This window comes from Myxocyprinus asiaticus, chromosome 34 (genome assembly GCF_019703515.2).
Source record: "Myxocyprinus asiaticus isolate MX2 ecotype Aquarium Trade chromosome 34, UBuf_Myxa_2, whole genome shotgun sequence".
NCBI lineage: Eukaryota > Metazoa > Chordata > Actinopteri > Cypriniformes > Catostomidae > Myxocyprinus > Myxocyprinus asiaticus.
Genome location: NC_059377.1, coordinates 32,735,573 through 32,879,751, shown reverse-complemented (window position 1 = coordinate 32,879,751; position 144,179 = coordinate 32,735,573). Strand labels below are relative to the sequence as shown.

Genomic DNA, 144,179 nt, shown 5'->3' with positions numbered 1-144,179 from the left:
ATACACCCAGTTACACATTTGGTCTTTGAGGCAAAACAAGGCAAAGAAGTAAAAATCCTCGGGCTCTGGAGACATTAAAAGACACTTACGTGTTCAAGATGAAAGCCCCGATAGGCCTACCGGGGACTCGATTTGGATGCCGTGGCGGGAGAGGTGATCCAGCGTCAGTTGTCCAACATGTCGGTGATGTTGATGAAGGTTCTTGCTGACTTGGAGGATCTCGCTGTAATATGTCGATCGATTACGGCGATGGAAATAAAATTCTCTGAGTTAGTTACAAGAGTGACTGATGTTGAGAGATGAATCGATTGTCTGGAATCTTCAGAGAGGGAATTAACTGCTAATCTGCCCACGACCAAAGTTGATTTGGAACATCTCCTTGAAAAGCTTGAAGATCTTGAGAATAGAAGCTGCAGGAATAACGTTCGAATTGTTGGAATTCCTGAGCATGAGGAGGGCAGAGATATGGTGAAATTCCTAGACGAGCTTTTCCCGAGTCTGCTCGACATAACAGGCCATAGGCTGGAAATCGAGCGAGCTCACAGAGTCCCAGCTCACAGATTTGCTGAGGGAGATAGGCCCCGATCGATTCTGGCCAGATTTATGAGATCATCTGATAAAGATCTTGTGTTGCACCATGTGAGGAGCAAAGGGAAGCTTTCTCGGAAGAACCATAATATTTTCTTGTTCCCGGAATTTGCGAGCTCGACAAGAGAGAAACGCGATCATTTCAAGGAATGTAAGAAACTCTTACATCAGCGAAAGGTCACTTTTGCTCTGATGTTTCCGGCCAAACTGAAAATAGAAACGAAGGACGGTTGCAAAAATGTTCATGTCCCAATGAGGCAATGTCTTTTATTGAATCAATGGGTGAGTAAACCACTGGGTGTTTCTCATGTGAGTGGGTCGACTCGCTGTACTTACTCTGGCTTTTGAGGAAGCTGGGCGTCATTTTGGTTTCTTTTTGCTTTTTGCGTTGGCTCCGCCAAGTGGCTGAAGTTTGTTTTGTGAATAACACTTTTCCTTAAAGAAACTTCTGCATTGATGAAAGATTACTTTTGCATTGAAGTTCCCGGCCAGTTTGAGAGTGGACACTACGGATGACCACAAAATATCTACATGGTCACACAAAGGATGTCTTTTATAAAGTTGACGGGTTGTGTAAGTCATGGTATATACTTTTATGCGGCCTCTGAGTGAATTGACTCGACCATCCGGGGAACCGGGATGCCGGTTTTGTTTCTTTTTGTATTGGTTCTGCCTAGCGGCTGGAGCTTGTTCTATTGAATAACACTCCTTTGGAACAGCTGTGGATTAATCTGTTTGTTCTTCGTGCCTATTCCTTCTGCTGGCTGGAGTTTGTTTTGTTGAGTATTTTTACGGGACATTGGAATGATTACGTCATTCGCTGAACTCATAACAGCCGGCTCACTGAACATTCGTTTGTCTGTCTGAGGAATCTGAATGGTTTTATATCAGCTGGAATTTGTTTTGTGGAAGATCACACCTTTGAGATAGTTCTGAGAATGAATCTACACGTTCTTTGTGTTCATTCTTCCTATTGGCTGGGGTTTATTTTACGAAGTATTTTCTGTTATGTAATTTTGCCTCACAAATTTGTGAGGCGAAATTGAGCAATCCGATGGCAAAGTTGTCGTGGGGGTTTATGGGCGTTCATGGACCTTTTGAGTTTAGAGGGATTGTCGCCTGTTGGCGCTTTCGTGCGCAGGTTAATGCTCATGATTTTCTTTTTTCTGTTTGTTTTGTTTGGGGGGAAGTTCAGGGTTTGATTGTTTCAACAATGGGGAATGTGGTCTGTATAATATTTTTTTTTACACACAATTTATTTTTTCTACTATATCAAAATGTCAAATGTTAATATGAGTGTACTATCTCTCTCCACATGGAATGTAAATGGGTTGGGGCACCCCATAAAAAGACGTAAGAAATATGATATAGCGTTTCTTCAAGAAACACATCTCTCCTCGCAGGAAGCTGAAAAATTTGGGAAGATATGGGGTGGACATGTTTTTTTTTAGTGCTGGCTCAAGTAAGAGCAAGGGAGTCATTATTTTGATTAATAAACATCTACAATTCAAATATCTCAAACAGACTAAAGATAAATTAAGGAGAGTCATTATTGTTTTAGCTGAAATTCATGGGCAAAGTTTGATTTTGGCTAATATTTACACAACCTAACACTGATGATCAGGGCTTTTTTATAGATTTTGAAGTGATGCTGCAAACCGCTGGCACCCCTCATGATATAATATTGGGAGGAGTCTTTAATCTTCTGATGGACTCAGTCCTTGATCACAGTGAAGCAAAAGTGTGTAAACCCCCTAGAGCAACATTGACGCTTCACAGGATGTGTAAAAATCTTGGTCTTATGGATATTTGGAGACTTTTGAACCCATCTGGTAGAGACTATACATTTTTTTCATCAGTCCATAAGATTTATTCTAGAATAGATTATTGTTTTTATATCTAAATCCCTCATTTCATCTGTTGTTGATTGCTCAATTGGAAATATCTTAGTCTCGGATCATGCCCTGGTGAGTTTAGAGGTGTTGCCACATATAGAGAAAAATAAATCATATAGTTGGCGCCTTAATGTGTCCCATTTGCAAAATCCTGATTTCCAACAAATGTTAAAGACTGAAATCAGTGTTTATATGGAGACCACCTGGTCCTTGGTATCCTCTGTGGGCATGGCTTGGGAGGCACTTAAGGTGGTTCTTAGAGGTCGGATCATACAGTATGCCTCATTCATCAAAAAATCCAAAGCACAAGAACTCGTGGAGTTGGAAGGAAATATTAAAAGTGCAGAGGCAGAGCTGAAGCGCCGTATGTCATCTGATGGCCTCAGAGAATTGACCCGATTGAAATACAGATATAATACTATTTTGTCGCAAAAAGTGGAGTTTTGGTTATTCAGGGCAAGACAGTCATACTTTGAGTCGGGGGACAAAGCAGGGAAGCTTTTGGCTAGATATATAAAGCAGAGAGAGTCTCTTTCTATCATTCCCTCAGTGAAATCTAGTGGTGGTGAAATTTTTAACTCAGCCACTGATATTAATAATGCCTTTAAAGAATTCTATCTTGATCTTTATAGTTCCACGTCTTCGTCTACTGATGAAGATATTAGAAACTTTGTGGAACCATTAGATCTTCCTAAACTGAAGACTGAGCAAAAAAACGCTCTTGATTCTGAGATAACCTTGGAGGAGCTTGACGAGGTAATTAAGTCCCTACCTACTGGCAAGGCTCCGGGGCCAGATGGTTTTGCCACAGAATTTTTTAGATCCTATGCTACAGAACTGGCTCCAATTTTCTTAGAAGTTTATACTGAATCATTAAGAATGGAAAGCTTCCTCCAACCATGACACAAGCCCGGATCAGTCTGATTCTTAAAAAGGACAAAGATCCAAGCGAGTGTAAAAGTTACCATCCAAACTCCCTGATGTCCAACTAGATGTAAAAATTTTGTCAAAAATTTTGGCTAACTGATTAAGTAAGGTTATGACATCTCTTATACATATAGATCAGGTGGGGTTTATTCAGGACCGCAGCTCTTCTGATAACATCAGGCGTCTCATCAATATCATGTGGTCAGTAGCGAATGATCAGTCTCCGGTCGCTGCCATTTCACTTGACGCTGAAAAGGCGTTTGATATGGTAGAATGGGATTATCTTTTTAAGATTTTGGAAATATATAGGCTTGGGAGTACATTTATTGGTTGGATTAAGTTACTTTATAAACACCCCATAGCAGCGGTACAAACAAATGGATTCATTTCAGATTATTTTACTCTGAATAGGGGCACTCGGCAGGGTTGCCCTCTTTCCCCATTATTGTTCTGTCTTGCCCTGGAACCATTAGCAGCCGCGATAAGTAAGGAAGATGATTTTCCATGGGTGACAGCAGGAGGTGTGGCGCATAAGCTTCTGCTTTACGCATATGATATTTTATTATTCGTCTCCGATCCCACTAGATCTATGCCTTGCCTCCACAGAATTATTAATTCCTTTTCAAAGTTCTCAGGATACAAAGTCAATTGGTCTAAATCTGAAGCTTTGGCTTTGACAGCGTTCTGTCCAGTAATGGCCTTCCAGCCGGGCACCTTCCAGTGGCCCAAACAGGGCATTAAGTTTTTGGGAATTTTATTCCCAGCAAATTTGTCTGATTTAGTCAGAGTTAATTCTGATCCCTTAATAAAAAGGTTTTTGAATGATGTGGACAGGTGGGCTTCATTACACTTATCAATGATTGGGAAGGTTAATGTAATTAAAATGAATTGTATCCCAAAATTCAACTACCTGTTACAATCTCTCCCTATAGATGTCCCCCTCTCTTATTTCAAGCAATTTGGTAGCATAGCGAAGTCCTTCATTTGGAATGATAAGCGTCCCAGGTTAAATTTCATTAAGTTACATAGGCCGATTGACAAAGGTTTATAAGGCCTACCCAAGATTTTGTTTTATTATTATGCATTCGGTCTCAGACATTTGGCTCACTGGTCACTTCCACCTGAGAGAGCCAAATTAATCAAATTAATTGGAGAAGTTAAGTCACACCCCGTTATTTTGCATTTACACGCGATATGGACAAAAGTGGCCAGAGTGTTTAATTTGGATATTTATTTAAACGTAGCCTCGAGCATATGGCAGAACCCTAAACTATGCATTAATAAGTACCCTTTCTGTTGGTCAGATTGGATTGTGAGGGGGGTTAATACACTCGGTGACCTATATGAGAGTGGAGTGTTGAGACCTTTTGAAAATTTGGTTCAAAATTTTGGAATTCCCAGATCTCAATTTTATAAGTATTTACAGCTAAGCCACCTACTCTGCACTGTTTTTGGGAGTGGCACGCACCCCCCTAGTGCGGCAGATACTCTGGAAGTGGTGATTACTGCTTTTGGAAAAGGTCATGAGGCATCAGTGTATGACTCCCTGTTAGTTCAGAGTCTGGGGGACGGAGCTTTAACCTCTATCAAGAGATTATGGGAGAAAGATTTTAATTTGGTATTGGAGGATGGAGTGTGGGCTGGGATTCTAAAAAACATCAAGACTGCATCTAGAGACACAAGGGAGCAACTTATACAATTTGAGATTCTACATAGATTCTATTGGACCCCCTCTAGACTGTATAGGCTTGGTCTTAAAGACACACCCACCTGTTGGCGTTGCCAATCGGAGGATGGAGACATGGCCCATGTTTTTTGGTGGTGCGCTGAGATTCAGGAATTTTGGTTGAAGGTACAGAGTTTTGTATGTGACGTGTTGGGCATTCAGATTTCGTTTTGCCCCATACTCTGTGTCTTGGGTGATGGGGCGGTCATTAAAGTAGGCAATAAATACATAAAAGATTGGGTCCTCACCAGTGTGATGATAGGCAGGCAGATTGTTTTAAGGGGCTGGAAGTCAGTGGGAGCGAGGAGATGGGAAGGGTGGCAGCCTTCGAGGAGGTAATATGTAGAAGGCTGGGGATATGGGATTTTTTTAATGGGAAATGGGGTAAATATATGATGTTTTTGGGGGGGCTCTCGGAATAGGTCTGTGGAGAGAGGAATATAGTTTAGAGTTGTATGTTTATTATATGTGTATGTATATATGTGTATGAGAATGTGTATGTGTATATGCGTATATACATATATATGTGTATGGGTGTTATAAAATAATGAATGTAGTGATGAGTGAATGAAGGGGAATGTGTGGTGGAATATATGTATATATATGTGTATGTGTATGTATATATATATATATATATTTGTTTATTCATTATTGTTATTATTATTTTATTCTCTGTATAAGTGTGTACTTAGGTAAGACCACTGGGATGTTCGTTTGGGGTCAGGTGGGGTTCTTGATTAGGGAGGGGTAGTAGTGGGAGTTAATGTTGATTTATTGTATATATGATTTGTTTGTTTTGTTTGCTTTGAAAAAAATCTATAAAAATGTTAATCACAAAAAAGAAAAAAAAAAGAAAAAGGAGGACACTCAGTATACTGCAGCCTCCGACCTAGCATGCAGCCTTCAAAACGAGACAGCCAATGTCAAATAGAAATTGCTTTAATGTGCTGTAGTGTGGCCTTGTGTATACAGATGTTGTACATTAGAACATTTATGCAGACACATTTTCCACACAGTTCATCAATCTGAAAAAAGTATTTTCCTGCCATTCAGAAACTGAGACATTCAGAGAATTTTCTGACTGAAATGAGTAGGCCAAGGAAACGCAGCGCAGATTCTTAGCAACATTCTTTTGATGTAGAGTATCCCTTTTTATCTCACATGGCTCAGGTATTACAGGTTTGTCTGCTCTTTGTGAGAAATGGGTTTCTCTGTTTTAAGTTAAGTCCTTGTAGCTCAATTGTTAGAGTATGGCACTAGCAGCGCAAAAGTTATGTGTTTGATTCCCAGGGTAAACACATACTTATAAATTCACTTTGGTTTAGAAGTGTCTGCCAAATGCACAAATAAATATTCTTCAGAAGAACATCAATCTGTCTGTCTGTCTACCTACATACCTATCTACCACTGTATGAGGCATGGCAAATCAGGTGTGCCCTAATTGTGTATTAAACATCTACAACCGTTTGAACACATATCGGCTCTGTTTGTTGGTATTATATTTATGTTGTATCTGCATGATTGTCTTTAAAGTAAATCAGTCTCCTGAAACAATGCACTTTAAAGGAACGAATATTTTCTTCAGCTTACAAATGATGGAGGACTAGCACATTTCTAATTACAAAACATTTACCTTTCATTTTCCAAAATGTAGGAGTTTACCTTCTGAGATGTGACAAAATAGTGTAGTGTTGTACTGTACATACTGGTGGATGAAATAAAAAAAATCAAGGTTTCTGAGGCAGAAAATAACAAATGTGAAGAACAAACCAGCTTGAATTATTCTACAAATCCTCCATTATGCATTCAGTCTATGGCAGCACTCAGAGACAGGGGTTTCTTCCTCCAATAAAGCTGTGCTTCTGTAACTCAACCATTTATGTTCTGTACACATCCTATAGACAAACTCTCACTTATCCAATACACATCCTACTGAATAGACAAACCTTTGTTGTGCCATATGTCACACTGCCTGACAGGCTGCCAGTCATGTGTCATTAATTTATACAGAAGGATCAATGTGGCCACCGGAAGGTGTAGATGATGTCACATATGTCCGATGGTAACTGCGGCCGCCTCCCTTCTGCATCTCTGTGTGGGGGTCACTGGAATTATGAAGAGTAACTATTGTGACTGACCAGTGAATGGAAATGATTGTGATTGTGAACTGATAACTTCTATGGAACCTTGGGCCAGTTCTCTTAGGCCACGTCTACACTAAAATGTTTTTGTTTGAAAACACACTAAAGGGATAGTTCACCCAAAAATGAAAATTCTCTCATAATTTACTCAAGGGGCTTGAACACCGGACGCATCTGGCATGGCGCTTGTAAAGTCTGTCGGTGGCACCCAGCTACGACTGCGGATGTTGCTCAAATTTCTACCATGCCACAGAGCACAACTCATAGTTTTCCATTAAATTAGACCCAAATCATTATCGAAGTACATAGATTATTTACTCTAGCCATCACTGGATGATATATTGAGTATATGTACAGTGCATATGGAAAGTATTCACAGTGCTTCACTTTTTCCACATTTTATGTTACAGCCTTATTCCAAAATGGATAAAATTCATTATTTTCCTCAAAATTCTACAAACAATACCCCATAATGACAATGTGAAAGAAGTTTGTTTGAAATCTTTGCAAATTTATTAAAAATAAAAAACGAAAAAAAAATCACACGTACATAAGTATTCACAGCCTTTGCCATGACACTCAAAATTGAGCTCAGGTGCATCCTGTTTCCACTGATCATCCTTGAGATGTTTCTTCAACTTGATTGGAGTCCACCTGTGGTAAATTCAGTTGATTGGACATGATTTGGAAAGGCACGCACCTGTCTATATAAGGTCCCACAGTTAACAGTGCATGTCAGAGCACAAACCAAGCCATGAAGTCCAAGGAATTGTCTGTAGACCTCCGAGACAGGATTGTATCGAGGCACAGATCTGGGGAAGTGTACAGAAAAATTTCTGCAGCATTGAAGGTCCCAATGAGCACAGTGGCCTCCATCATCCGTAAATAGAAGAAGTTTGGAAACACCAGGACTCTTCCTAGAGCTGGCCGCCCGGCCAAACTGAGTGATCGGGGGAGAAAGGCCTTAGTCAAGGAGGTGACCAAGAACCTGATGGTCACTCTGACAGAGCTCCAGCGTTTCTCTGTGGAGAGAGGAGAAACTTCCAGAAGAACAACCATCTCTGCAGCACTCCACCAATCAGGCCTGTATGGTAGAGTGGCCAGATGGAAGCCACTCCTCAGTAAAAGGCACATGACAGCCCACCTGGAGTTTGCCAAAAGGCACCTGAAGGACTCTCAGACCATGAGAAACAAAATTCTCTGGTCTGATAAAACAAAGATTGAACTCTTTGGCCTGAATGGCAAGCGTCATGTCTGGAGGAAACCAGGCACCGCTCATTACCTGGCCAATACCATCCCTACAGTGAAGCATGGTGGTGGCAGCATCATGCTGTGGGGATGTTTTTCAGCGGCAGTACTGGGAGACTAGTCAGGATCGAGGGAAAGATGAATGCAGCAATGTACAGAGACATCCTTGATGAAAACCTGCTCCAGAGCGCTCTGGACCTCAGACTGAGGCGAAGGTTCATCTTCCAACAGGACAATGACCCTAAGCACACAGCCAAGATAACAAAGGAGTGGCTACGGGACAACTCTGTGAATGTCCTTGAGTGGCCCAGCCAGAGCCCAGACTTGAACCCGATTGAACATCTCTGGAGAGATCTGAAAATGGCTGTGCACCGACGCTCCCCATCCAACCTGATGGAGCTTGAGAGGTCCTGCAAAGAAGAATGGGAGAAACTGCCCAAAAATAGGTGTGCCAAGCTTGTAGCATCATACTCAAAAAGACTTGAGGCTGTAATTGGTGCCAAAGGTGCTTCAACAAAGTATTGAGCAAAGGCTGTGAATACTTATGTACATGTGTTTTTTTTAATTTTTTTTACATTTTTTATAAATTTGCAAAGATTTCAAACAAACTTCTTTCACATTGTCATTATGGGGTATTGTTTGTAGAATTTAGGAAAATAATGAATTTAATAAATTTTGGAATAAGGCTGTAACATAACAAAATGTGGAAAAAGTGAAGCGCTGTGAATACTTTCCGGATGCACTGTATCTTTCATATAGCCTACACAATGTGTTTTCAGTTACAAGTATGTATTTTGTGGTTTGACAGCTTTAATGAAGCCCATTAACCTTTTCATGAGTAGGATCTAAATTCCTCTGCAGTGCCTCCTGGAGTGAGTTATTTTTGCACGTGACACTGCACAGCTGGTAGAGGTGGGCAGAGTGTAGAGGAGTATTTTTTTTTTTTATTTTATTTTAATTTTTGATTTCTTGTCATAAAAAAGTAAAATAAAATACTGTATATAATATAGTAAATATGTGAACAAATGGGTTATGTCTGCTATACTGTATTTGTTTTATTTATTTAGCTTTTACAGCTATAAAAAGCAAATTAACAAATAATATCAGCAGTCCGGTTTGCCTAAATGCACTGCTTGACTTCACAGACATTGTGTGTGTGTGTGTGTGAGACAAGCGCTAATGTAAAAAGACTTGGCTGCATGCATCGGATAATCACGCTCGATCAGTATATTTTCACTGTGAGTATACAAGTTTTAAACTGTTATCGTGGTGCTTTTGTGATAGTTTAGCTGTCTGCTTCAGAAAACAAACATATTATATGCCTGAAAAGACTGTTTGAGTTGCTTTTGTGTGAATGAAAACTGCATCTGCACCTAATAAGTGCATGGGAAGATCACGTTTAGATATGATGGCTGTGCATATACAAGCTGTGAACTGTTATTGTGGTACTTTGGTGACAATTAGGCTGTTTGTTACATAAAATAAACATATGTGCTTGAAAAGACTCTTTGAGTAGCTGTTTGTTTGATGAATGACAACCGCTACTAATGTAAACAAATGGCAGCACACACTGGGGGAAGATCGCGTTTGATGTATGACTGCTGTTTGATGTTAAGAGCTGTAAACTTTTTATTGTGGTACTTTGGTGATGAGTTGGATGTATGTATATAAAATAAACTTATTCTGTGGTTTAAAAGACTGTATGAGTAACTGTTTGGGCGAATATAAATTACAGACGCTTGACCAGCGCAGCCTGTGTTGGCGCAAAAGACGATTTGAATCTGGCAGCTTGTAATGTAACTGGCTGTTGGAAAAAACGCTACTCTGCGGGGCCCAGTTATTAACTGTCGCACATATGTGACAGAACATATGAAAGGATTAAATGCCACAGATAGAGAAATTGCATAATTAACGTTACCATTTCTAATCGTTCAGTTTACACAGTTAAACCAGTTTCATACATTAACCAGCAAACTCATCAATGTCACTAAAAACTTGGTAACTTTTGTGTGTACTGTCTGCCACCTGAACCGCATTGACTTGCCCTGTGTTTGATACCTGTGCCGTGTCCTACCCGCGATGCGTTGTGGTGCTTCTCATCTGGTGTGTGTCTGCCTTTACCCTCATGCCATCCCAGATGTGTATGACTTTCTTTCTTCTGCAGAACATAAACAAAGATTTTTAGAAGAATATTTCAGCTCTTTATGTCCTTTCAATGCAAGTGAATGGTGACCAGAAATCTAAAGGTCCAAAAAGCATATAAAAGCAGAGTAAAAGTAATCCATATGACTCCAGTGGTTAATCCATATCTTTAAATGTGATGTGATAAGTGTGGGTGAGAAAAAGATCAATATTAAAGTAAATTGTTTACTATAAATCACTTTCACATCTGAAAGTTACATGTGGCATCTGTTTAGTTTCACTCTCACATCTGAAAGTGAAACTAGAGATTTATAGTAAAATGTTTACACCTCTTAGAATGGCATTTTTCTCCATCGAAAACACTCTCCATTACCACATACTTTGGAAAACAATGACATTAGTAAACTGAGCCTAAAGGCTAATTCACACTGCTACAACTAACATGGTTGTTGGCTTTTGTTTGATTAGTATGTCAGATTTACCTTATTCCAAATCGAAAGGGTGTGTCAGAGTAAGAAGGGACGTGCATGAAGCGATGCACCCGTCATGCATAATGCCCCCTGTACAAGCCTCTGGAGGCAGTGTTATGATCTTGGGTTGCTTCAATTTGCCAGGTCTAGATTCAGCAACGTTATGCGGCAATACAATGAAGTCAGCTGACTAACTGAATGTACTGAATGACCAGGTTATCCCATCAATGGATTTTTTTCTTCCCTGACGGCATGGGCATATCCCATGATGACAATGCCAAGATTCATTGGGCTCAAATTGTGAAAGAGTGGTTCAGGGAGTATAAGGAATCATTTTCACACATGAATTGGCCACCACAGAATCCTGACCTTAACCCCACTGAAACTCTTTTGGATGTGCTGGAGAAGACTTTACGGAGTGGTTTGACTCTCCCGTCATCAATACAAGATCTCGGCCAAAAATGAATGCAACTCTGGACAGAAATAAATGTTGTGACGTTGCATAATGTTGTCGAAACAATGCCACGACGAATGTTCACCGTAATCAAAGCTAAAGTCTGCAACTTTTCTTTTGGCCAGGCAGTGTATTTGGACCAGTAAGCAACCACCTATAGCAACCATTCAACCACTTCACACAGAATACCCTATCAACCACTTAGCCAAGCCCTAGCAGCCCCCCAAAATACCTTAGGAAAATAATATCAAACTGCTAAAAATACTCTTAACCACTCTAAATGAACACCTTTCCAAATGCATAGCAACACCTTGACAACCAACCACAACACCCATAACAGCAGTGAGTTCTTCAAAAATGTAATCATCCAGTTTTTCAATATTGTTGTACACCACTGTGTACAATTCCAATGCAGTAAAAGTTTAACAGTTTTAAACATGTGGTCAAAAGTACAGCAGCAACAACCAACCAGAACTTCTCTATACACTTTGTCCTTGGGATATCTGATCTCAGTGTGCCAGAGGCATGTCTTTATTGTTGCTTCTGGCAGGGAAACAAGGCAATGCTAATCCCCCAGTGGTGAGCCGCCAATGATTCCATCAACTCTTGGCATCCTCTTTCAATGCTGGACATAAGCATAATGCAGCCATTTGTTTTATGGTACAACAATATCATGCCCTCACACTTGGCACTGCCATGGGCAAAAACTCACATACATTTTCACTCTAAGACTTAGCTAAGTTTGATATAGATTTGTTTTTCAAGGTTTATTGTACATTTTGGGTTCACATTTCCAGGTTTGGAATACGGAAGTTAACTATAGCGGGGCAGAGTTCAATAGAGGTAAATGGGAGTCGACAACAAATATGTTTTGTGTGTGTTCCCATTTGCTCCAACAGCAAAAAAAAAAAAAAAAAAAATCCACTATTCCGTTTCCACGACTTTCCAAAAGCGAAAAATAAATAAATAAATAAATATATATATATATATATATATATATATATATATATATATATATATATATAGGAATTAATTAAGGGTAATATAACACAAAGAATAATGTTAAACATTTATACTAATATATATATATATATATATATATATATATATATATATATATATATATATATATATATATATAAAGTTTGCAAGATATATGCTGCTAAATAAGGTGTCATTACAGTCTGTGAAAAGGGTCCATTGATAATATTTTAATATGTTAGCAACAAATACATAAGGAAGGTGTCTACAAGCATTTGATTGAAAGAACATATTGGTATATACTCTAAATACGAGGAGGATATTAAGCAAATAAAAATCTATATAGCCTATACCATGGAGGAGATACATGATCTGAAAGATGCCCTCAAGGGAACCAATATCTCCAGCTCTATCATCCAGGTTGTTGTTGTTGCCTACCACTTGTGTGCCACCTCATGGACTTGTAGACATGTACCTTCATCTGCGAAGATGAACCACATCATCTCGGATTTCCACTTGGGGATAATTAAGTGACTTGTACACTATCAGAAAAGCAACCATTAAAGCTACACACAGTGTAATTTACCATGGTTTAAATCAGAAACAGAAGGTACTACTCTTAAGGGAGTGAAATAATTGGTAGTGGAACCAGAGCTTTCAAGGGCCCAATGCGGGTTGTAAAATTATTCTCATCTGCTCTGTGGGAGTCTTAATTGTGATCCGCATACTTTTCGTTGTTTTGGGCTATCTCCCATGTTTGTGTCCCACAAGCTCACACCAAAGATTGTATTGTTTGCCCATGTGTAATTTTCACCCCCTTCTGGTCAACAAAGCCTCTCGTTTTCAAGACAAGTGTACTTGCAGTGCAAACTGCCCACTCGCTGGATTCCTGCACTGATCTCTTACAAACTAGTGGGCGGTTCATAGATAACCAGCACAAAAGCCAACAGATGAGCTTCTGTGGACTAGACAAAGTGAACAAACACAACCTTCTAGCTCCATTTATAGAGACTCAGATTTTGCTATAAATTGAGACAGAGAGCCCAGGCTAACTTAGTTGAATATGTGCATAGGCAAGCATCGTGGACAGCATATTTTAATGTGATGTAACTAGCTGTCACTGGTTGAGCAATGATACTTGGTGCAATACTATTACTAGGATACATTATTTTTGTAATGCTATAACTTTTGATTGATTTGTCATATCAACACAAAATTGCTACTCATGTACAGGTGACATAATTGGAGGGAAAAAACAGTTTGTCAGAGCTACTTTATTTACATCCTGAAATATAATGTCAAATCAGAAAAATAAGAAAAAAAGTTCATTTTTGGCTCTTTTTTTTGTTTGTTTTTTTGTTTTGTTTTTTTGTTTCTTAGGCAGAGAGTCTCAGAATTTATCAAAATCTATATCAATAAAAAAAATAAAAATAAAAAAAAATTTCTTTAAAATGATACCAAACACTTGACCCTCCTTTTTTCCCCCCGAGTTATAAGACTTTAATTTTGGGTATGCCACTGAAACAGGAAGTCTTTAAAAACACCATCAGAGCTTAAAGGGTTAAGCCAGAGGGACCCCTCCAATGTAGAAAAAAGGTAGATTTTGTTCGTAATTCTTTATAATAACATTTTACCATTAACTAAGATACAGTATAACGTTGCATTAGTTAAAAAATTTGTTGTGTCATAAAGAAAATTGTATACATTTCTATATTACTCTAGCTACTATTGGAACTAGGCAGTGAGATACTGCAGATATTGTTGACTTTTGTGTGACACATTGCTTGTTATATTCCTCATATATTCATCATCTACTAAATGACTAAATGTAAATGTAAATCTAAAATGTATATGATCTGTACATTCTATGTGATGATTCCTGATTCCCGGTTAATAAGGACACTTTATGATAAGGAAGAATGGTGGAAACATTTAAAAGTATTTCTTTAAAATTCACTGGATACATTTGCATCCATTCAGTTTCTCCATTTGAAATCAATGGAATCATTTTAACATTAGCGTAGGTCTAGATTGTGTGAAAGGCTGATCGGATGTGTGTTGAGATATCTTTACAATCTCTGTGCTATCATTTCTGACTGTTCTTTTGAATTTGGCTATTCAGTATATGCCTCATTAGTTTTATATTTTACATGTCTGTTCAGTACTATTCAGTTTTGAATGAATTTTATCTTCTAATTATCTTGAGGAAAACATACTGAGGACAAAGGAAATTGCAGCCTTTGTTTAAATAATGAGAAATTCCCATTTTGGTCACAGATGGTTCAACCTTGATAAAAATAGCATTTTTTTTTTTTTTTAACTAGTAAATAAATAATAAACACAATATATTTTTATCCAAAACATATGAAATGCTGTGGTCTTTGTTCTTTGGCAAAACTCACAGAACAAGCAATTGTCAGCTGTTTTAAAAAAAAGTCCCAGCATGCAAAATCCAACAACATTTTTAGCAGCACTTTATCCTCAACAGAGACAGATTTGTCTGTGTGTTTATAACGTTTCTCTGAAAAGCATGGTGGGCACCATACTGGGAATCACGCACAGTGGTTGGATAATGAATTACGAAGTCATTGAAAATGAATTCATTGACTTGTGGATAATTCAAGACATGAAGAAAGCAGAGCAAGTGAGCAATTGCAAAATGGGGTGTTTATCTGGGAATACAAAGTAAGGACGCTTACTTCAATACATTAAGCCAAGAATTAGTTCACTGCTATAGTGCATTAGCAAATTTATCAATGAAAAAAGGAAGGCGTGTTCCTTCAACTGTATCATGCCATCATCAGGGTGTGGCTCTGCATTTTCTTTAAACTTCAGGAGACTGAAGCGCTCTACCATACAGAATGAATGAAATTTTATAATGTTCATCTCCACCTCAACAGTTACAAATCTTGCATGCTATGACATGCCAAATATCATATCTCAATGTAAACTATTTGCTTAATCAACATGAGACATTATAACAATGGTTTGATTGTGATGAAAGCCGTTCTGCATTGCGCTCTGGTTCTCAATCATAGACAGGCCTTGTTGTGCTTACACCAAGTTGTGGCAGATGTGGACTAGAACAATAGCTTTTCCTTTTATCAGAGAGCAGGGTAGTGACACCCTCCGCGGGCACACAGGGCCCTAAAGAATGCCTGGCACCAGCCCAGAATCACTGACGCTATTGCAGACCCACCTCATCTCCCCTGATGCCATACAACGGGGTGGACGACACCTCCGAAGGCCAGCCCTTCTTTCTTAGAAGTACCGAAGACTATCGAGAATCTTTGAAGAGTGTCCACAGAGCAGACTTTGGATTGAGTGGAGAAGGACATTCGTGGGCCGTCCAGACTGTAGTCCAAAAACAGATCAACATCTAGAATGGCAACTGCAAGCACCTCTGGACAAAGCCCCTTTGGGCTGGGAAGGAAGAAGAGGGATCCTGGTCTCCTGGATCAAATTGGCAGGTTCTTTGGTGGAGACAAAAAGAGAAAGGGAAAGGTAAGTAATCAAGAATCAGATTTAATTGATTTAGCAGCATTTATTTTTATGGGTATTCCAAACATCTTTGGTCAATTTTTGGTGATTTGTTTTGTTTTTTGTTGGGTATTTAGTCAATGTTGGTCAGTGAACAATCAACAAGTGTAAAGAAAATGCTCTTGATCTTGGTTAACAGGGGTCTAGAAAGGATCTTGATTGAATTGTTGCTCTGCAGATTCTGAATGTAGAGTTGTGAAAATTAATCTGGGCTGCAGATAATCTTTCAAATTTGAAAACCATTAAGATGCATATTAGACTGCAACTGTGTTTTGCAATTGTCTTATTTGACTCAATTCCTTTAATAATCTCAATATAGTTGTATTGCTTACTGACAGCAGGACATCATTAAATGGCTTGCATTGGAAAAATATTATATGATATTCACTGTTAATACACACTGGTTTTCTCTATAATTTTCATGCTCGTTGCAGTTGTGTTTTGGTATTTAATATTTTTTGAGGGGCAACAAGCTATATATATATATATATATATATATATATATATATATATATATATATATATATATATATATATATATTCTTTATTGCACTCAGCCAGATGGCCGTTTTTATTCTCAGAACATTTCATATTGAAACAAAGTGCAGTATACGATTTCAAGTCATTTTACCAGATAGTGAGAGGATGCTTAATTTTTAGACTTCGAACAGAAGAATTTCGACAGAGGAAAATCCTGCTGAATCTGAAAACAGCTGAATCTGGTTCAAAGTAATGGCCCTTCAAAGATGACTGTTCAGACCCCATTTTTTTTTTTTTTTTAACTACTGAAAAAGTTCAAGAGAACATATTAATTTGTCTACTCTTTAAGCATCAATTTTGCAATTAAAATATCATGCCAAAACTGTAAAAAATGTGAAAACAAATGAATTCTCACAGTATTAAGAAGCTTCAGCCAATGGTGTTATTTATAGTGGCTTCCAGTGGCGGTAAAGTGCAATTTAATTACTGCCTTTAGGTGGCGTTTTATTTGACACTCGTGGCTTGTTGCGTGTTTTGTTTTGTTTTGTTTTTAACGAATATTATACGTGCGGGTTAATATACACTTTAACATGTCACATAAAGTTCAATTAAAATACACCATATAATTGTATTTGTAATATTTAATAGTTGAATTAAACAGTGTTAGTTTTTACTGGATTATACATCCAAGATAAATCAAGAATCCAAGATTTTTTTAGCTTAACATTTAGTTCATACTGTGCCACAACTTGAGTCTGGACATATATTTTTCGTTTTTTTAAAGGGTTCATTTCGTGGTCATCTGTCCTCCTCTCCACAGAGACCCCAGCAATCTTCCACCCGTCGTCGTGGAGATGTCAACCCTGTGGTGCATTTCTTCAGGAGCTTCGTAAGTATCCACGTGTGCTGGACTGGATTTGTACAAACCCATAACTTCAAAGAGTGATGTGAAACCAACAATAGAAACGAAAAGGAAAAACAAAACAAAATCAATCTATCACAAAACATGAGAATGGTGTTTTTCACACCTCTCTGTGTCCTCGTCTAGCTTTTACTTATCCAATAGGTTTTTTTTTTTTTTTTTTTACCTCTGAGCGGTAGGAAAACACTGCCTCATCCAACATATCGGATCAAAGAGTACTAAAAGAAAAAGAGAAAACAACAAAGATTTTTTTTATTTGATAAAGCTCACTTTATCTAAAAAAATAAAACAAAAAAAACCCTCTAAATTATTATTATTATTATTATTATTATTATTATTATTATTATTATATATTTATTTTATTTTAATTTTTTACCGAATATACCTAAGGCAACCAAAACATAACCTTTTTACAGCTTTTGCTTGTGACCAGTCACGAGGGCGTTTACACGTGAGGAACGATCTTACAACGATTATGCCTAATAATCTGACAACATGTGAGGTCCTGTAAACCCATTAAACGTTTTATTTATCAGGGAAAGGTTACAAATTGTTTAAGCATAATGTCATTTTGCTAAAAAAATAAAATAATAATAATTAAAAAAAAAAAAAACTATGAATGTTTTGGCTGCTGAATACTGTTTAAGTCAAATCTCATGTAAACACGAGGGTTTTTGTTGGGTGTGAATGAGCTTATTTTATTTTATTTATTTATTTTTGTGGATGTAAATGCATTCATTTATTTCCTCAACATGTTGTGTCTGGCCATTTGGAGTCCCAAGTTCGCAGGCCAAGGTTGTCGTCATGTTCAACATGCAGGCCATGTTTTCACTTCTACAATAGTCCAGACTTGTTTTTCTGTCAGACAGACAACATTACACATGCTTACATCACTAGTATTATATTTTCTGCTCTGTGTGGATGAGACACTCTTTGAAAGTCACTGTTTGAGATTAAAGACACAAAATCCAGTGAGAATGTGAGTGCAAATTTTATATTTTTTATTTAAAGGTGCTGTGAGACATTTTTTCATGGAAAGGTATGCAAAAAAATGTCCTACTCCCTAAAAGATATTAATGAAATAAGTGTCCTGAGCAGAGGTGGGTAGTAACGTGTTACATTTACTCTGTTACATTTACTTGAGTAACTTTTTGGAAAAATATTTACTTTTAGAGTAGATTTAAAAATGAAAAAAATTTACTTTTACTTCTTTGCAATGGGCAGTGTTCCTGTAGTTACATTACTGGGTTTAATTTTAATTAATGCATCATTTATTGAGAGATTATTGAATGGAACTTTTACGACAGCGGAAGTTCACACAGCTGCGTGTGCTGTCACAAACTGTCACTCAAGCCAAGCCCATTACTGCTGCAGCATCATGCTCTTCTTTGTGTTCCACAGAATACAGAAGGTCACATGAGATTGGAACAACATGAGGGTAGGGAAATGATGACAGAATTTTAAATTATGGCTTAGCTATCACTTTAAAGGGATAATTCACCCAAAAATGAAAATTCTCTCATCATTTGATATGGTAGTATAACTTCCTTTCTTCTGCAGAACACAAATTAAGATTTTTAGTAGAATATTTCAGCTCTGTATGTCAGTACAATGCAAGTGAAAGGGTGCCAAAAGGTTGATGCTCCAAAAAGCACATAAAGGCTGCATTAAAGTAATCCATAAGACTCCAGTAGTTAAATCCATATCTTCAGAAGTGATATGATAGGTGTGGGTGAGAAACAGATCAATATTTAAATGATTTTTGCTAGACATTTTTCTCCCTGCCCAACAGGAGGTGATATGCAGAGAAGAATGTGAATCACCAAAAACACAAGAAGAAGAATGTGAAGGTGATCTGTTTCTCATCCACACATTCTCATATCATATCGCTTCTTAAGATATGGATTTAACCACTGGAGTCTTATGGATTACTTTTATGCTGACTTATTTGATTTTGTTTTAGCTTTAAAATGTTGGCACCCATTCACTTGCATTGTATGGATCAAAAGAGCTGAGAAATTCTTATAAAAATCTTAATTTGTGTTCAGCAGATGAAAGGAAGTCATACACATCTGTGATGGCATGAGGGTGAGTAAATGATAAGATAATTTTCATTTTTGGGTGAACTATCCCTTTAAGGGCTCTTGTCAGATCTGGATGAATTTATCAATAAGAAGAGAGATTTGGAAACCTTTCTAGTAATTATTACAGTGAAAATGTGAAAATGTCCCACAGGGGCATTATATATAATGCTGAAATATAAACCAAAGCAAGACCATGCTTTATTAATGCCTACTTTCGCTATTTCATAGCTTTTAAAGTCCTGCATGGATTCTTAGTTCAGTGTAGTTACATTTTTCAGTGTCGAAATAATTTAGATAATTAGTTCTGTACAGCAGTACCACCGCTCTCTAAATGCAGTGTATGCAGACTGCGTAGGGCACCAACCCTGGTTGCGGAACACTCGCTGTGTCTGAAGCCGCCCCCATCCACTAAATAGTGCACTATTTCGGGTGTCCGCCATTTTGTGCCTGAGTGTCTGAATTCTGTTCACCCATTCTTACCCACAGTGTACTCTAATTTCGAGTGTTCATTTGATGTACACTCAACGACGGTTAATTGCCCATAATCCACCGTGGGGAAGATGTACGAGCTGGGAGTTTACTGCTTCCTTCACTCCTACAATGTTTTATTTCATGCTGAATATATTAAAATACTTTTTGAAAAATCATTACTTGATTAATAACATAACATATAGAGAGACAAAACATACAGATACTTTTTAAAATGTACTCTTTATTTATATTTATACAGAATTTTGCCATTAAGCTGAAGAATTCTTTATTTACTAAATAATTCACCGAGGTGATATTATTTTAAATCAGGAGACTGTACACAGTGGAAATGATAATTCTGTGGATGATTTAAATATTCGGTTATCACATGTAGGTTATGATAACTTTGGTGCTGTTTATGGTCGGATGAGAAATGCTACCCAGCTTGTATTGGAGTTAAAAAGATACTAAAGTATAACAAATATATACAATAATTTACATTTGATAAAATGTGTTTACTCTTTATTTGAACATATATATTAAAAATGACAAACAGAATGAAGATTTATTGTATTAATATATTATTTAATAAGAATAAAAAGAAAGGCCCAAATATTTGAAAAGTTCAAATGTGACATTGTTTCTGCAACAGCCCTAGAGCTTAGACGCACGGTGTATACGTCAGCGTCCGAATTCACTCACTCATTTTGTTCACTCAGTGCTGAGATATAGTGCACTCACTGCCATTCAATATATAGGAAATAGTGAATGAGTGAACGATTTCGGACATAGCCACTCTCTTCCCATACAATCGCCTCACGCCCGCACTTCTCTCACGCGCATGCCCCATGCACCTCGCTGTGCACGTGCAAAAAGGCTGTCTGTTCGCGCTCCAGTTGTCAATCACGCAAACGGCAGAACAAAAGGCATTTCAGAATCAGAATCAGAATGAGCTTTATTGCCAAGTATGCTTACACATACAAGGAATTTGTCTTGGTGACAGAATCTTCCAGTGCACAAACAATACAGCAACAAGACAGAGATAATAATACAAATATAGAATAAAAATAAAAGTGAATAGAAAATAAAATATAAATGGAAATTTATATATATAAATGGAAATACACAATAGGACAATATATATATATATATATATATATATATATATGTACAATATACAAATACAAATCTGTTATATACAGAAGCAAGGGAATGTAATGGCAGAAGAGGTGTGGAATGTTGGATAAATATAAATAGACTAAGCTGTGTATTGCACATTAATTATTGCTCAATGGGGCAGTTTTAACTGTTCATGAGATGGCCTGAGGGAAGAAACTGATCCTGTGCCTGACGGTTCTGGTGCTCAGTGCTCTGTAGCGCCTGCCAGGGGGCAACAGTTCAAAAAGGTATTGGGCTGGGTGAGTGGGGTAAAGAGTTAATTTTCCAGCCTTTTTCCTCACTCTGGAAGTGTACAGTTCTTGAAGGGAGGGCAGGGGGCAACCAATAATCCTCTCAGGAGTTCGAACTGTCCTTTGTATTCTTCTGATATCTGATTTCATAGCTGCACCAAATCAGACAGTTACTGAAGTGCAGAGGACAGACTCAATGACTGCTGAGTAGAACTGTATCAGAAGTGCCTGTGGCAGGTTGAACTTCCTCAACTGGCGAAGGAAGTACAACCTCTGCTGGGCCTTTTTCACAATGGAGTCAATGTGGGCCTCCCACTTCAGGTCCTGTGAGATGGTAGTGCCCAGGAACCTGAATGACTCCACTGCTGCCACAGTGCTGTTTAGAGTGGTGAGGGGGGTCAATGTTGGTGTGTTCCTCCTAAAGTCCACAATCATCTCCACCGTTTTGAGTGTGTTCTGCTCCAGGTTGTTTTGACTACACCAGTGAGCCAGCCATTCAACCTCCCTTCTGTATACAGACTCATCATCATCTTGGATGAGGCCGATGACAGAAGTATCATCTGCAAACCTCAGGAGTGTGACAGAGGGGTCCTTGGCAGTGCAGTCATTTGTATACAGGGAGAAGGGGGGCACCAGTGCTGATTGTACATGTGCTGGAAGTGAATTTCCCCTGTCTCACTAGCTGCTGCCTGTCCGTCATAAAGCTGGTGATCCACTGACAGATAGACATGGGAACAGAGAGTTGATGTAATTTAGTCTGGAGAATAGCTGGGATGATGGTGTTGAAAGCCAAACTGATGTCCACAAAAAGAATCCTTGCATATGTCCCTGGTCTGTCCAGATGTTGCAGGATATGATGCAATCCCATGTTGACTGCATCATCCACAGACCTGTTTGCTCGATAAGCAAATTGAAGGGGATTTAGGATGGGTCCATTGATGTCCTTCAGGCAGGCCAACACACAGTCTCTCAAATGATTTCATGACCACAGACGTCAGAGCGACGGGTCTGTAGTCATTAAGTCCTGTGATTTTGGATTTCTTTGGGACAGGAATGATGATTGAGCTTTTCTAGAGGCATGGGACTTCACACTGCTCCAGTGATCTATTGAAGATCAGTGTCAAGATGGGGGCCAGCTGGTTAGCACAGGATTTTAGACAAGTGGGTGAAACATCATCTGGGCCCTGTGCTTTCCTTGTCTTTTTTTTTCGGAAGACACGGCACACCTCTTCTTCACTTTGTGAAGTGAAGGTCAGAGCAGGTGTGGGTGTGAGACTGGGCCTTTCAAATCTACAGTAGAGCACATTCAGGTCATCAGCCAGTTGTTGCTCCACTACAGTGTTGGGGTAGGAGTCCTGTAGTTAGTAAGTTGTTTCAGGCCATTCCACACTGATGCAGGGTTGTTAGCTGAAAACTTGTTTTTCAGCTTATCAGAATAGCTTCTTTTAGCCACTCTAATTTCCTTATTTAGTGTGTTCCTGTAATGATTGTACAAGACTTTATCCCCACCTCTGTAAGCATCCTCTTTTGCCTGACGAAGCTGCCTGAGCTCTGCTGTAAAGCATGGTTTGTCGTTGTTGTATGTTAAATAAGTCCTAGTAGGAATGCACATATCCTCACAGAAACTGATATATGATGTCACAGTATCTGTGAGCTCATCCAGATTGGTGTTTGCAGCCTCAAATACACTCCAATCAGTGCAGTCAATGCAGGCTTGTGGTTCCAGCTCAGCTTCATTGGTCCAATTCTTTACAGTCTTTACTACAGGCTTAGCTGATTTTAGTTTCTGCCTGTAGGTTGGAAGAAGATGAACCAGACAGTGAACAGAGAGTCCCAGTGCTGCTCGAGGGACAGAGCGATATGCATCCTTTATTGTTGTGTAACAATGATCCAGTATATTTCTATCTCTGGTTGGGCATGTAATGTGCTGTTTGTATTTGGGCAGTTCACGTGTCAGGTTTCTTTGATAAAATCCCCAAGAATAATAATAACTGAGTCCAGGTATTGTTGTTCTGTGTCTGTGATTTGATCAGCCAGCTGTTGCAGCACTGCGTTCACGCATGCGTGTGGCAGGATATAAACACTCACCAGAATAAACGAGGATAACTCCCGCGGCGAGTAGGAAGGCTTACAGTTAATAAAGAGCTCTTCCAAATTAGGACAGCACATCTTCTTTAATGTTGTTACATCTGTACACCAACTTTCACTGATGTAAAAGCATGTTCCACCGTGATCCGCTCTGAACAGCTGAAAGCCCGGAAAATGTAATGCGAAGCTTGACCCTCGCTCGTTTCCCTCGCCTGTGTCTCATAAACAACACAGCTGCGCCTCCGACTAAAATGTCCAGCAAAGCATCCGAATAGTCAAAAACTGGGAAAAGATTATCTGGTATGTGCTGCCGAATGTTCAGCAGTTTGTCCCTGGTAAAACTGATTGGAAAAAGATTACTAAACACAGGACAAACAAACAAAAACAACAAAAGAATTGGAGAGCTCCACACCGTGGCTGCCATCTGCGGCACCATCTTGAATAGCAGGCACTTTACACTTAACTTGGATGTTTACATGGATTTATACAGTTAATCAGCCTGAAGTAACTGCAGTAGTTTCTTGTATTGCTGCGAGGGTGTGGGGTAAAGTGTAAATACTACTCATGACATGTAGGACGCAGGACAAAGCGCACTGGTATATTGCTGCAGATTTAAAAATGTACACTCAAAAACTGATGTCATAAGAGCCCATATTTACAGAATCACCCTGAAAATGACCAGCACTGTGTCACAGAAAAGCCCGTGTTATCATTACAGCCAAAACTTACCTCGATGTGCTGCCTAAAATTGAAGCTGAGATTTTAATTTTGAAATATCCGCTTGTTTTGGTGTTAAATGATGGCATTGGATGACAAAACTATTCTTTTTTCACTGTGCGGAGCGAAGAAAGTGTTTCACTTTGAAGAGCATGATGCTGCAGCAGTAATGGACTCGGCTTGAGTGACAGTCTGTGACAGTACATGCAGCTGTGAACTTCCGCTGTCATAAAAGACCCATTCAATAATCTGTCAATAAATTACGCATTAATTAAAATTAAACCAAGTAATGTAACGACAGGAATGCCGCCCATTGTAAAGAAGTAAATTTAAAAAAATTTTCATTAGAAATTTACTTGAGTGAGAGTAAAAGTACCCACTTATAAACCTACTCTGAAAGTAATTTTTTTCCAAAAAGTTACTCAAGTAAATGTAGCATGTTACTACCCACCTCTGTTCATTCACTATTTCCTATATAATGAATGGCAGTGAGTGCACTATATCTCAGCATTGAGTGAACAAAAAGAGTGGGTGAGATCGGACGCTGACGTATACACCAAGCGTCAGAGCTCTGGGGCTGTTGCAGAAAAAAATGTGACATATGAACTTTTAAAATACTTGGGCCTTACTTGTTATTCTTATTAAATAATATATTAATACAATAAATCTTCATTCTGTTTGTCAATTTTAATATATGTTAATATAAAGAGTAAACACATTTTGTCCAGTGTACATATAGGATTTATTTGTTATACTTTAGTATCTTTAAACTCCAATACAAGCTGTGTAGCATTTTTCATTTGACCATAAACAGCACCAAAGGTATCATAACCTACATGTTATAACCAAATATTTAAATCATCCACAGAATTATCATTTCCACTGTGTACAGTCTCCTGATTTAAAATAATATCACCTCAGTGAATTATTTAGTAAATAAAAAATTCTTCAGCTTAATGGCAAAATTCTGTGTAAATATAAATAAAGAGTACATTTTAAAATGTATCTGTATGTTTTGCCTCTCTGTATGTTATTATGTTATTAATCAAGTAATGATTTTTCAAAAAGTATTTTAATATATTCAGCATGAAATAAAACATTGTAGGAGTGAAGGAAGCAGTAAACTCCCAGCTCGTACATCTTCCCCACGGTGGATTATGGCAATTAACCGTCGTCGAGTGTACATCAAATGTACACTTGAAATTAGAGTGCATTGTGGGTAAGAATGGGTGAACAAAAGTAGGGAACGAGTGGCTCTCTCAGAATTCAGACACTCAGGCACAAAATGGCAGACACACGAAATAGTGCACTATATAGTGGATAGGGGGCGGTTTCAGACACAGCGAGTGTTCCGCGACCGGGGTTGGTGCCCTACGCAGGCTGCGTACACTGCGTTTATAGAGTAGCGGTACTGCTGTACAGAACTAATGATCTAAATTCTTTTGACACTGAAAACTGTAACTACACTGAACTAAGAATCCATGCAGGACTTTAAAAGCTATGAAATAGCGAAAGTAGGCATTAATAAAGCATGGTCTTGCTTTGGTTTATATTTCAGCATTATATATGTTCCTGTGGGACATTTTCACTGTAATAATTACTAGAAAGGTTTCCAAATCTCTCTTCTTATTGACAAATTCATCCAGATCTGACAAGAGCCCTTAAAGGGATAGTTCACCCAAAAATGAAAATTATCTTATCATTTACTCACCCTCATTCCATCACAGATGTGTATGACTTCCTTTCATCTGCTGAACACAAATTAAGATTTTTATAAGAATTTCTCAGCTCTTTTGATCCATACAATGCAAGTGAATGGGTGCCAACATTTTAAAGCTAAATAAATCAAATAAGTCAGCATAAAAGTAATCCATAAGACTCCAGTGGTTAAATCAATATCTTCAGAAGCAATATTATATGAGAATGTGTGGATGAGAAACAGAGAAACAGATCATTTTCACATTCTTCTTCTTGTGTTTTTGGTGATTCTCTGCATATCGCCCCCTGCTGGGCAGGGAGAAGAATGTCTAGCAAAAAATGACTTAAATATTGATCTGTTTCTCAACCACACCTATCATATCACTTCTGAAGATATGGATTTAACTGCTGGAGTTTTATGGATTACTTTAATGCTGCCTTTATGTGCTTTTTGGAGCATCAAAATGTTGGCACCCATTCATTTGCATTGTACTGACCTACAGAGCTGAAATATTCTTTTAAAAATCTTAATTTGTGTTCTGCAGAAGAAAGAAAGTCATACATATCTGGGAAGGCATGAGTGTGAGTAAATTATGAGAGAATTTTCATTTTTGGGTGAACTATCCCTTTAAAGTGATAGCTAAGCCATAATTTAAAATTCTGTCATCATTTCCCTACCCTGATGTTGTTCCAAACCCATGTGACCTTTTGTATTCTGTGGAACACAAAAGATGTTAGACAGAATGTTAGAGACTGACAGTCTCGGTCACCATTCACTTTCAAAATATGGAGAAAAAAAACACATTCACTGAAAGTAAATAGTGACTCAGGCAAAAATTCTGTCTAATATCTCCTTATTGTGTTGCATGGAAGAAAGAAATTCATACGGGTTTAGAACAACATCATGGTGAATAATGACAGAATTTCCATTAATAATAATAATAATAATAATTATAATATTTCTGTAATACATGTTAAATGTGTATTATGTAATGGAATATAAGGGAGTTAATGTCCATTATGTTATTTGTGAAAGTACAAGTTACTCACTACTTGAGGACTCTTTTAATTGGATACTTTCTTACTCAAGTAATTATTTATGTTAGTACTTTTACTTCTACTTGAGTATTTTGCTTTTTTAAGTAATTGTACTTTTACTTGTACTTGAGTACAGTTTTTGGCTACTCTACCCACCTCTGGTCCTGAGATATCTCAATGGTTTCTGTGGCAGCTTTAGACTCTGTAAACAGCAAACAAAAATGTTGGCCGCCTTCTCTGACGCCTGTCAGTCATTTTGCGCATTCTCATAGTATTGTATCTGCATCAAATTATTTAGGCTTAAAGCCATTTTTATGCCATGTGTTTCATAACAGTTGTCAGCTGAGGGTGCTATTTTGCTAATGTTGTGTTTGACAAGCGTGGGATGACGATCTTCTGCTCTGTGTCGGTCTATACAGGATCTTTGATGTGCAGGGTTTTGGAAAGGGTTTTAGAGCACCTTTAAAGCTGAATTATGTACTGTAACTTTTTCTGGGTTATAATACTTTATCCTGTCCCAGCATAATATGCAGAGACAACTATAATTAAGTCATCCATAGTAAAATTTTCTTGAAAACCATGAAAATTGCTCTGTTTATTTTGAGCAACCCGCTTAGACCCGCCCCAACAAAGTTGTGAGTTGAAAGCTGGACTATCTCTTTGTTTGACCAATGGCAGACGGGGGGCGTATTCAGAAAGCTGTTTTGAAAACGAAGTTTATTTTTGCAATTCCGTTTGGTGGTGCAAAAATTACATCAGCATTATTTAAATCACCTTCCTCTGTTATCATCTTCATCTTCTTCAACTTTTTTGTGAAGATGGGATGTGTGAAATGCCATGTGCTCATTACATAACATGACCTCACCTCTTGTCGAGTTTTTAAATTGGCATATAGACTATATTGGCATATATTAATTTTCTAGAATTTTAATAGAAAAACAAAATCAGTTCTGTAGAAAATGGAGGAGATTGTTAATGGTTCCTCATTACTCATGTCCTGAATTAAAAATGGTTTTCTATGAAACAGTAATTGCACAGTCCTTCCTCAGTTCTGCTGGCTTGATCATTAAAAAGATGCAGTCTCTGCCTTCATTATTTGTCTGAAGTACAAGGAATCCAAACTCCATCCAAAGAAAGACCCCAGTAAACATCTTTCCCTATTAAACTTAATAGTCTTTGTCCAAAGATTGCTTATCGTATTTGCATTACACTGGAGAATGCAATGCCCCATTTAAAGACCATGGCCTTCAAATTAAAAGCTGTGGGTGTGTTTGCCTTTTGAATAATTAAAATGTTCCATGACTCGAGATTAAAACTCATGATTTGTTTCCTTGAAGGTGTCCTCTCCTCGTCCCAAGTCAAGGGTAAGTCTGACATCATATGTCCACTGCCATGCTGTATATCTAAAACCATTGTTTAAAATGCTCTTGCTTGCAGATGTTGCAGTGGGGTACACAAATGTAAGACCACATTGAAAATCTGAGATTTCAATCTGAAATAAATTTTTAGGATTAAAAATAAATAAATAATAAAAACAAAGAAAGGTTATGATGTAAAATGAAGAATAAATATTTATGATTCTGCATTATTTCAAAGCCACTAATAAAATGTAAGCAAAATAGTGACACTGGCCATGTTAATTCCTTTGTACAGAAGGTCAAATAGTAGTCTCAGATGTTTGAACCCCACTGTACATTGTAGTTATTTCAAGAAAATTGTTCATCCAATGTTCATCCAAAAATACTTTTTACTTTTTTGTAACTGTATTCTAATTACCAGTTATTTAAATTGTAACTGTAGTGGAATACAGTTACTTATATTTTGTATTTTAAATATGTAAACCCATTACATGTATTCCATTACTCTACAACCCTGTGTGACTTAAACTATACGGTTCTAACTGCAGTGGCAGTTGAGCATTCAGGGGTAACGTTTGCTTGAGGGAGAAATAGTAATTGAACAAGACTGTGAACACTGTAACACTCTATTAGACCACCACTACCTCTACTAACCACACAGTTACCACCACCCCATTATATGAACAATACCGTATTCTTCTAACAGGTAGAATAGATTTGACCCATGATCATTTTCTCTGCCCTGTTGTGTCCAGTAATACAATTATAATTTCATCTATGGTGAAACTTAATCATTCTACATTCTTCTTTTTCATGTGCAGTGGAGAGAACTATTGGGCCTGGTACGTCACTCAGCCTTGGAATGATACACGTTTGCATTCATAGACACCCCCATAAACACATTTGATTGGCTAATTGCAGGGAGTCTTCCTGTCTTGTTTCTAATAGATCTGCCGTGCTACTTAATTATTTGTTCTCTTCTTTGTGAATTAACCAATGCATCGCTAAGTAATTGCAGCTGCTGAATATTTTGCTGTGCTTTCTGCAGTCTACTCTTTAATCTGTTGGATGAGGTATATGTATATGTGTAGGTTGAGAGATTTATTTTTCAGTTTTGTTGAGGTGCATGAAATTTATGCCTACTCGTAGTTTCTTTTGATGATTATATTAAGTATTATTGCAATGTGGTTAACCACATTGTAATGCTGTGAATATCATTATTGCACTTATTAAGGTGAACTCTCTTTAGTGATGTAAAAATTAAATGAGTATTATTTCTTAACAGAACAAATTTTGTAGTACCATAATGCATGAAACAGGCCTTACACCTGTTGTAATTCTTTCACAATGTATGATGTGATTATACATTGCTGTACTACATAATAGAGTGATCTGAGGTACTGAAATTTTATTGGATTATTAGATTAGAAGCTTGTTAGTCTTTTTATACTATTGATTGTTTTTCAGTTCCTTTTGTTGTTGTTTCTTTCTTTCTGTCCTACCTTCATTTCTTTTTCCTTCCTTCTTTTTTCTTTTTCTTTTTGTCTTTCCTTTGTTTCTTTCTTTTATCTTGTTCCTTCCTACCTTTCTTTCTTTTTTCTTTATGCCTTCTTTCCTTCCTTTCTTTCTTTCTTCTTTTTGTCTTTCCTTCCTTTGTTTCTTTCTTTTTCTTTTTGCTTCCTTTCTACCTTTCTTCTTTTTATTTTTTGTCTTCCTTTGTTTCTTTATTTTCCTTCCTTCCTTCCTTCCTTCCTTTGTTTTTCTTTTTTCTTCCTACCATCCATCCTTCCTTCCTTCCATCCTTCCTTCCTTCCATTGTTCGTTTTTTCCTTCCTTCTTTCCTACCTTCCTTCCTTTCCTTCTACATTTTTTGCCTTGACTGTTGAGCTGTTTCTTTTTTATTTAATTTTTCCTTCAACCAGAGCGACTCTGCTTCTTGATGACTTTGAGTCAACGAGACTTTTTCTGAGTCACAGATGGTAATGCAGCTTTCTCTCTAGGGGGCTTCAAACAGTGCTCACTCTGCCTTAAACCCATACTCCAACCCATCTTTGCCTTCTTTCCTGTCGTTGGGCAAAAACCCTTAGGTCTTGATTCACAGACACACCAGCGCCCCCTGTGTTTTAGTTTTTTGTTGTTTAACTCCACAGGTTCCAATACATAGGGTGCAAAAAGCAGTCGTGCAGCCTTTAGATGCATTTGGATGAGGAGAGATAACCAATCGAAATTAAACAAAGAGTGTTGTTCTTGGCATGGATAGCTAGTGATGCACTGCATTGTGTGCCATTTTAAGGATGTGGCTGGGAAACTGAATTTTTCTTCTTCTTTTGTAGACATTGGTGCAAAAATACACTGATGCATAACCAATCAACAAACACAATCAAATGTAAAACACAGTGCAACATTATGAACATAGGAACATATTTATGAACAGTAGTGTTCCACAAATGTTTATTTAAGTTTACAGCATTTGTGAACCTTCTATAGAGGTGAAGTGTGTAATTTGTGTGCGGAGAACAGATAATTGTTTTGATTGCACCTAATCGTTCAGGGATATCAACCTACGAATAGCTTACTTAGTTGTCTCTGCATATTAAGCTGGGATAGGAAGAAGTATTTTTAATTTTTTTTAATTACACACATTACATTTAATATCAAGTCTGCTGAACACAATAAAATAAAGCACAATACAATGTGTGATTTAGACACATACACAGATCAACTTGCATGATGCATGTCATTTAGAAAACTTCTAAATGCATTTTAACATATTGTCACTAACAGCGTTAAACCATTGAAGACACTGTTACACATTGTCAGTAACTGAAAGTGCATGTTTCATGCTTCAGCACAGGGATGGTGCCCTCAGTATGTTCATAAACTATGTCTTCTAGGCTTCCTCATCACCGCGTCGCTCTGAGAGCATTAGATCCCCCCACAGACGCAGAAGGGAACAGAATACACTCTCCAGAATCTTCAACTTGGTGAGCCCTAAAGCAGCAGTATTTCAGAAGGCAGACAAAGAAATCACTGTTAGATTGTCTGAGAAGACTTTCATACACATACCACGTCTTTGAAAAGATCTATTTTAAAACTATTTCAAGAAGGCGTTCAAGTTAAATTACAGTTGCATGATGTGCCCTTATGCAAAGCTTACAATGAAAGCAATTTCAACATCAAGATGTAATTAAAGCTATTAAAACATGTTCGCTTAAAGCATATAGTATAAATGATAGCCTCTCTTGGCCTGAAGAGGCATAAATGGAAAAAGTCTTGAAAAATGTCCTTTATTAGACTATTGACTGCTACTGTATCTGACCCAGAGTAAACCTCAGTATGCAATACCAATAACATCTGTCTCTCACCACAATAATAGCTCCATATGCTGTCATCTTTCTACATCAGCGAGTGCTGTGCACTCTTTAAGTAGTTATTGAGGGTCTTACATTAACTTAAGGTTATCAAAATCAATAATAATTTTGATTATGAAAAAGACCTATCACATTTGTATCAGTTTTGCAGCAAAAGTTGAGTCTTACCATGCGCCCTTGCTCCTGTTCAGTCAGTGGTTGAAAGCTTCATACCATTAGCATTTTGAACTTTCGCCAGGCATGGGGAATAAACCATTCAAAATTTGTAATGCTTTGATTCTCAACAGCACTTGATTTTCTGTGGATTAAGGAATATCTCCTGCTTGTTAAAGCAACTGAGATTTTGGATTGATTCATTTCAGTTTAATTGCGATTGAGACTCTTCATATATATTTAAATGTTCATATTTGCATGTGTATGATGCATGTATTTCGAGATGCCTACAGTATTGATCAGTTTATAAATTAAACATAATTTAGCTCAAAACATCTTCTACCTCATCTGCTCTCTTGACTAATTTCCTTTCCTCCCTTTTGCACTTTTCACGTGACAATCCCTCTGCACAGAGGATACAATCAAATCAAGCTGGCTTTCCACTCCCATTGTGCTGTAGAACTAGAATGCTGAGTACTCTAGGTCACTCTTTTAGGAATATAGCATAGCTTGTCATGGCTCGGTCATTTTTGTTTATAAATGCTCTAGTGACATTTAACATATGGTTCTTTGTCCATTTTCCGCAAACTTGTCAATGCAAGCTTCAGCATTTATTATTTTGTAATATGTTTGAGAGCTAACGTTGATGCAATGTTGAATGCAACCTTTGCATATCTTATTTAGCTATGCACAGCATCCACTACCAGTCATAAATTTAGACACACTTGACTGAATTCATGAGCTTTAAGGGGTCATGACATGTAGAATCTAATTTTCCTTGATCTTTTGACTTATAAGAGGTAATTGTACTATAAAAACTTATTGCAAGTTTCAGAAATCAAAACTTCCTCCTCACTGCAAAAAGAGAATTTGTTTAAACCAAGCTGCCAAAACGACTCGTTCTCTACTTCCTCTACATTGTGATGTCACACTGTGGTAGACATTTGCATCTGACCACCTCCACAACAACACATCAATCCTAATTTACCTTATCACTTCCGTAGCCCCACCCAGTAGCGGTGAGCAGTGAGATGGCAAGAAGTGAGAGCAGGTCTGTCTAGAGCAGAGAGCCAATCATAACAGTGGGCAGTAACTGTTAAGTCTTAAAGGAGAATCGGCACCAAAACAGAGCGTTTCAGAATGAGTGTGGAAAATGATCATGTTTTTACAAATATATGTTTTTGTTGTTTTTTGTGCAAAACAATTTACTAATATTATAAGTGAACATCAAGGAACATGTTAAAAAGATTTTAAAAAAGGCATGTCATGACCTCTTTAAATACCTTTTGATCTGGCTTGTGCTTCGATATTGGTTTTGTAGACCAATAAATGGTATCTTGTATGGATTTCTTTACAAAATTAACATTTAATTTAAAATAAAAAAAAGCATTTTTTTTTTTTAAATGGATAAGTTGGATAAGCAGCCAACAAGAGTCCAGCACACATGGGAACTCCTTCAATTGTTGAGAGGATTGCGAGAGCTTGCAGAACTGTAATCTAGGCAAAGATCGTCTTCTTTGAAGAAGCTAAAATATAAGATCGTTTTGTTTTGTTTTTTTGGTCACTGCATAATTCCAATATTTTAATTGTTGATGTTCATAGTTTAGATTACTGTTAGGCTCTTAAATGTGGAAAATAGTAATAATTAAGAGCGAGTTGATGTGTCCACCCTTTTGACTGGTAGTGTAAGTTCCATTATCCAACACCAGTGTTGAGAAGGTTTCATCCTACACAGCTAAAATCTTAGTTATGCTACTGGTCTTGTCTCCATTTTCAGGGAGAAAGTCGATCTCGCTCTCCACCCAAACGCTGGAGCACCATCTTCTGAGCCCTTCTCTGACCAGGAAAACACCGAGATGGAATAGAGTGAAACTGATAGAGTGGAAAATGCAAGAAGGAGGATCTCTGCCCTACAGATTCACAAGTCGCTGCGAGTTTAACGGACTAACATTGCCCATCTTCGCTTCCTAGGTAGAGATACAATCCAAGCATGTGTTGACTGTATATGTGTAAAACTGCTGCAATATCTGTCAATGGTCAGGTGATGCAATAGAAAGTTTTTTTCAAACGTCTCCCTTCTAAATTCAGTAGAAGTGGCCAATCTGAAAATGTTCTAAGAGTGCAAGGGATCAGAAGTCCTAAGCAATGCAGATTAACCCACTGGTTTCAATGATTTTAGTCTTATTTGACAGAACTAGGTAAATTTCTCTTTGACAGTGTTACAATAAAACAGACTTTCCCCAAATGTTTGAACCTTTAAACATAAAAGTGAGTTTAAAGCAGGAGATAATTGCAGTGAAACCCATTATTCTGTAATTCTGAAATGTATCTTTTTGGCCTTCTTGTCTTAGATGTAGATAATGTTTTTGTTACACAATGAGTTGCTTGTGTGATATTCAGCTTTTGATGTGTGACATTAGTCCTTCTGCTATGGTGAAAAAGTATTTTCATGGTTTTGTTAAGATCAGTGTTTAGCCTCAGTTATGTGCAGTGTATTTGTGGATGTTTGTGTTTATTGTTGTCCTTGTGCTGTGTTATATATCTGTTTTTCCTTTGAATCAAGAACTCTGTATATAGAATTCTTTATTGTGTTTTGAGCAACATAAAAATTATGACCTGTTAACACTCTGTATACATTTACCTAATATTACATTTTAATTATTTGAGAAATTATTTAGCTTTTAAATAGGAACACACCTTAAAACCATTAAACAATGACTAAAAACAATATTTTGTGGATAAGAAAATAGATTTTAAGCACTTATCAAGCTTATATTTTATGCCCTCAGTTGTTGCACTACATAACATATTATGAGTTAAAACGGCTCGTAAATATTGTCTGTGTCATTAGAAATGCATTTTTTAATGTTATTTTGGAAAGATCTTGTGCAATTACCCAGGGATAGGATTAATATTTAAATAACAGACATGCATAAATCAAGGACAAAGAGTCACTGGGAGCTTAAAGGGTACAAAACCGACGAAAAGGTAGGGAAAACTGAAAGTGCAAGAGGGAAAATGTGAGAAAAGAGAAACAAGGAAAGAATTTTGAAAGAGTAAGGTGAAGTTTATTCAGCTGATTTTTATGGTATGTTATTCTGTGGTGTTTCTCACCTGTGTTAATAATGTTCATTGTTTCATGTCTCATAGACTATTCCTGTATGCACTGTTCAAGAAATAGTGCTGAATAAACATTAGATCAAACATTCTATCTGTCAGCGCTGGATTTGTCTCAAATATGGTGCTACACTTTATATTAAGCATGGGATATTCTGAAGTGGCCAGGTGGTCTGATGTAATATCTTTAACTCTTCCTTGATTTATAAAGTAACGTTAAATAAAGGTTCAGACATGTATGTTGTTTGTGTCTAATTGTGTGTTCGTTCATCCTCTCAGGTTCTCAAAATCTCTTTTACTCTTTCTCTTTGTTTCATTAAGTGTGTTTGTGCATATATGGGTAGCCTACTTAAGTTCACAAATTGACATGAACTTCAACACCAAGATTTTAGGCTAAAATGTACATATTTAAAGGAAAGTGTTTATTTTAGATGCTGTAACTGGTCACTATTCTTTTCAAGTTTACCACCACTTTGTTTTAATTCCTTTCAACAGAAGTTCCAAATAAACATTACAGATGTAATTAATTGTAGGTAAAATACTCTTCTTAACTTCCAAGCTTGAAAAACGTCTTCTTAAAAGGATAGTTCACCCAAAAATTGAAATTCTCTCATCATTTACTCACCCTCATGCCATCTTAGATGGGTGAGAACAGACCAAAATATATAAAATATGTACATCTTGATCTAGTACCCTTGGCGATCTTGATTTCAAGCTTGTTTACACTTCCTATAGTGCCATCTAGCACTCTGCACTAGGAAGTGTAATCGAGCTTGAAATCATGATCGCGCCTAGAGACTGCAATGATATGATGTAAAGTGAAAAAGCTATATTTTCGTCTGTTCTCACCCAAAACCAACTGGATCGCTTCAGAAGACACTGAGTAAACCAACACTGAGTAATTACAATTTGACAGCGACCGCTATAACGGAAGTTCCGAGACAAAATATTCAAGATGGCTGCGCGCTAGATTTTCTGGCGCATAAGGTGTTTTTGATCTGGCCGTACCATACAAATGTGAGAGGAACAGTAAATTGTTTGACAAGACTAACTGAATCTCACTCACACACACAGTCCAGTATTACACAGCATATCTGTGATCTAAACATGAGGCTAAAAAACTGTAATAATTGCAATCAACATGAAGTAATTATTAAAAAATTTAACAAAACAAAAGAACAATAGCTGTTGTGAAAATGACTGCGCATTTGGTATGATCATGTGGCCATTTTCTTTTCACTAGGCCTACACTAGACACTCACATTATACTCTAAACGTACTTGAGACCTGGAGATTTTATAATGGGCTTCTCATTATGTACCCGAAGACCTGTTACAGGCTTTAACACATTTTCTTTTAACAGCTACACAGTTGCACACGCTTCACAGAAAGAAGAGGAAAATGTCTCACTGTGTGCTTTGAAGAAAACGTATTTGATCTGTTTTTAAAATATCTCTATCCCTCTACAGATGCACACATAAATCCATTATTCCGTGTATTCTGTAGAAAGCAACAAGAAAGGCAACAGGTGTTTGATCAGAATGTAAAGAATACTGCCCTCCTTTGGTTTAATAGTGAAGTGCACGGTCAAAGAGAGAGTTGGCATAGTGCATTAAACATTTTTACAGTAAAAACAAACAAACAAACAAGTTAAATTCAAATTAAATTATAAATAAAGAAAATGTATGTAATTCTGAACATTTATCTCTTTATTAATAGCAAGGCTAGGGGCTTGGGCCAGCAGGTTTATAGCGATATCATGTAAATATAGGGACAATAGTTTTAGGGCAAAATGTGTCAACTTTAACAGTGATTTTTTTTCTTTTCTTTTTTTTTTTTTTTGAGTAACAGATTAATATAATTAAAAATAACACCTTCAGAAAAGTTTTTGCCATTTTGTGTTTATTTCAATTACATTTGGCAATTTCATAATTCTCAATATTCTATAAACAAATTAATCTACGTTGTGATTGGATCAGATAAATTGAGCCAACATTGAACATTCTTCATAACAAATCTATTCGCCCTACTTAAGAAAAACAATGTGTTTTATGGGGGCCTTTAGCTTTACCCTAATACTATTCTTTCACTTTTTGGACAGTTATTTAAAAACTTTTGATTTAATCACCTTGAACAAAACTGAAAATGACAAATAAGTATTTTGTCTAACAAATAAATGTGATAATTTCAGGGATTCTTGTTAGCTACATAAATTTGCAACATTACTTTAAAAATGATTAAACATTAGATCAAATTGCTGTTCTATATTTTGGGAGAAAATAAAATCACACTCACTCACACACAAACACATACACAAACACACACACACACACACACACACACACACACACACACACCCCGTCCCGGTTTAACGCTCAAAAAATCTACTCACCTTAACAATAACACGATGGGTGAATGACAAGAAAAGATGGCCAGCTAGAGGTGTCCTACAGAGACACATGTTGACTTTATGTATTTTATTTTGTTTTATTTTATTTCACAAGAGCACACAATTCTAACCTCTCCTTCAGTTGTTCATCAGGTGTGGTGTCGTGGCTGTCATGAGCCAGTAGAGGGTATTAGAGAGTCTGAGAGAAAGAGACAAGTACAGGTCTGTCTGTCTGTCTATCTATCTATCTATCTATCTATCTATCTATCTATCTATCTATCTATCTATCTATCTATCTATCTATCTATCTATCTATCTATCCATTCCTTCAACCTGCATGAAAGGAGGCAGATGTGAAAAGCATTGCAGAGGCAGACTGACAGAGCTCTTCTCTCCTCTGGGGGCCTGGATTGGTGATAGGGGTGAGGATCTGCCACAGGGAGGGGGAAGAACTGTTGTCATGACACATCTCTGCCTAGTGGAGGAGGGGTTAAGCACTCAGGGATTTCCACCAAAGCAAGACTCCACACTAGCCCCGACCATCTGCCCGCACCCCTCCTATCCCTTTATATCTCTCCCTCCCTTCCTCTCTCATTCATCCTGGACTGCTCTCCCTCCTCCTTGCACGTCCATGTCTGAGAGATTAGACTTGCTGATTATTAGGCCAATGTAGTGTATTATGAATGCATCACAAATGCATGCAAATAGAGGTTTTGGAATCAAAACTAAATGAATGTTGAAACTCACATTGTCATTTCTCACAGGGTTTGAGTGTTTGAAAGGTCACAAGCACGTACTGTAATGTTATGTTTTGCAATGTAGCTGGGAGGGACTTATTCTTTCTAATGTCAGTTTGCAGATGAACAAAGACTATGTTGGCTGCTGTTGGACAGCTGCTCTCCATTGTCAGTCACTTGCGAGTGATGTTGTGTTTGAATGTCTCTGCCTACCCCTAGTCTATCACAAGTGAAATCAGGTAGCCTTACAACTGTTGGAAAGACAGAGGAACAAAGCTGTCATAATGAAGTCCCCCATCGGCCGTGTGTGGCTCACTCCTGTCCAAGTCCATAAACATGTCAGACTAGCGTTTTCTGTACAGCCTTACAGAACATATCTATCAGCCATTATTATTAGGCAGAGCTCCTGAGTAATCACGACAAGCAAACACAAATCTCTTTATTCTCTTTTTATGCTGTTTTAATAGACTCGATCTCCTGTCCCAAAACTAATTACAGCTACAAAGAGACACTGCCAGATGAAAGCACCTGTGCTTTGATTGATGATGAGAGGCAACATAAATGTAATTTTCACAGTAATGGACAACAAACAAGTTTCTGCAGCATCTGTAAGTTCTGTCGAGGAGTGTCAGTGATTGAACAAGCCAAGAATTTTTAGAGTCGAGGATCTGGGCTACAAACACAAAGGCTGCAGGTTCTTTCGCAAGTGGGAGGGGCCCCAGAGAGCTACTGGGATCACCATCTCGCTCTGTGCCCTTGAGCATGGCCCTTAACCTTAAGTTATTCCAGGGGGACCATCTCTGATTTCAGAGCAAGGAAAATTACTTTGGATGGAAAGTGTAATGTAAAAGGAAATAAAGTAATATCTCAAAGGTGTCCAAAAAGTTTCAATGTCCATTTGTTAACCTCTTGGTGAGATACTTAATGTTCTAAAATACAATTTCCTGAACATCCATCCATCCATCCATTTTCTATAGCTGCTTATCCTATATACGGTCACAGGGACACTGAAAAAAAAATGTGTTGGATTTACTTAAAATATATGTTGCATTTTTTTCATTACGCTTTTTAAGTAAATTCAACTTATGGTAATTTTATGTCAGCATAACTAGAAAACCTTTGGTAGATATACACAAATGTATCAGTTCATTACAATTAAATTTACTTAAAAAGGTATGTCACATGAATACAATTTAACAACTAATAGCACTTTATTTCAAATTTACTTTAAAATTATTGTTTCAACCTAATTTCTCAAAAGAAATTAATAACTGAGGTCAGTCATTAAACTATTGATTCTATTTTGCAGACAAAGCTAAACTTCAGCTACACACATTCACATGGGCAATGAAAAAATACATGGATTGAACAAGATCGAACTTCACCAAAGGAAAACTAAACACCCTAATGGCGACTTTACACAAAACAACTAATTACAGTAAAACATTAATAATACTAAAAACAGCTTAAATCTCTATAAATTCCTAAAAACAACTAATTAAATGCCCCAAGAAGTTCCTTTTGACCAAACAAAGGTGTTTAAATTATTCAAGCGCAAGGGCTTATGGGTATTCCCCACAACCTCAGTTCTGTACTTGATCGTTTGAGTTAGTAGTACTTAAAATCTTAATTTTATGGATTTGTTAGCCAATGAAGTTCAAGGAACTCACAATTATTCTTTTACTTTATGTATCACTCTAAGTTCACTTTTTTTGTGTGTTGTACACATAAATGCAAATTAAGTAAAGCTAAAAATGTTATAAATATGGACGTTTCTAAGTAGAAGCTATTTATTTTCTTACGTTATGGTTGTTGAGCCAATTTACCTATTTTTTTTTTTTTTTCTTCAGTGAAGTGCTGGAGTCTATCCCAGCTGTAATTTACAGAAAATAATTACATAAAATATATTTATTTTGCATTAAAAAGGTTCTTCTGCAGTCCGTGCATAATTTTCCCCCCCCTTTGGATGGAAAGTACGTTTTTATGTTCAGTTTGGATGAGATAGGAATTCATTTGTAAATCTCTTGGTGAAAATGAATACTTTAAAGGTGCATTCAGTAACTTTTGTCTTTGTGTCATCTTGGATTTACAATGACACCTAGTGCCTTTGATGCACCATCATTTAAAATCAATTTTTTCCAGTTTCAGATGAGTCATGATTACTTTAATCAATGAGTGAAAGTGTTAAATAACAGGACAGTTACTGAGATTAAACGAGTATATGAATCCCGAGGTTGAGACAGGGAAACAAATATAATAATTTTAGCGTAGATGCCATTACATTTTTTGCAGAGATATAGATCATGATAAATGTTTCTGGTTCTGGCAGACCTAACTAAAGCAGCCTAATTGTGAGTTGATGGATAAATGCCTGTATGCCTGGCTAAATAAATTAGCCTTTAGTCTAGACTTAAACTGAGTGAGTGTGTCTGTCGAACAGTGTTAGGGAGACTATTCCATAGTTAAGGAGCCAAATAGAAAAAGGATCTACCTCCTTTTGTGCATTTTGATATTCTAGGAACTATTAACAGGCCAGAATTTTGAGATCGTAATGAACGTGATGGAATATAGCATGTCAGAAGGTCACTTAAGTACTGCAAAGTTAGACTGTTCAAAGCTTTGCATGTAGTTAACAAAATTTTTTAATTAATACGAAATGTATGAGTTAGCTAATGTAACGACGATAACATTGGGCTAATATGATTATATTTCTTGGTTCTAGTCAGCACTCTGGCTGCTGCATTTTGAACCAATTGAAGTTTATTTATTGAACTTGCTGGACATCCTCCCGGTAATGTATTACAAGTGTGCACTGGAAAAATCTTCAGTTAAAGTCCCTGAATGGGGTATGGGCGTGAACACAATTAGTGGGTCCCAATATGCCACTAACATACATGACACTGGTTGCTCTGTATGATTTTACAGTTTTTCTCAATCGCTTTGGCTCATTTTTTGAAACAGTCTTAACATTCTCTAAACTGTAAATGCAATTGTCACAACTGTTTTATGGGACATCACAACTCCATTGCATGTCTGCAAAATGTAGTAACTCACCCAAAACATTTAATTTATGCTTCAAAACCTAGTTATTGTGTCAGTAAATTGGCCAATGCCACCAAAATGATTTTTTTTTATTTTTTTTTTTTTTTGTCATCATGTGAGCCGTACTGGTCAAACTGTTTAGATGAATTTCCACCATGGCAGTCAAACCTGGAAATGTTTGTTATATACACATTTAATTTTTGTTCTACTTTTTTGTTGACACTGATTGCTTACTGTACTATACAAGAATGTCAGTTTTGTTCTGCTGAATGCTATTGTGTATCACAATGAGCTTTTTAGATAATGATTTCAACAGTAGGTAAAAGTTTACTGGGAAAAGTCAATACTGTACAATATTGTAGTACACAGAAAAAGGATATGCACATTTGTATGTATACAGTAAATTAATTTTTGTAGCAATGTGTTACATGTAAACAGAAAATTCACATTTGCATGTCCATTTTTACACATTTCTTACATGTAAAGTCATATATAGTGAACAGAAAATTGACACACACACACACACACACACACACACACACACACACACACACACACACACACACACACACAAAACTCAACAATGAAAAACATTCCATCTCATAGATATTCATGGAATATACATGTATGTCTGACAGATTTTGATAATTGAATGGATCATTTTGCATGTAATGGCTCACATGATGAAAGAAGGTTTAGAAATTGTGAAGAGTATGACAATTTCACTAAGAGTCAACTCATCAGTTTTGATCAGCAAGCCATGTGCATTTAGTTATTGTGCAAATTGTAGACAATTGTACTTACTCTTTTGCACACATGCCAAAACACGTGCAATTTGCTTAAAAGAATAAGAAATTCAAATCTGCTGTGAACAAGAAACTAATTGTTCAGAGATTTGAACTTATTGTTTTGGGGGGGGGGAATAATTCTCAATCGAGATTGAGCCAAAGCGATTGAGAAAACTTGTATTTCATAAAAAATTTGGTATCTTGTCGAAATTTGTGACTAGAGGCCACTTCGAGTAAAGGTTCGTGCGAGAACGCGCCTCACGATTGTGCCTGTATGTGAGCGCGCCTGAAGTGTGTGAGGCGAAGATCAGCTGCAATTAGAACAAGAAGAACACACACAATGTTTGTCCCTTTTGATTGATGGTGTTTATACTGAGTCATTATAAAATAAAAATACATGGCATATTTTACAGAAATGTTATACAATCGCTGTTGATAACATTATTACAGTAACATTTTTAACCCAAATGAAATGTCGTTTTAACAATCAAAAAAAAAAAAAAAAAGGAGGAGATTTACATTTTAGATATGGATGGCTTTAAGAACGCTTTACTTTCCCATGAACCAATAGGCCTATCCGCATCTGAAGAACCTTTAAAGTAACATTAAGGACTTTTTTAATCTCCAAAGAACCCTAGAACCAATTCAAGAACCCTATACAGTGAAAATGATTCTTCATAATAAGATAGTTCTTTGCAGAACCTAAGGTGCTGTAAAGAACCATTGAAGAACATTTATTTTGCATGTGCATGTGCGGACCATCTCCATGTAGAATAAAACAGCTTTTATAAGGTTACTGATATGACTGGAGTCTTCATTTGAATGTGACTGGTTATGATTTCTTACATATATTGCAAAATTACAATTCATGATTTTAGGAGTGAAACTTTTTTAATGAGGATATAATTACTGAGTACACCTTTAAATACATTTTTGGAGCATATTTAATTCAAATGTTTAATTGATTTAGCCTTTCTTTTGAGTTTTGGTGATGTCTAAGGTGGAAGTCTAAGAAAAACAATTATTACTTAAAAAATGCAGAAGTGAACAGAAAAGCAAACTGAACATTGCTTTAAAGCTGAAAGAGCACCAGAAGTGATTTGTAAACATAACACTTAAATGTGAGAACTGACGAAGAGCTGACCATGGTGCACATTAATTGTCTCAGGATTCAACTCCAGTCTACCTCTTTTTGTCTGAATAGACTAGTCCCCAGGTCAAAGTATGGCGGTGCACCCTTCCCCTCCCCCTTTCATGAAATATTCTCTACATTTTGCTGTTGTCAAAGCAACAGGCCTGACACTGCAAATCAGAAAACAAGGGATTAAAGCAGAGGGGTTAAGTATAAGAAGAAACTAAAATGCATATGCTGTGGGTGACCTATTTTTTGAGTTTCTTTTCCTGCAGCTTTCTAAACATACCATTTCATCATATTCAGCCTTGAACTACAATGTATGATCAGAGAAATGGATGTTGCAGAGATATACGTCTACATCCCAGATTTTACTAAAGAGGAATGCATCAGTTAAAAATGTAAAATGTACTACGGTCAACGGAATGCTTTTAATATGGAATGTCTAATTCCAAGTACACAAAATGGTAAACAAGTGAGGTCATTTTTGATTGAAGATGTTCTTTTGTTGCCTCTGTAAACTGCACCTTTGGAGGTGAACAGGAAAAGCATTCTGCACTTCATGATGGAGCCTGTGAACTCTGACCTGCTAGAAGAATATTCCCATGCATCCTCCCCCACTTCTTTTCAAACTCGTTCTCAGAGCCAAAGTTGTTCCACTCCACACTGCTGTGGAAAACAACAGGTTGTTGCATTCTATGAAGATGTGAGGCAACATTTTTAGGTAAGGAAATGTATTTCCTGATCCATAGTGTGGAAAAGAATGCAAAAACCTCTTTTAAAAGCAATAAAAGAAACAAATGTTCTTTGGAATGTGTCTGCAAGACAAATACACTGGATGAATTAAAAAAATTGCAGACTACATTTGTTTAATGAAAATTTAGTTTGAATCTAGAGAACAGTTCAGCACAATACAAACATCTACATTGCCACACACATAAACCAGACTCAAGGGCAACCTCCCTTTTATGTGCTTCTGTTTGAAACTGAATGTTTCATTTATGCAGCAGAGCTTTATTGTATTCCACATGTGATAATTTATACTCATCCTTTCCATCTTGTGTCCAGACTCCAGACTCCTGTGTGTGAGGTTTTGTGTGTGCCTGAGAGGAATTGGGGAGTGAAAGAGTTCAGAATCTCCCTTCCCCCACGACCAAAAAATCCATCTACTCCCGCTCATGGTCCTCCATCTAAGAAACAAGCCCTTAATAGGGTGGCAGTCCCAGATACCCTGTACCAGACCTCATTTAACCACACTAATTGTCAGGTATTCTCTTAAGATGATTCAACAGCATAAAGGATGAATTGGAGAATATACTTTTATAGAAAATGGGAGGAAAAGAGAAATCAAAGTTAGCAAAACAAGCATTCTTAGCCACACAGCTGTGCCATTCGATATTTGTGCAAATACGTTGATTAATGATCAAAGCTGTAGGCCAGAGGTAGCGTGGTTGGTGGTTAATGACAGGGTGAGTCTGGGATTAAATATGAGATGAGTAAATGGAGATGAGGGAGTCAGGTTGCATGTCTTTTCAGACCCACTGTTCATATTGGAGCATTGTGAGCAGGCAAGGGGGAGGCACTGGGGCCCAGCGGCAGCCACAAGCGACAGCTGTCACAGCCTCTGGTGAGAGCCACTAATGACCACTCTTCACATATAGGTGTCCTACAACAGCTCCAGCCAAACAGCTACTGCATTATCCACTCCAGCATGTCAGGCCTAAAAGTTATGTAATGAAGACTTGAAATTATACAGTGGTGATTAACTTTGACTACTGACTTTAGATTGCTCTGATTGTTTTGTTTTTTAAAATTGGAAAGATGGGTGAAGATAAAGAAGGCATTTAAACAGCAGACACTCGATGAAATGATAACCAAACAAATGATTTAATTAGTCAAGACGACCTGTTACTCAATAAAATATAATCAAATCAAGTCATCATTTTTTGCTGTATAACTCTTTTCACAGAAACACATCATTTCAAAAGCAGCTTTACAGAAAATCATGTCTCTGAAATAAATAAATAAATAAAATAGTCATTTGTATTTTTTACAGTACACAAATTCAAAGCAGCTTTACAGAAAATCATGTCTTTGAAAAATAAAATAAAGTAAGGTAAAGTAAAATAAAATAAAATAACAAAATAAATAAAATAAAGTAAAATAAAAACAAAATAAATACAAAAGTAATTTTTATTTGCACAGTGCTTTTCACAATACACATAGTTTCAAAGCAGCTTTACAGAAAATCATGATGTCTTTGAAAGGTGACAGTAGAATAGGAACAAAAACTCCAAGATGTTTAGTTAGTGGAGAGAGAGAGAGAGAGAGAGAGAGAGAGAGAGAGAGAGAGAGAGAGAGAGAGAGAGAGAAAGACTCAGCTGGGGGAGCCAGTCTTCTGACTATACAGCATGAACATAAAGCCAGTATTAGTCATACTTGTATTGCACATGGCTAACTAATGTTTGTGTGTGTGTGGTTTTATGTGGTTTTGTGTTTTGTTATATATATTGAGTGTGATATTGTTTAAATATATATACACTGGTGGCCAAAAGTCTGGGATCACAAAGTATTGTCAGGACATTACTGATGTAAAAAACAGCACCATCACTATTTGAAAAAAGTCCTTTTTGATCCAATCTAGACAGGCCCCATTTCCAGCAGCCATCACTCCAACACCTTATCCTTGAGTAATCATGCTAATTTGCTAATTTAGTACTAGAAAATCACTTGCCATTATATCAAACACAGTTGAAAGCTATTTGGTTTGTTAATGAAGTTTAACATTGTCTTTGTGTTTGTTTTTGAGTTGCCACAATATGCAATAGACTGGCATGTCATAAGGTCAATATTAGGTCAAAAATGGCAAAAAAGAAACAGCTTTCTCTAGAAACTCATCAGTCAATCATTGTTTTGCGGAATGAAGGCTATACAATGCTTGAAATTGCCAAAAAACTGAAGATTTCATACAAAGATGTACACTACAGTCTTCAAAGACAAAGGACAACTGGCTTTAACAAGGACAGAAAGAGATGTGGAAGGCCAGATGTTCAACTAAACAAGAGGATAAGTACATCAGAGTCTCTAGTTTGAGAAATAGACGCCTCGCATGTCCTCAGCTGACAGCTTCATTGAATTCTACCCGCTCAACACCAGTTTCATGTACAACAGTAAAGAGAAGACTCAGGGGTGCAGGCCTTATGGGAAGAATTGCAAAGAAAAAGACATTTTGAAACAAAAAAAAAAAAAAAAAAAAAAGAAAAGGTTAGAGTGGGCAAAGAAACACAGACATTGGACAACAGATATTGGAAAAGAGTGTTATGGATCTTAACCCCAGTGAGCTTTTGTGGGATCAGCTAGACTGTAAGGTGCGTGAGACATGCCCAACAAGACAGCCACATCTATGGCAAGTGCTACAGGAAGCGTGGGGTGAAATGTCACCTGAGTATCTGGACAAACTGACAGCTAGAATGCCAAAGATCTGCATAGCTGTCATTGCTGCACGTGGAGGATTTTTTGATGAGAACTCTTTGAAGTAGTTTAAGAAGTTCTGAGCATTTTTTTTCAAATTGTAATAGTAATTTTTCACTTATTAATGTCCTGACTATACATTGTGATCAGTTGAATGACACTTTGGTGAATAAAAGTAGGCCTACCAATTTCTTTCCATAAGAGCCATTATTTCAAACTTTTGACCGCCAGTATATATATATATATATATATATATATATATATATATATATATTAAACTGTTACAACTATTATAAAACTATTGCTGCTTTTTATTTGCCAACATCTTGGAACAATGCACTTTCAAATAAAAGATAAATGTTATACATTGATGTTTTATCTCTTTCTAAATCATTAGATCGTAAACTATCAGCATATATTTTTATTATAGCTATACTGTATGCCGGAAGATAGCGATTCTACCATTATAAGTCCACCCAGCTCCAGAGTTTCCGCAGCACTCAACTTTATGCTGAACAAACAATAGTCAGTGGAAGAGGGAGGAACCATCGCCGCTCCAGGTGTCGCACAAAACACACGGGGCACTTCGCTGTCGATCTATGTATCTCGATCTTGATCAACGTCGGTCGGTGTCATCACATCGTTTCCCCAACACAAACCCAGACGATCTTAATCGTTCTGATTCGCGATTTCAACAACAAAGCCATTTGGAAACTGCGGATGCCACTCAGTTTGTCATAATTATCTTCTCGGAGTGTCACCTTGCGTTTGTGCCGTTGCCCCCACAACTTCATTACGTCATTTTTGTGGATCGAGGTAAGTTTCATGATCAAATAACGAATCTTTTACTGTTACTGTTAAATCGATTTATCGCTCGTCTTGATAACAGTTCGCGTACTTTGAATGAAGGAAGAATCGGACGGGCTGAATCTGATTTCGCCTTGGCTTGCTGCCGCGATGTGAAGAATAGGGATTGTTTCCGCGCCAGTGTAATTGGGATGTGATTAAGATTAGAGATCAATCTATTGGCAACTCACTCGAAATTATATAGTCGCACATTGAATGATGTATTTCTCTAGTAGCATAGCCTACATAACGGCTTTATCCGGAACGATGGCCATATAATATCTGCCATAACCTATTCTGTTTGTCCATGAGCTATTTTTTTATGAAGTTTCTCTTCTGCAGCTTTAACCATGATTTTTTATTTTTTATTTTTTATTATTTATTTATTTATTTATTTATTTTTTTATCTGTGATCGTTCAGAAATGTTAGCTAAATGCACTATTAATAAGACTTGAGTGGATGTAGAGATGTGATGTGAAGTTTGTACATTTGCACTTTTAGACGAGTTTGAGACCAAATGCATTTCCTTGAATAATCTACATGACTTCAGAATTTGATTTGATTTGCATTTTCAAGGCAGAATCAGATGCACAGCACGATTGACTCACTCTTCCTCCTTATAACCCGACAGCAGCCAAGTTAGTCATAAGTGCATACAAATGTACGATTTTTGTTCTAATTGTTATTATTTGAGCTGTGAATTCATATCCCTGCCAGGATTAGCGAAACACATCTGTTGTGTAGGCTATTTAACACAAAAACTTGTTGATGCACAGAAACACATGATCCATCACTGAAAAACATTTATTTTTGATGGGGCCATGCAAACATGCAATAATAATAAGTTATCTTCCATCAGCATATAGCCTATAGGCCTACATATCGACATGATTACTTAAGTTTTCAAAAACATATCTTTTATAGACACTTTTGCCTTTTTTTCTACAATACAATAGCGATCAATGGCTTCGGATGGTGTTAAATCCTAACCCAATGTTATTTTGAGAGCTAGAACAGTTCTAGGGCGGGGCTATTGTGCTTTACTTTTTTTGTTTTGTTCAGTTTTTTCCTCCCCTCTCTCTGAAAGCTTGTCGGATGCTTGTCAGTTCGCATATAGCTTACCATTATCAAGGCTCAAAGCCTTTCGTAGAGAAGGACGGAGCGCGATTTACAGGGATTTTTTTGGATAACGGTCCTGTTGAATTGGGATCTTCACTATACGGGGTGGCGCATAAAAGAATATGTGAATGAAGCGTTTGAAAAGCAGCGAAGGATATGTTCGTGCTTCCTAAAGAATGTGCATGACTGATCTTTCTCATGAGGATACTTGTAAATAAAAACATTTGGTAAGACTGCATACGCTAATACGTATTTGCATAGTTTGATTAGTGGCCACACTTATGTTTTATTTACTCAATTTTAGGTTTACATTAAGTTTGCATGGACTTTTCCATATAAGGAAGTATACTGTGCTTATTTGTTTAGAAACAAACTGTCAAACTGGTTATGGTGTCTTGACAACGATTATGATGAGAAAGAGGGTGATGTGCAAATGCATTTTCACAGTTGTCATCCTGCCAAGAAACATCTGCTCCGACTCGCGCTCGTGTGAAGCCGAAAGTTCATGTAACAGTCGAATAACTTGAGGGAAGGATCGTGGCAAATGACACAACAACCATCTACACGGCTCACTTTGGGCTGCATTAAGAGGTGAATTTGCTGGCATAAGGGCTTTGGGGGGCGCGCGAGCGGGGGGCGATTACTGGGATGGCGTCAGCACACTGTACCCCTTCGCTTTGTCATGAGGGGTCTGTTTATGACCAACATGACTTTAAACGGGATACTTCATTCTTTTGTTATTTTATTGGCTTTGTTGTCTTATATTAGGCATATTACAAGGGTGATGGGAGCCTTCTAGTTTCTTTAGGTGCAACAATTTTGCAATTATTAGATGTCTAATCTTAATCTCATGGTGCTTTGGCTGCACTGTAAAATATTTTTGTTTGGTAACCTAGAAATGTGAACTATCAGCATACTAAATTATGCTAAATGGTTTTATTTAAGTGAAAAATACATATAGATATTATACAAGAGTTAGGTCCTAGAATCTGATTGGACAGATTCAAAGAGCGCTGATACACAGTTCAACAGCACTGGGAAGCTTCAATATTTATTCCACTCCGCTTCAGCGTGTTTGTATCTTTCCAAATAGTGGTGGGGATTTTGATTCTTCGTTTATTTTGATTCAATTCACTGAGTCGTTTAGTGACCATTTCTGAAGATTGCATATTTATGCCAGTAGGTGGCGACAAATAAGCGTATTTTACAACGATTTGTTCACTTAAATGGATAGTTCACCCAATGAAAATTCTCTCATCATTTACTCATCCTCATGCCATCCCAGATGTGTATGACTTTCTGTCTTCTGTTGAACACAAACAAAGATTTTTAGAAAAATCTCAAATCTGTTGGTCCATACAATGCAAATGAATGGTGACCAAAACTTTGAGCTACAAAAAGCACATAAAGGCAGCATAAAAGTAATCCATGGCGTGAGGGTATAAATAAAATAAATAATGAGTGAATTTTCATATTTGGGTGAACTATTCCTGTAAGATTCGTTTACGAATTTGTTTACGAACAAAACACCACTGGTTCAAAACCAGCATTTTAGAGCAGTGCAACAACTGGAGTTTTTGGTGCTTTGGTTTCTTTTGGAACTATTTTCACTGGTGGAGAAGAAATGCACAGACTAGCTAGCCAATCTTTGACCTGAGGCCGAATCACAGCCGTGCTGATATAGAACAATAGCCCTTTTGCTCATGTGATGTTGCTTAAATATGACTAAATCAACCTGACTGCATTAGGTTAAATCAACAAACGTTAATTGTTTTAAGTAGATCAGGTAGAAACATTTCCTGGTAGATCAGATAGAAATTCCATTTTTACGGTGTAAACTAACTCATCAGTTATTCCAAGTGTCAGGCATTGGTTAAAAACAAAACAAAACAAAACAGATGACACTGCACTGACGACACAGTTCTTGTGTTATGTGCTGATAGACAAAGCACATAGTGTAGTATGTGGTGGGAGAAATTTGCATGAGCCTTAGCTAAAGTCACTTCCTTTTCATGTGCAGCTGGTTACTTTGCGAAGCCTCAATGAAGCAAGTTGTTTACTTGGCTTCGATTCACACACTACACACCTTTTGACAGGGCAAATCAGACAAACTCAGCGTGTTCACTCGGGAATGATTGAGTGGGTGTTGTACTACTTGTTTGAGTTGTGAAGAGACCTCAACAACCTATGCAATCCCAGAGGTGACTGTTTTTAGATGAAAGGAAAGTGGTAAGATGTTCAGTGCTTTTTTGTTCATCATCTGAGAAAAGCCAGGGGGCTTGGGTTCAACCATTTAAATGCTAAAAGATGTGGGATTTTTGGATTTTAAGAGGAAGGCAGCTCTTCTGCAATCTCGTTATGTGAATGAGAATGGAATGCTCACCAGTTGCTTTTGAAATTGAAAGACGTTTGAGGCATTGAAGGCCAAATTCTCCTTGGCCAGTTGAGACAGAAACCTAGCTGTTTATGCCAAATATCTGGGTCATATGCTGAACTCCTATTGTAGTCTACCTAGAATGAAGAACATGGATGTTTGTTACTGCTTCCGCTTATGTACAGATTAAGTATCATTCCACAATTTACAAAATATCTTTCAGGAATCTGGTCCTAATTTGACATATCCCTTTGTCGCTGGACCATTTTCACTCAGTTCATTAGTACTTTTTAAAGTTTACAGCTTGAACTTGTTTCGACCTTGTGAAGTTGACCCTATACTTCCCCTCGACATTCTGCTATGACTATAACAAGCATTTACAGTCTTCTTGCAATCCCTTATAGCTCAAGATCCCCAATGCTGGAGGAAGGGACCATTAACTTTATCAGTGGCTTTGAGTACATGCATTTGGAAGGCTAAAACAAAAGGCACAAGGGTGCCATTGTGAAGGATCAGCAGTAGATTACTGGAATTCTTTTTTCCCATGGCCTGAATAAGCTTCTAGTTCCTCCATCTGGACACACCAAAAAAGATTACATTTGCAACTTTAATATTTTAATGCCTTTGTTATACCGGAGCAATTTGAGGCTGCTTAGTGTCATTTGGACTCAGGATTCAAACAGAACAGGCATAGCAAGTGAAAGATGAGGGTTGGTGAAGTTGAAAATGAGTGTGCACTCATTTTTTATGTGGTTTATTAAAACATTTCTGTAAAGTATAAATGACAGAGTTGGCATAAAGTGTATATGTCACAAAGCTGTTTATGAAACCATTAAATATTTCATTACTTTATCATACCACTCATTACTCATAAAATCAAACATCCTCACCCACATACAGAAATAGATTTATAAGAGAAATGGGTGGAGGTTTTAGTCATGATTATGGCATCATCTGAAGTGCAGTTTTACCTGTTTTGGAATCATTTGAATAACTGTCTGGTTGATAAACAATTGACTAGAGTAAATACAGTTTAATATAAAATAGCTTCAAGGACATTTAGCTACCTCAATTTTTAAGGATCCACGATCAGTTTGAGAGACAATTGCCATCTAATGTCATTCGAACAATAATTCCGAAAGGAAATATCTACACATTTTTTCAGTCTTCTCCACCGTGGTGGTTTAAATTATAGGGACAATGTTAACTCTGCAGTGTATAAATTGAAAATGTACCATTGTTATCTTAAGGAGCTATTCCTACCTGATTGAACCCTTAACATTTATTAATGAAGTCAGGTTGATTCGGTCGTTACCTGTCAAAAATATTTTACTATGTAACACCTGTTTACACACAAGTATTCAGTCAGTACATCTATGACATTTACATGATCACTCTTGGCTCTCACTGCACGTCTCCACCCAAAGAGTTGTGTTGAGGCAAGTAAACACATGTTAAATATGGTAGCAGTGGTGATTCTGACCACATCATACCTGACAACATTGCTAAAATGACTTGCAATGATTTTGCAAGTCAGTGAGTTGGCAAATAAAATAACTTAACAAGTTGCCAAATACACACACAGATTGTCCTCGAGCGATGTGTCTTTACTGCTTTCCTAGCCATCTGATGGGGAGTTGGCACCACGGCCGAGCAGCTCCGGCACGCGTGGTCAACATGTGGACCTTAATCCCGCTATTACGGTAATCTGCTCAGCCCACCAATCAATAGAGAGAACACCCAGCCTCCATCAGCGCTCTGTAACAGGCTAAATTAGGGCTGAAGAAAAATGATTTAAACACTGGGATTAAGTGCAGCTGAGGGGGAGGAGAGACTACGCATGAAGAATTTAATTTGCAGAGTTAAGACGTCAAGGTTAAGAGAGAACAGATGTCTTCCTAAATTGGTTGATATTTATTTAATTATATACCTATTTATGCTTGTTTGATTTTGATTAGGCAGTAAATGGCTGGTGTTTAATAATACATGCGCGGTGTTGTATACATACAGTGTCCCTGCAAAGTGTATTTGGACAGTTAAGCCACTCACACAATTAAAAATGTCTTAATATTATTGCAATAGAATAAAACAGACATTTCAAACCAAGTGGGATTTATTTCAAAGAAAACACAAGCACACTTTCCGAACACAACATTTCAAAAAAAGAAGTTTGATAGGTTTACAATTTTAAATTAATAGATACAAGTGTTCAATGTTCAAAGTATTTTTGGTTTTTCAAACAAATGTTAGTGGAACATGTCCATAGTTAATGTGCTGAACTACACTGAGAGGAACTGACTTCACACTTCCAATAAAAATCACATTTATACCAGTTAGTTAGAAGTAATTGCAAAAATGGCTCAGAAAGGATAGTTCTGTTAGTTCTGAAAAATAATTTGTTTGCAGATGCCACTTGTTTTTATATGGTGTTATCTAATATAATGAAATTCATACATTTTTAAGTGTGGCTTAAAGGAATATTCCAGGTTCAATACAAGTTAAGCTCAATCGACAGCATTTGAGGCATAATATTGGTTACCACAAAAATTAATTTTGACTCATCTCTCCTTTTCTTTAAAAATAAAAGCAAAACTCTTGTGTTCCAGTGAGGAGCTTACAATGGAAGTGAATGGGGCCAATCCGTAAACATTAAAATACTCACTATTTCAAAAGTGTAGCCACAAGACATAAACAATATGCATCTTAACATGATTTTATTGTGTGTGCTTACTAAGCTTTTCTATGTAAAGTTATAGCCAATTATTCAACTTCGTTTCTATGACAATGTAATGTCAGCAAAGCCTAAAATGACTGTAAAAATGATGATTTAAACACTTTACAGTTCAAAAAATACATGCAATTACACCCTCACTCAGTATAGGACTGGTAAACTGTACATATTTTTCCAGAGTTAATATGCACACGTTTTGTTGTATATTTACACAAAATAATACTATCTCTTCTGACTTATTCAAATCATGATTTATATCTGAATCTTTTAATTTTTCAATACTGACTAATAATCATCCACCAATAGGAATAAATAGTTTGGTGATTCCATTATTTTGAATTGCTAACAGTGTGTAATATAAACAAATGGGCTTTCTCAACATATAAATATCTTTAGAGGGTTTGTTCAGAATCAGCTGTGATGGTTGTGCGTAATGCCCAGTGTTTAGTGGTGGGCTTGGCACATGGGTGAGCTGGCAGCATTGGGCAGAGAGAGAGAGAGAGAGAGAGAGAGACAGACAGACAGAGAGAGCTAAGCAGGGCACAGCTTTGGCAGTAACACAACAAGTGATGGCAGTGTGTATCTTCCTGCCCAATGTTCCAACAGGAACAGGTTGGTACTGTATACTGCACACATCCCTGTTTCGACCATGACCTCACTGTCGTTGTGTCCAGCACGTAGTAGCCAGAATTCTCCTCAACTTTCATTGCCATGACTTTCATCCTTTTAAAAGGTCAGTTCACCCCAAAATGGGTTTGGAACAACATGAGGATGAGTGAATGATGACAGACTTTTAATTTTTGGGTGAACCATGCCTTTAATTGTAACTTTGTCACTTTGATACTCAATCGGCCATATCGGATCAGACCAAGACCAGACTATTCCAGAAAGAACGTACTATAGCAAAGCCTGATCATATGATACAATAATTAAGATTAGGCCCTACCAATCCACGCCCCATTAAACAAAAATTAAAAAAGTCTAACAAATATTCCATTTGAAATTATAGGAGCAAGCCATTGTTACCTTTGGCTGGAAACCACACAAACAGTTGTGGCAACTCCACCCTTAGGCATAACTGAAACAGCCCCTTTTCTCTTGAGCTTGTTATGTAAACCACCCAGTCTGACTGATGAAGTCACCAAAAAATTTAATACAAATTTCACAGATAGGTAGTTTATATGTTGCAGGGCTTTATTAACTGTAACACCTTTGTAAACTGGCAAGGACAGATTCTGTTATCTAAACTCACCTTGCCAGTTTTGTTGCTTTTGTTTGCTCTCTTGTGTCAGAGGCTGGGCTTTAACCACTAAATATATTAAGTAATAATTGGATTAGTGGTCAACCGATATAGGTTTTTCAGTGGTTCATGCTTAAATTGTTATCTTCTGTCCCTCAAATCATGAATATGTGGTTCCTTTCTTGATTAGAGGAAAAATAATACTTATTATATGTTTACATAAATGGTATAAAGTTGTTTTTAAACTTCAGGACAGATAAAAATTAAGATCCCAAAATTAATTCTCAAACTCAAGCACATAGCAACAGGAGAGTTTATTTGTGATAACACATCAAAAAACAACATGAAAGATGAGCTCGCACCCGTTATTTTACTATACTATACTATACTATACTATACTATACTAAACTAAATGCTATACCAGTGTTTCCCAACCCTACTGTACTAATACTGTACTAATATTATACTATGCTGTGCTATGCTAAATGTAATATCAGTATTTCCCAACCCTACTGTACTAATACTATACTATACTATTTTATGCTATACTATACTATGCTTCATGTAATACAAGTGTTTCCAACCCTACTATACTATACTATACTATACTACTGTATGTTTTACTATAATATACTATACTAAATGTTATACTAGTGTTTCCAAACCCTACTGTACTAATACTATACAATGCTATCCTATGCTTTACTATACAATACAACAGTAAAACAGACTTGATTCCACTAGACTAGACTACAGTAAACATTATACCACTGTTTCCCAACCTCACTGGACCTATACTATACTATACCATACTATGCTATACTATAATACATGTTATACCAGTGTTTCCCAGCCCCACTGAAACGATACTATACTACACTATACTATATTATACTGAATGTTATACCAGTTTTTCCCATTTCTACTGTACTAATACTATACTATACAAAGCTATCCTATGCTATACTATACCTAACAATGGTATAGTAGACTTGACTCGACTAGACTATTGTAAATTTCACACCAGTGATTCCCAACCCCATTGGACCTATACTATACTATACTATACTATACTAAATGTTACACCAGTGTTTCCCAACCTTGTTCCTGAAGACTCCCCAGAACTATACATTTTGAATTTGTCCCTAATCTAACACCTGATTCAGCTCATCATTGTTTAGTAGAGTTCTTAAAAACCTGTAATGGTTGTCAGATAAGGGAGTCATCCAAAATATATTGTGTTGTGTGGCTTTCAGGAACAGAGTTGAGAAACAATTCATTATCCTATACTGTCTTATACTGTAATATCATACACTATACCTATTAAAACATAGATGTTGCTTTTTAAAGCACTGCTGTTACATAGCCAGTCGAACCTTATCAGAGGTTTGTTCGAGTGACTGAGGCATTTGTATATGAGTAGCACGTTCTGTGTTCACTGATCTAATTTCAAGAATTCTATGTTCTGTCAGTGTACCGGTGCAATCTCCGTTGCATTTGCTATTCTCTTTATGCAGTGCACCTCTCTGTATTTTAGAAACTTGCTAATAATGTCTCTTCTCTCTGGAGATGTCCCTGTTGTGCCTTTCTCCTGTGGACTGATTGCATGTGGATTTAGACTAATTGGATCCTGTGGATGTCAAGGCCTTACTGCTGTAAATTATTCAGGGTCTGGTTTGACTGTAAAACAATATGTCGAAAAACACAACAGCTTATTTCTTCATTTGTGTCCTCTGTGGCAAAGAGCAAAATAATGTAAAGCAGCTAAAAAATAAGTGCTTTAAAAGTTGTGTTTCTTTTCTTTTTTTTTTTTTTTTAAAGGGTTGTGTGAATAGGAAGAGCAAGTCTGGGACACATGCAATAAGTGCCCACCAAGATGAATGTGTTCTGCGATGTGAAAAAACCAACAACCTTGATGTGGAATATGAACAAATTTCAGCTTCTCCAACAGCTGTTCCTCTGAGAAAGAGCTCTGCGTTTATTAATAGCCCAAGCTCTAGGGAATTCACTTATTGAGAAAAATAATGCTAACATTCAATGCCAAATCTCTTATATCCAGTACATTTCTTTTAAAGGCACAGGCAAACCTTCTGTCCAATTACTCCTATTGTAGAAATCTGTTTTGGAGTGTGTGCCCTGTAAATCATTTAAATACAGTTCATACATTGTACTCACATAACTCAAGAAGACCCTCAACTTTTTTCTTTCCTTTTTTTTTTTTTTTTATACAAAATTTAATTGGCAATAGGGCTACTATAAAGTGTTCTACTTGAAATTGTTGCGCTACAAAAAGTGGAATAAATATATATATATATATATATATATATATATATATATATATATATTTTTTTAAGGAACATGGAACACAAGTTCAAACAAAACAAATTCCGGTATCTCAATGTTAACAGATAAAACTTATTTATTTTGTCAGTTCTAAGGCATTCTAAGGAAGTGTTAAACATGCAACTGTCTGACAACCTGTCTTAACGCTCGTCACATGATATTGTGTAAATATTCATCTTGGCAGACTGTTGCTGGTCCCCTGAGGGGTGGGGTTTTTTACAGTACATCTGTTTTTTTTTTTCTTCTATCTTAACAAGTGATAGTAGCACTGCTGCCTCTCCAAGCCTGTTTAAAGAGGTTCAGGAAGATGAGCTACATGAGGTCTGTGGTCTGGAGAAGGACGCGGGCAGCTTTAGTTCACTTCCTTGGAGTGGCTGGGATTAAAGGTCGTAATCCACCTCATTTTGGCACCAGACGTCCAGCTGGACTGTCTTCAAATCCCTGAGTGCTTGACATGACATAACCCTCAGAGATGGGAATGCTCGACACCACAATTTTTTTATCAGCCATGAGCCAAAATAGCAGTTTTTACAGTAACAGAGAAAGACTATTGTCAAACCTAAGCTGATTTTTAGTGTTTGAGCTAATATAGTAAAGTAGTAAAACTTAATATGTAGTAAATAGCATGAATCACACAAAAACTGCCAAGAAATGCCCTGGTCACAAAATACGTAGAATTTTTTAAAATTATATTTTGCATAGAGGAAACAAAACCCATTTAAAGACCATTAAGATATTTTGCATTGTAATATTATTTTCATGATAAACATTTAAACATCCCTGCCACTTGTCAGTAGCCTACTTTAATGCAAAAAATATATAAAATAAATAAAAAATAAAAATAACGATATATTATTTGAATTGTAAAGAAATGTTTTAAAGTTGGCTACAGTTGTAAGTTAATATCATATCACACTAATTTATGCTAATAAGACTTTTTTTTTTTTTTTTTGCATTAGAGAAATTACAATTTGGGAGGTGGGGAGGATTAATTTAATTAATTGCTTAATTAATATTTATTTAAAAAATTGTCATAATGCCAAAAATCATATAATGGTTTACAAATAGGACTAATTTTCTTCATGCTAAATCAAATTAATTTGTCTTTTTTTTCAGAAATGATCAGTACATTCCTTCGTGAGATTCCCACAATTATTAACTTAATATGATTAACAACAACAACAACAAAAAAGTTATTGTTTTGGGCAGAGTTTGATAACAGTAGAAGGTATAGAGAAGGTGCTACTTAATTGTTTATTTAAGTCCGATTAACAAAATTAAGTATGTTGATACATCTCTGATTCGCAGTGTGTTGCTATGTTTGTTTTATTGTTGTCAGTAAGAGTGACAAGCTGAAGCTTTCCTCTGGAGGGTGTGAGTGGGGTGTCCTCTCTGTCGCTCTATCAAAATTCCAGCTATTGTTGCACTTCAATGGTTGCTTTATAAACAGGAAGTGAGATGTCTCATCAGAGCAAAGGCTTCCTGTTAAAATGAAAACACGCACACAGATATTCTTATTCCCCTGATTACATTTACGCTCCCACCCACCATTACACACCCACACACTATATGTACGTACCAGATGGGAGATGGGTGTGAAGGCAGAGTTTCATTAGAAAGACACAGATCTTCCCTTACCAAAACAGGAACATGCAAAATAAGAACAGAGAAGAGGAGAGAGAGAGCTTTCAGGGTGTAAGATTACCTGTCCTTCTCTGAACTAAACAGAGTGAAAGAAACCAGCCGTTTTAAGAAACCTGAGCTCATTCGCTCAGCGGAGAATGTTGTGATGACCCTAATGCCTAGATTCAAAATTTTTGACAATAATACAATAATAGGACAATAATACAGTGTAGCTTAATGCACTTTTTAGGAGAAACCTAAACCTTAATAATGAAATATGTTCCAAAATATGACCCAGGCATTCTCATTGCTAAGGTAGGCATCACTATTGCTCATACTTAAAGGGATAGTTTACCCCAAAATGTAAATTCTCTCATTATTTACTCACCTTCATGCCATCCGGGATATGTATAATTTTCTTTCTTCTGCTGAACACATACAAAGATTTTTGGAAGAATATCTCAGCTCTGTAGGTCCATACAATGCAAGTAAATGGTGGCCAGAATTTTGAAGATCCAAAAACCATATAAAGACAGTGTAAAAGTAGCCCATATGACTCCAGTGGTTAAATTAATATCTTCAGAAATGATATGAACGGTGTGGGTGAAAAACAGATCAATATTTAAGTTAGGTTTTACTATACTCCCTGCCCAGTAGGTGGCGATATGCACAAAGAATGTGAAATGCCAAAAACAAAAGAAGAAGAATGTGAAAGTGGAGATTAATATGAAAAAAAGGGCCTAAATATTGATTTGTTTCTCACACACACCTATCCAATTGCTCCTGAAGATATGGATTTAACCTCTGAAATCATATGGATTACTTTTACACTGTCTTTATATGATTTTTGGACCTTCAAATTTCTGGCCACCATTCACTTGCATTGTATGGAGCTACAGTACAGAGCTGAAATATTCTTCTAAAAATCTTTATTAGTGTTCAGCAGAAGAAAGTCATACACATCCGGGATGGCATGAGGGTGAGTAAATGATGAGAGAATTTTCATTTATGGGTGAACAATCCCTTTAAGTTTAGGGATTTCTGCAAAACCCTAACCCTAAACTTTGGCACGTAACTTGTCCTACACACATGAATGATACGTCAGATCTTGTGGCTTGTTTAGGAAAGGTGTGCTTACTTTTCTTAGAGATCAGACTGGTGCTTGGCAGACAAAAAAAAAAAAAAAAAAATTGGTGAAAAAATCTCATAGGCTTGCATATAGCCATATGTATGGGCTTTCAAGCAAAGAGACTTGGGGGTGAGCTCTTTCAACTTTGGCCAGTAAGCAACCACCTAGCAACCACACAGAACACCCTAGCATAGTGGTGGCGACATTTGCACGGGGAAGCACCACTCATATTTTCATGAGAACATTTTTATTTACTCTTTTTACACTTGCCACTCATTGCTCTGGTATTATAAACAGTATTTGCCGTGTGAGAGTCATCGCAGTGTGAAACAAACATTAATATATAAATAGTCAGGGAGACAATACTTTGAAGGCCATGAGAAAGACATCTGGCTGCCCTGTGCGCTCTAACCGAATGACCGTGATCATGTCTCTCGTCAAGGACGCAGATATACTTACGAAGGCCAGATGGTTCAGAGGAAGAGTGTCCCACTTGGGCTGCCATCTAGGTCAATAAACCATACAGGCACTGGAGAGATGTGCTGTGTTGTGAGAAAGTCTATATAAAACAAGAATTGATCGCAACATTGTACTTTAAAGGGATAGTTCACCTCAAAATGAGAGTTCTGCCATTTATTAACCCTCATGTTGTTCCAACCAGTATGACTTGCTTCTGTGAAACACAAGGAGATGTAAGGAAAAATGTTAGCCTCAGTCACCATTCACTTTCATTGCATCTTTTTCCATATAATGAAAGTGATTGGTGACTCAGGCTGTCATTCTGCATCACCTCCTTTTGTGTTCCATGGAAAAAAGTAAGTCATATGAGTTTAGACTGACATGAGGGTTAGTAAAAGATGGAATTTTTATTTTTGTGTGAACTATCTTAATTGATTAATTATGATCTTTTACGATATCTTTTGTAAATTTTGCAATACTTTGAAATACCAATTCTCTCCCACCTCTAGATCTGTACAGACATTCTTATTTAAAAAATATACTCTATAATATAGTTATAGACTTATAGTTAATTCTGAATTTGCATTTTGGTTGAATAAAAATACTTAAGTTTGTTCATTGAACAAATGTAGGAGTGCATTTCATCTGATCACAATCTTGCACTGAGTGGTGGTCTCTGATTTAAGAAAAATGTAACTAATAATATTGATTCTTGGCATATTGCAATACTTTGCAATTTAAAAAAAAAAGAAAAAATTCCCCCCTCGCCTCTATTAGATATGAAGATAATGCGCAGTCGAAGAGTTCAGTGGGAGCCAACGAGTGTGTGATCTGTGCATTAGTAGCAGCCTGCCAGATATGGGTCAAATTTAAGAGCACAAGCAGCTTTTTGGTGCAGATCTGGCAACCCAGAGCCAGGCACTTAACCCTGAGCTCATTCTCTAGCTATAACCTAGTGAGAAGGTTTAGGTTGCTCTTTGCCATAACATATGCTAGACGTATAGATGAAAGACTGATATGGTTAAGAAGGTTTGAAGTTTGAGCTCAAAGAATTGCCCATATTTGAAACCTTTCCTCTTCCTGTTGCACATTCATTCATTTGGATCATCATCTGTGAAGGTGTATGCAAAAAGAGGGGTGAGAGAGACAAAAAGATGGAGAGAGAGAGAGAGAGAGAGAGAGAGAGTCTGAGCAGGCCTTACCATGATAATCTAATCCCTGTTCAGAGAGCTTTTTTTAGAGTGCAAGTTAATGCCTCCAGATTATAGTTCAGCTCTAGACCACATCAACCACACCAGCATATCCACAAGCCACTTACGCTCTCTGTATCTATTCAACAGTCACCCACAGAAAATAGGGGACATCGGAGATAGCGACTGAAGTGTAAAGACAGAGATGATCTAGTGTGATTTAATTCAGAAATTCTGTCATTATTTTATCACACTCATACCATTCTAAAGCGGTAATACATTCTTTATTCCATGAAACACAAAAGGGGATATTAGGCAGAATGTTACAATTCACTTTCATTATATGGAAAAAAGATTGAATGAAATTAAAAATCTCTTTTTGCATTCCATGCAAGATTTTCATTTTTGGGTGAACCATCCCTCTAATTGTGGATCCGTCATTTTATTTCTGAGAGGAAGCAGAGCAAAAAGGGTTTTCTTAGTTGTTTGATTTTATTGTTTTTCTGTGAATTTTGTTGCTTGTTTATATCATTATGACATCATAATGTATTGTGTGCAATGCAATTAGCGAGAACGTATTGAGATAAGATGGTCATAACAAATAAAATGATTAAAGTCCTTTGTATGCATGCCTGTGTGAGTATGTACATGTGTGTGTGTTTCTTGGACATGCAGTGTGGCTGCAAAGGTGTTGTGTCATACTGCTATCAGGAATATTTCAGAGGCTCAGGCAGATATTACAGAAGCCTTAGTGCTGGTTTCCCTCTCTTATCTCTCTATCCTGCTGTCACACACACACACACACACACACACACACACACACACACACACACACATACACACACAGAATTAGTGCACACTTGCATGCTATGGCTTGCGTCCAAAAACATGCATTGCAAACCCACCTGTGGACACCTGTAGAAACATTTCCCCTCTATCCCTAACATATTTAGTTGTTTAATAGTAAGCACCATCATGTAATACTATACTAATTATACACACCAGAGTGACCGCCAGCTGTCTGTTTTAAGTGTCACTATATTAAACAAACTGCGAAGTATTTCTAGTAGAATTTGAACTCAGTCTTAATGGGACCAAACCTGTAAGAAAGAAATAAGATCCTAATGTACAAGCTGAAAATCTAAAAGTTTAGGAAGTTTATCCAGTAGGATCTTATTTGGTTCCCTAGTTTGATTCTTAAAGGATTTTTATTTTATCCCAGTACAATTGGTTTAAAATTATATTAGAAATTCTTAAAGGATTCTTTGACAACTATTCAGCAGATTGTTTTAACTGTTGTAAGCTTTGTTTTTGTTTTAAGCCTAAAACAATTGAAAAATTCTGCCACTAAAATAAGGCAAATTTTGTTCATAATATATTCAGAAGATAATAGTGTCCAAGATTATTTCTCACACAAAAAGTTTTAAAAGGAAAGTTCTCCCAAAAATTAAACTTCTGTTACCATTTACTCACCCATATGTTGTTCTAAACCTGTATGACTGACTTTCTTATTTGGAACACAAAAGGAAATGTTTTAATGAATGTCACTGTCCATCTTTTTAATACAATAGCAGTGGATAGTGTCTTGCTATAAAACTGAAAAAAGCACCCAAAAGTATCATTAAAGTACATAATGCAATTTATACGTAATATTACAAATGTTCTGATGGCATTTTATTTCTTTGAGGTTACCTGAAATTTAAATTATTTTACTGTCATTATTTTTTATTTTTTTTACGATCATTATTATTAGTTTATATTATGATTAATTATTATTATGATAATGATAATAATAATATTAATAATTTTTATTATAATATAAAAGAGAAGATGTGGGGCAGAATGTAAGCCTCAGTCACCATTCACTTTCATTGCATCTTTTATCCATGAAAGTGAATGGCGACTGTAACTAACTTTTGCCTCCATTTGTGTTCAACTGAAGAAAAAAAGTCATACAGAATAGAGGTCGACCAATAGTGGATTTTGCCGATACTGTTAAGGTGGTGGAAAAGATAGTTTAAAAAAAAAATCTTTTTTACATCATTTTCTCTGCAGTGGCGCCTCCAAGAGGCCACCCCATTGGCCCCCCCAGCCATCATGATCATTATAATAGTTTATATTGAACACAGAATAATATTGTATGCATATAATATTCTATATATATTCAGAATAATGTCTATAAATATTTAACATAAAAAAAATAATTCAACAGCAAGGAGCAGCATTTGTTTATTTACAATTGCCCTCTTAAACCCCCACTTTTCTCGAGTATGCGCATTATAGTGCACCACTTGAATCATCAGCAGTGCTTGTAAGAGTAGCGCTGTGAACTTGACGACAAAACAGTCTCTTGGACAAAACAACCAAAAGCATTTATACAGCAGTTTTTACCAAATACTTTCCCTTGTAAAAGAGATATATTTTCCCCAGGTGAACCAAAAGGCACTGTACACACCTGTAAAGACTCACTGTAACTGTAAATATGAAGTCAGATGTGATCTTGGAGTGATCTTGGACTCATCACTACTTTTAAATAGACAGATCAGTGCTGTTGTTTAGAGCAGCTTATTCCATCTGAGATCAATTGCAAAGGTAAAACACTTTCTCTCTAAATCAGATCTAGAAATTGTGATTCACTCGCTAATATCGTCAAGGTTAGATTACTGCAACTCATTGTATACCGGACTGCCTCAAACTGCTTTGTCCCGTTTACAGTTGGTTCAGGTTTTTGGATTTTTTCTGGAAAACAAGACAAAGATACTAATTTAAGAATAAGGTTGTTTTTTTTTTTTTTTTTTTGCAGTGCAGTGTACATCTGTGTAGTATATATCTGTCGTGCAAAAGGTTTGTACCAAGGAACATAATGCAATTACAGTTGAGACTAATGTGTCTACTGATCAGTTTCACAGTCATTTATCAAACAGGAATCTAAATTCTTTTAACTCTCATGGTGTCCAGATCTGCAATCTTTGGTCAGACATCATGTGCACAGAGGCTGGAAAATAATCCTTGCTCATTGGTTGTGTAACCGAGTTATGGCATTAGGGAGTGGCGTTCTGTAATGATGGAACAGGGAGGTCGGGGGGGCACTCCTTCGTCTTTAATCTTTACTGGAGAAACAGTGGTCTGATTACACTGATTTAGAACCAGTCTGTGGCTATTATCATTCCATAGTCATAATTTATAAGCAATGAATTTTGACTGAGCTCAAAACAGTACTGTTTTGTGAGGAATTTACTACAGCAGTGTAATCTTATTAGAAGATGAGCATCGGCCGTCAATAACACATGCACATTGTATTGCAGTGATTGCAGTGTTGTTGTTCTCTGGGTGTAAGATTGACATCAGCATTGCTGTTGTGCCAGTGCAGGCCTGAACTGTGCTGATTGTGTAAGTTTCAAAGGCCTACAGCTTCTCTTGAAATGCCTGGTCTCTTGTGGTATTTTAGGATTGATCAAACACACACACTGACATGCAACATGTTTGTTTGGCACTGATGCTACAACTAACATATGTGCACAGTGCACACACATACCAGCACACACACATCGGATATTGCCTCATGGTTTATGCTTTAGACCAGTGATTCCCAACCAGGGGTAGTGTATAAAACATAAATTATAATTTTAAACTAAAAATATTAGGACTGTCAGTAATGCTTGATCCAAAAATGAACATTCTGTCATCATTTACTCACCCTCATGTCATTCCAAACCAGTATGACTTACTTTCTTATGCAGAACACAAAAGGAGATGTTTTATCTGTCCGTCTTTTCAGTACAATTGCACTGAATAGTGCCTCGCTTTAACCTTCTGAAACCTGAGCGTGACTGCTGTGTGCATTTTCCATATCCCTTTTTAATTTGTAACTAGTAGCAACTAATAAACAAGCAATAAATAAATAAATAAATAAATAAATAAAATATTCTAGAGTGAATATCTTTAAATTTTAAATAATACCAAACTATAGAAAGTCTGATTTTTTTTATTAAAATTGTTTTTGTTTCCAGGAGTGTTGGTTATTTAAGTTCCCTATCTGTCACTCACTCGATGTTGTGTCAATGTAGTGACACTAGGGGTCACTCTTGGGAGCCCTAAACACCTCTGATGTTTTAAGAAAAGGCCAATGAAAATTGGCGAGTGGAATTTTCATGCCACTTCCCCGGACATACGGGCATAAAAGGAGCTGATGTGCAACCAATCATTCAGATTTTTTCTTCGGAGCCAAGCGGTGTTGATGTATTCCACTGCCAATCCATTCACCTCTGCAAGAGAAAGCAAAGAGCGATCTCCGTGGCTGCTGGATTTTACGGCGCATCACAGCGGTTTCACCCCCTCTCGCACAGATAAGTGCGGAGAACGCCCCTGGGCGCTTCGGCAGCGCGTGTGGAGCGCTAAAAGAGTATATATTCACTAAAAGAGTGGGCACTGACGGAAAGCGTCTTTTTAAAGATGCCTTTCCGGTTATTTGCACTTCCTGGTTGTGGTCGTTATCTCTCTGCTTCTGACGGTCACGATCACTGCCTTACATGTCTGGGCTCCAGACACGCTGAGACAGCATTCGTGGATGGTTCATGCCCGCACTGCGAGAGCATGACCATGGCCACGTTGCAATCGCAGCTTTCCTTCCTTAGAAGGAAAGCCACTCAAGCCGCTCCCCGCCCCGGGACATTCCCCAGGTAGAGCAGGTTACAGTGCCGCAGGGTGGGCCGCCTCCGCTCTGCATGCCATGGCCCTCCTGCAGGTCCACCAGGCCAAGGCATTGAAAGAGCTGCACGAGGGTGGTCCTGACCCGGGAGTAATGCAGGAGCTGTGCTTGGTGACTGACCTCGCCCTACGGGCAACAAAGGTTACAGCATGGGCTCTCTGGCAGGCGATGTCCATGTTGGTGGTCCAGGAGCGCCACCTTTGGCTCATCCTGGTTGAGATGAGGGATATCGACAAGGTTTGCTTCCTTGACACCCCCATTCCTTGACATCCAGGCTGGCCTTTTCGGCGACACCATCAAAGACTTTGCACAGCTGTTTTCAACGGTAAAGCAGCAGACCGAGGCCATACAGCACATCTTGCCCCGGCGTGGTTCAAGATTGCGCACCCCATCGCTGCGGCGACCTTCCTGCGGTGGTAACATCGGCTCCACTGCAGCCTGAGCCAACGGCTCAGCCCCAGCATAGAGCTCCCCGCAGGAAGTTGATGCCCTTGTCTCACGGTCCACGACCAAGAACCCTAGGAAGGCTTCTAAGCACCCCTGAGATGGGCAACCCAGAGGTGAGGAGACCCGCGCCACATTTGGAGGCAGTAGACAGACCACTCCATCCCCGGTGGAGGGCCGGAGGGAGAATCCTTGGTTTCCTTTTTTGTTGAGTTTGCCGCATGCCCGAGGGGCTGCGGTACCCACATTTAAAAAAAAAGAGCGCTCTCCTCACTCTCTGGGTCATACACTCGATGCCTTCGGCCGTCGTCATTACGACAGTTGTGCACTGAGCATTCGCAGCCAGGGCACTGCAGGTGTGGGTTTCCTGCCTCCATGCACCCAGCCGCAACACACACACGAGGACGCTCCTCCCCTGTCGCTGACCAGTCCTACGTTGGGTACACGGAGCAAGTTAAGTGTATTAACGTCTCTCCCTATACAGCGAGATCGGGACACAAGCCCCCCGACATAGCACATCCACCCCGCTCCGACACGAGACCCGTTCCGCAGGTACATCAGCAGTGGTCGTCCCCTTGGTGCCCCTTGCCCGGAGTTTGAAGATGTGGTTAACGCTCTCCAACGTCGTGATGGCTGGCCAGGACGATCTGACTCGGCTACATGATTCAGTTCACCAGGCACCCGCCCAGGTTCAGAGGCGTCCGTTTCACCTCGGTAGGTGGCGAGGACGCCGCTGCCCTACATGCGGAAGTTGCGGTCCTTCTGCAGAAGGGCGCGATAGAGCCTGTCCCTCCAGCCGAGATGAAGAGCGGCTTCTACAGCCCCTACTTCATTGTACCCAAGAAAGGCGGTGGGTTGCGACTGATCTTGGACCTGCGGGCACTGAATTTGGCCCTGTACAGGCTTCTGTTCAGGATGCTCACGCAGAAGCACATTCTATCGTGTGTACCACCGAGATTGGTTCGTGGCGGTAGACCTGAAAGACGCGTACTTTCATGTCTCGATCCTGTCTCGTCACAGACCGTTACTTCGGTTTGCTTTTGAGGGTCGGGCATACCAGTACAAGGTCCTCCCCTTTGGTCTGTCCCTGTCACCTCGCATCTTCACGAAGGTCGCAGAGGCAGCCTTTGTCCCGCTAAGGGAAGTGGGCGTCCGCATCCTCAACTATCTCGATGACTGGCTGATCCTAGCTCACACTCGAGATCTGTTGTATGTACACAGGGACCTGGTGCTCAGCCACATCAGTCGATTGGGACTTCAGGTCAACTGGGAAAAGAGCAAGCTCGCCCCAACACAGAGCATCTCTTTTCTCGGGATGGAGTTGGAGTCGGACGCTATGACCGCTCGTCTCACAAATGAGCGTGCTCAGTTGGTGCTGAATTGCCTGAAGGCAGAGAGGGGGAGAACAGCAGTCCCACTGAAACAATTTCAGAGGCTCCTGGGGCATATGGCATCCTCGGTGGTGGTCACACCCCTCGGATTGATGCATATGAGACCGCTTCAGACTCGAGTCCCTGACGCCGCGGCACGTATCGCGTGGCTATCAGGCCAATCTGCCGCCGCTTGTTCAGCCCTCGGATGGACCTGGCATTTCTACAGGCAGTGGTTCCCCTAGAGCAGGTCTTCAGGTGAGTCGTCGTCACGACAGACACCTCCAAGTTGGTGCTGGGGTGCCGTTTGCAATGGGCAAGCAGCCGCAGACAGTCCCTCATCTGTGTTGGCACATCAGCTGCCTCGAGTTGCTCGTGGTACTGCTCGCCCTGCGGAGGCTTTGGCCGTTGATCCAGGGCAAGCATGTGTTGATCCGGATGGACAACACGGCGACGGAAGCATACATAAACCACCAAGGCGGTTTGTGCTCGCCCCGCATGTCGCAACTCGCCCGCCTTCTCCTCCTCTGGAGCCAGTGGCGGCTCAAGTCGCTGCGGGCCACTCATATCCCCCACGAACTCAATCGGACAGTGGACACGCTGTCATGGCAGGTGACACTCAGGGGAGAGTGGCGCACAGCTGGCCCTGGGGTATGCGCAAGTATGTGTTTCCCCCAGTGAGCCTCCTTGCACAGACGTTGTGCAAGGTCAGGGAGGACAACTGGCCCACCCAGACTTGGTTCTCGGAACTCACGCTCCTCGCGACAGCCCCTCCTTGGCAAATTCCCCTGAGGAAGGACTTTCTTTCATAGGGACGAGGCATGATCTGGCACCTGTGACTAGACCTCTAGAACCTCCACGTCTGGCCCTTGGACAGGATGCGGAAGATCTGAGTGGTCTACCACCCATGGTGGTAGACACTATCACTCAGGCCAGGGCCCCTTCTACCAGGCGACTGTACACCTTGAAGTGGCCTATTCGCGAATTGGTGTTCTTCCCGAGGCGAAGACCCACAGAGTTGTGCAGTCGGGTCGGTGCTTTCCTTCCTGCAGGTTGGAGGGGTGGCTGTCCCCCTCCACCTTGAAGGTGTATGTAGCCGCTCTAGCGGCACACCACGATGCAGTGGACAATAAGTATTTGGGGAAGCACGACCTGATCATCAGGTTCCTTAGAGGCACCAGGAGGTTGAATCGTCCTAGGCTGCACCTCGTTCCCTCATGGGACCTCTCTGTGGTCCTGCTGGGCCTACAGAGAGCCCCTTTTGAGCCTTAGAGTCAGTTGAGCTGAAAGCCCTCTCCTTGAAGACGGCCCTCCTGACTGCGCTCACCTCCATCAAGAGGGTTGGGGACCTGCAAGCATTCTCTGTCAGTGATACATGCCTAGAGTTTGGTCCGGCGTACTCTCACGTGATCCTGAGACCCTGGCCGGGCTATGTGCCCAAGGTTCCCAATACCCCATTTAAAGATCAGGTGGTTAACCTACAAGCGCTGCCCCGGGAGGAGGCAGACCCAGCCTTGTCGTTTCTGTGTCCAGTATGTGCTTTGCGTATCTATTTGGACCGCACAGAGAGCTTTAGTCCCCTTTGGGACTACAAGCGCACTCTACCAGGAGCGTAGCCTGCTCCTGGGCCTTGGCCAATGGTGCCTCTCTAACAGACATCTGTAGAGCAGCGGGCTGGGCACTTTCGCAAGATTTTATAATCTCTGGGTTGAGCCAGTTTCGTCCCGTGTGTTGGTAAGGATGCGGGCAGCTGGCCGGGTGTACTGCTGGCACACAAGCGCCTTTCCTCTTCCGAGGGGAAGATGTGCGCTCTTTCATCTACGTGAGTTCCCGGGAACAGTGAACCCTGGATTCCTCCCCTAGCACCTGTGGCAAGCAAATTCGGCGGAGGAATTCGACGCCAGGCCCAGAACTTGTGTCAAAATGCCCTGTTCAGGTCAGCCCCTGTACTGGGATAGGTGCTCCATATGCATTGGTTCCCTGTCGGTAACCTCATATGACGTAATCTTCCACGGTACGGTCTCCCTGATGGTAGACCCGTGTCTCCCCTTGGAGAGAGTCCCCTCTGCCACCAGTCACCGTGTTTTTAGAGCTCCGTCCCCTCCAGGTAGGACCTACCACGGGAACTTCCTCCACATGCGATAGTGCCGATAAGGAATCGGTAAGCCCATGTGATGTATTTCCACACAATTACCTCCCCTTTGGGCAGGGTGTGGTCTCCGTGGTGTCCTTGTCCAAGGACACCTACCCCGATGCGAATACATTTGGCCCCAGCAGGAATCAAGCGAGTTCTTTCTCCGGGAGAAGAAAGAAGAGAAAAGGCCAAACCAGCTGGTGCGGCCTGTTCCAATTGTGGGCACGTCTGACCCTCCCTTTTATGCTTTTGGGAGCGAGAGTCCATACGATGTGTACGGGGCATTGGAAAGGTTACGATGGGGCTGGTGCACTTATTGTTTGGCACGCAGTGGCCTGCCTGCACCCACACCGCCGATCCTTGTAACACAGTTCAGCTGGTTGTGGCGTTTCGTATAGGGACCCCTAGTGTCACTACATCGACACAACGTCGAGTGAGTGACAGATAGGGAACAAAAGAAAAAAGGATGGGTTGGGAAACACTGGGTTTGATCAGGGTGTGTTAGGAAAAAGCATATGTGTGATGGACTACTTTAGCTCTGTTTTTCACATGCAGATACACACATGCACTTTTTTTCACTCCTCTCTCTCAATCAAACATTCACACTCAGAGCAGAGGAGCAGTGTCCAGAGCATGGGGTATTTGTGCTGAGCTGGTCTAGCCGTCAGGTTAAATAAGCGAGCAGACAGTTGATTCGCCATAGCCATTCATCAGCCAGAGAAAAGAGAGCAAAGAAAGAATGGAGCTCTCGCTCAGGGCTGTGTGGATCTCAGATATATGTGCTGCTTTTTCTTTGCAGTAAAATCTGGCTGTCTTTGTGTGTTTTTGCGCTTATGCATGTTATTGTGGGCAAGTGTTGTTGTTGTGTGTTAGTGGTGTGTTAACAGCAAATACTGCTATAAAATACACTCATAAAGATGTCTGTTTTTCCTGTCTTTAAGTGTGCAAAGGATTTCCTCAAGCATATGGCTACTAATTAATCATTAATCATTTAATTATGATTTAATTAGTCCAGCAGCAGTATGTCACAAAAGAAGTGTCGTTCCAATTAGAATGTTTGCAATTTTGTGCTAAGCATATTGTGCAAATGCTTTAAAAATGTTTTGTCAAGTAACATAAAAATGTAAATATAAATATAAATGAACTAGTTTAAGTGAAAAATATTGTTAAAATTAATAGAAATTAAAATTATTTTATTATTTTCTCTTTATCATATATGTTGCCATTTCAAACTTGTATGCTGTGATTTTTGTCCATAGAATACAAAAAGAGAAGTTGCTTTGGCAGAGGGGAAGATTATCAGAGAATATCATTTTAAATTTCAGTCTATTCATCAAACAAAGCTATAGTATGGCTTCAGAAGACTTGAAATATAGCACATAAAGTCACATGGACTACTTTTATGGTTCTTTTGTGGCATTTCTTGTCCTAATGACAAATAATGACAGATTTATTTTTTTTACATATTGTTTCTGTAAAGTGTCGGGAATGTGGGAATGACAGATTAGAGTTGAGGCAGGGGTAACTGTCGCAGGCTCCTGTGATCTTAACTGTATCCAATAGTAACCGCAACTGTGGAAACCGCTAGAATCATAAACATTTTGTCATAACCGCTCTCTGATACCATAGCTAGCGGACAGGGATTAAGTCTCTATAGGAGAACCATATTTGACTAGAGTTGATTTGTATTATGCCTATGTAACAGGAACATCATTGCAGGCCACAGTTAAGTAGTGTTCATTGTGTCTTCATTTCTGAAACTGTGCAGAACAAAGAAGCCCTTCACCCTGGGTGAGCCATATCACTAAGCTTTACATTACAGCTAAATGGGAACATTTGTGCCCATTCTCCATTTAGTTTTATCGAATAACCACATCTGTATGCGCATTCCTTATTACACAGACTTGAACTTTGCTGGACTTGACATTTTGTGTACCATGTCCAACCAAGCTTGTGTCTTATTGACTTCTCTTGGTTCCTTAGTTTCAAACCTGTGGGATTCACTCCCACAGCAGTATCTGTAATTTAACATGACAGCATTGGTTTTAACACCTGCTATCATGCTCACAAACACAACTCTTGAGGCGCCAGGGCCCCCTTCCATTGCATCTGTAGTCAGTAGTTGAGGGGAACCAGGCAAAACCTACTCCGAAATGGGACCGGGAGGGACTTTCCTTTGTCTTCCCCATCCAGATATGGTTCAGACAGGCCTCTAGCTAGGATGAAACCTGTATCCAACAATGGCCATGCTGGACACCCCGCTGTTCGGAGGAGGTATAGACATGAGCTATTGTGGCAGTTCTGTTGCAAGAAGCACAATGACATTGTAGTTTTGGGGGGGGGGGGGGGGGGGGGGTTGTATTTGAGATTCTCCAAATTGTTAGAAAGGTTGGAAGACTGTGGCCATGGGGACAATATGTTTTGCTTTGTTTCATTATGTTTGTTTGGATGTTTGCTTTAGGGCAGATGCTGGATGCATTAAAACAAAACACAAAGTAATATTTGATGCATTAAAAACGAAACATGAATTGATGTTAGAGTGTCAATTCATATTTTAAAAACAGTTTATTTTATGTTTGTTCACTTGTTTGTTTTAGGACAGATCTTTTTTGCACTAAAAACTAAACATGAATTAGAGTGTCAGTTGGACTGTAATGTGGAATTTAGTAGAATTTTGTTTTGTTTTAGGACAGATGTTTGATGTGTTAAAAACAAAACATGAGTTGATGTTGGTAAGTTATTTAAAAAAGGTTTTGTTTTTGTTTTATTATGTTTGTTTGCTGGTTTGTTTTAGGACAGATGTTTCATGAGTTAAAAACAAAACATGAACTGATAATGAAACAAAACAAAGTGTTTTGCTTTGTTTCATTATGTTTCTAAGTTAGTTTAAAGAGTTTTGTTTTGTTTCATTATGCTTGTTTGTTGTAGGACAGATGTTTGATGCTGTAAAAACAAAATCTTCTCTGTGGTCAAAGTCTTACGGAAAAATAAGTGATTAATCTGCTGTCCATCACATCACAATGAGAACAAAAGACAGTCGAGATCTTTGGTATCTTCCCTTGTTGGCATTGATGCCCGTTAGTGGTTTGGTAACTGTCTCTGTACATTTGTGCATTTGGACAATATGCACAAATTGGTTTAGGATTTGAGTGCATGCACACTCATACACACACACCACTCAATTTGAAAAATGCACTGATCCAGCATTGATGGAGCTACAAGATGAGCTGAACTGTCTGGGGATAAGTAGGTCAGCAGAGCTGAGGTAAGCCCTCCGGGAACTGCCATGTTTCAATAATAACCCCACTGCTGACGTGTGTGTATACAGTATGTGTGTGTGTGTGTGTGTGTGTGTGTGTGTGTGTGTGTGTGTGTGCGTGTGTGTGTGTGTGTTTAGTTTGTTCTTTCACATCTCCCAAACCTCCCAGTATCATAGTTACGACCATTTAATGCTCAGCTCATTGGTTTGCCAAACAGCAAAACACTGTTCATTACCAGCTCAGCATGTTCAGTTCTGTTATTATGTAGTTAAGCACCCTATCCATTCCATTGTCATTGTGTGTACACTACACTGCATATACTACCCAACATACTGAATAAAAAATAAATAAAAATAAATACAGCAGATTTGGAGTTAAGTAGGAATATATGGGATTTAAGTCAGGATAAATGCATTATTGGGCCTCTAGGAAAACTTCCAATTCCCTAAATGTCTCCTCTTTAAATTTCCTACCTGGCATTTTATAGACTGGCAAGTTAACTTAACGCAAAAGATGAACTGTGTGAAGGTGAGTGTTTGTGTGAGGGGGATATGGGGCCAGTGGTGAAATGTAGTTAGTTTATAATGGATTATTGATTGTTGAGAGAGAGAGATAGAGAGAGAGAGGGAGAGGGAGGACGGCCCTCAGGGTTTATCCCAACTGGCCCCTCTCTTTCCCAACACTGAATAGTCTCTTTACGCCTCAGCACACACACGCACCCACACACATACACAAAATGAATTTTTGTCTGTGAGCAGACAGCCACTACTCATACTGACTACAGGAGGGGACTAACTGAGATTTGTACTGTTGTCCTTCAGACAAAGATTCACACACACACACACACACACACACACACACACACACACACACACACACACACACACACACACACACACACACACACACCTGGCACTGGCAATTGCACAAACAAGACAGTCAGAGATTCATTTAAACACAAAACACAATGGAAGGGAACTGCAATATACTATAGTACATCAGTCAGCATAACCATTTTGAAGAATGCAAAAAAGGTTTGCTATGTTTAGTATTGATAGAAAACAAAACTGAATGGCAGGATATCCTGATTCTGAGCCAGGATGTGTGTACTTTGTGAATTTAAAACAGTTATACCTTATTGGAAAACTGAGCACTGTATTTACTCCATCTGTCTTTATGGTCTTGTTAAAATAATCAGAGAGCATGTTGGATAAGTGTTGCATAAGCAGACTGACTTAACATAAAGATGTGCTATTCCCTATGACTCTTAAATGAGGACATCAGCAGTCTCTCTCTCTCTCTCTCTCTCTCTCTCTCTCTCTCTCTGTCTCTCTCTCTCTCTCTCTCTCTCTCTCTCTCCCACTCACTTGTAAATGGTGCTGCATTAAATCTAATGTATTATGTCCTCTATATTCAGTTATGCAGTATGATTCCTGCCGTAAATTTGTAATTTTGTCTGAACAAAAGACTTTCAGATGACATTATATAAAAGTACTCTGTTAGCTGGGGGTGGTCTCCAACACTGTGCCAAAGTTCTTTCCATGTAACATTTCTGTATCTCTACTGCTGTTTTAGACTCATCGCTTGAATTCCAATGCTTACATTTATGTGCATTTCATAACTATTGCTATTGTTTAGTAAGAATCATAAGAATAAAGTAATTGCAGTTACTTGTGTCTTGCGTTTACTAATAACTGCTTACCTGGGACTCATTTGCAAGGCTGTTTTAGTCTCAAATTTGTCTTTGTTTTGTCTCTATTTCCTCTCAGGTGACAGAATGAAGCATACTCTTGCCTGGTAAGATGATTCATAAGAGAAAAAACTCCAGACATATTCCAGACAAAAGCAAAACTGTCAACATAAAACTGCCAACAATGACACGTTTGACAAAAAAAACGTATACTCAGACTTAATGACTACAGCTGAGACAGGTTTAATAGGATATAATCAATTGGAAAACAGATAGCAGCATAGTGGAATAATCAAGCCTTGAGATGGAGGTGGGACGACAAGAAGTTATAGAAGAAGAGACCTTCTCCAAGGCTGGCCAGGACAACCCTGAAGACAAGAAGAACCTGGGTCACACTTGTGAACTCTGTGGAAGAAGCTTTCCATTCCTCAGCTCCTTGTCCCAGCACATGAGAAAGCACACTGGGGAGAAACCATATAAGTGCCCCCACTGTGAGCACCGCTCTGCGCAGAAGGGTAGCTTGAAGGCCCACATTCGCAGTCACAAACTTAACAGCCTAAGCCAGAGCGCTGGCGGTGAGGAGGAAGACATGGATGAGGGTGGGGAGAAGGAAGGAGGGATACCTGAAGATCAAGGTGGTTGTTCCAGTCCAACTGAGAGCACTTCGGCCTGCAACAAGGTAGTCAGTGGTGAGAATGCAACCAAAAATAGGAAGAAAGGTATGAAGAAGGAAAGGAACTCTAGCGAGAATTGCAAACAGTCCATGCAATGCTCTTTGTGTAGGAAGAGACTTCCCAGCCAGGCAGATCTTGAACAGCATATGCAAGAGTTTCACAAGGTCTTCCGATGTGAACTGTGCCCATATAAGGCTTTGCAGGAGGACCAACTGCAAACTCATTTTGAAATGGTGCACCCTACTGAAGAAAACTCCATCACCAAAGAAGCCCCTACCAGCGAGGAGTCAGAGAGTGGACTTGGTAAAGGGGAGTTTCCATGTGAACAATGTGACCAGGTGTTCACTGAAGCCTGGTTTCTAAAAGCTCATATGAAGAAGCATCAGAACAGTCTGGATTATGGGTGCCGGATCTGCGGACGCCGTTTTCGTGAGCCCCGGTTCCTACGTAGCCACATGAAGACCCACAACACCAAGTTAAAACCAAAGAGCGACTTCTACCGTCCTGCTACGGTCAACGAGGTAGCACAGGACGAGTCAAACTTGGTAAACGAAGTGTGTCTGTATGAACTCTGTGCCAAGTGTGGTAACTTCTTCCATGACCGCACGAGCCTGCAATTGCATGATCAGGTTCACAGAAATGTTGAGCAGGCTCCTAAAAATACAATGTGCATTGATAAGGACTTTGCATCGGTCTCCAAGACAAGCTTCTTGGAGTGCCTAAATTTGAAACCAGCAGGAAAAGAGGAGAACCTTATTGAGGGGACTCTAGGGAAAAGAATCTCTGAGTTGGATCCAGTAAGTAGCTATCAAACTTGGCAACTAGCCACCAGAGGCAAAGTGTTGGAGGTATCAGAGAAAAGCCTGGGCTGGGAGGAGAGGTTAGCAGATGCAGATGTAGCGTTCGACAGGGAAAAGGGTGAGTATGTCCTGATAAGACAGGACAAGCGGAAGAAACAGCTGGAGCCCTCTTCGAGTATCCCAACTAAGAAAAGGAGAGGGACTGGAACGCATGGCTCTAACACTGAACACCACAGCAATGGAGAAAGGAATGGTCAGGCCTCAACGAATGAGCGAAGCCCAGAGAATCTGAGCGATTCTGAGTACCGCCCAACTTCTCGGCCCAGCCGGAAGAATTCCCAAAAAACCTCAGAGTGCTTTGAGTGTGGCAAGGGTTTCCGCACACAGCAACAGATGGTCATCCACATGCTCATCCGACATGGTGGCTTGGGTGAAACCATTGGTGGAAATGGACTGTTCCATAAACAAGCGGCCAGCCCATCTAAAGCAGGGGAATCTGCAGGACACTTCAGGGATCAAAGACACACAGGGTCCTCTGGGGACACAGGTGAGGACAACTTTTTTTATTGTTTAAAGGGATAGTTCACCCAAAAATGAAAATTCAGTTAATATTTACTGACCCTTATTTTGTTCTAAACTTTTTTCCATGGAACACAAAAGGAGATGTTAGGCAGAATGTTAGCCTCAATCGCCATTCACTTTATACTGCATCTGTTTTTCATACAATGAAAGTGAATGGTGAATGAGGTTAACATCTCCGATAACACTTTACAATAAGGTTCCATTTGTTAACATTAGTTAACAACATTAGTTAACATGAACTAACAATGAACAATACTTTAATTTCAACATAGAGTAATATATTGTTTAAAATCAAAAGTTGTATATGTTATCATTAGTTAATGCACTATGAACTAACATGAACTAACAATGAACAACTGTATTTTTATTAACTAGCATTAACAAAGATGAATAAATGCTGTAAAAAATCTGTTGGCCATTGTTATTTCATGGTCCCTAACGCATTAACTAATGTTAACGAATGGAACCTTACAAAGTGTTACCACATCTCCTATTGTGTTCCACGGAAGAAAGGAAAACGTACGTATTTGGAGGGTTAATAAATGTTGACACAGTTTGTACATTTTGGGTGAATTATCTCCTTAAATTTCCTAATTGAGAAATGTAAAGCCAGTGAAATGTTTAAAGTTGAATTTTTATTTAATTTTTAATATTTAAAAGTGTGCTCTTTGCTTGAAGAGCCATAGACTGCATTTTCAAAAATGTAAGCGTCCCTTGAGTATGGGTCACAACTGCCATTCTGCCTACTACACTGCCTACCAGTTTGTAAATAAACAGAAATATTCTGTTTTTGAATAAACAATTCTGTACAAAAGCTTATACACTTCCATGAATTGAGTAGCAAATGGTTATACACTGAAAATTAGACTTTCAGCACTTGAATCTATTCATGCTTGGTCTATTCATGTCAATCGTACATCAGACGTGCTCAGTACTGCTTATGGACTACCACAATGTCATAAATCATAAGCCCAGACTTTCCATTCAAATTGGTATTGATCGTAGTAAGTTGAGATTGTGAATGCTGACTGTACAGTTTAGTTAATATACATTTTGTGTACTGTTGATGAAGAATAGTGCTAAAGTTGTACTGCTGAGATGAGGCCTGAGCTAACAGGCTTGTGTGACAACAATATTACCCTTCATTCGCTCTCTATTGCAGCACAAGAACGATGAAATACACAGATAAAACATAAATTACACACCTAATGAAAATCCTTAGCTCTTCATTTTGTTTCAGTAGCACTAAAAAAGCTTCTTGTGTTTGTCAGTAAGTGACAGAGACAAATATTAAATTGTCCAATGTGTCTATATTCCAACCAAAATCACGTCGATGCACATCACAAAATAATTGCGACTTCAGAACTCCTAAGAGCTTCCCTGGAGTACTTTTAGGAAGCATTAGATCCAAACCTGCTCTAACACAGCTGTTTTGCCCTGTTTATAAGTTTTGAGTTAACCTAAAATCCTTTATAAGCTGCTTCAGGTGTGTTTGATTAGAGACTGAATTAAACTCAAGAGTTAAACTTAGTTTAATTCAGGGTTGAGCACCTATACTCTTAGGAACACCCGCAATTTTACTCATGCTGAATTTGCTAAACTAAAAACGTGACAATGCTACATGTCTACAGAGAGGCTAGATTAGGAGAGAAAATGAAAAATGTGTAGAATTTATTTGACAGATATAGAATTCGTCCTCTAACTGATCAGAATACTGGAGTAATTAAATGAGGGATTACAGATTGTTATTAATTTTATGAAGCAGGCTTATATGCTACAGTCACTTTAGAAATTACATTATGTGCCTTTATTATTAATTATCATAATGATTAATCCTGCTCTTGGAGAGCCATCTTCCTGCAGATAACTAATTAAACACATTTGAACCAGCAAATCAAGATTTTAGTATTCTTTTGAACATTACTGGCAGGTGTTAAAGCAGGGTTGGAACCATGGGATGATGGTAGATCTTGAGCAGGATATGCGCACGGCTGGCTTAACAGATACTGTATATACAGTTCTTTAGTGCTGAGATACTGTTTCTGAATCTGAAATGAAGGAGGACAGAGACACCCTGTGGACATATATTTCAGCATATTCAGTTGTTTTGTACTGTTAGTTTGTGCATTTGTGCATACTTTAAAATCTCCATTAATTATTTGATTTTAATTGTAGCTACATGTTGGTTCTTTTATATGTTTAATGATGCGATAATAATGTTATCTAAATAATGAGATTGCAGAAAATATTTTTTATTTTGTTTTTTTATTATAATAATAATGATTATATTTTGAGCTTTATGAACCATATCCCCATTTTGTATAGAAGTATTATGATTTTAAATTTGTATTACCTCCAGTTTGTTTTATTTTCTGTATTAAAGCTGAAAAATTGTGTTTTAAAGGACCACTAGACATTTTATTCAGTGTCATTAATGCATTTTTTTTTACATTTTAGTCTCAGTATCACTTGTACATCCCTGTCCATCAAACTTGCAGGCCAGTATGGGATTTTTGAAGCTGTTTGAAATGTTTTGTAGTTATCAAGGTGCAAAATCAGAGTCTGAATTGTTAAATCTTGTGTATGTGGCTGGAGCTGTCTAGCCCTCGTTGCATAATGCTATTTCTGGACTTTCTGTCACAGGAAGACAAACTCTAAAGATTTCTTTGTTCTTTTTCCACTTTCCCCATCTCGGTGCAGTTCTTCGGTCAAATCACACCACTAATATAAATGGAAAATATTGCAGATGGCAGGTATTCCCATAATAATAATAATAAAAGAATAAATATTAATTCCAGCCTGAGATGGCTTGTCTTAGCTGGTTTAAGCTGGTCTTAGCTGGTTTAAGCTGGTGTCCCAGCCTGAGCAGCTAAAAAGTGCCTAAAACCCCTTTAAAAGCAGCCAAAAGACCAGCCAAGACCAGCTAAACAGTTTAGGCTGGTTTAAACTGTTTCTGCAGGGTCAACAAAGCCTATAGAGCACTGGATCTGTTGGTCTTTGACTAATAATTCCAACATATTTAAAGAAAAAGTGAGCTGTTATTTTAATTGTCTATAAATGGGTCAGGTAAGACAAAATATTTTAAGTGTGCATGAAGCTGATAGTTTTTCCCTGTATAACAACACCGTTAAGAAACAAAATGTCCTAAAACAAAAGGTGGCCTCTTAGGGATTGAAATGGCTGGAATTTTCCAGAACAGAGGTTTCATTGTGTTAGAGCTGAAACAGATGTCCACTCAGTGCTGATATTTTCATGTTGTAGGTGTCAAAAGATTGTAGAGAGCTCTTGCATGCATCTTTATCTACCCTAAAATATTCATAATTACACCATATTATGCTTAGTTAGACCTTAGTTTACCTCTTGTAAATAGCTTGAACAGCCTAAGAAGGTTTTCTGGTCTTAGCTGGTCTCCAGAATGGTCAGGCTGGTCTGTTGGCTGGTTTTAGAGAGGTTTTGTACACTTTTCAGCTGATCAGGCTGGGAGACCAGCTGAGCACCAGCTCTGCCAGCTGAAGATCAGTCCAGTAAACCATCTTAGGCTGAATTAAGATGTTGCTGTTTTTTTCAGCAGGGTAGTGGTTCTACTGAAAGGCAGAGAGAATGAGAAGCAGTCATGGTCATTATGTTGGTGTAAAGTTTATCTCAGAGGACCCCCTTCTCTGAATTGGCTCAAAAATAACCTTAGAGAGGGTGGAATGAGAGCCGCACAGCAGCTAGTGTAAGCCACCAAATGCAAACCAGATGGCTTAAGAGAGAGAGAAAGAGAGAGGGAGAGAGCTACAGAAAGACTGCAGACATGTTCAATGTAAACAAACATCTTGCTGACAGATGAGAGGAGGTAGTCCCAGGCAAAGTTCCCAGGCCTTTTCTGTTGCTCTGTCGTATGGCTACTGTATGGTTATTAAACAAACCATGTGTTACCAATTGTGCTACCACTTTTAAAGGGGTAGTTTACCCCAAAATGACAATTATGTCATTATTTACTCACCCTCATGTTGTTCCATACCAGTATGCTTTTCTTTCTTCCATGAAACACAAAAGGAGAGGCAGAATGTTAGTCTATTAGGTTAGGCAGAACGTTAGCCTCAGTCACCATTTACTTTCATTGTATGGAAAAAAGATTGAATGAAAGTGAATGATGATTACACTGTGTAACAAATTTTTTTATTTTTTATTTTTATTCCTGGGTAGTAAGTATTATTTCCTAATTGCTTATGCCTCAAAAGTATAGAAAATGGCTATTATTCCCCGCAAACTTTGCTTTTGTGACCAGGACAGTGATATTTTGAAATGTCCAGAACATTCCAGATAGATTCAGTGCTGAGTAAACTTGGAGGAACTTCTAAAACTTTCTGAACTTTACAGTAATATAAATAGTAGTATAAATACTGGGGTCTTAAGCCCACCAGTTCAGTTTAGTTCCAGCTGCCTAAGTGGATACATGTCAAGACCTTGTTGGACGCCTTGAATTATGATGAGTATGGCTGGGAGGTCATAGGAGACTTCAAAATGGTGGCATTCCTGATGGGTCTCCAAGGCGGTTTTACCAAGTTTCCCTGCTATCTTTGCCTTTGGGACAGCAGGGACACCAAGGCACATTACCACAGGTGGGACTGGCCACAGCGGACCGAGTTCTCTGTGGGGAGGAACAACGTCAAGTGGGAGCCACTGTTGGACCCCCGGAAGGTGCTGATGCCACCACTGCACATCAAATTGGGCCATATGAAACAATTTGTCAGAGCTCTAGATAAGGAGTCGGCAGCCTTCAAGTACCTTCAAGACTTCTTCCCTAAGCTGTCTGAGGCAAAGGTCAAAGCCAGTGTCTTCGTCGGACCACAGATAAAGAAGATCCTGGAGTGAAATGAATTCCCCAAGAAGCTCACTAGTAATGAGGAAGCGGCTTGGAACAGCTTTGTCGCAGTGGTTCGGGGCTTTCTGGGCAATCAAAAGGCCAAAAATTATGTGGAGCTGTTTGAGACTCTGCTGAAGAACTACGGCACAATGGGCTTTAGGATGTCCCTCAGAGTCCATATCCTTGATGCTCATCTTGATAAATTCAAGGAGAACATGGGAGCGTACTCGGAGGAGCAAGGCGAGCGCTCCCACCAGGATATACTGGACTTTGAATGACGCTACCAAGGACAGTATAATGAGAACATGATGGGAGACTACATTTGGGGGCTGATTCATGAAAGTGATTTACAGTACAATCATAAATCTCGAAAAACTACTTACTTCTAAATCATTTGTAGTCATTTTTGTATTACTTTAGTATAAATACATGTTAATTTGGATTCATATGATGTTGTTTTTCTGACTTTATGTGAATGAAAAGACACAAATTTGCCCGTTTTCTCATTGGAAATAGGTACATTTCAAAATATCACTGTCCTGGTCACAAAAGCAAAGTTTGTGGGGAATAATATCTATTTTCTATACTTTTGAGGCATAAGCAATTAGGAAATAACACTTACTACCCAGGAATAAAATTTGTGTTACATAGTTTTATTTATGGTGAATGATAGAAAATGAACATAGGCCTAAGTAGGGCTGAGCAATATGACGATATATATTGTGGTGATGATATAAAATGTCAGTCTATAGAGATTTTGCTATATTGTGTATATCGCAATATGTAAATATCCATATGCGCTGCATGTGCATATCTATCAGTGGGCAGGGCTTCACGTGAGGCTGAGAGAATTGAAGAGACATGGACAGGGTTTTTCTAGCATTGAAAATTTCAGTGAAATTCAGCTAAATTCAGCAAATTCAATGACATTCATCTTGAGCTAGGCGCTTCATAAGCACTAAATATGGTTCTCATCTGACACGCACATTTGTGTTAACAAATACTCAAAGCACATACTCAAAATTGATGTTAGATAATAGAAAATAACTGTGCCATGTTTGCCTTCAGATATATTCTCTGTAGAGATAACTTAAATAATTAAGAGCCTATTAGTGTTTATTTTTGTTGTACAGCAACTTTACTAACAAATCTGAGGTACATGGTCCTTAAATAATCTTAGTAAAATTTAAATGAATATTCTACTTGAACATTTCATATGCTGAATTTCCTTATGAACATGTTTAGTCATGAGAAGATCAAGAAACAGAGCTGCGCATGCAGACCTCAAAACTTGGTGCACAAAACACGATGACGGAAACAATCAACAGATAATTTTTTGAATGGTAATTTTGAGGCGAAAATGAACTTCAGACTTCACAAAACAATGTTACCAAACGTAACAACAAAATCAACAATAAAAACAGTGTAAATAAACTTGTAAACAGTGAAACCATGCAAGCCCATTAATTATTTAAGCCCAGTGCATGCTGGGAACACCAGTTATGAAATGTAAAGTAAAATGTACTTATTTTTATTTACCTGAAAAAAAAAAAAAAAGAAAAAAATATATATATATATATACAGGTGCATCTCAATAAATTAGAATGTCGTGGAAAAGTTCATTTATTTCAGTAATTCAACTCAAATTGTGAAACTCGTGTATTAAATAAATTCAATGCACACAGACTGAAGTAGTTTAAGTCTTTTGTTCTTTTAATTGTGATGATTTTGGTTCACATTTAACAAAAACCCACCAATTCACTATCTCAAAAAATTAGAATATGGTGACATGCCAATCAGCTAATCAACTCAAAACACCTGCAAAGGGTTCCTGAGCCTTCAAAATGGTCTCTCAGTTTGGTTCACTAGGCTACACAATCATGGGGAAGACTTCTGATCTGACAGTTGTCCAGAAGACAATCATTGACACCCTTCACAAGGAGGGTAAGCCACAAACATTCATTGCCAAAGAAGCTGGCTGTTCACAGAGTGCTGTATCCAAGCATGTCAACAGAAAGTTGAGTGGAAGGAAAAAGTGTGGAAGAAAAAGATGCACAACCAACCGAGAGAACCGCAGCCTTATGATTGTCAAGCAAAATCGATTCAAGAATTTGGGTGAACTTCACAAGGAATGGACTGAGGCTGGGGTCAAGGCATCAAGAGCCACCACACACAGACATGTCAAGGAATTTGGCTACAGTTGTCGTATTCCTCTTGTTAAGCCACTCCTGAACCACAGACAACGTCAAAGGCGTCTTACCTGGGCTAAGGAGAAGAAGAACTGGACTGTTGCCCAGTGTTCCAAAGTCCTCTTTTCAGATGAGAGCAAGTTTTGTATTTCATTTGGAAACCAAGGTCCTAGAGTCTGGAGGAAGGGTGGAGAAGCTCATAGCCCAAGTTGCTTAGTCCAGTGTTAAGTTTCCACAGTCTGTGATGATTTGGGGTGCAATGTCATCTGCTGGTGTTGGTCCATTGTGTTTTTTGAAAACCAAAGTCACTGCACCCGTTTACCAAGGAATTTTGGAGCACTTCATGCTTCCTTCTGCTGACCAGCTTTTTAAAGATGCTGATTTCATTTTCCAGCAGGATTTGGCATCTGCCCACACTGCCAAAAGCACCAAAAGTCGGTTAAATGACCATGGTGTTGGTGTGCTTGACTGGCCAGCAAACTCACCAGACCTGAACCCCATAGAGAATCTATGAGGTATTGTCAAGAGGAAAATGAGAAACAAGAGACTAAAAAATGCAGATGAGCTGAAGGCCACTGTCAAAGAAACCTGGGCTTCCACACCACCACAGCAGTGCCACAAACTGATCACCTCCATGCCACGCCGAATTGAGGCAGTAATTAAAGCAAAAGGAGCCCCTACCAAGTACTGAGTACATGTACAGTAAATGAACATACTTTCCATAAGGCCAACAATTCACTAAAAATGTTTTTTTTATTGGTCTTATGATGTATTCTAATTTTTTGAGATAGTGAATTGGTGGGTTTTTCTTAAATGTGAGCCAAAATCATCACAATTAAAAGAACCAAAGACTTAAACTACTTCAGTCTGTGTGCATTGAATTTATTTAATACACGAGTTTCACAATTTGAGTTGAATTAATGAAATAAATGAACTTTTCCACAACATTCTAATTTATTGAGATGCACCTGTATGTATGTGTGTGTATATATATATTTATATACATACCATGATATACAGTTTTGGCCATATTTGGCCTAAGCACAACCTAAAGTTTTAACATTCCCTATTTGATGGAATATAAATGGAGAGAATTTGATTGATTTTAGTTTTTGACATATTGACATTCACAAATATCTCCATGAAACCATGTAAAAACTTCAGTCTATACTGAATTCCTAAAGTAAATCTCACACCTTGTTTCAAAGTCCTTGGTGATGTGGTGCCATCTTGTGGTGAAACTTTAAAATTGGATTAGATGAATTTCTGTCCCTGAATTCCATGTAATGGTATCAACATGACATCAACATTAACCCTATGTACCTTATACACATTCCTGATCTTATAGAAATATATAGACTAGAGACAACTTTCATGATCCATGATGGATAAAATTAAGTTCTGCACTCATTCAGTTAACTTCAGTGAACTTAATCAAATTGAGGAATACTTTTCCATGTATTTACATTTTATTTTTTCAACAAAAGTTGATAAAGTTTTGTTGAATAAACTTTGTCATTTTTTCATATTAACTAGATAAAATGTCAAAGTAATTTTTTAATTATGTTGAGGAAATGTAATTTGTACCATTTTTGGCCTTTTCTACACAATTGTTATTGCAAGTGTAACAAGCTCATAGTCTCAGAAATAAGAGATGACATCTTGCAGGTTTGAAACGAGAATTTCAATCAGGCATGCAGGATCCTTAACATCCAACGCACAAACCTCAATGATGTTGACACTTGATAGCTGCATTTTTATGAAGATAGATGCACTCTAAGCTAGCCCCACATAACACATAAAAGGGACAACAAACCACCAGGGCAAATACCACAATAAACATTAAATATTAAACGTGAATTTGCATTTTTATGCTGTGAACCGGACTCACATGCACATCTGGTTATGGCACATTATTGTCCCAATGCAAATGGATTAAGTGACTTTCCCTTTTACAAATTTAAATTTGATTGCACACAATTAAATTAAGTTTAACAAAATTGTTACAAGTGATTATTTTAATTACCTAATTTCAACAAGGGAAAAAAATAAAAATAAATTGAGTGCACCATACTTTTTGTTCTTCTTCTTGAATATACTGTTTTGTTGAAATATGTCACAATATGGAAATAAAATGGGTTGCAAATGGTTTCTTGTTTATTCAAAACATTCAGAGACATTATGTTATTGTTTTGTGATAATAAATATTCATCCGTTGTTTTCTCCACAGATAAAAAGCCATACACCTGTGACCACTGTGACTTTTGCACCTCAGAGCCCTCGGCCATCACTGCCCACATCCAAACCCATCGTTTGGTGATCAGCGATTGGGGCCAGAGGAGTGATGCCTTAACCAGCTCACTCAGCCAAAGCCAAACTCACCAAACCAACAACACAGGTTTCCCCAGGCTGAGAAATGCCCTGCTACAGCAGCCCTACTTGCCCTGCATCACCTCGACTCTCCTGGAGAGGGCAGCACTTAGCGATGCTGCTTCATCTGCTTCCAAGAGTGAGGATGGAAAGAGCAAGGGGCTGGAAGATAGTAGCTCCACTAATAAAGTGGATGCTAATCTGCTAAACCTCACCATGGACGTGGATAACGTGAAGGAAGGGGTTTCATCTGCAATTTTGAACAATTTGGTAAAGCACCAATGCCCTTATTGCTCCTATGCAACACTCTATCCAGAAGTTCTCTGGATCCACCAACGAATTGCACACAAAGTTGACAGCACTATGTTGGTGCCTAAGTGGGTCCCGAGAAATGGCCTCAAGAGGCCCAAATCACTTCTTGATTTCAAGAGACGCACTGGTCCACCTCCATTTTTAGAAGGTAAGGACTGCCCCTCTCTGCCGCAGACGAGAACCTCCCGAACAACCCCACCTGATTCCAGCCCTGGATGTACAAAGAAATCAAAATCTCTGACAAGTAGCGCAGAGTCCAGCTCCTCGCAAAACAAGGGCTGGCACACAGCCACAGCTCCAGGGACGTCGTCTAACTTGTCCAAACACAAGACCAGCAAATCCAGGACAGATGGGTTGGCGGGTAGCAAACACAAAGTAGACGTCCATCAAAACAGTTCCACTCGACCCATTTATGCAAGTCCGCAGAAGACCGGAAACCCAAATACAGGGAGCAGAGTGATGGAGAGTAGTCTACTACCTCAAGAGGGACTTCATTTTATGCTCTCTAGCAAACACAACCTCAGTGATCAGAGAAGCTTCAAACCCCACGCTCCTCAAACCCCTAGGAGATCTGATTCTCAAGCTCAGGATACACAGTCCTTGGCAGGGTATGACCCTTGGAGCAGACTTGGTTTGAGTGGACCATCATCTCACTCCCAGTCCAAGAGGCAGTTGTCATCTGACAGTCAGGAATCTGTGACGGACATCTTGAGGATCTTGAAGAACTGCAGCCCTCAGGATCTAGCTGCGTTTTACCACCACTGGGGCTTTAGCAACGCCATGGCAGAGCAAGCAGGTAACAGATGGTCATCTTCGTCAGTCATACCCAGAATAGGGTGCCTATTTTTACTGTTTATTTTATTCCAAGCAAGCAAATGTTTAACCCCTTAAACTGTGGTACATTTTTGGGCTGCCGCCTGCATTTTTTCACACTCAAAGTTAAAACCTCACCATTCACACAAACTGTGGACTAATTGCAAAAAACTGGTCAAATTTTTTCAGAACACTCAACAAATAAAAAAGGCTCCAGTTATCCATAAAAAATATTGTATATGTTTACAATCTTATGATGAACAGAAAAGTATTATTTTATTCCACTAGATGGCAGCAAGTACTAGAAAATATATTTTTTCCTCTATCACCTTCCATCACAAAATGCGGATCTGAAATGTAGGTTGCGCACTAATGCAATTTAGCCCTCACAGATGTGCTCGTCCATAGACATTGTCTAATTTTCAGTTCATGCACCACCCCCATTGTTTCATCAAATATCTCGGCCTCTGAGTGGACTACTCGCTCAATCTAGGTGTCATTAGAAATCTGAGATTCTCCCCTTTGCAATGATATAAAACATTTTATCACCAATAGTTGATAACATATTTTTCCGATGATTTGTTTAGCATGCTTTTCTGCTGCACTGCATAAGTAATATCTTAGATAACATTGGATTAGTCACCCACGCAAGCTCACAGACAAGTAAAAAATAGCTAATTTGGTAGAAAACTGCCTAAGGTAGAAGCAGATATAACATTTTTGGCTAATTGGGGCTTACAGCTGCATTGATCGGCGCATAAAATATATGTTTGTATTTGATGTCTTACAGAAATCATATTTTACTTTTCTTTTGAAAATGTTAGAACTGCGGTATTAGGGCTCAAAATAAATTGTGTAGTTACAGACCTTTCTTTTCTTGTTCGGGCTATGTGAAAGACTTTTATATTCACATTAATATTTGTAGCACATTACCTCTAGGTGGTGCTTATTTGCAACGCAGATGTTTTTAGGCATTTTATGTGTGTATATATATATATATATATATATATATATATATATATATATATATATATATATATATATATATAATTTTTTTATTTTTTTATTTTTTTTAATTATTATTTAAATTGGCCCCAACAGTATTTTGACACTAAAATCACTCTAAAAATGATTGAATGTGATGGCTTTATATACAAAATATCAAACCAAATGGCATCTGCAAACTATTTCTGCTTTTGCTTAGAACACATTTAACTTTTTACTTATATTTTTTAACCAAGAGATTTTGATCAGAAGAACACACTACACTTTTCACTTATTTTTTCTGACCAACTGTAATATGTAATGGATGTATGAAGTCAGTTTTCCTCAGGATCACACAGGTGTCTTAGCAGAGTAACCACAGGCGTATAGGATGCGTGACTCAAATATCGTCATCAGCAAAGTGCGTGAGCACTGAACGCGTGCAGTCTGATTTTTCTAACCGGGCGTCTTTGAACGCGGAGTATATGCATGCGCCTGGAGTTATTTGCACTAATTATTGGGTCCTCAAGGTAGCAACACTTGCATTTGAGCCATTGCTGTCACAGAGAAGCTCTAGAAGAAGATGTAATCGCCGTTAAACATCAGTAGATGAAGGTAAAAACAACATCAGTGGATGTGCAAGTCATGAGCGCGTGTGTGAGGAGGCCTAAAGATACGTGTATTTGAATAACTCGAGTCTGAAGGAATATAAAGACATCTTTATGGGTAAGGTGACCAGATTCCTGCTTCTGGAAAACGGGACAGTCCCCTCCCAGCAAAAATGAAATTGACTTATCCTTACCTAGGCGAAGATCAATGCAAAGTAGAGGGTGCATCCGCATCTGTAATGGTTGTCACCTTGTACTTTTCGTTGGCAGCAATTTTTCTCGCTTGACTTTCAAGAGTTTATCATAAAATGCAGAGCAGTCCAATCCAGAATTAAGACGTACGAAAAGCATTGCCTTCGTGACTGTTACACTAAGTAAAGATCTATCCGGCGTCCATGCTGCGTTCATTAATGAGAACACACGCTCCACAGATGCAGATGTCCCAGGCAGGTATAAAACAAACACCATGACTTTGGCTAAGACTCCAAAGTTGATGGTCTTGCTCTCCAGCTTATGAAAAACATCTGTCCATCTTTCAGACATGGCCATCTTGTTCATGTTCCACTCAGTGATGTGACGAGTGACAATGTTTTTCACGCAAGCCCACTCATCAAAGAGCATGGCTTCGTCAATCAAACTGAGAGTGGGGATTCTGGCGTAGAAGTGTTCGAGGCTGCTTTTAATGTCTTTCCACTCTGGGATGTCTCTCAGTAGGGCCCACTCAAGTTTTCTGTGTTCTCCAATGAGCGGCTCCAATTTTGGCGGTAATCCACCGATGCTGAATAAAAGTTTCTCACTGCACAAAAGAAATCATCCGCTCTTATGTCACCAGCTTCAACCAGGGCATCCAACTGCTTTTTAATGTCAGAGGGTATGAATGATTCCTCCAGCCTTGCCTGCAAGACTTTTCTCAGGTCATGGATGTCCAAAGCCTCTTCTGTGGCTGATATGTGGACTTGCTCTACTGTCTCCAGTGCACAGTTAAAAGTGGCTGTTTGCTTGAGTGTGAAGCCAATCCAAAGTTTAGTGCAAGGATTGCTGAAAATGTCTCTTAGGAACTTTGGTCATTTTTCTTGAGAAAGAAAGTATGCATGCAGACCATTGAAATTGTGTAGTATTCTTTCAAGATCTGGACCAAGAGAGAGGAAACATGTGTTGCCATACTGCAGTAATTTCTGATAGTTCATCTGCTCAAACGTGAGTACGTTGCATATGACAGCTTCAGATTTGGTGCGGGCAGAAGAAATTTAGGATCATACAATTTCTTAAAATTTTGCAGTGCAGTCAGCTGACCAAAAACTATGGCCGTGTACAGCAGAATGATAAGCAAAAAGTCCTTCACTTGCATGCACCATGTCAGATTCTGTACTTTGCTTCATAAAAAAATCGCTAACACTTGGTGCGGCACATTTACTTTTAGCAGCATCCATATGCTTTTTTGTATGAACATGCTGCACGATGTCGGTGCGGCCTCCATGGGCGATGGAAAAGCGAACTCCACAAATCTCACACCTCATTTCACTAGCTCTGTCTGTGACTCCTTTTTTATAAAATTTAAACTCTTTTTGAAGATCCTCATTAAATGTACATTCACGCTTCCTTGACATTTTTCCAGACGCATCATCTGTGTGCTCTTTCAAACTGACTCTTCAATCAGTTCACTAACTGGATGTCAATTGATAGGGGATTGTGATTGGATAGTTTAATCCAATCATGTACTTCAAATAACACATTGTGATTTTATTGGTTTTACAAGCCGTATCCTTGGCTACCTTTGATTAGAATACTCACATGACTGAGAAAGCCGCATAGGCGATAGAGACATTTTAGGAGAGGGAAATATGGGACAAAACATGATTTTTTCAGAATAAGTCAGGACACTAGAAAACGTGCTTTAATATGGGACTGTCCCGGGAAAAGCGTGACATCTGGCCACCCTGTTTATGGGTCTAAACTCCTGAAGAGAAAGCCTGGTGTCTCATAGCAGTTGTAGCGTGAATGCATCAACCGCCTGTGTATGCACGCACAGTAATGTGGAGTATACTTTGACAGGCTTGGGTCGACTGGATGCAGACGCTGAGCGTTCGTGTCAGAATTGAAGTATACCTAGGGCTTAATGCAATGACACTCGTATATTGAGGCTCCAGTGTCCAAATACGTTTTTAGGCCACTGTCACTGGGGTCTATTGCTCTTCTGTTGAAAACAATAATTTTCACTAGTATTGAGGGATCAAATAATTTGATTTGCAATGGTTTAGTGCATGCTGGACTGTCATATGTTCATGTTCTGTATGTAATTATTACTCTTGAATAGTTAAATAGGGCAAGATGCATTTTTTAAACACGCATTCATTAAGCCAAAGGGTTTTCATCTGTGGTTTTACGTCATACATTTTTAGAAATGTTTAGTCACTTTTATTATTAATAAAAAATGTCTCTTATGCAGATGAACTTAAATAATTATTACTGTGGTTTCTGTTTTATTTTCAAAAATATTATTATTAAACCAGTCAGTCCCTTAAGAATAAAAATCAATTTTTTAGAGAGACCTGTTTAAAATGGCAGTATAAGACATTACAACAATAAACACAACAATCTTAAAGGGATAGTTCACCCAAAAATTAAAATGCTTTGATCATTTAATCACCCGTATGTTGTTTCAAACTTGTATGACTTTATTTCTTCAGTGGAACACAAAAGAAAATCTTAGACAGAATGTTAAGTCTTAGTCACCATTCACTTTCATTGCATTTTTTTCTTCCATACAAAGAATGTTAATGGTGACTAATGCTATCATACCTCCTAACATCTCCTTTTTGTGAAGAAAGAAATGCATACAGGATGAGGGTAAGTGAAATTAGGGATCTAAATTGGACACATTTACTAAGTATACTTTAAAAAAACTGACAATGGTTAAAAATAATTTTTAAAAAGTCTTTGACTTGTGTTTTTGAGTGACTGTTTGTAATTTCAGAATTATGTTTTAAAAGTATTCCAAGAAGAAACACCTTCTATCCAAACTCAGTCCTTTTTTAGGCACTGATGCACACACAATATATCATGTTATCGTAAGCTTTATTTTATTATTAAATATGAATATATATTGTTAGAAATGAAGGCAACAAACCAGTAAATGCTTTAGAAATAAAGGTGTACTAGTTGAAACATTCACAAAAATAAGTTTCAAAGGCAGACTATTTTGAAGGCCTGGGTCTTGACTTTTAAAATTCCTGCATTGTTGTCGATTAAACTAAATAACTAATGCCACAGGACCATTGTAATCTCCCCAAACAGGTAAAGACTGACATGCTGAAAAATGGTTGTCAGGTCAGACTATCTGAAATGTTCAGGGATGGCAAATCAGGGATTTTGTTTTTACTTCTGAGCTAAAATGACAAATGAGACTGGTAAAGACTGAAGTGGCACACCACACACACACATACTGTAATGCCAGTGTGTGCATATGCAAAGGTTAATGGAACTATTGAGTAATCTCTTCATCATCATGTAACCTACGAAAGTGTGTAAAAACATTTCAGACAGCTATCGCTGAGAGGCATCGCAAGCTTTAAACATCATGCTCGTAACAGCATGCCAGCCGGTCTCCGAGGGGTTAGAGCGCCTCAACTCCACAAATATGCAAAGTAGTGAACTTAACGAATGAATGAACGAAAGAGCAAGAGGAGTCACATTAGAGGGATAGTTCATTCAAAAGGGAAAATTCTGTCATCAGTTACTCACGCTCATTTTGTTTTAAACCCGTATGACTTTCTCTTTCTTTTTTAGAACACAAATGGAGATGCAGTGTTGGGGAGTAACTTACTAAAAGTAGTGATGCTACTAACTTAACTAAATTTTTCATTAGCATGACAGTAGCTCTACTAATTTCACAACAGTGTAGCTTAAAAAGTAACAAGCTCCATTTTCAAACGAGAAGTGGTGTAGTGTCACAAAACGCAGTGATAAAGGGGTGGTCACACTACACTACGCGCTTCATTTTCTCCCATTCAAACGTATCCAAATGTGGTAGACTGGATCAAAAGATCAAAATTTCACACACTGACCACTTGGCTCAGTTGAAAGGATACATATTTCAAAGCTGGATATTTTTATTGTTGCTGGAAAGTGATTGGACTGTATATTCTAACATTTTGAATACAATGTTATTTATTACTTGTGATTTATTATATATTATTTATTAAAACGAGAAGCCCTCGCACATTACATCATATCCTGGTTCGTTGGAAAGTCCGAAATTATATTGCGTGCTCAAAGCCTAATGTGACCGGGGCTTAAGAGCCGAGGGAGTAATCAAACACACTTACCAAAACAGTCCTCTCTTGTAGCGTTGGGAAGTCCACATCATTTAAAGGGATAGTTAACCCAGAAATGAAAATTCTCTCATTATTTACTCACCCTCATGCCATCCCAGATATGTATTACTTTTTTCTTTTTTCTCAAAGATTTTTAGAAGAATATTTCAGCTCTGTAGGTCCATATAATGCAAGTAAATGGTGGCTAGATCTTTAAAGCACATAAAGGCAGCATAAAAGTAATCCATATGAATCCAGTGGTTAAATCCATATCTTCTGAAGTGATATGATAGGTGTGGGTGAGAAACAGATCAATATTTAAGTCGTTTTTTTTTTTTTTTTACTATAAATTCTCCCTGCCCAAAAGAAAAAGAATGTGGATGTGAAAGTGATAGTGGAGATTTATAGTTTAAAAGGACTTACATATTGATCTGTTTCTCACCCACACCTATCATATCGCTTCTGAAGATATTAATTTAACCACTGGAGTCTTATGGTTTACCTTTATGCTGCCTTTTTGTGCTTTTTGCAGCTTCAAAGTTCTGGTCACCTTTCACTTACATCGTATGGACCTACAGAGCTGAGATATTTTCTTAAAATCTTTGTTTGTGTTCAGCAGAAGAAAGAAAGTCATGCACATATTGGATGGCATGAGAGTGAGTAAATGATGAGAGAATTTAAATTTTTGGATGAACTATCCCTTGAAGTGAATGGGTTCATTTGGAAAATTCACGTAAATGAATCGGTTAAAAAATGATTCACTTAAATGTAGCTTTGGCAAGTCAGTTCACTTAAGTGAATCGATTTGTTCGGACAGTTCATGTAAATTAACTAGTTCAAATAAATTATTCCCCGAATCACTTGAGCCCCTGAGCTGAAGTCAGTTTGTTCCTTTTTTTATTCAAGCTAAATATTTAGTTAGTTGATGCTGTTTATCACTATGTTTTCGAACCAGTTATATAAAATAGTGCAGTTTCTTAGTTTAATTTGTTGTATTTAGTATAAATGTATATGTTCAATTTAATGTTGTCACCCTAAATGAGATATACTTGTTTTTGTGCAACACAATACAGTATTTATGTGGCACAAAAGCAATAATGATCTTTTAAATATAGAAAATACAATAACATTTAAGATGATAATATAATTTTAACTATATATACAGTTGCAATCAAACTTATTCAACCCCCCTGACCATTAATACATTATGATGATCTGAATAAATACATAAAACACATCAACTAAAACCTCAGTAAACAGTTAAAGTAAGTTTTTAATTCACATTTGAGTGATTTTGAGAACAAAGAGTTCAGTTTACCCAAATTTTAAAATAAAAAATATCATTCTCTCTATAAATGTCATGTCAAAAATATTCAACCCCCAAAGTCAATCATTTGTGGAGCATCCTTTACCCTTAATAACATCAAATAAATGTTTCAGGTAAGTGTTCTCAGGCTTCGGACACCTCTCTATTAGAATCTTTACACATTTCTCATGAGCAGAAGCTGAATGAATAATTTTGACTGCAATTGTATGTATATTATATATATATATATATATATATATATATATATATATATATATATATATATATATATATATATATATATATGTATATAAAGTTGAAGTCAGAAGTTTACATACACTTAGGTTGAAGTAATTAAAACTAATTTTTTAACCACTCCACAGATTTAATATTAGCAAACTATAGTTTTGGCAAGTTGTTTAGGACATCTATGTGCATGACACGAGTAATTTTTCCAACAATTTACAGACAGATTGTTTCACTTTTAATTGACTATATCACAATTCCAGTGGGTCAGAAGTTTACATACACTAAGGTAACTGTGCCTTTAAGCAGCTTGTAAAATTCCAGAAAATTATGTCAAGACTTTAGACAATTAGCCAATTAGCTTCTGATAGGAGGTGTACTGAACTGGAGGTGTACCTGTGGATGTATTTTAAGGCCTACTTTCAAACTCAGTGCCTCTTTACTTTACATCATGGGAAAAACAAAAGAAATCAGCCAAGACCTCAGAAAAAAATTGTGGACCTCCACAAGTCTGGTTCATCCTTGGGAGCAATTTCCAAACACCTGAAGGTACCATTTTCATCTGTATAAACAATAGTACACAAGTATAAACACCATGGGACCATGCAGCCATCCTACCGCTCAGAAAGGAGATGCATTCTGTCTCCTAGAGATGAATGTAGTTTGGTGCGAAAAGTGCAAATCAATCCCAGAACAACAGCAAAGGACCTTGTGAAGATGCTGGAGGAAACAGGTAGACAAGTATCTATATCCACAGTAAAACAAGTCCTATATTGACATAACCTGAAAGGCTGCTCAGCAAGGAAGAAGCCAATGCTCCAAAACCACCATAAAAAAGCCAGACTATAGTTTGCAAGTGCACATGGGGACAAAGATCTTACTTTTTGGAGAAATGTCCTCTGGTCTAATGAAACAAAAATGTAACTGTTTGGCCATAATGACCATTGTTATGTTTGGAGACAAAAGGGTGAGGCTTGCATGCCGAAGAACACCATCCCAACCGTGAAGCATGGGGGTGGGAGCATCATTTTGTGGGGGTGTTTTGCTGCAGGAGGGACTGGTGCACTTCACAAAATAGATGGCATCATGAGGAAGGAAAATTATGTGGATATATTGAAGCAACATCTCAAGACATCAGCCAGGAAGTTAAAGCTCAGTCACAAATGGGTCTTCCAAATGGACAATGACCCCAAGCATACCTAAAAAATTGTGGCAAAATGGCTTAAGGACAACAAAGTCAAGGTATTGGAGTGGCCATCACAAAGCCTTGACCTCAATCTGATTTGTGGGCAAAACTGAATAAGCATGTGCGAGCAAGGAGGCCTACAAACCTGACTTAGTTACACCAGTTCTGCCAGGAAGAATGGGCCAAAATTCCAGCAACTTATTGTGAGAAGCTTGTGGAAGGCTACCCAAAACGTTTGACCCAAGTTAATCAAATTAAAGGCAATGCTACCAAATACTAAAAAAGTGTATGTAAACTTCTGACCCACTGGGAATGTGATGAAAGAAATAAAATCTGAAATAAATCATTCTCTCTGCTATTATTGATGTTTCACATTCTTAAAGTAAAGTAGTGATCCTGACCTGAGACTCTTTTCTATGATTAAATGTCAGGAATTGTGAAAAACTGAATTTAAATGTATTTGGCCAAGGTGTATGTAAACTTCTGACTTCAGCTGTATATATATAGTTCATATAACTATATTTATATGGATTAAACTATATAACTTTATAGAATTTATTGATCATTTATTGATTGTTTATTTTCATCCTTAAAGAACTTCAGGCTATTTTTTTTTTTTTTTTTGGTTAGTAGCTTTTAGTGTAGCTAACAACTTTTTCTAAAGAGTAGCTTGACTGTAGTATAGCTACTTTTAGCTATGAATAACTTGTAGCTTGGGAAGATACAGTTTCAAAGTAGCTTCCCCAACATTGTGGAGATAATAGGAAAAATGTCAGTCTCAGTCATCTTTCACTGTCATTGTATTTTTTTTTTTTCATTCAATGAAAGTGAATGGTAACTGAGGCTGTCCATTATGTCCTACACATCTTTTGTGTTCCATTGAAAAAGGAAAGAGTCATATGGTTTAGACTGGAACAACATGAGAGTGAGTAAATGATGACAGAATTTTCAGTTTGAGTGAACTATCCCTTTAAGCCACCAGCTGGTTTGCAAAACAGTGAGGAATTAGAATTTTTCATTTTTTTCCCCTGTTCCACTTCATTTGAGGACATTTTGCCAGGCGGTGGCCCACTTGGCTGGCTTCAGTGTAATTCTATGAAAAAGACAGTAGAATTCTCTGTCAGCTGTCTGGCCTGATATCATCAGTGCTCTCTCTAGCCCTTTGAGTCACAAACAATAATGTGACCTTTCCAATATTAGGCTCTCCTCTTGTTTGTGCTGTCCACCGTTGCATCTCTCTTGCATGGTAATAACTCACCGACTCATGTTTACTAAACGTAGCCTTGCATACTGCTGCCACCAACATTCTCAGTCACACTCATTGCAACAACAAAGCACATCCTGAGGGGTTGGAGCAGGTGCCAGGTGATGGACAGGAGCCAAAGGGACAGTGTTTCAACTCACACTTGGTGCGTTCGCTCTTAAAGTGCCCTGGAGGGAAACGAGAAGCTGGTTGCTTCAGGTTCCACTTCCGTTCCTGTTCCTTCAGCGAGTCCTTCCCCGACACACACGTGTCTGAGCGATTCCCCTCACACAGATGAGGGCTGGCATAGCCAGAGCGACGGGCAGGAAAAGAGCAACTAGAAGAGGAGAGAAAGAGGAGACAAGGAGAGAGGGAGGAAGGGAGAAAGCAGCACACCTGACATGTGACATGGTAGCGCTGATGAGGGCACATCAGAGGGCAAGGCTTTTAATTCACAGTAATATATGCGGTCACATGGGCCTATGTTCATGTCAGGCTGTCAGAGATGCTCGCGTGATGCGGCGTGACAGCTCCCCATCCAAGCCCTGAAGAAAGACTCCCATAATGACACATAAAACATGATAATGATGCTTGCCCCTCTTTTTGCTTCACTCTATCTCTCTTTATCTGGTACCTTCTTTTTCTCATACATGTGAATTGTGGTACATTATTTTCCTCTTAAAGGGTTATTTCACCTGAACAATGAAAATTCGGTTGTCATTTACTGACCCTCATGTCAGTCCAAACCCATATGACTATCTTTCTACATTTGTGTTCTACAGAAAAAAGTAAGTCATACGGGTTGGGAAGAACATCAGGGTGTGTAAATAATGACAGTATTTTCATTTTGGGGTGAATTATCCCTTTAAATTAGATTTTTGTTTTCTCTCCTTCTGTGTTTTTTTGTGTGACATGTAGGGATGGTGAGGTCAGGGTCTCAGCAAGGGGAGTATGTTTGTCCTGTCTGTAGGAAGACCTTCAGCCAGCCTAGCCATTACCGCACACACATGAGATCCCATACAGGTGAGATACACACACTTAAAAACATACATACATAAATTTGACCTCATTTATGAAACACAAGCAGAACAAATTTTTGTGTAAATCATTTGTGAATTCTCAAATGAAATTTTTCATATTTTAAAAATATTGGTTGGTACGATTACATTTTACACCAGCTCCCTACCATATGTAAATCATGTGTAAGACATCCAAATGTTGTCTGTTCTTTCAGGTAACCTGCCATGACTACATTTTGATAGAAGTGATATGAAATAGGTATTGAAAAATCTTACTATAACTGAATGAGTGAAAATAACCTTAATAAATAACATAAATTAGTTAAAAAGAGGTTTTTTGTTTTCCTTTGAAAACATGTGTCTATCTATCAATCTATATATAGGCCTATATATCTCAAATGTTTCCTTGAGGCTTGCATATACACCGATCAGCCACAACATTAAAATCACCTGCCTAATATTGTGTAGATCCCCCTCATGCTGCCAAAACAGTGCCAACCACAATTGAACAGTGCGGTTATCTGTGTTACCATAGACTTTGTCAGTTCGAACCAGTCTGGCCATTCTCTGTTGACCTCTCTCATCAACAAGGCATTTCCATCTGCAGAACTGCCCCTCACTGGATGTTTTTTGTTTTTGGCACCATTCGGAGTAAACTCTAGAGACGGTTGTGTGTGAAGATCAGCAGTTACAGAAATACTCAAACCAGCCTGTCTGGCACCAACAGTCATCCATGCAATTATCTAATCAGCCAATCGTGTGGCAGCAGTGCAGTGCATAAAATCATGCAGATATGGGTCAGGAGCTTCAGTTAATGTTCACATCAACCATCAGAATGGGAAAAAAATGTGATCTCAGTGATTTGGACTGTGGCATGATTGTTGGTGCCAGATGGGCTTGTTTGAGTATTTCTGTAACTGCTGATCTCCTGGGGTTTTCACACACAACAGTCTTTAGAGTTTACTCTGAATGGTGCCAAAACAAAAAACATCCAGTGGAGTGGCAGTTCTGTGGATGGAAATGCCTTGTCGAATGGAAATGTTGATGAGAGAGGTCAACAGAGAATGGCCAGACTGGTTCAAACTGACAAAGTCTATGGTAACTCAGATAACTGTTCTGTACAATCGTGGTGAAATGAATAGTAATGCGGGTTGGCGCTGTTTTGGCGGCACGAGGGGGATCTACACAATATTAGGCAGGTGGTTTTAATGTTGTGGCTGATCGGTGTATTTCTTCAAAGTATAGTTTATTCCCAACTCTGCTTTGTATGTTTTATATCGTTTGCCCAGCAGAAGTGATTGGTGCATGGTGTGAAAATGTTGTGGGAAAGTGCAGTTTATGTTTGATTTTCTCGAAAAAATGAATGCCCTCCATCGTGTATGGTTGGACAGGTTTTTGTATTTGTCGTAAGCTCTATAATTTAGGTTTCATTATTCAGTGTAGGCATAGATAAATCATGTTTAGTTGATAATATGATCAATGCTAATGCTATTAAACCCATATATAAACAATTTTCTTATGTATACCATTTTATGCATAAATTACTCCCAATTTACTCCTATATTTACGAAAGTTCCATGAATGAGGCCCCTTGATTCTGTGTGCAAAAGTGCACACAAATAAATGCATCAGAAATGCATAAAGATAACACATCAGCGTTTAATAATTTTGTTAATCACATTTTATGTTTAATCATCTAATTTTATGATTACATTGCTTGCAAGGTAGCACTGTAATAATATTCCTGCAAAATATTCCTCTTTAGTATAACACTTCTGCAATTACAAATACAGATCAACAGGGCAATTGATTTTGTGGCAAGACATACATACAGACAATGAAAATACAAAAATACAAGACAATGAAATACATAGGGTACTACACACAAGGAGGGGGAGGTGGGGAACACAGCAATGGTCCTAAGTTGACCTTCTCAGTTAGAAGACCTTCCTAATCTTAAACTAATATATATATATATAAATAAATAAAATTACATCTAAGTCAATAACATCTTTTAGGGAATAGGGACATTCTCTGTGGGTCATTTCATAAAAACAATAGCTTAAAGCACCTTTAATTTTTTTTTTACTGAATTGAGACTGGTCTTGTTTTATATTGAAATATATTTAGCCATTTATAGCTGTCTTCACAATGACAAGACAAAGTATTATGGGATGATTCTCATGTACAGCCAACAAACCTGTAGCCTACCTAAAACTTTAAAAGTTGTTTTTTGCTGCCTTGCAAACACTGGTATTTCCTTCTGGAAATGCAAATCTAGTTATAATTTATCATTTCTATTTTAATTGTCATTTTAAATAATAATAAAACATTTATATAGTCATGTTGTAAAAGAAGAAACAGCTTAATGATTTATATATACACATACATTTATCATATATATATTTTAATGTGCATGCGTGTTTATGTGTGAGTGTGTGTTTGTGTATGTATAACGAGTGATCTCTCTGTCCTTGGACGAGAGTCTTTCTTTTTTACCCCGCAAACATATTTGCGTGTGACTCTGACCTGTGAAAATTGTATACATTATTAATCAGATGTCACTTATGGAGCTGTAATTGTGCATGCTAATAAGCTGAGCAGTCACCAGTCCAGTGTGATGAGCGTCAAATGCTCGCTGAGAAAATGACAATTTGCCCTTGTCTTCTCATCAACACACACACACACACACACACACACACACACACACACACACACACACACACACACACACACACTTACCTCAATCAAAAACCTTTTTCATATCATCACAGATCCATCATTCACATTCAGCAACCAACTTCCATACGCTACAAAAAAGCTCTTAATTAAGTTGTGCAATATTTTTTGTTTGCATTATTTTTAATATTAACCCTCTGATGCATGACATCCACTACAGTGGACCAATCTTTAAATTACATTTTTAACCATTCAGGTTGTGTTATGTTACATGCAGGTCACCATTACCCTAATCCACAATTCTATACGACTGTCCTCTTTATATGTCTAAAAAAATAATTTCATCCCCTTTTCTCCCAATTTGGAATGCCCAATTCTCACTACTTAGTAGGTCCTTGTGGTGGCGCGGTTACCCACCTCAATCCGGGTGGCGGAGGACAAGTCTCAGTTGCCTCCATCAATCCGCGCATCTTATCATGTGGCTCGTTGTGCATGACACCGCAGAGACTCCGCATGTGGAGGCTCATGCTACTCTCCGCGATCCACACATAACTTACCACGTACCCTATTGAGAGCGAGAACCACTAATCGTGACCACAATGAGGTTACCCAATGTGACTCTACCCTCCCTAGCAACCGGGCCAATTTGGTTGCTTAGGAGACCTGGCTGGAGTCACTCAGCACACCCTGGATTTGAACTCGCGACTTCAGGGGTGGTAGTCAGTGTCAATGCTCGCTGAGCTACCCAGGCCCTCATTGTACATTTTTATACAGTATATGGCTAATTCAAAATGATAGACGAAAGTAGTGATGCAGTAGCTTAAATACCTCTGAAATATTTCAGAATTCTTTTGCAGTGGACAGATGTGTAGCTCTCTCAAAATACATCATTTTGAAAAAGAACAAGATTCTGAATAATTATCTTTTTGTTTTTAATTTTCTTTTGTGATTTAATAATTCATGCATCAAAGAAACTGGGGGCTTATAATGGTTCATTACCATTGTATTACTATACATATCACTTTACTTTTCTGCAAATTGATAATATTGATAATACAGTTATAAATCCTTTTTAATCCTTGCACACCTTTAGAATGCACTGTTGTAGGTTTTTTTACAGTATAAAGAGGTCATATCCTATTCTCAAAAGTCAAAATGAATAGGATTTTCTTCACTTATTTGCACTTAGCCACTGAGTTCATAAGAGGATTGAGGGTTTTTTTGACTAGTGTGTGATGGTTGTGTATGCTAGCCAGACTGATCGCCAGTGACAGAGGCCAAATGCTACATTTCACAGAGAGAGCTGTCTCTCTACTCATAGACTTACATTCAACGTCATCAGTGATTGCTCTCTTCAGCGTGAGCTTCCAAATGAAGCAGGGCAAGGGCCCCCGGCCTCCATTAGTATGCACACTAACTCTGTGTGTCACTTTAAATTGGTAGTTTCAGTTCACTGTCTGCCACGGCCATGCTAACTGGTGATGCTAATTCAAGGCCTTTACAAGTAATACTGCATGAGCGGATGGATCCTGAACTGCACCTTAGCACTTTTAAATTAATTTCTGCTTTGAGAAGGCTGAATATTTGCCCTGAACGCAACCTGGAAAAGCAGAAAAATCATTTAAGTCAACATGAAATGCCATTTGCTAGCCATTTTACTTCCATATTGTGACATATTTCTGAGTAAAACAGGATGAGACAAAAATTGAGAGCGGTAATTGGTTTTATCCGTTGGGAATAGGGTGCAACAGTTTTGTTCCGGAAGTAAAATTCCCATTAATTTTTTTCCCATTGGCGAATTAATTTAAATGATAACGTCATGGTTACTTGTGTAACCTCCATTCCCTGATGGAGGGAACGAGACGTTGTGTCGATGTAGTGACACTAGGGGTCACTCTTGGGAGCCCGAGACACCTCAGGTCTTTGATAAAAGGCCAATGAAAATTGGCGAGTGGTATTTGCATGCCACTCCCCTAGACATACGGGTATAAAAGGAGCTGGTATGCAACCACTCATTCAGGTTTTACGCTGAGGAGCTGATATAATGTCCAGCCATTTCAGCGGATAGTTCAGCGTTGTGGCAGGAGGGACACAACGTCTCGTTCCCTCCATCAGGGAACGGAGGTTACACAAGTAACTATGACGTTCCCTATCTGTCACTCACTCGACGTTGTGTCGATGTAGTGACACTAGGGGTCCCTATACGAAACGCCACAATTGGCTGAACTGTGTTACGTGAACTGGCGGTGTGTGGTGGGCAGACTACTGTGTGCCTCATAGCCAGCACACCAGGTCGACACGTAACCTCCCCCAACATAGTTATGAGTGTCGAACGGCCCTTTTTAGGGACAAGTCGACTACCCAAAAGATAGAGACAGGCTTAACCCAGTCGTGGCCTCTTTTCCCCTTCTTTTTTTTCCACTCCCTAAAAAAGAAGGGGGATTATCCAACTGGGCTGACAGGTCTAGTTGGGGGGTGTCCCTCCCAAGGGGAAGACACCGTGGAGACCACACCTCGCCCAAAGAGAGGGGGGGATATTTAAGTCGAAAAATACGTCACATGGTCTTTCCAACCATGTGGAGAGACTTCAAGGTGGATCCTGCCCAATGGGGGAGGAGTTACTACAAACATGGACTGGGGCAGAGGGGCTCTGCCCAAGGAAGACGCAGTTTGCCAACAGGGAAACGAATTAGCGGAAGATATATATTGCATGGGGTTAGCCTTAAAGGGAACCGCCACATGCGGAGCACCTACCCCAGAAAAGGACTCATAGTTCGCACGTGTACTGGGCCGGCAGCGAGTCTCTCCGAAAACTCAACTGCCACAGGGCTCGGAGGAAGTCAACCAGGGAACAAAGTTTGTGAACACTACTGGGAATTAATGGCACATGTCTTCAGCTGCAAGGGAGGTGGAAGGCGCTATGTGCAAGCGATACATCCGGCCAGCTATCCCGGGCTTATCTGCTTGTGTTGCGTGCCACTACCTGGGATGAAACCGGTTCCACCCGGAGGTTGTAGAACCTTGCACAGGTGTTGGGTGTTGCCCAGCCTGCTGCTCTGCAAATGTCTGTTAGAGAGGCACCCCTGGCCAGGGCCCAGGGAGCCGCTACACCCCTGGTAGAGTGGGCTTGTAGCCCTACCGGGGGCGGCATGTCCTGGGCGACATATGCCATAGTTATGGCATCAATGAGCCAGTGGGCGATCCTCTGCTTGGAGACAGCGTTTCCTTTCCGCTGTGCACCAAAGCAGACAAAGAGCTGCTCAGAGATTCTAAAGCTCTGCGTGCGATCCATATAGATGCGTAAAGCGCGCACTGGACACAGCAACGACAGGGCTGGGTCTGCCTCCTCCTGGGGCAGCGCTTGCAGGTTCACCACCTGGTCCCTAAAAGGGGTGGTGGGAACCTTGGGCACATAGCCCGGTCGGGGTCTCAGGAACACGTGAGAGTATCCCGGACTGTACTCCAGGCATGTTTCGCTGACAGAGAACGCTTGCAGGTCACCTACCCTCTTGATGGAAGTGAGCGCAGTCAGGAGGGCAGTCTTCAAGGAGAGTGCATTAATCTCGGCTGACTGCAAATACTCAAAGGGGGGACTCTGTAGACCCTGAAGAACAACAGAGAGGTCCCATGAGGGAACGAGGCGCAGTCTGGAGGGATTCAGCCCCCTGGCACCTCTTAGGAATGGCATCAGGTCGTGCTTCCCTAAGGACTTACTGTCGACTGCGTCATGGTGTGCTGCTATGGCGGCAACGTACACCTTCAAGGTGGAAGGGGACAACCTCCCTTCCAACCTCTCCTGCGGGAAGGAAAGCACTGATCCGAATGCGTGTCTCTGGGGGTCTTCCCGATGGGAAGAACACCACTTAGCGAACAGACACCACTTAAAGGCATACAGGTGCCTCGTAGAGGGGGCCCTAGCCTGAGTGATCGTGTCTACCACGAGGAGCGTGAGGTCCGAGAACCACGTCTGGGTGGGCCAGTAGGGTGCTACCAGGACGACCTGCTCCTCGTCCTCTCTGACCTTGCACAGGGTCTGCGCAAGTAGGCTCACTGGGGGAAAATGCATATTTGCGCATGCCAGGGGGCCAGCTGTGTGCCAGTGCGTTTATGCCGAGGGGGTCTCGGTCAGACAGGGCGTACCAGAGCGGGCAGTGGGGAGGACTCTTGGGAGGCGAACAGGTGCACCTGTGCCTGTCGAATCGACTCCAAGTCAGCTGGACCACCTGAGGGTGGAGTCTCCACTCTCCCCTGAGGGTAACCTGTTGTGACAGCATGTCCGCTGTAGTGTTGAGGTTGCCCAGGATGTGAGTGGCTTGCAGTGACTCAAAGTGCTGCTGACTCCAGAGGAGGAGACGGCGGGCGAGTTGTGACATACAACGAGATCGCAGACTGCCTTGGCGGTTGACATATGCTACCGTTGTCATGCTGTCTGAACTAACACATGCTTGCCCTGGATCAACGGCCGAAACCTCCGCAGGGCGAGCAGAAATGCCAACAACTCGAGGCAGTTAATGTGCCAATGCAGTTGCGGACCCGTCCAGAGGCCGGCGGCTGCGTGCCCATTGCAAACAGCGCCCCAGCCCGTTTTGGAGGCGTCTGTCATGACCACGACGTGCCTGGAGACCAGTTCTAAAGGAACATCTGCTCATAGAAACGAGAGGTCAGTCCAAGGGCTGAAAAGATGGTGACAGACCGGCGTGATGGCCACGCGATGTGTCCCGTGGCGCCATGCCCATCTCGGGACTCGAGTCTGGAGCCAGTGCTGAAGCGGCCTCATATGCATCAACCCGAGCGGGGTGGCCACCGCCGAGGACGCCATATGCCCCAGGAGCCTCTGAAAAAGTTTCAGTGGAACTGCTGTTCTCTGTTTGAACGCCTTCAAACAGGCCAGCACTGACTGGGCGCGCTCATTTGTAAGGCGCGCCGTCAAGGAGACTGAGTCCAACTCCAATCCGAGAAAAGAGATGCTCTGAACCGGGAGGAGCTTGCTCTTTTCCCAGTTGACCCGAAGCCCTAGTCGGCTGAGGTGTGAGAGCACCAGGTCCCTGTGTGCGCACAACATGTCTCGAGAGTGAGCTAGGATTAGCCAGTCATCGAGATAGTTGAGAATGCAAATGCCCACCTCCCTTAACGGGGCAAGGGCAGCCTCTGCGATCTTCGTAAAGATGCGAGGAGACAGGCTGAAAGGGAGGACTTTGTACTGATACACCTGACCCTCAAACGTGAACCGCAGGAAGGGTCTATGTCGAGGAAGGATCGAGACGTGGAAGTACGCATCCTTTGGGTCTACCGCCGTGAACCAATCTTGATGCCAGACGCTCGCCAGAATGCGTTTTTGCGTCAGCATCTTGAACGGGAGTCTGTGTAAAGCCTAGTTCAGTACTCACAGGTCCAAGATTGGCCGCAACCCACCACCTTTTTTCGGTACGATGAGGTAGGGGCTGAAAAACCCCTTCTTCATCTCGGCTGGAGGGACAGGTTCTATCGCGCCCTTCCATAGGAGGATAGCGATCTCCGCGCAAGGTAGCAGTGTTTTCGTCCTTTACCAAGGTGAAGTGGACACCGCTGAACCTGGGCGGATGCCCGGCGAAGTGAATCGCGTAGCCAAGTCGGACGGTCCGGACCAGCCCTCGCGACGGATTGGAAAGCGCAAGCCATGCGTCCAAGTTCCATGCAAGGGGGACCAAAGGGACAACGTCATCGGACGTACCGGCAGGTGGGGCCTCGCGGTGGAGCTCGAGGTGCCACACCATGTCGTGGCCGTGCTGAATCTAAGGACATCGAAGCACTTACCTGGCTCCTTGTGACCAACCCTGGAACAGCCTGGGACGGGGGAGGAAGAGGCCTGTCCTTGTGACCCGTGGAGACTGTCACATTGGGGGCGGATTTGTGCCACAGCTGGGCACTCAGGGGTGGGAGACCGCCGCTGGAGCGCCAAACCTGCCAAATAGAGTGGTGGACGGTAGTCGTGATGACGGCCGTGCACACCAGATACGTGACCCAGGGACAAGGAAACCACTCTTGCTGAGCTCTTGAGTACTGCAGCCACTTGGGCATGCAGAGCAATTAAATGCAAAAGGTAACAAAAAGATGGAGAGACCAGCTCCAGAGCAGCGGGTTTCATTGTCCCTGGGTCGCCCGTCTCAAGGGCGCTTTGAAGCCTTTCACGGGTTCTGGGCAGCCGCGAGATGGGTGGCGTCTGCTTCCTGCGGTGGGCTCCACGCCGGGGCCGGGCCAAAGGGGCGGGCTGCGGCGGAGCCGGTGCAGTCACCGCAGGGGGACGCCCTTGGCGATGAGTAGACGGGGTGCGGGATCTTGAGCCGCACCGGGGCAGGATATGCCGGCTAGCATCTGTCTACTGCTCCACCATCGAAAACTGCTGGGCAAAGTCCTCAACGGTGTTGCCGAATAGGCCCGCCTGGGAAATGGGGGCAGCAAGGAACCGTGTCTTGTCGGCCTCGCCCATCTCGACCAGGTTGAGCCAAAGGTGGCGCTCCTAGACCACTAGTGTGGCCATCGTCCGCCCGAGAGACCGCGCCGTGACCTCCGTCGCTCGGAGAGCAAGGTCGGATGCCGAGCGCAGTTCCTGCATCAATCCTGGGGCGGAACTACCCTCGTGCAGTTCCTTTAGCACCTTGGCGGACTTGCAGGAGAGCCATAGCGTGCAGGGTGGGAGCTGCTTGTCCAGCGGCACCGTAGGCCTTGGCTGTCAGAGACGACGTAAACCTACAGGCCTTGTACGGGGGCTTTGGGCACCCGCGCCAGGTGGCGGTGCTCTGCGGGCATAGGTGCACCGCGAGCAGCTTTATCCACCAGGGGATTGCCGAATAGCCCTTGGCTGCCCCACCGTCGAGGGTAGTGAGGGCGGGGAAGGTGAAAAGATCGGGACCGAGCAGTAAAAAGTGCCTCCCGCGACCTTGTCAGCTCTTCATGCACTTCCGGGAAGAAAGGAACGGGGGCGGGGCGTGGCTTTGAGCGGCACCGCGAGCCCAGGAACCAATCACCCAGCCACGAGGGTTCAGGGAGAGCAGAGGGTTCCACTCTAGCCGACGCTCGCGGCTGCCCGGGAAAGCATGTCGTCATCTCCGCATCAGCCTGTGACTGGGCAATCATCCCCGAAGGGAGGAGCCCAGCTGAGGCTTCCGACTGGACGAGCCCGCTCTCTGATGCTGCGCTCGAGAGCTCATCACTTTCGCGGGCTCTGAATAAGAGGTCGAACTCGCTGTGAGACGAGCCGGTGGACTCATCCGGAAGCCCGATCGGGGCAGACGAGCTTGCTGGGGAATGGGAGGTCTGCGGGGGGATACCCGTCGGAGGCGGTCCCATTGGGGTCCCTAAATCACCCCCAGTGCTAGCTGCACTGGCCTCATACCCGTGGATAAAAGGACCGAGGCGGGGAGCCTCTGGGGTGGCTTGCTTTCTTACAAAGGCGAGCCGCGACCGCAATGTTGCCATGGACATGTCCTTGCAATGAGAACATGACCATCCACGAACGCTGTCTCCGCGTGAGCAGTGCCCAGACACGAAAGACAGTGATCGTGAACGTCAGAAGGTGAGAGATAATGAGCGCAACCAGGAATAACACACAATCGGAAAAGCATCTTTTAGAAAGACTCGTCTTTAAAAAGAAGTTCCGTGTGTGCCGCTCTTTTAGAGAAATATACTCTTTTAGAGAATTATACTCTTTTATTTCTGCCGAAGCGCCTAGGGGCATTCTCTGCAGTGCACCAGTGCAGAGGGGGGAGAAGCCTCTGAAATGCGCCGTCAGATCCAGCAGAGGTGAATGAACAGTCGTGGGAATTCAGCTCAGTGAGCATGACCGTTCAGCTCCGAAGAGAAAATCTGAATGAGTGGTTGCATACCAGCTCCTTTTACACCCGTATGTCCGGGGGAGTGGCATGCAAATACCACTCGCCAATTTTCATTGGCATTTTATCAAAGACCAGAGGTGTCTCGGGCTCCCAAGAGTGACCCCTAGTGTCACTACATCGACACAACGTCGAGTGAGTGACAGATAGGGAACTAATAAACCTAAAATACAGATCTACCTTGAGCTTCAAAGTTGTTAATTCATGGTATATTCTTAAGTTAAAGCCATCAGTTCATGTTATTTCAACCTCATTTTTTAGAAATTGCATTTAATAGCAGAATTCCTTGTGAAGAACTACACTACCCATGATTTGCAAATATCTGAATATTTTACAATAAAATGAAAGTATATTGTTTCTATATTAAATTCAACAACTTTAAATCAATAGTTGTATTTTAGTTATGTTTTTTAGTGCTGTCAGTCGATTACATTTTTAATTGCAATTAATCGCTTAATTTTCCATAGTTAATCGCGATTTCACGAATCGAAATTTTACTCTGTATATACTTCTTTTCCTGTCAAAATGCATTTATTTCCTTCTTAGGAAAGAAAACAATACAATATGTAACAACAATGCTTTATTAACATTTTCCAATTAAAGCCTTCCAGAATAAACATACTTACATTAAATGTTTCGCAAAGTATAAGTGGGAGGTTGACTAATTGAAAGAACTTGTCTCCCCATAGGTTGCATATTCATTGCAATGCGCATTAAATCTCTTAAACTCTCATCCTTCACAATATTAATCAGCCTGCAGACTGTGGCTATTCACTTTGTTACAGCAGTTGTGCAGCCGCAATCATGATTCGCGTCAGGGTGTCAACGCCAGCGTCAAGTGCCGCTTTGATCTCCACATGAAAAGCGCTTGTAAACAACATCTCGTTCTGCATTTTCGTGATCGTTAAGACTTGACGTGCTTCTGTGGTTATTCAATTGCACCTTACAGAGGCTGCAAAGTCCCATCTGGGCTTATCTTTTACAACAAATAGTGTTAAGAGGTCCTTTCTCCATCACTTGATCATTGACAAGGAATTGCTGTTGTGTGTGTGTTTGTAGTGTGTGCGTCAGTATGTAATGACTCCGGGTGATCACAACGCAAAGGTTCTACCCTATGCTTTATTAACGATAAATGCGTTAATCACAATCAAGAAAAATTTACACGTTAAAATTTTTTAATGAATCACATGCGTTAACACATTAACTTTGTTTTCAATTACATCATTTGCAGTGCTTCATGGGATTGTAGTTCATTCCCTCATGAAAGACTGTCTTGTAATTTTGTCTTTTTGTCTGATTTTCCCTTTTGCTTCAAATCAACATTTGTAATTCCAGACTTGGTTGGTAGGGTTCATGGCTTACAATTAAGTACTCTTTTATGAAGCACTTGAAATCCCTATGTAAGAAATTAATGATAAAAATACTTCCGGAACCAAGGCAGCTGAAAAAGTAGGTGGGCAATGTTGCGCTCTATAGATTAGATTGTAAAAAGTGGTCTCTGTATAGCTGGTGGTTGGAGGGGAGGGGTTAAAAAAAAATAAGAGGCTTGGTGACATCAGCTGAAAAGACAAGTAATTTTATAGGCAAAGCAAGTTTTACATTTTTAAGAAAGCAAAAAAAAATTTTTTTTTCTCTTTAGAATAACATTCACCACTGAACAATTCCCAATAAAACCAGCAACGTATATTAAGAAAGTAAATGGGGGCCATTTTGATTTCATATGGACTTTTTGGTTTCATTAGGTTTTATTTTTTTATTTTATTGCAGGGTAACAATCAAGGGAACAAGTTTAAAATTTTTACAATTTTAAATTTGATTTCTTTTTAACTGACCACCTTGCTCCCACAGTGATGTTTGAGTCCAATGGACTCGTGGGAACTGGAGTCCAACCTCTGCAGAAGCCCCCAAACAAGTATGTTTTACTTTTCGTTTGGTTGCTTTTTTGTGTATATTGTGTTTTTCTCTCACTTTTTTGTTCTCCTGTCCATCATTTCTACCTTTCTTCAGTCTGTGATGTGCAGTTTCTACCTGCCATTGGCGTGACCACACAAGCACCACAGAAAGTTATAGAAATAAACCAACACCTCGCTCCATACACTAGGATCAATGGATTGAATCCTACCTTAACAATCAGATATGCGCTTTGCTCCAGTGGAGAGGCCCGAGCTTAATGAATTACCCCCTTTGCATGTGTTACACATTACAAATGGCAAAAGCAGGCAGAGTGGAAAGGTCAAATTAAATTTGTGCTGCAGTCTTTGTGATGCTCTGACAATAACCTTTAATGTAATTTGGCGGGTTCTGTTTTGGATTGGGGTTTCACTTTGTTCTCCTCTAGGGAACCAGGGTGCCATTGCATATGAGCTCTTACTGTGCCGCAGACCTTATCAGGCGGAAACTTGGCTTCAGATAGTCCTGATTAATTGTGTCTGTCTTCGTTTTTTTTACGAGGCATGATTTATGATAATACCCCTTTTTCAGCCTCTCGGAATGACAATTATTTCCTAGTGGATAATTCATTCATTTTTCAAAAATAATAATATGGAGAAATTGAATGGCAGACTCATTTGTTTCGCTCAGGTGACGGGGGATATTTTTATGCAATTGTGCGAGGACAACATTGTACATCAGTCTAATTAAACAGTGAAACTGGGACTCTGACAATTATTCCACTGTTGAGGCCCAAACAGACATGGGCAGGAGGAAACACAAGGTCTGTGTGTGGTTGTCAAGTTCACCACTCCCCACAAACTTGATATGCCCAGACTTTCTGCATCTACTGTCTGTGTGACGTCTTATTGCTCAAGGGAAGGCAGGCAGAGATCCCTGTGTCTGTGAGTTTGCGTGTTTGTATGAACAGCTGACAGAAACACGAAACAAAAGAGACGTCCCCTCGGGGGGAACAGTCAACCATCTCCATATGGCATGTCATCAGCCCATCAATCATGTCTCGGCCCCTCCCCTCCTTCCCAACCTGCCTCTGTTGTTTCCTATGAAAGGAAAGCAGCACTTTCAAAGTCAGCCCACCAACACCACCACCATGTCACCTTTCTCCTTTCTGGTTTGAACCTCAGCTCGCCCATCTCACCTTTGGGCCAAGGCACTGACCTGATCTTGTTTGTGTTTGTGTCGGTTTCAGGTGAGCGACCCTTTCAGTGCCGATATTGTCCTTACAGCGCCTCACAGAAAGGCAACCTGAAGACCCATGTCCAGACTGTGCACCGTCTAGCCTTTGACAACGCACAGTACCCTCATTGGAGACTCCGCCAAGCCTCTGCCAATGAACCCATGGACCCCACCAGTCAAGGACCATCTCATTGAGCAGTCATTCCCAAACAGCTAAACTAAAGGTTGAAAACTACTGTTTGGGTCATCAAAGGTTCCCTTAGATCCATCAAGAACTGCTTCTAATAGTATGATGCTGAATACATTCAGATTTGCTCCAAGAAACATGTGTGTTCAGTTTAGACCTTCAAAGAATGCCCTAAGGAATTAAAAGACTTTGGCTACAGATTTGTTAATTTGTGTTTTCAGTTTAGTTGGACATTTCTGTGTATCCTTTTTATTTTAATCCGACATGAACAAATGACGCTGAACAGACTATACTGCATCAACAAACATGTATGCAACATGTTTACACCTCCCTAATTAAGGACTTAGGAAATACTTGAGGGCTAAAGCCTCAGCAACACAAGGTCAGAGCTGATTTGATAGTGACCTGCTTTCTCAAACCCAAGGTCTTCTGCTGATCCCCTAAACTTAAAATGCTGCCTCCGAATACCCTGAATGAATATTGAAAATTCTGTCATCATTTACACATGTTGTTAGAAACCTTTCTGTCTTCTGCAGAACACAAAAGAAAGAATTTTAAAGGATGTCCCTGATTTCAATACAGTGTCAGTTGAAAGTGACTCACTTTAAAGCCTAAAAGTCTCATAAAATTTGAAAAACTCTGTAGTAAAAGCACTGTTTTTGCTTTCACTTTTAACTCATGAGCGTGCAAAGGTGAACTACAGCAGAAGTCAGGAATTTCAAGGTAAAATAACTTTGATTTCTGCTTGTTTCTCAGCTAAACCTATCATATGCCTTCAGAAAACTTGGAATATGAAGGCTGAAAATACACTCATGGTGAAGTTCTTCTTTGTTCAGAGCTAGAAAGAAGGTTAAAACAGCTGAGCAATGGTATACTGTTTGCCAACATTCAGACATCGGCCACGCCGCTGCTGCCGGTGTTTAAAAGAGTATTTAAATAAGAGACGCATGCTGTCCTGTCAACAGACTACATGTAAAACATTAACAAATGTGACCTTAAAATGTGACTTTAATGTGTTATCAATTACAACATGCCTCATTTAATGAACAGAATCCACATGAAATCAGTAAAAGAAGCTGATTTAACCACTCAACAATGATTTAAAGTTATATATGGGCAGTAGATAAAGTGTAATTTGTCATGTTTACATTCTGCATTCATGGCACTAATGCTAACATGCTACTGTGCACAAAATATGTAATGGTTACCATCTGTCATTGTATTTACACCCACTGATTAGGCAGACCAATGGCAGTAAGAAGGTGTTTAACGGCTTATACTAAGTTTTTCTGAAAGTTTGCACTGGCATGGTGTTTCAACCACCGCAACAAACTTCTAAACTTTTACGTCACAAAGGTTCTTTCTTGGCTTTCGCGATATGTATATTAGTGCCTTGACACACAAGTCGCATGGACTGTTGTGATACTTATTTTGAAGTGAGTTACTACTGCTGTCATTTGTATTAAAATCAGCAAATGGGACATCCTTTAAAAATTCCTCCTTTTGTGTGCCACAGAATGAAAGACATATGGGTTTGGAACAACATGAGGTGAGTAAATGATGACAGAATTTTCATTTTTGGGTGAGCTATTCCTTTAATGAAGTAGCCTTAGTGTGCAGTGTGTGTAGTTTGTGAGTGTGCGTGTATGATTGTGTGATTGTGTTTTCCACATTTTACTTCTCAGGACTTGAGTTAAACAATTCCAAAGCCTGCATTCATTCACAACCAGTGCATAACTGCACAATGAGACATGCAGTGAAATACAGTACTTAGATTTGAGTTTGATAAATATATATAGAGGAATGTGTTTTGTCACAGGTTGGACAAACACTTGGCACTATCAGAACATTTCTCAAGCATTTTCTATCTGTAATTTAAGTATTTATGTAAGCGCAGATGTAATGTTACATGTGGGTTTCCACTTGCATTGAGTGTCATGTTCTGTTACATAAGTGACAGTGTTTCAGTTTGAAGTAAAGACACATGCTATATTTTGCGTTAGAGTCATCTGTTTGGTCCGACAACTTCAGCAATATTATGTGTCTCTGCATTTAATTTTTGATGTGGCTTAAGTTTTCATGTTTTTTTTTCTTGTTTTTTCGGTTTAACATGTTTGCCTCAATTAGTAGATTCTGAATTATTGTATCCCAAAAGAGAAAGAAAAATAAGTTAATTTAATGGCGCTTAAGGTCTTAAAGCCATGTTACAATGCTCACGTTTTTGATGAAGGATCTGTTTGAATCTTAACGTGCAGAACTGCATGTTGTCTGTATAATCATTTAAATTATTACGTCATAGAGAGACTAGTAATTAGTGTAAAACTAGATTCAAGGATAGTGTGTTTTATAATGTTACTTATAAAGCTTTAGAATGCCATATTTTTAGAGCTTGATTACGTAAATCAAATAATTTCTTAGCCATATATTTCTATGGATGTTGTATATGGACATTAAGATTATTTACAGATATAGTTATGCACATCTGTGTACATTTAAATACATTCATATATGTACAAGTCAAAAATTAACATTAATCTAGAGCATTTTTATTGCCTAAATCAATGTGTTGGAAACAAAGCCAAGAAATCTGATCCTACATTATGAAATTGGTTCTCATATAAAAGAACCTCCAGTGTGAATCTGTGTTGATGTAAAGCAGTCAAACTGAACTGAACTGACCTGATACATGTTGCAGGTTCAAAGGGGGAACCAGGAACTGAGAAATATCAAGATTCACAGTTCTATCACCGTTGCCCTTGCGAAAGGCACTTAACCCTTGGTAGCTCTATATGAACTAAATGTTCCTGCAATGTGTCTTGCAAGTTATGCTGAATGGAATGTGACTGCTTAATAGCAATTTACTAACAGTGAATCTTTGAAACCTTTAAAAATGTGTCCTAGGACACAAGAAACATGAATAGTTTTTTTTCCCAATAGCTTTTTACTAAATTAAACCCCCTAAGTATACTAAAGCAGAAGACATAAGAAAACTATGTTATGAATTAATTTGAAATTGTATTGTTTTTCTTTTTCTTTATGTAACACTATTAATTTTGTGGTTTGAGTAGAACTAGTAAATGAATGTATGGAATGTATTTTGTGTGGTTAAAAGAGTTTTTTCCCTCCACATATATATTTTGTTTCAGAGCTCAATGAAGTACACGAAATTGTCGACATGTTCATCATCTCCATCTCACGTACATTGTCCATTGTTGAAGTTTTGAAGCGCCTGAAATTAAACTTTACCCCTGACTCTGGTCTGAATGGTGTTCATGTTGATATACATGTTTGTGTATTCTGTTGTTCATACACATCATTCAAGATACTGCAAATGAAGACAAAAAGGATACAGACTTCAGAATCAGAATCAGAATGAGCTTTATTGCCAAGTATGTTTACACATACAAGGAATTTGTCTTGGTGACAGGAGCTTCCAGTACACAACAATACAAAACAGCAACAAGACTTTTATAAAATAATTAAAAATTGAATACAAAATAAATAAATATTGAAAAGAAAAATAGACTAAATATATGTGTGTGTGTATATATATATATATATATATATATATATATATATATATATATATATATATATATATACATACATACATACACACACACACACACACACACACACACACACACACATTCATACACATACATATATATATACATATACATACACATACACACATGCACATATGTACATATATACATATATATATATATATATATATATATATATATATATATATATATATATATATATATATATATATATATATATATATATATACATATATACACACACACACACACATATATGCATACATACATACACACATACACATACGTAGTGCAAATCTAAATACAAATCGGTTGTATACAGTGCAAGGGAATGTAATGGCAGAAGAGGTTGGATGTGTTGGATAAAATAAAAAGACTAAGCTGTGTATTGCACATTAATTATTGCTCAATGGGGCAGTTTTAACTGTTCATGAGATGGATAGCCTGGGAGATAAAACTGTTCCTGTGCCTGATGGTTCTGGTGCTCAGAGCTCTGAAGCATTGGCCAGAAGGCAACAGTTCAAAAAGGTGGTGGGCAGGATGAGTGGGGTCCAGAGTGATTTTTCCAGCCTTTTTCCTCACTCTGGAAGTGTATAGTTCTTGAAGGGAGGGGGCAACCAATAATCCTCTCAGCAGTCCGAACTGTCCTTTGTAGTCTTTTGATATCTGATTTCGTAGCTGAACCAACCCAGACAGTTATAGAAGTGCAGAGGACAGACTCAGTGACTGCTGAGTAGAACTGTATCAGCAGTGCCTGTGGCAGGTTGATCTTCCTCAAATGGCGAAGGAAGTACAACCTCTGCTGGGCCTTTTTCGCAATGGAGTCAATGTGGGTATCCCACTTCAGGTCCTGTGAGATGGTAGTGCCCAGGAACCTGAAAGACTCCACTGCTGCCACAGTGCTGTTTAGAGTGGTGAGGGGGGACATTGTTGGGGTGTTCCTCCTAAAGTCCACAATCATCTCCACCGTTTTGAGTGTGTTCAGCTCAAGGTTGTTTTGACTGCACCAGACAGCCAGCTGTTTAACCTTCCTTCTGTATGCAGACTCATCGTCATCTCAGATGAGGCCGATGACAGTGGTGTCGTCTGCAAACTTCAGGAGCTTGACAGAGGGGTCCTTGGCGATGCAGTCGTTGGTGTAGAGGGAGAAGAGTAGTGGGGAGAGCACACATCCCTAGTGGGCACCAGTGCTGATTGTACAGGTGCTGGAAGTGAATTTCCCTTGTCTCACAAGCTGTTGCCTGTCTGTCAGAAAGCTGGTAATCCAGTGTCAGATAGACGTCGGAACAGAGAGTTGGTGTAATTTAGTCCGGAGTATAGCTGGGATGATGGTGTTGAAAGCTGAACTGAAGTCCACAAAAAGGATCCTTGCATATGTCCCTGGTCTGTCCAGATGTTGCAGGATATGATGTAATCCCATGTTGACTGCATCATCCACAGACCTGTTTGCTCAATAAGCAAATTGAAGGGGATCTAGAAGGGGTCCAGTGACGTCCTTCAGGTGGCCAACACCAGTCTCTCAAATGACTTTATGACCACAGACGTCAGGGCGACAGGCCTGTAGTCATTAAGTCCTGTGATTTTTGGTTTCTTTGGTACAGGCATGATGATTGAGCATTTGAAGCAGCAGGGAGCAACTCCACACTGCTCCAGTGATCTATTGAAAATCAGTGTGAAGATGGGGACAAGCTGGTTAGCACAGGATCTCAGACATGCAGGTGAAACACCATCTGGGCCTGAAGCTTTCCTTATCTTTTGTTTTTGAAAGACACGGCACACATCATCTTCACAGATATTAAGTGCAGGTTGAGTAGCAGGAGGGGGGTTGCAGGAGGTGTTGGTGTTTGTGTGAATTGAAGGTCAGAGCGGGTGTGGGGTGTGAGATTGGGCCTTTTAAATCTACAGTAGAACACATTCAGGTCATCAGCCAGTTGTTGCTCCACCACAGGGATGGGGGTAGGAGTCCTGTAATTCGTAAGCTGTTTCATGCCACTCCACACTGATGTAGGGTCATTAGCTGAAAACTTGTTTTTCAGCCTCTCAGAGTATCTTCTTTTAGCCACTCTGATTCCCTTATTCAGTGTGTTCCTGGCCTGATTGTACAAGACTTTATCCCCACCCCTGTAAGCATCCTCTTTTGCCTGACGAAGCTGCCTGAGTTCTGCTGTAAACCATGGTTTGTCGTTGTTAAACGTTAAATAAGTCCTAGTAGGGATGCACATATCTTCACAGAAACTGTTATATGATGTAACAGTATCTGTGAGCTCGTCCAGATTGGTGTCTGCAGCCTTAAAAACACTCCAATCAGTGCAGTCAAAGCAGGCTTGTAGTTCCAGCTCAGCTTCATTGGTCCATCTCTTTACAGTCTTTACTACAGGCTTAGCAGATTTTAATTTATGTCTGTAGTTTGGAAGAAGATGAACCAGACAGTGATCAGAGAGTCCTAAAGCTGCTCTAGGGACAAAGCGATATGCATCCTTTATTGTTGTGTAGCAGTGATCCAGTATATTTCTGTCTCTGGTGGGGCATGTAATGTGCTGTCTGTATTTGGGCAGTTCACGTGTTAGATTTGCTTTGTTAAAATCCCCAAGAATAATAATAACAGAGTCTGGGTATTGTTGTGATTTGATCAGCCAGCTGTTGCAGTGCGGCATTCAAACACGTGTTTGGCGCGATGTAAACACTCACCAGAATAAATGAGGAAAACTCCCGCGGCGAGTAAAGAGCGCTTCCAAATTAGGACAGCACATCTTCTTTAATGTTGTTACATCTGTACACCAACTTTCATTGATGTAAAAGCATGTTCCACTGCCTCTCGTTTTCCCCGTTGTCTCCGCGATGCGATCCGCTCTGAACAGCTGGAAGCCCGGCAGATGTAACGCGCTGTCCAGAATGGCTTCACTCAGCCAGGTTTCTGTGAAGCACAAGGCAGCAGAGGTTGAAAAGTTTTTTTTGTGCGGGTGAGGAGATGTAGTTTGTCCGTTTTGTTAGGAAGAGTGGAGATTCGCAAGATGAATACTCGGCAGCGCTGTTCGAAAGCCGCGCCGACGGAGCTTGACCAGCACGCCGGCTCGTCTCCCTCGCCTGCGTCTCTTGAACAACACAGCCGCGCCTCCGACTAAAATGTCCAGAAAAACGTCTGAATATTCAAAAACCGGGAAAAGATGGTCTGGTATATGCTGTCAAAATGTTCAGCAGTCCGTCTCTGGTAAAACTGACTGGAAAAAGATTACTAAGAACAGGACAAACAAACAAAAACAACAAAACAATAGGAGCGCTCCACACCAAGGTGGCCTTCCTTGGCGCCATCATGATGTATTATATTAGCAATGTGACCAGTAGACTGCTCTAAAGACCAGTAGACTTTAGACTTAAAGAAATGATGACCAGTTACCGCTACAATCTTAATGTTATATCTCAAATGCCCATATATTTAATGTACACTAAGCTTTAAACAGCCATTTTAACTATTTTTTTTAGATGTTAAATATCTAACACACATTATTCACACCAGCCAAAATTTGAATATGCTTTAAATTGCAATTACTTTAACAGACATATCTCGTTTTCTACCGCTTTCTTTCTGACCTCTCTTAGTCATGTGTGTTCATTTACATTAGTATTGAATTCCATTGCATTAAAATGGCTGCTAATTGCATTGATCTCCTCTTGTGCATGCATAGGTACTGCTGCTGCACTGTGCTGTGACAAATGACTTGGGATTACATTGCTAACCAACTGCAGAAGTCTGTCTGATCTACTAGCTGCACAATAGAACTTGTATCAAAAATGAACCTGTGAGGGTGTTATTCTGGTTTATACACAGTGAAGCTTAGGGAATTGTATGGAGGCATTTCATATCAGTAGTGACATAATACAAAGCTTATTGGAGGATGTGAAAAAAAAATAATAAAAAAATAAAATTAATTTACTTAGATCTATTGCCCTAAAAAAAATCCCAACCAGGTTTTCCTAACATGACCACCACCATGATATCTAGCTAACATATTTGTAAACTTACAGTGATGATTTTATCTCTGGTAAATATTTTGACGTTTTAAGATTAATTTTCCCTATGTCTTCCCATAAAGTGTGGACAAGTTATACTTGACCACAAATGACTAACATCACAAAATAGAGAAAAACTTAAAACAACTTAAAATAACTCCAACATTGTAAAATTCCTGGACACATGATTAATGACCGAAAAACATATTGCTGGCCATCATACAAGAAATAAAACATATTATTTATGATTGTTTAGGCAACTCCATGTTTGATATGGAAATTAACGCATACATAGCATATAATTCAATCAAACAATAACATCAATACACTCAAAAGAAATGTTTTAGCCTATTTTTAAGATACGCATTTCAATTTCATAACAAAGTTCCATTGAAATGAATTGTGCAATTTGTAACAAAGCCTATCCCAGCTGTCTCAGGCAGAAGGTTGGGAAACACCCTGGACAGGTGGCCAGTCCATCACAGGACTAACACACACAGATTTCTCTCTCACCCACGGGCAGTGTAGAATTTCCAGTTCACTTAATGGGCATGTTTTTTTTGGACTGTGGGAAGTACCTGGAGGAGACCCACACAAACACAGGGAGAACATGCAAACTCCACATAGAAAGGCCCTGGGTGAGCCAGGACTTGATCCAGGGACCTTCTTGCTTTGAGGCAGCAGTGCTATCCACTGAGCCACCCTTCAACAAACCAGTAAACTAAAATTAATCAGACTTTCTTACAATTCATATAAGAATGTGTTTAACTCTCTCCCTTGTATAGTGTTCATATGTGTGAATGCATCGGAAAAATATTGAAATTCCTGGAATTAAATTTTTCCTGGGCAGTTGGCAAAAAAAATAAAAATAAATAAAAAATAAAAAACGGGACGATCCAGGAAAATCCTAGACAGGTGGCAACCCTAGTGATGTCATTTCATGACATAGATCTTCAAATAAAGGTCATAGTATCATGTCTTAACAGGGAGGACAATAAATCAGAAGAAACACAAAAAACTCCACTAGCAGTGTTAAAACGAAATATTTACCACAAATGAATATGTAAGTGAGAGAATGTAACACTAAACACTTAGGCCTGTATGGGGAATTTAATTCTTTTTTAATTTCTGATAACTTAGCACTTATTTTTGTCAAACATGTTTGATGCACAGTGCTGGAACATGTAGAAATGACACTAGTGCAAAAAATTTAAATTATTTCAGTGATTTAAATTTGGAATTTTAGGCCCAGAGCAGTGTATAAAATAAAAAAAAGCCTTTATTCTTTTAAACAAGACTATTAAAATTGTAATCGGCTGAAATTAAACATTATACAGTAAATGCACCCAAATATCCCTGTAATACCACTTTTCTCTTACTAGCAAGAACAATTAGCAAAGCATGATTCAAAGCTGTGATATAACCTAAAGCCTACTGACTATTTTAAACAAGGGATATCCTGCCCAAACGTTCTGTTTCATCAACAATGCAGGAAAGGAAACTGCTTGTTAAACCATTTCATTGTGTCATAAAATCAATCACTTTTCCTGAGTTATAGGCTACTATCAAGATATTAAACTGCTGCTGCCGCCTGGTGAAACTGATTTGACTGGTACAGTTAAAGTCCTCTCTAAGTTTCAGAATGGAGACCAATCAGAGGTTAAGTCTGATTAATGCATTAAAAAAACCTCAGTGCTTTTAATAAGACTACATTTAAAGGGCGGGACACCACCCGTCTTTGGGGCATTCAGATGGGATTGTGATCCACTTCACTGGGCACTTCTCTGAGGGGTCAGAGCAGAACTGTAGAGTTGTCGCAGGAAAGCGAAGGACGCTGTCACTGTCGTCAGAGGTGAGTGGAAGAGAAAAATGTGTGTGCATGTTTGTGTATGTGGGCCCTGATCACCACGCAACAAAAAGGCCAGGGAAAATTACAACACTTCAAGTGTTTTCAACACCCCAACAGTGTCTGCGGCAGGAAATATGTAAATATGCTGCTAATCAAACGATCTGGAATTGCAAATGCCACAGCGAGGTCATGACCTGGAGCCTTGCTAATGGAGGGTTTAGGGCACCGGCGGAGCAGGTTGGAGTGACGGGTACCACGGGGTTGAGAGCGGAGAGCAGACCCCTGGCGGACGACCTCTGCCTGCAGGCCCCTCACTATGCTGACAGTAATGAATGGAGAGAGCTGTTTATGCATATCAACGATTATTTACAGCCAAACAGCTGAGAGAGCGAACGCCAATCATCAGGGACGCAGACATAGACTTCTGTTCACCTCGCATCGTCGTTGTCAAATGGGTGAGGCCGGATGCCAAGAAAATGAAGTTTTGTGTGGGAAGACTCTCGATAATACAGTTTGTGGATGGATTGACGTTTTCCACACATAAGAGAAGTGGGCTAAATTACCAATACTAAGACATTTTAACTTAAAGAAATCAAATTTACTGTGTTTAACTTTTAAAATTAATTTTATAACCCTCAGTTGTAAAATGTTCAAATCCAAAAGTAGCCTACCATGGTAGTATGATGTGTTTGGACATGATACCATAGAAATAACATAGTTGTTTTTGGACCTGTACCATGGCAGTACCATCTATTAGGACATGTATCATCTGATATATCCCACCATAGTACTTTTTTGTAAGGCTGCCCAAAATGTACTATTTCCTCAATATTGTATTTAATTTTTCCATCAAAAGAATACAAGTGAAAATTTTCCTCTGGGAATCTGGATAAACTAATTTAGTGGATATATAGTGGTTCATATATAACCACTTTATTTTGCCTTACAAACTTAAACTTGAGTCAGGCACATACAGTATACTTTACAGAACAACCCCAATCTTATATATGAACCTGTCTGGTATATTTTCAGACAGCCAGCAGCTTTTGTCTTTTAGCATCATGGTCAAAGCTTTATAGCTCCCAGTGATTCGTGACTCATATCAGCAGAGGAGAAAATTAAACCATATCTAAAGTATGCTAATCAGAAGCTATTCAGTAGGTCTCCACTCTCAAAAGTGCAAATGGTTCCCAGGACATCCAGTGACATTTAACATCGCCTTCACTAATTTGTGCTTAATAGGCAAAAAGTGATTAGCATTAACGTTAAAGACATTTCATACAACCCCCTTCCCCATTAATTTTCTTTTTTTTTTTTTTAACTGATACTTTAACAGTTGATGCATGTAGCTGGATTCTACAGCTTAAACTAATGCTCTGCTTTTGGCAGAAATCCTTCAGAAGTAGCGTACAGCAAGAGTACCAGTATAGTCTATTTTTTGACAAAATAAAAAATAAAAAGAGAAACAGAACATTTTAAGGAAGCATTTAAAGTAAATCCTATAATATAGGGCCCCGGATATCAGTCAGACTTGCTTAACAAACCGTACAGTGTTCAACTAAAGAGACTAACGAAGGATTAGTCAAAACAGCAAATTCTACAGCTTTTCTAGTCTGCCCAACAGACTCATGTATCATTTGTTCATCTTGACCAATCTAAGTTCACCCAAAAATGAAATTTCTGTTACCATTTACTCATATGACCTTCTTTCCTCTGTGAAACACACAAGGAGGTGTTAGGCAGAATAAGTCTCAGTCAACATTCACTTTCATTGCATCTTTTTTCCATACAATGAAAGTGAATGGTGACTGTGGCCATTCTGTGGATAATTGGAGAACTACATGAACATGTTTGGTAGTTAACTGGAAAAGCAAAGAAACGTCAAATTAAAGGCATTATGTATTATCCTAAAATAGTTTTATTTGGTAAACATAAACGTCTACAATACAGAGTCGGCCAGTCATTATCGCAAAATAAAGCCTGGCAGGGTGATCAGGACTTCATTTACCCTGAAGGGGGTTTATTTTGTTATAATAACTGGTATAAAAAGATACATTTAAATAAAATTTTGATTTGGGTTGAAATTATTTCATTATGAGATAAAAATTGGTAGGCAATTCGTTGATTGGGACAACGGTCAGTTAGACAGTTTAGCAGTCATAATACAAAATATCTGAGCGTAGCATGTTGCGACTGACCAGTGTGAACCAAATATTTCAGAGAGCTATGTAATAATCTGTAAATGCCATTAATGACAACTCTCTTTTCCTCTCATGTCAATGGTAGTCTTTATGCTGGTGGCACAGGTTTCACAATGGGCTTCTAACAATGCCCTAGAACTGATGTTCTCAAAGTCAGAGAGGTGTAAGGACAATGGTTCAATCACTTTGCCTTCAACACAAACAACTCCTCAACCCTCTGTACACTCATGGGAAATGGGCAGAGCCAATTATGACGGACAGTCCAATCTTCCAACCAGACACCTTTAAAAGGACATGACTCTGGCCCACTACTTTTGGCCCAGTCGGAGCTGAAGGTGATAAATATATATTGGCAAAGTGTCTGTGCCAATGCTATTAGCCTGAAGGTTTAAACTCTTGTGTAATTTTCTTTAGGGACTTCTTTATAGGCACAACCTGCAATATTGGCAACTGAGATAGGAAGAGTCGACTCTCCCTGACCAAGTGGAGTGAAATTTGTGATTAGGCCTCTTCCCATGCATTGAGTTTGTAATGAATGAGAAGAGAAGGAAGACTCCCTCAACAAACAAGTACTAGTACTGATGTATTGCGATTGGCTACTTGTTTGACAGGATACTTATTAGACAAATAATGAATAACCTGTTGAAACAATACCAAGAATGTTCTTAGTAATCATCTTAATTAAAGGTGAAGTGTTTAATTTCTGTGCTGATAGATTTGAAGAGTCATGGCTTGTTTGAACATTTTGCAATGTAAATCTATGTGATTTTGGGAATTTTCGATTGTTTGTTATGAGAACACCGTAACTCTGATCAGGTAGAAAAAACATTGCAACCCGAGTCAGAAAAGTCCGAAGGTCTCTGCCAAGTTTGGTGGATTTAGCTTGAAAATTCAAGGAGTTCCAACTGACAATTTTGGTCTTGGTTTAGGGATTTTGGAAAAACCCTAAACCTAGTCTCTAGAATAACAGTATGTTGACTTTGTCAAGCCAACATTATGACTGTTTTCAAACAGTTTCCCAGACACTCCCATCATCTGTCATTGGTTGGACAAAAGATAGTCCTGCCACAAATACACACCATCAGTGAAGCCACCATTGCTAGCTGTGTCGGGTTGGTCGGGATGCTCAAACAAACAGAGGAATGTTTTGAAAGTGTCACAGAGCTACAGTGGTAAAACTTTTAGAGGAAATCAACCTACAAATGGCTTACTTCAGTGTTCAGTTGACTATACATATTAAGCTGGGATACGACTAAATATTTTGACATGCATCCCCTTTAAGTTTAGCATTTTAAATCTCAAAATTACTAGTTATTTTCATTTGGAAACTACTTTCTCAAAAAGAAGATAAAATAAATGCTCATTCACAACAGAACATCCAAGGGGACAAGGATTTAGGCTGTGCAATAAACATCACACCTTCACAACGAGATATGCCGTAGCCTCTGCAATACACAAATGCACACCCAGTTTAAACTATTCTCTTAACACGGCTATGAGTCCTAGAGTTATTTCCACCCCCCTTCACTTCACATGGGAACAGGAGTAGACTTTGTCAGTCCTTAGATAAATACCCGCAAAAAAGAAGGGGAAAAAAAATGGAGTAATTTGTGTCTTTTGTAATACACTTGACAATCATGCTGGAATCTTTCACCCCAGAAATGCTAATTACTCACAGCAGGAAACAGTTATGGAGAAGGACGCAGGAGTTTAATGTATTCCAGTGTTGCCGTAAAGTTGACAAAGCGGAGCATTTGCCTACCTCTCCTCCGCCCGAAAGCCCAAATATCTTAAGCCAAATGCTGAAGGATTATTGTTAATGGGAGAACCTTTAATGAGCCAAGAGTGACTTTATGAAGGTGAATTGCACACAGGCCTTAAAGTACCGCTATAACGACCATCATTGCACTTGAGTTTTTACATGCTTGTCTTCTGCGGATTAAATGCTCCCTAAATGACGTACGTTAAATTGCAAAGCTGAAGTTTATGAAACAAACATGACCCTCTTAAAAACAAATTCTGTCCCAGTTGGTGCTAACTTAAGTAAAGGGATATGAAACATATAAATGGAAAAACTGTCACAGAAACTTTGGGTTAGAATTAATGCAAAACTTTTCCATTTAATAGTGCTCCTTTTGAAGTGCTTGTAAAGGGACTAGTGACAATACAGCTAACTGAAGTACAAATATTTTTCTAGACATAGAAACAGGATGAAATTAATCTACAAGTCAAGCTGTATTGAAATATTTCAGTGCACACAGTATTTTTTGTAAATACCACATAAAACGTGGCATTCCATCAAATTGAGCCAAAAGCCCCAAAGTCATCTTATTTAAAGTAAGCAAGGCAACCAGGAGATGGCGCACTATGGTAAGCAGAGAGCCCTGGAGCAGCTTGTTTCTATGAGGGCTGGGAGGTGAGGTCAAACAACAAGGCCTCCAGGAATTTATTCTCAGAGGTCAGGAAATCGCAGTGCATTTTGCTGGGAAGAGCACCAGCGAGTATTTATGGTTTTAACTGTTTCTTGCACTATAGTCCCACTTGGACAAATATTTGAGTTCGATATGAAATTGACTATTGATTATTGAGATGTTTCAAGGAAATGGTCTGAGAGTGTTCTTGTACATGTATTTCCGTTTTGGGCCACTCAGGATTCTTTCACATTCAGGGTTCCAAGGTTAATAAAAAACCTGGGAATATCAGGGAATTGTTAATTTGTGTTTTATGTAATTGCCATAGTTAATGTACATGTTTCTAATTATATTCTGCAAAAAAATTATTTAATCAGTATTGCTCTTGTGTACAGTAAAACTTGGCCAGATACCCCATTTTGAATCAAAATGATTTCTAATAATCCCTTACCTACAGGAACCACAAATGACTGGAAATGTCATGGAAAAGTAATATAAATTTATTTGGTAAAACTACATTTGGTAACACTTTACAATAAGGTTTCATTCATTAGTATATGCAATATGTATCATGAAGTAACAATGAACAATATATTTTTTTTCAGCATTTTAATCATTTGATTATATATTAAGCTTTTATTAATCTTTGTTAATGTTAGTTAATAAAAATACAATTGTTCATTGTTAGTTCATGTTAGTGCATTAACTAATGTTAACATATACAATGTTTGCTAAAAAAATATGACTACTTAATGTTGAAATTAACATTAAGATTAATAAATGCTGTAAAAGTATTGTTCATTGTAAGTTCATGTTAACTAATGTTGTTAACTAATATTTACAAATGAAACCTTATTGTAAAGTGTTACCATACTGTAATATTTCTAGTTACGTTCTGCTCAAAAATATTTAATCGGTTATGTATTACTCATGTGTACAGGAAAACTTGCCCGCAAGCCATAATGATGTTCAAATAGAGAGTGAATAATTTAAAAAAAAAATTGTTTTGAGTCGGTTCTTTTCAGTAAATAATCGGTCTGAATTAAGATGATTTTTAAAAAATCCTTATTTAATAATCACAAATGACTGGAAAGGTCATGGAACAGTCATAAAAATGTCTATGGTGAATATACATGTTTCAAGTTATGTTCTGCTCAGAAATATTGAATTGTATATACACACACTGAGCACTTTATTAGGAACCTTACACCTACATATTCACGCGATTATCTAATCAGCCAATCATATGGCAGAAGTGCAATGCATAAAATCAGGCAGATATGGGTCAGGAGCTTCAATTAATGTTCACATCAACTATCAGAATGAGGAAAAAAATGTGATCTCAGTGATTTCGACTGTGGCATGATTGTTGGTGCCAGACCAGCTGGTTAGAGTATTTCTGTAACTGTTGATCTCCTGGAATTTTCACTCACAACAGTCTCTAGAGTTTACTCAAAATGGTGCCAAAAACAAAAAACATCCAGTGAGTGGCAGTTCTGCAAGTGGAACAAGTGGAAACACCTTGTTGGTGAGAGAGGTCAACGGAGAATGGCCAGACTGGTTCGAGCTGACAGAAAGCCTACGGTAACTCAGATAACCACTCTGTACAATTGTAGTGAGCAGAATAGCATCTCAGAATGCACAACACGTCGAACCTTGAGGCAGATGGCTACAACAGCAGAAGACCACGTTGGCCACTTTATTAGGACCATAGTGTTCCTATTACAGTGCTAAGTGAGTGTATATTCCTCTTGTGTGCAATAAAACTTGTTCGCAAATCATAATGATGTCTGATTTTTGAGCAAATTGTTATGTAAGTCAGTTCTTTTAAATCAATTGGTTCACAAATCAGAAAGATTCATTAGCGAATCAGCCTGAATCAACTAGTTATCAAAAATGACAAAAGGTCATGTAAAAGTCATGAAAATGCATTGGTCAAAATGTGGGGAACACTGCAGGGTTTGTTTCTTCATTATAGTTTTCTAGTTTTGGTTGTCAAACATCCTTTTAGCTATCCATCCCTGTCTCATTCCTCTTTTTGCCTGCGATCTCTCTCTCTCTATTCGCTGCTCTGTAATTCCACCCCACTTTCCCTCTCTAACTGTGCTCCTGCACTGCGGTGGACAGAAAAATCCAGCGCGAGCACCAGCGTGTCAGATCGGCTGAGCATCAGATGTATCAGGACCCAGCTCACTGGCAGTGTCAGTCAGACATGGGTTTAACAGACACGGATCATAGACGGCCCTGCCAGTTACAGAGCACGAGTTCCACCACTCACCCCGCTACAGGGCTCGGGGAGTAAATACCGTTACAGGGGCATATGTTCTTTGGCAGCCCAGTCAAGTCAGTCACTCTCGTTTTCGCTTTCTTTCTTGTTGTCTCAGCCAGCTGGTGGTGGAAGAGATGGGCAGCCGGGTGATTAGAAAGACAGGCGTCTCCCTCTGTGAAAGGCAGACTAAGGGGCCAGAGCCTCACACACACACACACACACACACACACACACACACGCAGACACGTACTCATGTAACCCAGAGTGAGCAAAAGGGGGAGACAGAGAGGATGAGAGAAAGAAAGGGACAGAGGGGGCAGAGGCCCCACACATAGCAGAAGCTACACAAATACAGAGCCTAACAGCGGGTCAGCAGACCAGGCAAAGAAAAAGCGGAGAAACAGACGCAGACAGACAGAGAGAGGAGAGTCCTCACATGGTCCTTTCTATGCAGATTAGACATGACAGCTCTCAAAGACACCAACATTTCCTTATGTATTCCTCTATTTGGTATTAAAGGGACAATTCACCCAGAAATTTAAATTTGCCATCATTTAATCCCCCTCATGTTGTTCCAAACCAGTGTTGGGTGTAATCAGATTATAAAGTAATTAATTACTGTAATCGAATTACTTTTAAAGTCAACACATTAACACACTATAACACATTACATTTAAAATCCTTGTAATCAGATTAAGGTTACATACGGTCTATAAAATTAACTAATTTTAAGTATATTACTTACTTGGGTTACATATGTTTCTCAAATAATATTAAGTAAAATACATTATAAACATGAATTATTTTAATATGTACATCTGTTTGCATTTCTGTGACAGTTGTGGGCTGTGCACCCCATAGTGAGAAACATTCAAAACATTATTTATTGGGTGGAAAAACAAAAACTTTTGTGGAAAGTTTTCTAGAAAGTAACTTTAAAATAATGTAATGGGTAATTTGATACATTTTTGATGAATTAATTAGTAAAGTAATCTGATTACAATTTTGGAGGCGTAGATGGTACTTTGAAGTGGGATACTTTTTAAAGTAACTTACCCAACACTTGTTCCAAACCCATTTGTTTTCAGTGGAACACACAAAGGAGATTTTTTGCAATACCATCCTCAGTCACCATTCACTATTATTGTATGGGAAAAGATACAATGAAAGTGAATGGTGACTTAGTGTGTCAGCCTCTAACATTCTTCTTAACATCTTCTGTTGTGTTCCACTGAAGAAAGAAAGACATACGGGTTTGGAACAATCTGAAGGTGAGTGAATGATGACAGAATTTTAATTTTTTAGTGAACAGTCCATGTAACTTAAAGGAATATTCTGGGTTTGATACAAGTTAAGCTCAAGCAACAGCATTTGTGGCATAATGTTGATTACTACAACAATGAATTAGATTTATCCATCTTTTTTTTTTTTCACTGTGTTACAGTGAGGCTCTCACTTTTTGGAGTAACCCTCCAAAAATCAGCCCCATTCACTTCCATTGTAATTGCCTTACTTTAAGCTAGATTTGTACTTTTTTTTTGTACTGAAAAGGAGGGACGAGTTGACATTCATTTTTGTGGTAATCAACATTATGCATCAAATGATGTCGATTGCGCTTAACTTGTATTGAACCCAGAAAATTCCTATAAACAATATCACATATATTGTACTAAATAAAAGCATGGCTTATTCAGTACAACAGCATGAATGCAAGTGTGAAAATGCTTAATTTTAAACTTTCCCACAAGATGGTAAAACTTAGTTCAATCGACAACAAAGCCTACATTTCCAGCAAAGTATTGTCAGCAAATATCAAACCATGGATTTCTACCTCTAAGTAAGCCATTTGTGTCAACTAAAAGCTGGCCTGTTCTCCCGTCACTCTGATAATAGGCACTGTAATTGATCCCGCATCGGATTATTGATGTCTGGATCAATTAGCATTAAACTGTATGTGTTTGAGGTATTCATTTTAGGAAACAATCTGCCTTTATAATACTGCACATTAATCATTAGTAAATACCACTTAACACAAGGTTAATTACACTCTTAACGACTCTCATAACCATTTTGAAACTAAGAGCTCTTGTATGTGTAATTTGCTCGTCATAATCTCAAGCATAGTACATTTTAAGTGGCTGATTGATGGACAGGAAATAGAATCTGCCCATCATTTTAAAAGATAATAGAACACCTTACACAGGGAGGTCAGACTGCTGGAACAGACGGCAAGTAAAAAGAGGGAGTTCAAACTCGCACTAAAATTTATGTTTTATGTTTCAGTTTTAGAAATGTCATGGTTAAAATGGAAATTAAAGAATTTTTATGCCTGTCATTCCTAAACTGTCGAGCACAAACTTCTTAGTGCAAATTCGTCAAGATTGAATGTTCAAACTGCATGCAGTGCTCTAATATCGTATTTTGTGCTAATTAATCATTGTGTTTTCTTTTCAATCTGTTGAATTCTCAATAACTCAAAGCAGTGTTATTAGTCACTATGTGAAGTGATTTATCCATGGTGAAATCACTGCAACGCACAGTCTTGAGTGGCTGATTGTTTTATAAAATGACGGCAATAGCAATAAAAATATATGGTTATTTAATAGAAATAGTATAGGGTGAAAACAGGTAAAGTGGCCAACAAGTAAAGTGGACACTTAAGTTTTTGTATTTAATACAAAAACTTACCTCTACATTCATACTTTTTTCCTCTGTATAGTGTAATGGAGATCTTATGTTATTTATGGCATTGTATGAGGAAACCAGCAATTTGGCACGGTATTTTAAAACAACAACAATGACAAATGATCAGAAAGTGTCCTGATTTGCCTGCATTGGCCCTCATAGAAATATAGAAATCATTACATTTATTAATACAAATTTTCCAGCAAATATTATAGTTAATTATCCTGACATTAGGCTGTTTAAGGTCACTCAAAAAACATCATAACAAGGTGCATTAATAGAGAATGTGCAGTCACAGGTTATCTGCATTTTACAACAGTTTTAAAGGGATAGTTCACCCAAAAATTTAAATTTTCTCATCATTTACTCACCCTCATGCCATCTAAGATGTGTATGACTTTCTTTTGCTGAACACAAATGAAGATTTTTAGAAGAATATCTCAGTTATGTAGATCCATACAATGCAAGTGAATGGTGATCAGGCCTTTGAAGCTCCAAAATGGAGATAAAGTCAGCATAAAAAGTAATCTATACAACTCCAGTGGTTTAATCAATGTCTTCTGAAGCGATCCACTTGGTTAGAACAGACCAAAATATAACTCCTTTTTCACTGTACATCTTGTCATTGCAGTCTCTTGGCAAGATCATGATTTCAAGCTCGATTACCCTTCCTAATGCTTGACGCATGCACAGACTGCTGGGTGGCGCTATAGGAAGTGTAATCGAGCTTGAAATCATGATTGCCAAGGACACTGCTGTCAAGATGTATAGTGAAAAAGGAGTAACATTTTGGTTTGTTCTCACACAAAACCAACTAGATCGCTTTAAAAGATATTGATTAAACTACTGGAGTCTGATGGATTTTGTTTTTGCTGACTTTGTCTGCTTTTTGGAGCTTTGAAGGTCTGATCACCATTCACTTGCTTTGTATGGATCTACAGAGCTGAGATATTCTTCTAAAAATCTTCATTTTGTTCTGCAAAGGAAAGTCATACACATCTGGGATGGCATGAGGGTGAGTAAATGATGAGATAATTTTCATTTTTGAGTGAACTAACCCTTTAAATGCAACTCCGAATATAGAGTCTGATCTGTTTTATAATATGTAATAGACTTTGTAACAGACCTATTGTTTACCCCAGCTTGAGTAAGGTCACAACTCAACACAAGCTTTGCCCATGTCCGACTCGTAATCCGAAGATTAATTTGCCCTCATCATTGACTGGGGCGTTGTTTGAGCTCGCCTCAACTTCTGTGGCTTTCAAATGAAAACTATTGATTTAAAGTCAGCTTACTGTGGATTTCATTTGTTTAGAAGAGCGAGGGCCGCTAATGCATGGTAATATCTCCATAAACAGGAAATGCTACCTATCTGGGCATGTTGTAACCTTGTTTCACTACTGTTCCGGGGACATTAATGGCACCAGAGAGTTAATCTGAAAAATATGTCCATGATTCAAAAGCAGATTGATCGGCTCCTTCATTCGAGCAACATATTACAAGGGCACAGGAAGTCTGTATATGTTTTACTCCCAGATTAACTACCTTTTGAAAAGGTGGAACCACAGTCCATCTCTCCAGGGTAAACCCCAAGAATGGCTAAAAGACAAATTAACTGTGGAACCTTGATATTCTGCTGGATTTTTGGAGAGTACACAAATAAACCACACACAAAATTTCACACTCAACATCACTCTACATTACCACTGGCAATGAAGTCATTTTATTGGTTGATGCCTAGCCAATGAACGCCACCGGTGTGGATCGTGTTAACTGGGGAAGTGCACGTGCATGTGGATAATTTCACTTGCTTTTTCAGCAGATTAGATCAATGTGAATTGCCAAAGAGCAAAGAAAAGACATTTTGTACATTATAAAAACAATGCTGGTATCATTATCAACCCTCTTTGTTTCATTGATGTCTGTTCTAATGAATTTGACACAGTTTAAGAGTGATTTTAACAGTTTCACAGGGTAACTAGGTTACCTATGTTAACATGGGACATTGGTTTGAATGGGAACTGACGATTAAATTGCAAGTGGAATTGTTTTATTTGCAACATTAGCATCATAGGCTGATATGTGTCAATAATATACTTTTAATTGCCTTTTTTCTTTATAATGAATAATGACTTGATTAACCTGAAAATCAACAAAGTGACAAATCAAATAGAGCTGGGATGCTGGTCGAGTAGTTAATCCTATTGGCCGTACATTCAGTGACCCGGGTTCAAATTCAGGTAAGACAGGATGCATTTGTAGCTTTGCTGCTGATTTTGATTTATTTTTAACAGGTATAATGAAAAACTTTGTAAAACACACATACACAGACAAACAATTTATAAAACTGTTTTAAATAAATCAGTCAAAATTGTAACGAAACATTCGCTAGATGGATGTCTTTTGACAACTGCATCATGTTTCGCTGTGTTTTTAGGATCTCTCATGGGAGCGTTGCTTTTTTGCTGTGTCAAGCTTAAAAGAACTAATAAAAACACGTCTCGAGACACCTGCGTTCTGCTCTATTCGTTGTGGTGCATTTTGCTTTTTTAGCACAAAACATGTCTGTCTGAATGGTTACTGGAAGAAATGCTTTAGCCAATAGTTACATGAATGCTACTCATACTCGAGAAAATAAATAACTGCTTATCTCAAAGTCACCAGAATTGAACGCTTTGGTGTTGTTTTTTGCAAAAAAAAAACAAATAACAAAAAAAAATCTCACAGGGGAGCATGCCCCCGGACCCCCCTACATATAAGGTTTATTAGGCAGACTTAGAGGTCTGCAAACTGACCCCGGCCAGGTTTCAGGTTGGGTTCACGTTTGTAATTAATGAAAAAATAAACAGGCCTACCGATCTTGTGTTGCGCACGCTCTCTCACTCACAGACACGCGGGAATGGATGAGTTAGGGGCTGTTAACACCGAATGTGTTTTTGCGCACATCTGTTCTATTTTCCCATTGTTTAAACACTTGCTGGACGAATGATTTTCTGTGAAGCAGATTTCTGTGCATACTCTCAGATTAAATCCTGCAGGCGCCATGTGTGGTTGTACTGCGAAAATGAATTAAAGTACAAATGTTAATGTGCAATACAAGTTTGTGTCTGTAGTTGTATTTATGTAAATGTCGTTTTGCACATTTGTGAGTACTTGTCCGCAATTGTGAATTCAGAACACAAGCTTTGAATTATTGTCTGTGAATGAAGATTGCAACATTCAACTTACATTTTTTATTTTACAAGTTTTCACAATGGTGCTGTGAGTATAAATTTTAACTTATGATTACAAATATTTATTGTACAAGTTCTCAAATCCAAATATGCAAGCTCTCGAATTTTGCTACTGATTTACCTTCATATTCATCCAACACTACACTTATGCACAGTATATGATGATGTGGCAATAAGTGATTAGATTTTGAAAATACATTTACAGAGTAGCACATTCCTAACAATCTCTCTCTCTCTCTCTCTCTCTCTCTCTCTCTCTCTCTCTCACACACACACACACACACACTTCGGGCCTACATTCACACCTTGCACGTTTTCATTATGCGAGGCTAAGTGGGCGGCACGCTCGTCCTCCCCCTTGCGCTCCCTGCCATCTTTATATGATATTTCGGGTAATAATCACTGCTATCAGGCCGTCCTCTCTCTCTTTGTTTCATTTCCTGTTCATCGGCAGGCACGCAGCCTCTCCCCGCTCATCCCTCTTCTCAGCTTTGTGTAGCGCAGGCCTTTACAATAGAGAGGCGAGGCAGAGGAGGCGAGTGGCTGGCACAGCGTGTCATTAACTCTTTACTGCTGCCGGAGAGCCAGACAGCAATCTGACTTACTGCACACGATTATACCAGGCCTCTCTCCGCAGCCTAACAGTATTTATTAACATGTCCCTCCCTGTCACCTATCAACAGGTACTTAAGGGCCTTTCACCTCGTGGAGCACTTAGCTTTGAGAAGAACACCTGTGTTAATGTGTCACTCCCAAGCTATTTCTGTGAGTTAAAAGGCAGCTATTGTGCAGAATGATAGCACACGAACCATCTGTAGCAATGGAGAAGAGCAGGTGTATGAGGACTTGCTATGATAGACTAACAAAATTAGTTAAAGGTAGAAATAAAAGATAATTGCTTCATTTACTGTATTAAAACTGTGTTTTGAAATGCAAAGAGATCAACTTAGGATACAGATCGATGAATCGTTACACCCCTACTTAGGCAATTACATGGCTAGTTTCCAAATTAATAAAGAAATAGGCATGCAATATTGATTTTGAGTTGCAGTTATTTTAGAGAAATTGAGAGAAGAAAGAGACTGTGAAATGATATGAGAGACATGAAAATAGCACAGCTATGCAGGAAATTGTTTGCCTGGGACAATGGTAATTTATACAGTTTAGTGGTTCTTATATAAAAATGACTGACCAGTCAGAATCAAGCATTTCAGAGAGCCACATAATAAGTATTTATAAGGGTGAAGGTCAGTTATTGTACAATGCTAAATACCGTCAGTACTGATTTGTTTTAATGATACTTCATATTTAAATTATATTAGAATTATTATAATTATTTATAAATAAGATGAAGATTGTACTGCTGGGTCATTATATAATGATCTTTTAATTACTGAAGCCAGAAAGAATCAATAGGTTTCAAACAGCAGAACCATTTCAAATGTTCTTAAAGGAATATTCCGGGTTCAATACAAATTAAGCTCAATTGACAGCATTTGTGGCATAATATTGATTAACACAAAAAATTATTTTCACTTGCCCCTAATTTTCTTTTTTTTTTTTCGTTAAAACAAAAACAAAAAATCTGGGTTACAGTGAGGCACTTACAATGGAAGTGAATGGGGGCCAATTTTTGAATGTTAAAATACTCACTTTTTCAAAAGTATAGCCACAAGACATAAACAATATGTGCCTAAGCACGATTTCAGTTTGATAAAATCACTTACAAACCAAAGTTAAAGCCAATTTTACAACTTCATTGCCATGATGATGTAATGTCAACAAACCCTAAAATTTCTGTAAAAATGACAATTTAAACAACTTTACAACTCAAATAATATATACATTTTAGCAGAAGAATTAATGTTAGTGCTTTTATAAAATTGCAAGATTCACATTTCTGCCTTTAAATCCTAAAAACGTGGCGCCATTCACTTCCAATGTAAGTGCCTCACTGTAACCTTGCTTTTATAAAGAAAAGGAGGGATGAGTCGAAATGTATTTTTTGCCACAAGTTATTTAACATAATGCCACAAAAATTATTTAACATTATGCCACAAATATTATTGACTGAGCTGAACTTGTATTGAACCCAGAATATTCCTTTAAGGTAAATAAAATACATGAAATCATAAAGGTGTTTTTGAAATATTTCAGTTTGCCCTCACCACCGTTTGCCATTTTCACCTTCTTGAGCTTTTCAGGACTGCCAACATTAAAACAAATTACAAAATGTGTAAGTGAGAAATCTGACAGACAGACAGGAATTGATCTCCTCTGTGGCTCAGGGGAACACTTTAACTTAGACATTTTACAGGTATGTTTAACCACCCCCAAAATGTGCTTTTGAAATGACACATTCAAACTAATCAACAATGACATGTTTACCATCTACAATTGTAGCATTGCAGACTGATCACACAGTGGATTAAAAAAACAGTAGGTTGACTTTTCTTGAGCTAAATTCAAACTGTGCTTACCGAAATTCAAAGCACTGCTCCCAGTGGCCGAAGTGGGAAGTGTTTTTGAACGCATATGGGCACGTGTGAGCTCTAGTTTCTCAGTTTCCCTGTGAAATGCCCAAAAACGAGTTGTAAAGCAAGTTGTTTTTAGCTCTAAATGATGTAATGCAGTGAAGAATGCATATATTTTTTTAACTTTACCCCAAAACTCTACCCCTACCCCTAACCTTAACCCCAACCCTAAACCTAACAGTTAGTGGAGTAATAATGTAATTTTAGAGGGAAAATGGAACCTCAGAATCGCACTTGCCATGGCTTATTCAAACGTGATCACTTTCTGGTTTCAACGTGGGAGAATACTGTCTCCCATGCATCAGTAGCATAACAGGAGAAGGTAAACACACCGGAATGGATGCAAAAATGTCTAATGGGAGATGGCACTTGTAAGTACCTTGGCATAATGGGGCCGATGTCAGGCTACTGGAACATTTGGAAGCAACATGCCGACTTCTCTTGTGATCATGTTGAGCATTCAGATCAAAAGATCTGACTCACTCCCTTTTGGTTGTCCAAATCCTTTTATACAAAGGAGTTAACAGTTTTATCAACAATATCATTTAATGTCAATATGAAAAATCTATTTCTAATGAATTTTTTGTCTGAATATTTTTGCTTAAAAAATATTTTTATTTACAGCTTTAAATTAGATTCTGAATCCCAGATGGTCGCAGACATTTGGACCCCAGTGTAATTCTAAAGATCTGACTCACTGGTTGTTTCTTTTAATTTGTTAATTTGTTCAGTCATGATTTAAAGTAACAAAATAACATATAACAAATAACACTTAAATCTGAAAAGTGAGCAAGGCACATTGCAAACAATAAAACACCCTGTCTACAGACCATAGGTGAATATACGTGTCTTGAGAACAATAAAAAAGAAACATTTTGGGTGTGAACACCAACACTATATTTTGGAATTCTACATGTGTGAATTGTCTGTCCTATCTTGCAGTCTCAGGGGACAACAGGACAGGTGGCCATCATAACTGAAACAGATGCTGAAGAGAAACATTGCTGATGAGATTGTCTGGCTACTGAGAGGAAAGGAAAGTGGAGATGAAGTCAGCACTTTTGTTCTTCTTCATACACGGTCAAGGCCGCCATTTTGAGGCATGTGTAAAATCTCGGTCCCCTGTGACAAAATTAGAAAAATATCTCTCGGCAAAACGCACATTTCTTTTTTTCCTCTTGGACTAAGGGATTTGGTTTTTGTCTGTTTAACATATGAGGGTGTTTCTCCTGCATAAAAGGCTGTTTCTGCGAGGAGTTATGAGAGGAGGCAACGCTGAATAGATCATTCGCACCATAAAATGTGTCCTTTGTCTGAATAGAAGGCTAACAACAATGCAAAGCACAACAAACAAAGTGCGGTATTTTCAACGTCTGATGAGGAGGGGGATTGTACTGCGAGAAAAGATTTCTATAGCAACGCAGGATTCAGAACCTTAAAGTCTTTCAAGCGTACGGCAGAACTTGATTACACAATGAAAGGTGCTAATTTAAGAGATGAATTTACACACTAACAATCCTTCCATTCAACAACTGCAATTCAGACGATCTACATCTGATTCTAACGAGGCATGTGAATGAGACAGGGAAACAAAGAGCAATACAATAGTGTATGATGTTTCATGGACTAATGGGATTTATTTCAAAAGAACAAGGTCACTCATTTCAGTACACCGTAATTTATGCAAATGAGGAAAAGGGACCAACCAAAACTATGAAATCACCCATTCATGACATTCTATATTCTTAAACATCAAAATGTACATAAATTTACAGGAACATTTCACCTTTTATAGTGTTTTTTGTTATAAATTATTGTGACTGTACATGTGTATCTGCTTATTAAGTCTATGATATTGTTAGTTGGTTATATTATTGGTTAGGTTTAGGCATAGGGTTATACCTATTTAATATCTATTTTATAGGGTAATGTAAATGTAAATGAATTCATTGTGACTAAATTTTCCTGCCTGATTAATGTTTTATATTGTTTATAAGTGCTTAAGTGCAGGGGTGGGGGTAAGCTATGGGAACTAAAATCCCAACATGATAGCATAATATAACTAAACAAATATATTTATAAGTAAAATGAAAAACATTGTGGTTAAACATGTGGTTAAACAACAAATCGAAAGATTGCTAAGGCTATGATGGAATCACCCGAACCGAGAGGATAACAGCAAGACAAGGATGTTTTCATTATGCAGGCAAAACGTCACAACAGAGACGTGTTTGTCATGAGACTGCCCTGTTCAAGTTTCATGTAGGATGCAAAAGCACCATAAAAGTGTTATACAAGTAGTTTTATGACTTGTCCACTATGATTCGAGTATTCTGAAGTCATATGACAGCTATGTTTGAGGAACAGACAGAAAAGCCTTCAGAAGACCAATAGCGCACAAGTCATATGGACTACCAGAGTGGTTCCCAACCCTGGACTTGGAGTACCCCCAACTCTGCACATTTTGGATGTCTCCAATATTTGATACACATAATTCTGCTCATGGAGCCTCTACTAACAAGCAGATGAGTTGAATCAGGAGTGTTAGATGAGGGAGACACCAAAATGTGCCGTGTTGTGGGTACTCCAGGACCAGAGTTGGGAACCACTGGACAACCATACATTTATGATGCGTTGCCAGACCCACTCCCCAGACCCCCGACGCGAGTTAGATGTGTCGCCAGGGAGGACAGCACACACTGCGGCCATCAGGCTAGGAGGCCAGGCCTCCTTCCCCTCACACCTGCCACGGGCCTGGCATGATGTTGCTGCCCTTTGCACCCCGGGAAATAGGAGGGGAGTATGTGCGGGCTGTCAGGACACGACCTTCACAGAGCCACGTTTCACTGCGAGGATGCCAGATTCCCCTTTATTTTGGACACTTTTCCACCATGGACACTTTATTTTTCACCATTTTTAACATTTTATATTTATTTTTATTTTCAATAAACGCCTCTCCAAGGCTGTACACCACACCCGCTGTGTCTTGCTCACTTGCCACAGTGGTGGAGAATGCAGGCACTTTTGTGGGCAGAGACTGCGCAGTTGGGAACCACCAGTGACATCACTCGCCCTCTCATTCACCGGTTAGATGGAAAGCCTGGAATGGAGCAGAGAATCCACGGGGATGGCCTCCCAACTGCTAAACAGGTCAGTGGCACTTAATAAGCATTTAACCTGCGGTTGGTTGAAGCTGTCATGTTTGACCCATATTTTCTCTGTTTCCGCCCAGGTGCGAGCAAGTGGGTGAGCTGGCTGGATGCCCACTCCAACCATCGGGCCTGGTTGAGGAAGTAGCATTCCCAACAGCTCCAGACTCCATGATTGAATAAGAGCATGGAAAGAGGTGTCGACGGGGTGACACTTGGGGCAGGTGGCGGAACAGCACGCCCCTCCCTCTCATCATTGTTGCCCCGCCTCATAGAGCCGTCCTTCAGCCAGGCCAACGATGGGATTTAGGCAGGAGAAGAGGCGCATAATTAATAAGCCTCGTTTGGACAAACGGATGATGAGGTACAGATGAATTGGATGAAACCTCATCAACGCTGCCATAAAAATGCAGAGCACACCTCATCTCAGGAAGCCGGCTTCTATTCTCCATGTGTGCACACACTGGCATCCTCATAGGCCCAAGTGCTCCCTGGACACCCGGCCCAAGTTACATGTGTTGCTGGGGAGAACAGCACATGTTGCAGCCGACGGGCTAGGAGGCCAGGCCACCTTTCCCTCACACCTGCTGCGGGCCTGGGAAGACAGGCCGCCAATGACGACGTCATTTCTCACACCCCGGGTAATAGGAAGGGAGCACGTGTGGGCCGTCAGACCCCGCTTATGCCCTGGACCATCCTTGGACACATCCCGCGACCTTCACTGAGCCCCGTTTCACTGCGAGGATGCCAGATTCCCGTTTAGTTTGGACACTTTCCCCCCATGGACACTTTATTTTTGTCCCATTTTGAAAATTTTATGTTTATTATTATTTTCAATAAATACATCTCCAAGGCTTGACGCCACACCCACTGTGTCTGTTTCTTGCTCACCCTGCAACAGGTTTTAATAGTGCTTCTGAATCCTTTTAAAAACTTGAAAGCTACAGTTGCCATTCATTGTAAATACTTGGAAAATAGTGAGCAGTACATTCTTCAAAATTTTCCATTTTGTGTTCCAGGGAAGAAGAAAAGTCATACAAGATTAGTATGACATGAGCATGAGCAACTATGACAGAATTTTCATTTTGGGGGAACTGTTCCTTTAAAATACTCAAATGCACAAGATTGGAATTTTCCTCCATTGTTTTTAATCAGCATACATTGTTGTTTTCCAGCGTTGCTGGGGTGTAGTCTGTGCTGATGAATTAGGAGAGCTATAGGCTGGCGTTCTGGAGGAATGCAGCAGAGGTGATGAATATTTGTGTCTTGTCTGGTGTTAAGTTTAAATTAATCATCTCACGGCTGGCAAGCACAGCCACAGTTCAGCAGCTTTACTGCTTTAGTCCCACAAAGAGAATGTATTGCATCAGTCCAGCATGGTACACTGCACCCCTAAACGTTTGCTTTCCTCCTTTCCTTTTTGGTCAAAAAGAAAGAAACGTGGAAAATACATGGATTGAGAGAGACACAAAGGGCCATACCAGAGGAATGGCTTGGAGATGCTCTTCATAGTTTATCATCTTGCTTTCTTTCAGAGGATTGTTTGAGGGGAAACCGAGATCAGGAGCCTTCTAGCAATGAATGTCCAATTTGGAGGCCACTGCTTGTACCTACTGATGACTACAAAATACTAGCAGCTGTTCTCACACCATTTCCTTCCTATTGGCTTTTTTCCCTCTCTCTCATGCTTTCTCGCTCCCCTCCAGCGCTCTGTGGTGATAGATAGACACATGTCTGCGACACTAAAGTGCCTATCTGGCCCTGGTGTGTCAGCTCACCTTTATCAAAGCATGCACAGGTATATCCAGCTGCCATGGCTCATTACACCACCGCACCGTGCCTGAAATGTTTGAGCTGCTTCTCTCGCACCCCTCCCTTCACATCCCTCCCCCCCCAACCCATCGCCCCTGCGCTCGACTAACTTTGTAGTGTGTGAGCTAAAGGAGACAATTGAACGAAGGCCATTAGACAGCAGCAGCAGAAAAAATTGGCGCGGGTGAGTGATGGATGTTAGCACAACCGCTCTGGCTCAGGGCATGTGATCGGCACTAACAAGGGAGCCATCAGGCCCGGTTCTGACAGATGGGGATGGAGCAGCTAATATTGGCAGGCGATTGACAGCGAGCACGGTGATAAGCATTGCTTAAAGCCCCCCTTCACCTCTCTTACAGAGGTGCCCCTCCTTGCACGGAGACTGACCGCTGGATGACACCAGCTGATTGTATTGACTGAGGGACAAAAGGGCAGAATGGTAGAGTTTTCACTGGGAAAATGTGTGCTGGGTTCTTGCTACATAGTTTTTTAATCATGATTTTATATGTAAATAGAAATACGGTCTCTGAATATGCGCATGTGCAAAATGTTATGTACAAATCCACAAATACAAGGGAAGCTAAAACAAATAAATCCATGAACTTTTTTTTTTTTTTTTTACATCAGCAGTTTAGGTTAAAATGTATATAAATGTATGAGGGAAAGTGTCTCTTTTAGGTCCTGTTCCTAGTCACGATTTTGTTTCCCACTGTTATATTCACCTTTTGCCTTCAAGTTAATTTTAAATGGTCCTGTGGTGTGACAAATAAGATTTTTAAAAAAAGTACAAATATTTAATGTAGTCTCTCAATTAATGATGAAAAAAACCTGCATGCATAATAATTATAAATAGGGCTACATTTCATGACATGATGATTAATTAATCAAATTAATCATCTATCAATATTTACTGAGAAAGGCCAACAAATAAAGATAATTCAATAAAAATAATACAAAACAATTCAAATAATTAAAATATAATAATTCAGATGTTCAGATTGAAATATATTAAAACTTTGATTAGACATTACAAAAATAAGTCAGTTGTTTAATCCCCATGCCATTTTCATGTTATTAATTTCCTGACTATATTGTATATGACTGACACATTGTGATCAGTTGGATTCCACTTTGGTGAATATTTAAGTACCAATTTCTTTCCATAAGAGCTAAATCTATACATTATTCCAAACTTTTGGCCACCAGTGTATGTACATATATTCATATTTATGCATTTGGCTACGTAAGCCTACAGTCAACAAAAATTAATTTTGCAAGTGAGTTCATCAATCTGTCCTGTTCTCCGAGGATGCGTTCATGGTTTCCATATGTGCTATTTTGAATTGTTGGACTATGTACCTAGAGTGGTGGTGGTGTAGTGGACTAAAGCACTGAACTGGTAAGTGGAAGGTTGTTGGTTCAATCCCCACAGCAAAGCACTTCACTTCTGGTTGCTCCAGGGGGATTGTCCCTGTAATCAGGGCACTGTAAGTTGCTTTGGATGAAAGCATCAGCCAAATGCATAAATATGAATATATGTACATACACTGGTGGCCAAAAGTTTGGAATAATGTATAGATTTAGCTCTTATGGAAAGAAATTGGTACTTAAATATTCACCAAAGTGGAATCCAACTGATCACAATGTGTCAGTCATATACAATATAGTCAGGAAATTAATAACATGAAAAATTACTACTACAATAAAAAAAAAATAATAAAAAAATCCTCCACGTGCAGCGATGACAGCTTTGCAGATCCTTGGCATTCTAGCTGTCAGTTTGTCCAGATACTCAGGTGACATTTCACCCCACGCTTCCTGTAGCACTTGCCATAGATGTGTCTTCTCACGCATCTTACAGTCT

At 39.1% G+C, this 144,179-nt stretch overlaps 2 protein-coding genes across 8 annotated transcripts; both read left to right on the top strand.

Moving 5' to 3' along the window:
• Positions 1-15,781: 15,781 nt before the first annotated feature.
• LOC127424925 (myelin basic protein-like) lies at positions 15,782-35,257 on the top strand. Of its 4 annotated transcripts, none has more exons than XM_051670484.1 (6): positions 15,782-16,076; positions 17,413-17,481; positions 28,357-28,383; positions 29,199-29,219; positions 31,272-31,361; positions 33,679-35,257. In XM_051670484.1, exons 1-6 carry the CDS (start codon positions 15,957-15,959, stop codon positions 33,727-33,729), a joined length of 378 nt encoding a protein of 125 aa, XP_051526444.1. In that variant the 5' UTR covers positions 15,782-15,956; the 3' UTR covers positions 33,730-35,257. The 4 variants fall into 4 exon arrangements, with proteins under 4 accessions (XP_051526444.1, XP_051526443.1, XP_051526446.1 ...); XM_051670483.1 differs by having other exon boundaries at positions 15,785-16,076; positions 17,377-17,481; XM_051670485.1 differs by lacking the exon at positions 31,272-31,361 and having other exon boundaries at positions 15,795-16,076; positions 17,377-17,481.
• An 11,888-nt stretch (positions 35,258-47,145) lies between these two features.
• On the top strand, positions 47,146-115,847 carry LOC127424924 (zinc finger protein 516-like). 4 transcript variants are annotated; one of them, XR_007894542.1, is made up of 7 exons: positions 48,543-48,770; positions 75,318-77,259; positions 86,566-87,813; positions 98,635-98,739; positions 98,951-98,994; positions 111,131-111,194; positions 112,422-112,451. XR_007894542.1 is itself a non-coding variant. In XM_051670482.1 (6 exons), exons 2-6 carry the CDS (start codon positions 75,543-75,545, stop codon positions 112,423-112,425), a joined length of 3,138 nt encoding a protein of 1,045 aa, XP_051526442.1. In that variant the 5' UTR covers positions 48,543-48,770; positions 75,318-75,542; the 3' UTR covers positions 112,426-112,569. The 4 variants fall into 4 exon arrangements, 3 of the variants coding, with proteins under 3 accessions (XP_051526441.1, XP_051526442.1, XP_051526440.1); XM_051670482.1 differs by lacking the exon at positions 98,951-98,994 and having other exon boundaries at positions 112,422-112,569; XM_051670481.1 differs by lacking the exons at positions 48,543-48,770; positions 98,951-98,994; positions 111,131-111,194 and adding an exon at positions 47,146-47,393 and having other exon boundaries at positions 112,422-115,847.
• Positions 115,848-144,179: the final 28,332 nt, after the last annotated feature.

Bases quoted from the DNA above. Each gene is read 5' to 3' on its own strand.
- LOC127424924 (XM_051670481.1), top strand. From the start codon at position 75,543: ATGGAGGTGGGACGACAAGAAGTTATAGAAGAAGAGACCTTCTCCAAG. The intron at 87,814-98,634 runs GTAACAGATGGT...TGTGACATGTAG, and splicing joins CGCCATGGCAGAGCAAGCAG to GGATGGTGAGGTCAGGGTCT. The intron at 98,740-112,421 runs GTGAGATACACA...TGTCGGTTTCAG, and splicing joins ACACATGAGATCCCATACAG to GTGAGCGACCCTTTCAGTGC.
- LOC127424925 (XM_051670483.1), top strand. From the start codon at position 15,957: ATGGCAACTGCAAGCACCTCTGGACAAAGCCCCTTTGGGCTGGGAAGG. The intron at 17,482-28,356 runs GTAAGTATCCAC...GTTTCCTTGAAG, and splicing joins TGCATTTCTTCAGGAGCTTC to GTGTCCTCTCCTCGTCCCAA. The intron at 28,384-29,198 runs GTAAGTCTGACA...TTTCATGTGCAG, and splicing joins CTCCTCGTCCCAAGTCAAGG to TGGAGAGAACTATTGGGCCT.